The sequence below is a fragment of the Lutjanus erythropterus genome, chromosome 21, assembly GCF_056507025.1.
Source record: "Lutjanus erythropterus isolate fLutEry1 chromosome 21, fLutEry1.hap2, whole genome shotgun sequence".
Taxonomy (NCBI): Eukaryota; Metazoa; Chordata; class Actinopteri; order Lutjaniformes; family Lutjanidae; genus Lutjanus; species Lutjanus erythropterus.
Genome location: NC_139337.1, coordinates 18,895,405 through 19,017,300, shown reverse-complemented (window position 1 = coordinate 19,017,300; position 121,896 = coordinate 18,895,405). Strand labels below are relative to the sequence as shown.

General features: G+C 40.5%; 10 protein-coding genes across 11 annotated transcripts; 5 read left to right on the top strand and 5 right to left on the bottom strand.

Annotated features, from left to right (window-relative positions):
• Positions 1-3,316: 3,316 nt before the first annotated feature.
• Positions 3,317-7,830, bottom strand: gpr12 (G protein-coupled receptor 12). The gene is made up of 2 exons (XM_084747113.1): positions 7,573-7,830; positions 3,317-5,588 (listed from the first exon to the last, which is right to left on the bottom strand). Exon 2 carries the CDS (start codon positions 5,574-5,576, stop codon positions 4,551-4,553), a length of 1,026 nt encoding a protein of 341 aa, XP_084603239.1. The 5' UTR covers positions 5,577-5,588; positions 7,573-7,830; the 3' UTR covers positions 3,317-4,550.
• Positions 7,831-9,433: 1,603 nt separating this feature from the next.
• Positions 9,434-19,933, bottom strand: usp12a (ubiquitin specific peptidase 12a). The gene is made up of 9 exons (XM_084746896.1): positions 19,584-19,933; positions 16,718-16,798; positions 16,419-16,632; positions 14,298-14,533; positions 13,885-13,961; positions 12,285-12,368; positions 11,985-12,182; positions 10,383-10,461; positions 9,434-10,288 (listed from the first exon to the last, which is right to left on the bottom strand). Exons 1-9 carry the CDS (start codon positions 19,629-19,631, stop codon positions 10,187-10,189), a joined length of 1,119 nt encoding a protein of 372 aa, XP_084603022.1. The 5' UTR covers positions 19,632-19,933; the 3' UTR covers positions 9,434-10,186.
• A 563-nt stretch (positions 19,934-20,496) lies between these two features.
• Positions 20,497-23,552, top strand: rpl21 (ribosomal protein L21). The gene is made up of 6 exons (XM_084746897.1): positions 20,497-20,577; positions 21,703-21,781; positions 21,951-22,012; positions 22,493-22,605; positions 23,143-23,293; positions 23,430-23,552. The coding sequence occupies exons 2-6, from the start codon at positions 21,715-21,717 to the stop codon at positions 23,517-23,519; spliced, it is 483 nt and encodes a 160-aa protein (XP_084603023.1). The 5' UTR covers positions 20,497-20,577; positions 21,703-21,714; the 3' UTR covers positions 23,520-23,552.
• Positions 23,553-31,135: 7,583 nt separating this feature from the next.
• gtf3ab (general transcription factor IIIA, b) lies at positions 31,136-33,894 on the top strand. The gene is made up of 9 exons (XM_084746891.1): positions 31,136-31,316; positions 31,424-31,518; positions 31,612-31,708; positions 31,796-31,884; positions 31,977-32,050; positions 32,132-32,212; positions 32,306-32,538; positions 33,487-33,540; positions 33,655-33,894. Exons 1-9 carry the CDS (start codon positions 31,203-31,205, stop codon positions 33,784-33,786), a joined length of 969 nt encoding a protein of 322 aa, XP_084603017.1. The 5' UTR covers positions 31,136-31,202; the 3' UTR covers positions 33,787-33,894.
• A 115-nt stretch (positions 33,895-34,009) lies between these two features.
• On the bottom strand, positions 34,010-50,457 carry lnx2a (ligand of numb-protein X 2a). Of its 2 annotated transcripts, XM_084746889.1 has the most exons (11): positions 50,317-50,457; positions 46,411-46,969; positions 40,481-40,716; positions 40,257-40,394; positions 39,873-40,072; positions 39,268-39,681; positions 38,992-39,165; positions 37,991-38,168; positions 37,681-37,906; positions 36,665-36,823; positions 34,010-34,814 (listed from the first exon to the last, which is right to left on the bottom strand). In XM_084746889.1, exons 2-11 carry the CDS (start codon positions 46,812-46,814, stop codon positions 34,679-34,681), a joined length of 2,265 nt encoding a protein of 754 aa, XP_084603015.1. In that variant the 5' UTR covers positions 46,815-46,969; positions 50,317-50,457; the 3' UTR covers positions 34,010-34,678. The 2 variants fall into 2 exon arrangements, with proteins under 2 accessions (XP_084603015.1, XP_084603016.1); XM_084746890.1 differs by lacking the exons at positions 46,411-46,969; positions 50,317-50,457 and adding an exon at positions 44,655-44,790.
• A 1,464-nt stretch (positions 50,458-51,921) lies between these two features.
• On the top strand, positions 51,922-55,194 carry LOC146307538 (uncharacterized). The gene is made up of 3 exons (XM_084710313.1): positions 51,922-52,079; positions 52,563-52,637; positions 54,577-55,194. The coding sequence occupies exons 1-3, from the start codon at positions 52,054-52,056 to the stop codon at positions 54,929-54,931; spliced, it is 456 nt and encodes a 151-aa protein (XP_084566439.1). The 5' UTR covers positions 51,922-52,053; the 3' UTR covers positions 54,932-55,194.
• Positions 55,195-57,728: 2,534 nt separating this feature from the next.
• Positions 57,729-63,481, top strand: pdx1 (pancreatic and duodenal homeobox 1). Its single transcript, XM_084747513.1, has 2 exons — positions 57,729-58,785; positions 62,342-63,481. Exons 1-2 carry the CDS (start codon positions 58,398-58,400, stop codon positions 62,710-62,712), a joined length of 759 nt encoding a protein of 252 aa, XP_084603639.1. The 5' UTR covers positions 57,729-58,397; the 3' UTR covers positions 62,713-63,481.
• A 1,803-nt stretch (positions 63,482-65,284) lies between these two features.
• Positions 65,285-67,615, bottom strand: urad (ureidoimidazoline (2-oxo-4-hydroxy-4-carboxy-5-) decarboxylase). Its single transcript, XM_084747514.1, has 3 exons — positions 67,483-67,615; positions 66,571-67,055; positions 65,285-65,792 (listed from the first exon to the last, which is right to left on the bottom strand). The coding sequence occupies exons 2-3, from the start codon at positions 66,749-66,751 to the stop codon at positions 65,443-65,445; spliced, it is 531 nt and encodes a 176-aa protein (XP_084603640.1). The 5' UTR covers positions 66,752-67,055; positions 67,483-67,615; the 3' UTR covers positions 65,285-65,442.
• A 2,404-nt stretch (positions 67,616-70,019) lies between these two features.
• Positions 70,020-82,960, bottom strand: LOC146307535 (receptor-type tyrosine-protein kinase FLT3-like; the record flags this gene model as incomplete). The annotated part of the gene is made up of 23 exons (XM_084710397.1): positions 70,020-70,327; positions 70,421-70,526; positions 71,486-71,585; positions 71,684-71,795; positions 71,885-72,007; positions 72,339-72,460; positions 72,573-72,685; positions 72,803-72,959; positions 73,534-73,644; positions 73,738-73,842; positions 74,907-75,039; positions 75,129-75,241; positions 75,339-75,544; positions 76,804-76,915; positions 77,546-77,646; positions 78,311-78,488; positions 78,600-78,735; positions 78,864-79,042; positions 80,060-80,196; positions 80,333-80,444; positions 80,552-80,676; positions 80,770-80,921; positions 82,820-82,960. Coding segments are annotated over 23 exons (3,093 nt in total), but the record flags the coding sequence as incomplete, so codon positions are not given.
• A 2,066-nt stretch (positions 82,961-85,026) lies between these two features.
• pan3 (poly(A) specific ribonuclease subunit PAN3) lies at positions 85,027-121,019 on the top strand. Its single transcript, XM_084747015.1, has 18 exons — positions 85,027-85,751; positions 86,970-87,091; positions 88,149-88,221; positions 88,326-88,396; positions 101,489-101,633; positions 101,908-102,125; positions 103,349-103,453; positions 103,546-103,603; positions 104,631-104,792; positions 106,968-107,084; positions 107,677-107,778; positions 109,334-109,499; positions 109,790-109,877; positions 110,720-110,859; positions 113,429-113,558; positions 116,909-116,973; positions 117,058-117,196; positions 118,502-121,019. Exons 1-18 carry the CDS (start codon positions 85,412-85,414, stop codon positions 118,640-118,642), a joined length of 2,382 nt encoding a protein of 793 aa, XP_084603141.1. The 5' UTR covers positions 85,027-85,411; the 3' UTR covers positions 118,643-121,019.
• The last annotated feature ends 877 nt before the right edge of the window (positions 121,020-121,896 follow it).

Sequence of the window (121,896 nt, the reverse complement as noted above, 5' to 3'; positions counted from 1 at the left end):
GGTTATGTAAGTAAAATTTGTTTTCATCACAAAGGTTCTGAAAGAAAATTACCTCACTGGATCATGATCCGTTTTCCTTAACAAAATGTTACATTGTTTGCAAGTTAGCTGAAAAGGTAACAAAATGTTACATTGTTTCCTAGGTACTATCAAGTAAAAACAAAACAAACAACAAAGTAATATTTTACTAGCTAGCTAAAAAGTTAACAATATATTATACTATTTGCTGAAAAAGAAGAAAAAGAATAAAAACAAAACTAACATACAAAAAAATCATTTTTAACAGGTGGGACCAAACCTCAAACTATGACTTCTTAAAATATGTGAATATATGATATGGTTTATTTAAAACTGGTTAAGAAGATATGCAGAACTCTTTTTTTTCATGGGTGTCAATGGGAAATGTCAGTATTTTTGTAGTACTTTCCCCATTTGAATTTTCTTAAGACTTTCGATATGTTAGAAATGACATGTTTATGAAACTAGAAAGCTTAAAGAATTTCCGCTGCGATTTGTGTGGGGTCATGTTGTAGAATTTCTGCACTGCTCTTGTTTTTTTTAACACGCTGCACGTGATCTGATTGCAGAAAATGAAGACCGCTCGTCAAACGCCTCCGTCAGGCTCGCTAAGAGGAGGGGAGGCAGCAAGGAAGGAAGAGAAGCTGCATTATCTTTGTATTTGGAAGTGGCCTTTTTTAGCTCATAGAATCATTCAGAGGTCACTTAACGCACGCCTGCCTCGACCAGACTAGATTGATTTTTAAAGTAGAATATTAGGTGATATAGAGGAGACAGAAAATACACAGCAGGACTAGGATCCCAGTTCATTCACTTTCACTTTGGCTTGAAGTGCTGGAGCGTCCACGTCCTAGTCCTGATCTGTCGTCAGAAAGCTCTACAAAACACGTAACGAGGCCACTTCTCGCAGAATTGACAGGAAGACTGGCAGCATTATCCTCAGAGGTCAGGGGGGTCAACAGGAGTTTATATTCCTCACACCTGTTTCTTTTAACCCCCCCTTCCCCTCCCCCCTGACAACACAAGGAGACGGATGCTGAGCTGCTGGATCACAAACACGCAGACACACACATGCACACACCCAGAGGCCATGCAACTCATACAGTATGCACAAAAAAAAAAAAAAGACACAGTCCCAAATCACACACGGACACTTGAGGTTACGACACTCAGGACGGTTCATATGCTCACGAAAGGCAGAGGCAACCCCCAAAAAAACCAAAGTTCATAATTTCATCCTGGTATGACAGATGATCAAAGCCCAGTTTTGGGATGATAAAAAACAGAAACATTGCTGGAGAATGAGGCAGCGGTATCACCGTGACAAATGAGTCGCTTGATCTCATCCAGGAGCGATTATCCTACCACCTACTGTATTATTTGAAGATGTGTCACTGAAGCATCACTTGTAGCTCACTGAGCCTATTTACTACTACACGTCCCGCCACCCGAACGGCCATTATGGTACTCGACTCTGCAGGAAGAGAAGTCATGGTGGTGGACGTGGATGTTATTGCTGTCTGAGTATTGCTTCACATCTAAAAAAAATAACTACCATTCACAGGCTAGTTATTGCTGACATGATCTGAAGGAACGAGGGACCAAAGAGTAATGGACAACTAACTAACTCAGAGCAGCTGGTGGATGTTGTGGTTCGGGCGTCTGGGGTCATATTACAGAAACTTCCTAACTGGCAGATCTTGTCTTAATTGTTTATGATAATCAGGATAAGGGCTAGATTTAGGAAAAAGCCATTACAGATGAACAGTTTCTAAGTCAATGTTACTATCCTTACTTAACATAGGAAAAGCATATCATACAAGCATCTTAACTTAGCAAAACCTTCAATAAAGTCTCTTAAATTTAGGATACCTTTTAGATTTTCCAACTTTCACTTTTTCACCAGGTAGTGCTCACTAAGTGCAGCTAACAACAGTGTTAGCTAACAGTAGCTAATGCTACTTGTAGCTAACTTGTTTAATCCGTATAGCTGCTTTTATTGCTTTGACACGATGGATGGTGGACATTTTTTGTATGTTCAAGTAAGTTTCAATGAGAAAAAACAAGTTAGAAATTCATTTAGCTCAGTGAAGTGAGAAAAGTAGCGTTGGCTTCAGTTTATTCAAGATTTCGAAAAGTTAGGGTGCTTGTGTAAAACACATTGCCTAGCCTAACTTTAGGATAACTGTTAAGATGTCCCAACTTTCAGTTTTTCATCAAGTAGTGTTCGCTAACAGTAGTATTTGTTAATAGTAGCTAACAGATGTTTTAGCTAACAGTAGCTAATTGTAGTGTTAGCTAACAGTAGCTACCAGTGGTGTTAGCTAACAGTAGCATTAGCTATCTTGTTTAGCTAATCTGTATGACTCCTCTTTTATTGCTTTGAAACAATGGATGGTGTATTCAGTTGAGAAAAGAAAGGCCATCTTTAGATTTCTCTACAGACGTTAGCAGCACCTCGAACTCATGTCTTGAAGTCCTTTTTTGCATGTTTCAATAAGTGTAAATGACAAAAACAAACAGTTATAAAGTTGTTTAGCTCTGTGAATTGAGAAAATTAGCATTGGTTGCTCAGTAACAAACAGCTGATACACGGTGTTGGATTGTAAGATAAGATATTAAGGATTGATAAATTAGTTTTTTCTATAATACCTAATTAGGGAAAATCTTATCACAAACTATTCCTATTTTAAGACTTAAGTTAGCTAGTTTCTGTAATAGGGCCCCGTTGAATTGGAAAATTCAAATGCAAAATATTACAAAAGTCAACATTTTTCAAAAAGGGTGAGCATCTAGTGATGACTGTAGCTCATTCAATGCAGCACATGTGAGGTGCACTGTGGTATATTCTACATAAACAAAGTTATTGAGGTCATGATGACATCAGGGGACCATGACACATCGCCTGCAGTGGCCTAGGTGACCTACCACACTGAACTCAGGAGAAAAAAAAAGGAGATCTGTGCTTGTTGCATGCAAATTACACCGAAGTCTAGCATGCAGATCAGATATCATGTGGCTACAGGCTTTATAGGAGCCAAAAAAGATCAAATAAATGGAAATACATTCAGATTTTGCAAATAATTTTGTTTAGGGCTGCACATTTAATCTAAATATTATTGAAATTGCAATATGGCCAAATAGCTACATTTTGTGTGACAAAATAGCATTATAATTAAGTATTATAGAACTGCTGCCTACAGATCTTGTTTTCCAGATGTAAGAAAATATGTTTGTTTGTTCCAGACTACAAATCTGCATAATTTTCTTTTTTTTCTGTGAAATGAGAATTGATATGCAAAAGTGATCACTCAATCTATTTGTGAATCATATTGCAATCATAACATCTGTGTAAATAATCACAATATGTTTTTCTTTTACCAGACTGTGCAGCCCTAATTTTGCTGTTTAGGCTTTTGTCTATAAATTTGTAGTGATCTGATCATTGGCATTTTAATTCAATCTCCTAGAGAGTTCATTTATGGATAATACATATACATCTTATCCTTTTAAGAACTATATTAAATCACATTTGTGGGGTTTTCTCCAATAAATTATCATTAATGTATATTTCTATATCAATCTCCAGACATTCAAAAAGTCATAAGCAATCTCCATTAAAAGGTGAAAGAGGACGGATATAAGGTGGTTACATAATCCGACAGACCTACATCCTATATTCGGTTTGGTGCCTCGGTTAATAATAAAAAAAGGAGGAAGGGGGGGTTGATGGTGGGGTCTCCTGGGGCTTTGTCTCGATCTGAACTAAAACACATTCACGCACAATCCAGAGAAGACAAGAGAAGACTGGAGAGGCGAGGAGAAGGAGAAGAAGCAGCTAGATTTCACTCTCTTTCTTTCTGTGGAGGACGCAGGGCGCGGATGGATCAGAGAGCGCCGGGGTCTATTTTTAGCCCTCCGCGGCTGTTTAGCTTTCGACGCACGTTCAGAGTGCAGCAGCAGAGCGCCGGGATGCTGCTCCAGACGGGCTTTATGTGGAAATGCCTGCGCATTCAGCCGCGGCCGCTCTCTCCTCTCCTCTTTCCTCCTCACGAACACACACACTGCTGCTTTGTTAATCTGCCGTGCGCTTTTACGCACGAACTCACGCACGCAAACTAATAATCCCTTCCTATTAGAAGCAAACAAGCACGTGTCAACCAAAGCTCCAGTGCTGTTAACTATATGCACATTTTATATACAGCTGTGACACGTGATGCACTCAGCGCGCTCTGCAGAACAGAGGAAGGGCGTGGCACGGCTGAGCGGGAGGGGGCGGGATGCGGCCCCCGCGCAGTGGCCGCCTGTACCGGGGAAGACAGTGAGACACCTCGGCCTGTGGTGAGAGGAACAAAGAAAAAACATCCAGGTGGGCTGTGGATGACTGACCAAACTGCCTTCACCAGAAACATCTGGAGCCACCGCCCCTGACCTCCACCGCCACCGCTGCTGCTCTCTTTCACACCAGACACATCCAGTGAGGAGCAGAGCTGACCCAGGCCGCCTCTCTCTTCACACCTGGGTCTGCTCGGTCACACGTCGCTAGGGGTCCGTGCACGCTGGGCCACGCTGGCTGGCACGCAGCCGCAGCACACCAGCCACAGCGCCTTCTGGATCTCCTGGTTCCTGAAGGCGTAGATGACCGGGTTGATGACGGAGTTGTAGGTGGCAGGCACCAGGGTGGCGTAGGTGTAGAGCGGAGGGTAGGTGTAGTCAGCGATGAGGGAGTAGACAGTGAATGGCATCCAGCAGGCGGCAAAAGTGCCAAGGATGATGGCCAGCGTGGACACGCCCTTCCGCGTTGTGACGTAGTGGGGCGTGGCAGCGAGGAAGTGGTGCTGGAGGGCAATCTGGTGGGCGTGGCGCATCACGATCTTGCAGATCTGCACGTAGAGTTGCAGCATGAGGCCGAAGAGCAGCAGGAAGGAGACGGACAACACGGCGATGTTGTTTTTTGTGAGCGGCCGCACCACGCTGCACGTAGCCTCCTCCGCCAGGCAGTTAACGCCCGTGACAGGCAGCAGGCCCAGACACAACGAGAGGCCCCACAGCAGCACCAGCATGGTGTAGGTGAAGGCTGCCGTCCGCTCCGAGTTGTAGGTGAGGGCGTAGTACAGCGACAGGTAGCGGTCAATCGTGATGGCCAGCAGGCTGAAGACGGAGGCAGAGAAGGAGGCCACCACCAGCCCTACGGTCAGCAGCTGGGCGGAGTCAGAGCGGAGCAGGTAGGCACACGTGAAGTGGAGCACCAGGCCCAGGCCGGCCAGCAGGTCGGCCAGCGCCAGGCTGCCGATCAGCAGGAACATGGGAGCTCTGAGCGCCGGGTTCTGCCAGATCACCAGCACCACCAGGGCGTTCTCGCACGCTATCAGAGTCCCCGATGAGCACAGCACAATGTCCCAGGGGTTGACGAGCAGAGGCAGCTGGCTGGGCGGGAGGGAGTCCGACGGGAACGTCCCCAGGCTGGTGCTGTTGTCTGTCGGTCCCCCGCCTCCGCTGGCCCATGCTGTGGGGTCAGGGGTCAGCCAGCTGGGGGTGACCGCTGGCTCTTCACTCATTGTGCCCCCCGTCTGAAATCAACACAAACACACCATTAAGATATCTGAGTTGAATATTTGATAGGACACTGGTGGCATCCATGGGCAAAAAGCAAAATCCCTAAACCAACAGGGACAAAGAGGATCAAAAATAAATCTGAGACGTGTCTCCATTATTGTTCTTTAAGCTTTACAATTTGATACACTGAAGACAAAAACAGTGGGACCTGTTTCTGCACATGCTGAGGGGTTGGTGTTTGATGCAAACCTAGAGCAACAGCTTCGATTGAATGTTTGCTCATTTGTTGTACTCTGCTTGTTTCAACAAGTTAAATTTAAGGCTTTTTAAGACATCATGAATGCAATTTAAGGCCTATTTCACAACTGCAAAAATGTTGATGTTATAAGTTCATCTCTACTCAGTACAGAGTCAACTGTGATGCTAAACAAGCCACAGTTAAAACAAATAAAAAGTTAACTTGCTGTATGAACTAACATCATGCTAGCAGCTAATAAAGCTAATGATTTAATCTGATAGAAATTTAAGCATTGTTTCGTTAATTTTAGGTTTGCAGAATTAAAGAGCAGACCTGTGTTAAGGTTGTTTTTTTTTTACAAGTCTGTCTTGTTTTACACATTTTTAAGCACAATTTGACATGAAGCTGCCAAATTATCATTAGCATAACTCATTAGGCTAATGCAACAAGGACAGAAACAGCGAGGAACCAAAATATCTCACATCTGAGCGATGACATTTTGACAGAACCACTATTATCTTGTTTCTATCATGTGAACTATTTGACTTTAATCGGTATTAGGTGGCCGATGACTTTGACTATAGAACATTTATTTGTTTCTACTCATTACAACATTACCTTAACTTGTCTTCAAGTTCAGTCGACTTAAAATATTAAATCTATTAAACGTTCTCTCAAGTAGAAAAACAAGGAAACTTTGAATCATTATAAAATCAACTCAACTGTTCTTTTCAAATTCAGTTGGCTCAGATATTTTTTTAGTTAAAACATTTATTTCTTCAGTTTGTGCTATACTTGATGTGACACTGACACACGAAGTGTAACTTTTTGATAAATTTTATGTGTCGCTGAAAATTCAGTGAACAAATTTGAGGGGTTAAAAACACAAAAACAGTTGGGGGGGGATCTTTCTCTTGTCCCTACCCCACATCTGTGCACGCCACTGGCTGTGTGTTGTTTTTAACAAGACACCTGTGCTACTCACTCCACAACACTGACCCTTGAAGTGTAACTTAAAGCTGAAAATTCAGTAAACTAACTTGAGGGAAAAAAGACATAAACAGTGGGGGGGCTGTTCCCCTCCTGTCCCTGCCCCACCTCTGTGCACGCCACTGGATTTATGTTGTTTTTAAGACACCTGTGTTGCTCATTCCACTGCATGAGGATTAAATTTTCAGCCCCTGAACGCACTAACCTTTAATTCTCCCTCTCTCTTTATGAATAATAAAACACAGCACATCAATAGAAATGCACATTTTAGCTGCCGGCGGTTAACTGGTCATGTATTTTCCTCTGGGAATTAAACCCAGTCACTGTTAAGGCTATTATGTCAGAGGCCTGTAGGTTACAGCGCACGTGAAGAGCTTTATTTATTAATGCACGGACCTATAGGGGGAAATGAAAGAGGATAACAGAAAACCACAGCAGGCTTTGCAGCAAATTTCAGGCCACATGCATTTGCTCAGAGAGTGTATGGATAACCCTCCTCCAGTAATTCACGCTGCTGTCTGTCACACACTCCCCAACAGAAGATACCGCACCCGTCATGGAAACACCGCCTGTTTCTAACGCCATACACTTGAATGCATCTCTCACTGGCGGTGGCCATATGGTGCTGCTTTACCCTCTCTGCTGCACCTTGCACCAGCGGCTGCTCCACGTCAGCACAAGGATGCTGCTGGAGGGGGAGAAACCAGGCTGCATTTTTTTTCCATCCATGCATGTGAAAGGATGCTCGATAATCCCACCCTGCTGCCTACCTTGACTCTGTGAGGTGAGACTCCCCGTCTAGATGGAAGAAGAGCTGCAGCCTTGTATGTCCATGTTGTTATTGATAAGGGTGGTGCGGCAGCCCGGGGAGGGGGATGCTGGTCCTCTCTGCCTCAAAGCGGGGATGATGGAAGAAGACGAAGGAGGAGGAAGAAGAAGAAGAAGGAGAAAAGAGCGCGGAGCGGCTCTGCCCGTTAACGGCGCATCGCCGTGGACTGCGGCTGTGCAGGCAGGGAGCAGCGAGCGGAGCGGAGAGGAAGAGGAGGAGGAAGAGGAAGAGGAGGTGTGTGTGTGTGTGTGTGTGTGTGTGTGTCGAGGGGAAGGGGAGGTGGAAGAGGAGGGGGGGCGGTGATGATGAAGGAGGAGTCCCAAATGGGCCAGACCCCGAGAGAGTGGTTGAACTCCGTTAAAGAGCTTAAATGTCTGGACGGTGCTGTCTCAAGGACAAAGACAGGTGTGTGTGTGTGTGTGTGTGTGTGTGTGTGTGCGTGCAGGTATCTATTACTGTTATTTTAACAGTCAGACGCGGTCTGTCTGTCCACAGGCATGACTACGTGTTGCAACATCTGTCCCTCGCCTAATAAAATCCATTTCGGCTGAATAAAGCCTCATCTCCCTCACGGCATTTCATTATTTATTTCTTAGCTTTTTATTTTTATTCATATTTATTCATATTGACAGGACGTCTTTATGTGATGTAGTCCCTTTATTATTTTTTGAATTCTTTTTTATCTATTTATTTATACTGAAAAGACTGCGATATCATCTTTTTCTATTCTTTTTTTAAATTTTTAAATTCTTATTTCTATTTATTTATATTCACAAGCCGTCATCATGTGATGTCTTTTTCTACATTACTTAATTTAGTGTGTTGTTACTTGATTTATATAGCTTACTCTGCTCACTTTTGTGCATTACAAATCTTTTGTATTTGCTTATGTATAATGTTAACTAAGGTGAGAATTTTCTTTTCTTTCTCTTGCTGGTATATTACTGCCATACTACTGCCCTGTTTTATAGTACAAATAAACAAACACATAAATTATTTTATTTATATTGACGTGTTTTTATTGTTCTGTGTTCTTTCTACTTTGTTTTCTTTTCGGCTGAACTTTGTCTTGCTTTTGTTTGGCTTCCTGTTGTGGGTGTCTTGGTCTTGGTCTGTCTGTCAAAGCACTCTGATTTTAAAGGTGTTATTATCATTATTATTCACCCACAGCCTTTATGTTAGTTTTTTTTTCGTGCATACACATGCGTTTTGTTTTGTTTGTACGGATGAGATATAAAAATCAAATAAAAACAGTTGAAATGAAGTTAATTTCTGCTCACCTGAACAAACTGCACCTAAACCTGCTCGGCTGTTTGTTAGTCTGTGAGATTTTTTTTTTTTTATCCTGCAGCCTGACTCGAGTTTCAGATATGAAGATGCTGGATGGATGCAGAGACTCGCTTTCCTCCTGCGACGCCCTGCTATTCTGGTCCTGTCTGTGCTATTAACAGCAACCCTGATGTGTGTCACCTCCCCCCCTCCCCCTCCCCCTGCCTCTCCTCTGTCCTCCATCTTCTCCATCCTTGCAGCACTGCCTCCAAAAAGACACCTCGGCTGCCTGATGAGGGACTGACTTGTTGACGTGCATATATGTGGCCACAGCTCGCTGACCAAGCGTTATGTCGGCTGTGTGCGTGGGCGTTTTTCCAAAGCACCTGCCTTTCGGGTGTGAATGGATTAAAAATAGCTCCTGTTGCAGTGGGAGACCAGAGTTACCAGGTAGCACCACTATGGGGCGATGTTGAGCTCTATGAGTCATCAGTGCGCACCTGTGGGACACAGAAAAGAGAGCACACCCAGCCTCAATCTTACTGGCTTTATTTCTTTTTCTTTAAAACAGAAAATAATCGCTTCACAACAGGCCTTTTTAAGCAAACCCTCACATTAAACTTGCCAACACCTACAAAACGGTATCAAAAGTGCACCATAGTGTTAATACATCTTCTCAAGGTCTAACATTTCCAATGATAATATTATCTTCTTGTTATATTTATACAAATACCATCCTGTACACTGTAGAAATATACAACCCAGTGTGCCCCACACCCGTCCTCCTTTACATCCACGATCAAAAACATGATCCACTCTCAGTAAATCCCAGTGCAGAATGACAGTGTGGGCAGGGGGTGAAGACACCGGGCCAATATTACATCATATGAATTATTAAATACCCATTCAACCCCACACCCAAGGCAAAAACTAATACGCCACTCATACGACCAACCGTCATCTGTACAACCCCTCATTCAACGTCTTTTTTAAAAACAATCTTGACACAGTTTTCATTCATTATTGTCTCATTGTCCCGGCAGCAGCAGCAGCAGCGTCCAGCCAGAGTGAAGGGGATGAGGAGGGGGTACATGGAGAGGGGAGGAGAACTTCCACGTCTGAGCTGCAGCGCTGAGTGCATTTAAAGCACAAGCATGAATAACAGCTGTGCCGGCAGGTATGTCACCCACACGGGCTGCTGTGGTGTGTTTATGGTCCGCTGCTCCCAAAAAGAGGGAACAGAGCATTTCTCCTGGGTTTGTGTGGTGAAACGCTCGGCTCCACATTTAGTCTCTGGACTGGTAAAAGAGGATGTAGCCCGACTCAGAGTTCTTGGAGATTTCAGAAGTGAGACCATAAAATTCTTCTATGGCCTGTGCATCGATTTTCTGCAAGAAGAGAGAGACGACACACAGCAGGGTTAGAACAAAACTAAATCAAATGTTACTATGAATATCAATGTACACAGATGGACTTACTTACCTCTACAATATCATCATCAAACAGCAACCAGAAGTCGTGGCTTTTCACAATGGCGATGTAGTGACCCCTGTTTGGACCGCTGAAAAGAAAAAGTATACTGTATTAATTCTACAGACCATATTTTAACCCCTAAGATGGCATTACACCAATGTTCAATTGCCCACACAGGTGTTTTAACTTATTTTGCCTTATTAAACTCCTTCGCAGGACTTTGTGGAAATGTAAACACTGTACACCTTTGACGTTACTATTATTTTTGGTACAGCTGTTTGAGTGGGAGAAGTTGCACCCTTAACATTTACATTGGTTCATGAAGTTTGGTGACTGCATGCAATTCCTGCACAGCTTCACCCAACTTCAGCCTGACAAGAGCAACAAACACACAACATATTTGGCTCGTTCACTGCAATCTGCAAACAAGATGGCATTAACTGATGGCAGAGACTAATGTTTAGCTGTTGTGTCACATCAGTTTTGTGCTGGTGAAATGCTTTTTTTTTTTTAATATTAAAATTTCTTTGTTTCACTGCCACACAAGCAGAACTAAATAAACAAAACCAAAATGAACTACAACAAAAACAACAAAACTTTGGTGTCGGTATCAGTTTTCGGCCATATTGTTAATTTAAACATTGGTATCAGCATTTGCCCAGAATTTCACAATTGCTGCATTCCTGGTGTAAGCATCTTAAACAAAATAAACATCTGTGCAGCTGTGAACTAAACATGCTACATGTTGAAAATAGAATAACTGTAATTAAATCAGAGCAGCACCAGACTGGCCTCAGTCTTGTACTGTAGCAGCTGGGAAATGTCAAAAATCTACCTTAAAAACATAATTGAATCAGTGTCTGCAGCTGTGATAATATGTGCTTAGTGAGGAAAAGTCATTAGAACTGTGTGGACCAATATGAATATAGTATGAATGAATATAGAATGAGTATACAGTCTCATGCCCTGTTACATAGATATGTTCGCCATACAGGGCAGACATTTATTAATCTCACTCCGTTGAGGCACTATTCTATATACAGTATGATTTAAACACCATGAAGACATTATGATAGCCGAAATCCCAGACGATATATAGCCTCAAATCATGACATCAATTTCATGATACATCAGCCTGCTCTGAAAATAACCGTGGCAAGAGGGAGCTGAAAAGAGAGCTAAGCTCAAAGGGAGAAGAGGAGACTCAGACAGATAATTTACAGCTGTAGGACTCACGACTCACTCACTCAACTGCAGATACGTTTGACCTTTTAATATACTTTCTTTAATAAATTATTTCTCCTCAGAGTTGTGAAGGGCTGGAGTCTGTTTCAGTGTGTGGAGAGCAGGGAAACACCTTTTTTAAACACAGACAGACAAACTCCCACTCACGCTGGGTCAGAGCCGGCACTCAGAAAAAGTAACAGCACAGCTGAACAATGATGGACGAGCGTCTGTGTTTTCTCCTCTTAACTATGATTTACATTCTAATGTACCTTTATTCTCGAGCCAGCAGGTTCAAATGCATTTTATTATTAGAACAATGATTAGTCTGCCTGTCCCTGGTTGCTGTGGAGACGGTTAAAAGGTGTTGTGTTTGCACCTACACACCTCCCACAATGCACCACCACGGCCACCAGGTCATAGAGCCTCTCAGGATTGGTGGCGTCCCCAGAGGTGTTGAAGAGGCGGAGTTCCAGGGGGAAGACGACGCGATAGGACAGCTTGGTGTAGCGCTGCAGCTGCTCCATGTACTTAAAGCGCTTCAGGTGCAGAGCCAAGATCATTGGCAGTTTCTTTACACGCATCCTGCGGCACAAACATCAGTCAGACGTGAAATCTACGTACCCAAACAGCACACAGAAATTCATGAACACACACCACAAACAACTGATTAACATGTATACTGACCTCTTGTGTGCCTCCTGCTTGCTTCTACATTCTTCACAGTAGTATTTGTACTCACTGCACAGAGTCTCTGTGTTACTGAAACCTCTGAGAGGAGCCAAAAAGACAGCATTAGTCAATCCATGTTGACAAATGAAAGATTTAATTTCAAAACATTGCATTCTCCTCGTGCAGTTTGGTGAAGGACACAGCACAGAGTGCATTTTTCACCATGCTCTCCTTAAATAGTCAGGAAAAAAATAAAGTTTTTCCAACTTTTAGCTCAGATTTATCCTTGAAAACCCAGCAACCTTATTCAAACGTCACCTGGTCAGAGCAGCCAACAAAAGAAATAAATACCTAAAACTATACCCACAGACTAGGGTGCCAGCTAACTATTATTTTCATTATCAATTAATTCAATGATAATTTCATGATTAGTCAAGTAATTTTTTTAGTCTATGAAATGTCAAGAAATTCCCATCACAATTTCCCAGAGCCCAACATGACATCTTCAAATTGGTTCTTTTACCCAATCAACCATCCAAAACTTAGACTCTTCTTTTACTGTCACAAATGACAAAGAAAAGCAGCAAATCCTCACATTTAAGAAGCCGAAACCAGCTTGAAAAATGACTGAAACAATTAATCAATTGTAAAACTAATTTTCTTTTCGAGTAATCATTGCAGCTCTTGTTATGATGGTCATAAACCATCACATGACACCTGTCATAAACATGATGGAATGATTATGAATGATTATGAATACTGTCAGTGAGTATCATTTTGTCAATTATGCATTTTTTTGTTTGGGAGCCGTAATGGCTCTTTCAGACTCAATGGGACAACAACATTTGCACTCTGAAACTCATTATTTCCAGCGGCTTTCACTGAGCCATGATGGTATTTTGCAAAGTGCACGCATGCTGTGACAAATACCCGTGTGGTCAAAATAAACGAGTCAGGCACAAAAGGAAAAATCGAGAAAACGCTAATGTAGTGTTTGTCTGAATTCCCTGAATTTTATACCACAAGTTTAAACTTGTATTGAGACATCAGGTGTAATGTTTGAAATGGCCTTGGCCTGAACCTTGCATTAAAAATGACATAATTGACCGATTGGCATTTAATGACAACAGCTATCAACACTCATAAACGCTCCTTCATGTTCATGACAGGTGTCATTTCATGATTATAACAGTTCAAATAAAGTGGCACCAAACCATGTAAGTTACATGCTTATAATAAGTAAAAGCTCCAACACAATTCAACAGAGACTATTCAGTACGCTAGTAAACATTCTGGAACTAAATTCTTAAGTGAGCTGCATTTTCATTAGTTTCATCTGTAGATTATTTACTTTATTAATAAAGTAATTATTCTCTTGTCTTGTCTTGAGTGAAAATTGTCCATCACAATTTTCCAGGGCCCCAGGTGACAATTTTGTCTGATTGACAGTACAAAACCCAAAGAAATTCAGTTTACTACAATGTAAGAAAGAACAAAGAATGGCTGGAATCATCAAATGCTCTGCCTTATTTCTGATTAATTTTCTGTCAATCAACTACTAAACCTGCTTCAACAATGCCTGATGCAGCTCTTCTTCTACATGTGGCTTGTTTACCTGAGGCAGTGTGTGATGGAGGTATTCTGTTCTACGTCCACAGAAAGGTCCAGAAAGTCCTCATCTTTGCTGCTTATCTGAAGAGAAAAACAGGACATCAAAATTAACTAAGAACTAAAACCAAATACAAGACAAGTTTGACAGCCCGATCAGTCTCACTGCTGTGCTATGAGGGCTGTGGCCCTATGGCAATAAACATGGCATTTCTATTGTATTGTTATTGATACAACCTGAGCTGTTCTCTATGCTTGTGCCAAAAACTTCATCCGTCACTAATCCCAGAAATCAGCAACAGGACGACCTGACTTGACTGAAAACTTGTTTGAACATGACTGGTCACACACAGTTGACGACTTTTGGTTTAAGCCACTTAAACCTCCCCCTCATTTGAAAATAGCAGTGACGTATCTTACCGTTTCACAGGTGAGGCAGCGTGTCTCATTGGTCAGAGTGCCTTGGAAGATCTCATGGACCCAGGTGGGAGCGGGTGTGGCGTTGCTGTTGTTGTTCTGAGAGTCCAACGTGCCGTTGGCAAGGCGGCCGTTGGTCTTCTCCTGCTTCCTCTCCTCCTGAAGCAGATCTGCGATGGTGTTGAGCAGGTAGTTCAGGAACTCGTGGGCATCCTGCTGCATGTAGTTGTCAAACAGCTCTGAGAAAGAAAGAGCAGAGAGACTTTAGAGTGACAATTCATGATACAATACAATGCACGAGACAGTAGCCAACCAGTCTTAATTTTGTCTTAAATTCTGAATTTAAAAAAATCTGACAATAAAATTGATGACATAATCTCTTCATTATGCCGAAGCCAGTGAAGACAATATGAAATAGATGGCTCATAGTCACCAATCACCCATCTCATAGCACTAATAAATCTAACTATCTTAGTAAGTGCGTGCCTCATTTTCACCAGCAGCCATCAAATGGAAAGAAAAGAAATTTATATTATATTTATATTTATATTTAAACCTAAAGACAGACTGAGTGTCTCTGTGGATTTAAGATGTGTCAGGAAAAAAAGTACCACAAATTTGACACCTGAAAACACACTGTACTGCAATATCAGTTATGTAAGTTGATTGACTCAATAACATGAATGTTAATTCCCTTTTAGGACTAAATGTAAGGTTATAATAAAAAGTCGATCTTATTGTAAACATCTACTCCTTCTACAAGATCATTTATGATTTCTTACAACTCAAACATACACTAACTCCTTTTCTGAACATTTAACACAATTCAGTGTTAGTTTTAACTCCATGTAGAGTGAAAGTTGTGATGTTTCCTAGATAATGCTTGTCTTCCTTAACAACACAGTTTACAGATTTTTATTGCAGATTTATTAAGACGATGTAAATCAGAAGCTTACTGAGGGAAACATGATGCCTCTTTTACATCTGTTTGTAACATCCCACAGGTAAACAGGTTGACTGGTAAGAGGTGACAGTATCGTGACTGGATATTAAAAGAGGCATCCCCAAAGGATCAATCATTCACAAGCATGGATGTGCCAAGGTTCAACACACTGTGAAAAACTGCATGGGCAAATAGTCCAACAGTTTAAGTAAAACTCTCAATGCAAAACTGCAGGAATTTAGGGAATTCATCAACTACAATCAATAATATCATTAAAAGATTCAAAGAATATAGAAAAATCTCTGCACATAACTGCAAGGCCCAGAACAAACCTTTGACCCCTCAGAAGGCACTGCATTAAACACTGCAATAAAAATTTGCATGATTGTATAAAGGACATGACATGGGCCCAGGAGACGCTGTCAGTAAACACAGTTTGTCGCTGCATCTATAAATACAAGTTAAGACTCTACCATGCAAAAAAAAAAAAGCCATATATCAACAACATCCAGAAACTCTGCCAACGTCTCTGGGCCGAAGCTCATCTGAGATGGACTGACGCTAAGTGGAAAAGAATGCTGTGGTCTGACGAGTCCACATTTCAGTCTGCTTTCAGAAATCATGGACATCATGTACTCTGGGCTACAGAGGGAAAGGACCGTCCAGATTGTTACCAGGACTGACTTCAAAAGCCAGCATCTGTGATGGTATGGGAGTGCGCTACTGCCCACGGCATCATGGGTAACTGTCACATGTGCAGGCCCCATTAATGCTGAAAGGTACGTACAGTTTTGGAGCAACAAATGCTGTCATCTTTTCAGAGACATCCCTGTTTATGTCAGCAAGAAGATGCCAAGAAACATTCTGCATGTTACAACAGTGTGGCTTTTTAGTAAAATAGTTCAGGTACCAGACTGACCTGCCTGCAGCCCAGACCTGTCTCCTATTGAAAATGTGTGGGACATTATGAAGTGCAAAATACATCAACAGAGACCATAAACTGTTGAGCACCTGAAGTCATATAGCAAGCAAGAATGGGAAAGAATTTCAAAACTTCAGCAATTAGTGTCCTCAGTTCCCAAACTGAGTGTTGTTAAAAGAAAAACTGATGAAACACAGTTGTAAACACGCTCCTGACCCTACTTTTCTGGAACCTATTGCAGGCATCAATTTCCTCTCACCATTTTCCTTGCGTAGCCGTGTGATGAACTTCTTAGGCGGTATGACACCCACTTTCCTTTTCTGGTTGGCGATACTGTGGAACAGGTCGGCCAGGCAGGTGAGCAGGTTCTCCTTCCGCCGAGGCTGACTGCGGTACGCCAAGATCTTCTCCCGAAATGGTCGGCAGAAGTAGAGAGCCTGCAGCACCGAGTTGCAGTAGCAGGTGTTCCCGAACTAAAAATCACATATGACATCAAGTTGAATCAGTATGAGTAAGAGCCAAGTGGAGATAAATGTGCACAGTGTGTCATTCACTTACATTGACCAGGCCAAAGTAGTGCTCATTGACCGGAAACTGCTCAGATCCAATCTCTTTCTCCAGAGCAGAGGCATTGGCGCCCTGTAAATGTACAGAACCAAAGAAATCTTTTATTTCCTTAAAATGAGACATCCTGTAAGTTCATTAACAAACATGACATGAAATAAGCTCAGAGAAAAAAGGAAGAGAAAGGGAAAGGGAAACAGAAAACAGGGAGAATGCCTTCTAGCTACCCTTTCATCTGCCTGCACAGTACTACTTGTAAATTTTGAGTTTGTATTCTTTTTTATTCATTGTTCAAGAGAATAACTGGTGACCTTACTTCTTAAAATGCTTCAGTCTATCATTTAAGATAAACCTAATTCTCTCTATGTGTAATTTAGTTAGTTCTGTGATCCACAACTTCACTGGAAGATCTTCAGCTTTTTTTCTGAGTTTGAATTTAAATTTTTTAAGCTGCAAGTAGCCCAGAGGAGACAAAGTGTTGTTGAGAAGAAGTCAATTTCTGAAAAACCTCTGATATTCCCAATACAATCACTACAGGATGTAGCTACAGTGGAATTTTTTGTTTATTAGAGAAGATGCCAAGTAGCAGCGATGCCACATTAGATTTTGAATAGTATAACCTTTAAACAGTACTTTAAACTGTATCAGGTGTTCAGCCATTATGTTGAACAGAATGATGACAAAAAACACACCAATGCCACAACTAAATCAGTCAATATTTGCCAAATTAGATGGCAGCAGTTTGCCATTTTCAAGGTAACTTGTTGCTGTAATGAACCAAAAACTAATGGGTGCTTAAAAACACCAACATTTCCCGTACTACCTCACTCTAGCCTTTCATGCCATTAGAGCTAAGAGCTACGGCATTTTCAACTGACAGTAAATGTTGGGCTGTCCCTGGCCAGTGCTTACACTCATCCAAAAAAGCTTTTAAATATAAAACTCATCTAAGATAACAAAATGGCATGTGTCTGGGGCTGCAACTAACAATTATTTTCATTGTTGAGTTATCTGTCAATTATTTTCTCAATTAATCTATTAGTTGTTTGGTCTATAAAATGTCAGAAAATTAAGAAAAATCTGCATCAGTGTTTCCCAAACCCCAAAACGACATCCTAAAATGTTTTGTTTTGTCTACAGTCCAAAAATATTCAGTAGAAGGACTAAAGAAACTGGAAAATATTCACATAAAATAAGGTGGGATCAGAGAATATCAAAATAGTTGCCAATTAATTTAATATCTGATTAGCTGTTGCAGCTCTACACGTCAGACCAAAAATATCCAAGTCCAGAGGTTTTTAAAGTTGGAATAAGACTCAATGGATGTTTAGGGAAACACATACCCCTCTAGTACGACTGGTTTAAGATTACCATTTTTCTCATTTACTTTGGCTTAATTCTTGGATGAGATTTTTTTTTTAACTATAAGTTCAAAGCTCTGAACAATTAATTTGTTGTTCACAACAGATTTAAACAGAGTAAATTTGCACATGTTTTGGTACATGTGTGCAAAAGAGTGAGCACAATTGTGTACAATTTGCACAATAACCACTTGCACATGACTCGATGATCAAAACCCATGAGATGATTATCAATTATCTTGGTGACAAACTCTAAATATTCATTCATTGTCACATGCAAAATGATCCATTCAATTATCAGCATCCGTCATTCATGGACGTGTGTATTCTGTAAATATCTATGTCATTGGATGTTTGGGATTCTGCTAAATTGACAAATGACCTGCCTGAACTACTGTAGTTTTTTTGGCAAAAATGTAATTTTGTGTTCATTCTGTGTGCTGTATGGTAAATTTTAGTTTAATATGTAACACATTGCCACATAAATACTGTATACATAAATAAATGTGCATATATTTTTTTGTGTACTACAGTCATGTACAGCATTTACATTTCCTTGTGAACATTTACCCACTATTGAAATCTGAAACTAAAAAGCTCAGTATCATACACAATAGGATTCAGCTAAATAAATATATATGTATAGTAAGAATTACTAAGTAAGGATTACTTTTTAATTTTGGTGCCACTGGTCAACTTCCTGACACAAAAACGAGGTTTTTAGACGTAAATGACATGTTTTGGGTGAGTTACTACTTTTTGCAGATATGCAATACAGTTGTGGCAATTGCACTTACAATTTAGATAATGTTAAGACCGTTTCCAAAAATGAACCAGAGCGATTGAGAAAAGATGCAGTAGATTAAGACGAAATGTGTATACATCAACAAACTGTGCAGACAGAGTGGACGTGCAGCTGGAGCTGCTCCACAACTGCGCAGGCTAATGTTAAACCATGTCGTCATAGCCTGCGTTAATAAGATCTGCTAGTTTGTCAAAGGCCAACGCGTCAACTTAACCTTTTTCGCCCTCTCCCTTCAAATAATGCAGATTATTCTTCTCTGTGTGTCTGAAGTCATCCATTATCCAGCTGTGTTCCAGTTGTTGGTAAGCTGTGACACTGGTTTAGCTTTAGTTACCTTCACGTTAGCTAGTTAGCAGCAGAGAATCCCAGCTGCAGCAGGTGCACTGTCACTGTGCTAAAAGAAACTGTGATAAAAATTAACTAAATAAGTCGTCAAGCTACGAGTTGAGAGATTGTCAACACTACAGAGTATCCGTCTACAGCCGTTAGCAAGAAGACCAGCACGGACAAGAAGAAGGAGGCAGTGGGTGGCTGCTGCTTGCTTTGCTATGAAAACTGCTTGGCTAGCACAGACACCAGAATTAACTGCTTTTATTTACGATTCCGCGGTTTAAAAGCCAATAACATTGCAGGCATGGTTTCCTAATCACCCAATAGCCTGATAAATGCCGGTATGAGACAGCTGTGTACTCACCATGGTACAAAAAGAGGCAAATTTGGAGACTGTCATTAGGATTTCCATTCGGCTAGCGCCATCTTCCACCACACAGCCGCGCGCTGACAAGACTGGGCTGGCTGTCCTCGTGAGAGCAGGCAGGCGATTCTGCTGAGCTCGCGACGGAAAGTCCAACCGCTCAAGAAAACAAGAGCATTCACTAATAGTTACTTCCGTCTTCGCTAAATCGCTTTGGGCTGTGATTCGCACACATTCGGACACTCGTAGGTTTCCAAGAAATACTTGTTTGTGTTACTTGATGCCTAATCAAGTAATGACAAAACGTGGGATTGAGTAACCACTGATACCGTCAAAAAAATTTAAAGGTTAGCCTTGCTCAAGTTTTGCTCATGCGCATATCACTAACCCTATCGAGTCTAGAAGGGAATCCTTGTTTTGAGAAACTATCGCGAGGTTTATACGAGTTGTTTCTTTATTGTGTTCGCTGCACATAATAATCATGTCTTATAATGTGACAACGCTGATGTTAAGATCTGAGCACGCTTAGAGACAAACATACTGAGTAAGAAGAAGTTCGCAGTTTGTGTTGAAATTATAACTCTCGCGAGATCTCTCGCGGCTCTGGGGTTCCCTTCTAGACACGACGACTTGAATTGTATATTGGCAAGAATTGTATTTTAATGCCCATGTCCCCATATCTTTTTTTCTGCCTTGTCACTTAGTAGACTGTGGCTCTGTGTTACTGCGATATTTTGTGTTTTGTGGCGTTTGTGAATGGTATTTGTCTTCATAAATGTTTTTGTTAAAATTGAGTAATATTAATAAACAGTAAGCATGTCACTGAAACGTTGTCGATTATAACTGGGACTGGTGGCCACTTGTCACTTCTTTAGCGTCATATTCATTTTGTTCAGGCAAAATCGCGGCCTGCCTCAGCTGTATTTCACAAGGCGGAGTTTGGGGGCCTTTGCTCTCTCTTTCCGCCGTACCCGCCATCTTGTTGAGACCGGGGGTAAGAGCCTCTCCGTATTAAATGTTATTTTCAACTTATTTATCGCATTATTCGTACACAATTGCATTCATATACACAACCCAGATCTTCCCTTACACCTGTTTGGGTTATTATGGCCCAGAAAAAACGGTTCAATTAGTGCTATTTTCCGTTGAATGTGAGCAGGACCAGCGGCGTGGCTCTCCATGTGGGCCTGATGGACACAGTGAAACGATCAGTAGAAACAGTATTTTCCTTCAACACTTGTTGCCCCTGCTGTAACACAGCTTGACGCGGCAGTAGTCGTGGATATTTGGTTGTTTTCCTTAAATAAGACCGTAATATTGCAGATACTGTGCTGCCCAGTGTTGTGGCAACTGGGCTTGATGTGTGTCATGCTAACCTTTGCTTTAGCCTATCCCCTCACAGACAGCCGGTGTGATTAGCAGCTTTGTTATATTGTTTTAAATCATATCGATCAAAAAACGCCGTTATCTTTGTTCTCACCTGCGTTCATTAGGGATGTATTTGACAGTTTTGTTGTCATTCACGTGGATCGGTTGTTTGGATACTAAGTTTTTTTGGTTTATGTGGCAGATATGTCCGTTGGCTTTTAAGACTATCACTGCAGCTCTATTGTGCCTTCCACCAGTATGCTTTTTTAGTGTGGAAATCCATCTAGTTGTAATTTTGTAAATTGCACTGCAGTTTGCCTATGATTTCTGAAAATACAGATTCTGTGACCCCATTATTGTGTGGTGCATTTAGGTGTAAATGAAGCGGACTCTATGGATGTAACCAAAATCTGTTTCACAGTGAATCGTAATTAAGTTGTCAACTTTTAATTTTTATCGTTTCAAAGTTTTAATTATCCTGGTAACTGTGTTTGTGTCAGTGAAAACATTTGCATTGCAAGTGGCAGGATCCTATGTCAAACCAGAGATTTTCAATACCAAACTAGTAATATCCTGATAATGTGATAATTCTGGTCACCAACAGTGACATGAAAATTACAGCGTTTTCTCTGAAGTGGACTTATTTTTATCACCATGTCATTCTTAACTTGTTAAACATGAGTGCAGTATGTTCACATTGAAGAAGATCTCTAAGCTCCAACATGACTCACTGAACTGTATTTCCTTTCAGTAATCAGGCATCATGACGAACACCAGAGGCAAGAGGAGGGGGACGAGGTACATGTTTAGCAGGCAGTTCCGCAAACATGGTGAGTACTGATTTAAAAGATGTCTGTTAATGTAGACCACACTTTGAGGACATTGCTGTTTAATGGTGTGTTGGAAATTTGATCTCAGTCTAATCGTCTAGTAATGTATAAAATCAGATTAAAAAAGATTGTAAATAATGTGCATTAATTGGTTGCATTTACTTCACAGGACCAATTCCCCTGTCCACATACATGCGCATCTACAAGAAGGGCGACATTGTCGACATCAAGGTAAGATACAGCATGTTTTGTCTAGTAATTTTGTTGGGGTGATGAGCAAGTTAAACTGTAGGGCAAATCAGACCTTTATGTAAATAAGATTGAGTCAGGCACTGGTAAATAATCATAGGACAACAAGATACAGGGTTCTTTTGAAGTTATAAGAATTTGTATTATAAAATTTACAAGACTTTTAGTAGTTTAAAATATGACATAGCAGTGATTGAAGAGTCGGTGCACAAATACCAAGAGCTTTTCCGAAGTAAGATTTATTTTAAGAGCGAATGCTGGGCAGCTGTAAACGGCAAAGAAATGATTATCTGTTAGTATTCTAGTTTGAAACGGAGCTGCTACATAATGTCTTTCATATTTCATGTTTTTCACACAACCAACAATTTTAATCGGATCCATGCTGTAGAGGTTAATGTTAATAGAGTTGTTGTTATTGCTATACAGTACATTTTTACATTGTTGCATGTGATTTCTTTTTAGGGCACAGGTACCATTCAAAAAGGAATGCCTCACAAGTGCTACCATGGCAAGACAGGACGTGTGTACAATGTAACCCAACATGCTGTTGGCATCATTGTCAACAAGCAGGTCAAGTAAGTACAAAGTGGCATTTATTGTGACGTATCTATCAATGTGTACGCTTATCTAACTCTGGGCTGGCACACACCAAAGGACTTGAAACTGCTTCAAATTAACAACACATAACGTTGGAAGACTTACATTCCTGTAGTTCTCCTGTGATGTGGAACAAGATCAAATACCCATCTGTGATGAGCGCACACTCTTAATCCCTCAGATCATTGTTATCTTTTTTTTTGTTTAACTTGTAAATCCTGGCTTCAGTCTTGTGGTGTATGCCTGCTCATACACTTCATTTAGAAGGTGGGATGTGACCCCATCTTCACTTTGCCACCAGGGCTCTTTATGTCCTGAGTGGTCATTCATGTGGGGAAAAATATCTTATCCTTAAGCACCCCAGTCTGACTCCTGTCTTGTTAGACCTGTGGTTGTTCTGAGGAGACAGCAGAGCTGTGCACATTTTGAAACAGCATTACTTTGAATGTCGAGCTAAAGCTACCTGGCAATTTGTTTTTGTTTGATATGAACTCGTTTATGCTTCTGTCTCGCAGGGGAAAGATCCTGGCCAAGAGGATCAACGTGCGCATTGAGCATGTGAAGCACTCAAAGAGCAGGGACAGTTTCCTGCAGCGTGTCAAGGAGAACGAGGCCAGAAAGATGGAGGCCAAGCAGAAGGGCACCTGGGTGGAACTGAAGCGCCAGGTATGAATGACTAAAAAATGACTGGGTTCCTTTTTTATTTTGAATTAAACCATTCAGAATGTAAGTCATAACATTTAATTTCTGGGATTTTAAAATGTGGAAAGGATAAACAATTCCTCCTTTCTTGTCTCTACAGCCTGCTCCACCCCGTGATGCTCACTTTGTCAGCACCAAGAAAAACACCCCCCAGCTGCTGGAGCCCATCCCCTACGAGTTCATGGCATAAAAGAGCTCATCAAAATAAAAATGTTTGTACACACGCTCCTTGTCATGTTGTCGTCTGTTCGCACATTTAAATTATGCTGAAGTGTCGTGATGTGCCATCACTCGGTGATGATTGTCCTCCTTTGATTGCTCAAAATGAAACCAAATGCACTTTTCATTTCACCGGCGATCTGAGAGTGACTGGCACACGTCACAGAGATTTTAAATCCTCAGATGTTCACCTGTTGCCTCTACAAGGTTTACCATATTTCCACTGTCACTTACTAACTAGCCAGTTGACTCTCTAATTAAAACCCTTTCTTGATTAGACCTTGTGTTAATAGATGATGCCTTTTCCTGTTGTATCTGCTAAAACAGGACAAATTACATCATTATCATGACTAAACATAGGTCTTTTTCACTGAAGACATTTTGACGTGTCAGTAGGAAAATCTCAGGTGCAAATAAAACAGTGATGGTTTATTTTTATTCAGTTGCCTCAGTTCCACAGTCCTAATGTTGGATGTCCAGTTGTTTTATAGGCACTAATCATGGGTGTTTTCACTTAATTTTACCGGTTTGTAGACCAGGGTAAGGATTTGTCAGTCCTTTTCATGTTAAGGACCCCCCCATAATAGATGCACATCAAAACACAGACCTTTTTATTTATTTATTTTAGGTTGAAGATAAAGTAGTTCATTGTCAGTGATCACAGTAGGGTACCTATAAATCACAGTCAATTAAAATGGCCAACTGTATTTGCTTCCTCATTCCAACTTAATAAGAAATGTCACACAAATTTAAAAACTTCTGTTCCTTCTGCTAGGGACCCACTTCAGGGACCTGGGTTTGAATGGTGCTGTTTTAGAGCACTTCAGGTGTGTATTCCCAAACTGATTTAATAAGATGAAAAAAATAAACTCACCCTGGTGTATTGAGATGTATATTTGAGATATCATTGTAAGTAGGGCTGGAAAATTAGGACAGACTCAAATAGCACAATACCTTTGACCAAATAACTTGATATTGTGACAGTATTGTAGGGATGACTATTGGTATTTTCATAAAATATTAACACAATTAGATTTTTGATGAATAATTATCGGTGTTCGGGACAATGACTGAGAGACTGAAGACAAAGCTCTCTGACAAGTCCAGACAATGACACCACTTTACTGTAACGCAGACATTAAAACCAGAAAGACAAGTTTAATATCATGATGTAACAATATTCAAAATGTAAGACAATATTTAGTCTTGCGAGGAGAAATGTAAAGAAAAAATAAATGGCATCAATAAAGAGAACTGACAAAAAAAAAGCATAAACATGATTCGGTCTCATGTCTGTAGTGGATGGGTTGCACAGGTTGGGTTTGTGCTGCGGCGGTGCAGTAGGTGGCAGTGTGCACCAGGATATGTGTCATCAGGACAGCAGCAGACTCACTGTACAACACCAAACTGAGATGTTTGTAGAGTTCATGAGTATCACACTTCTGTTTTATTGAATCGTGATCCATATTCTGTTTGGCCAATACTACAACAACATATATGGTTCATCTATGACTTGTCAATACTTAAGCTGACATATGTTTGGGTGTTGGACAGACCATGATTCAGCAGTTTCCCCCAGCCTACAGAAACTAACCACTGTGATTTCAACTGAAATCACTTTCACACAGGAGCATATTGTGGAAATAAATTGCTAATTTTTATTTGTATAGCGTTTTTTAAATGAGGAGAATCAAACGCTTCCAAGTGCAAGGCAACAGGATAATGCATTGTATAACAACTGCAATGTTTGAAAAAAAATAAGAAAAATACAACTTGAAATTTCCGTATGCCATCAATATGTGGAAAAAACTAGCATGAACTGTCCTTGCCAATGAATTCTTGATCATATATGTATAACTGCAAAACAAAAACAGTGCAGCAGTCAGAGACAGTCCTTTTATTAAATAAAATCAACCCTGTAACATTGCTGTAGATATTGTCACAGTCTGGTACAGAATTGAGACATTTTTTTTTTTTTATCCCGATATTGCAATATTTGTCATATTGTCCTTATCCATGATTCACATTATCTGTGCCAGCAGCTATAATGAACTGGTTAAAGCAGCCCATGAACATCTTTATATAGTGTGTGTGGATTTATAAAATCATAAGAACTGTGCTGATTTATAATTGTGTGTGTGTGTGTGTGAGAGAGAGAGAGAGAGAGAGAGAGAGAGAGAGACCACTTGATGTGTGTGCTGTTTAATCAGTGGAGGCTGAATGGCTGGCTGGTTATGTGACAAATAGGTTATCTCATCCCACCTCAGTACTTTACCCAATATTTACACGAATTAGCAGCAGTTTACAGAGATAGGGCGAGCAGCTGACAGCATGAAGTGTGTGTGTGTGTGTGTGTGTGAGAGAGAGAGAGAGAGAGAGAGAGAGAGATCAGGTGGGAGAAAGCCAACAGTGTCAGGATTATATTTCATTTCTGTCAGTGCGTCACTTTACTTTTCTTTGAGTAGAAGAGTAACTTAAAGTAACTTAAGTCTAAACACTTTACGAATGTTGTAATCCCTCCTGTGGACAACAGTGGTGAGATAAACCTGCAGAGGTTGTCTTTCTTCACCTTCATAACCCTGCAGGCCTGAGGTCAGGGATTTTAGACACTGGTCTTATCAGGACAGAGTAATAAGTATCCAACAACCTGAAGAGAGAAAACCAGGAAAACAGACGGAAAAATAAAATGCAATCAATCAACGAGCTGCTTGGCAGCCAAAGCTCTTCGTATTGATCTGTAAGGACCTGGATTTCACCCATACTATTTAGAAAAGGTGAATGGTGCCTATATGTTTGGGTTTTTTTTTTCATTCCTACAGATTTTTAGCAATGGTTGAACTCTCATAAAATGAAGAAATTATTCATTGAAAAACATGTATCTTTTATTTCTACTGTTTTTTCAACCCACTTCTTATTTTTCCAAATTTTATGAATCTATACTATATTAATCCTACCTTTTCCAATTATTATGGATCTGTACTACATCATATAATATCTCACTTTTATTTCCAGTTTTTATGAATCTGTAATACATAATTTATTTTCCCACTTACTTTCCAATTTTGATCAATCTATACTACCTGGTATGATATTAATCCCACCTGAACATCTACGGTAAGTCCTTGGTGTGTGTGTGTGTGTGTGTGTGTGTGTGTGTGTGTGTGTGTGTGTGTGTGTGTGTGTGTGTGTGTGTGTGTGTGTGTTCTCACAGATACAGCAAAGCGGCACGATGTGTGGCACTGACTCATGGAAGTTACTGATTGAAGGAACAAAAAGTAAACAGAGAAGGAGAGAAAGAGAGGGAGGAGGAGAGCAGAAAGACGAGGCCTGTGGATAAAAGCCGTGAAGCACTATGAACTCCTTAATCACACACGTTTGACACACACAGATTGAGTCTGTCAGCTCAGGCTGCAGCTGTATCGACCCGAGATGTTACACATTAACCACACACACACACACACACACACACACACACACACACACACACACACACACACACACACACACAGTAGATAATTGGACATGGACACAGACGGACCTGATCCAAGAAGAGCTGTGTGTGAACATGTTGAATTATATGAAACACACATAGATATTTTGGGGCCCATTCTTGTGCCCATGGGTTGAAATATCTGTCTCTGAGATTCTGCCTCCAGTGGAGATGAATAGGATTTTATTTGGAAGCTCATTTATGTGTATATGATGAAAAAAAGATCCTGCAAGTCATTATAATCAGAACTGTTCTTGAAATAATGAGTTAGTATCTCAAAATAAAACTTCCTCAAAACACAGAGAAACTATCAAAATATTTTGAGAAAGTTTCCCATGGTAATGACTTATAGGATCTTTTTTTTGTTTCATCACATTGGCAGGAATGGGCGTCCATATATTTGTGGCGCTCAAAGCACTGAAAAATTTCGACAGCAATGTGATTTTCCACAAACTTCTTCTTTTTTGAGTTATTGTCTACTGAAGAAATAGTCCCTGAAAACTGTTGGTAATGCCTTATAGAATAATGGAGACTCCTTTTTTAAAAATAGATGAAGCTGTTGTGAGAATTTCTGAAATGAAGGAAGCAGTTATTTCCATCTGTAGAGGGATTTCCCAGCTTGTTGGCCAAGAGAATTTTTGCAGCTGTGTTTTTCTACATGCAGTCTTGCGCGTCACAGGACATTTTGTCTCACCTGACCTTTAGTTGATACACAGTTGTTCAGCAAAGTAGCAGATTTCTCTGATACTCCCATTGGAAGAATGTCCTCACTTCAGAGACACAGTTGTTTCTAGTATTTCACTCGTACTTTGTGACCTATTCAAACGTTACACTTTCCTTCCAGCCTCTGACAGACCCTCCATTGTTATGCACTTTGTATGATCCTCTCTGTTGAATGTATGATTCTCTGTAAGCAGTGAGGTTCACCCAAGTACAGGTCGCATTTGTCTCTTGAGCTCCATCCTACAAGAAACAAGTTATAATCCTGTGTGCTCAGGTAAATGAGAAAAACAATGAGTATAGATTTTATGAGCCCATTTCCATCAGTGAAAGAAAAAAATCCTACTGGTGAGTTTGAATTAATTAGGATTTTTTTTTAAAAAACAAAAGTTGAAATTATGAGATAAAAGGTTATAATTAGATATAAAAAACAACATTATGAGATTTTAAAAAGTCATAATTATGAAATAAAAAGTTATAATTATGAAATAAAACTCAAAATATAAAGGTCCTTTGAAATTTAGTGCAGTAAAAAACATATTTCCCTCTGAAATTAAGTGGAATAAAAGTACACTGTAATATAAATCGAAATTCTGCAATAAAATACAATAACCTCAAAATTCACGTTTAGTACAGCGACTGTACTTTGACATAAATTAAATTGCACTAATTTCAATTGAACTGGGTGAAATTTTAATCGGGTGAAACAAAAAATGCAGTTTTGGTGAACCAGCCCTTTAAACTCTGTTCTCCTCGTGTCACACGTCTCACCATCCCTCATACTGTCCTACTTCTGTTAGAAAAAAGGCCCTCGGTGGTCTTGAGAGTAATATTTACAACTGTGATGCAAGTATGGGTGTGACGGTGTGTGTCCACCTGATGTGTGTGTGTGTGTGAGTGTTTGGGATCGGCCTGAAGGTTTGACAAAGGCACAAGGAAATCCCACTGCAGGCCAAACAGAGAGCATGCTGTATCTCTGTGTGTGATAGGTGGGGTGATAGAGTGTGTGTGGTTATCACAGATGGGGGCAGGCATGGTCATATATGTGGATATTGGGCCAGCTGTATTGATCCTGGCCCTGACAGCAGAGGTGGAGGTGGTGGGGGGTGGGAGACCGGATGAAAAGAGGAGGAGGCTGATAACGGTGTCAACTGACCCAGGCATGCTTACCTGAAGCGTGGGAGGGCACCGAGTTAACACCCAACAGGCTCTCAATAGGCCTTATTCACAAAAGTCAGTCAAAGGTTTCACATGAGAGCATGGCATGGACCGCAGACGGTGATCTTTAATGTTTAGACAAGCAGATAATGTCATTGGATTGTCAGTGTCCCTGTGTTTGTGTCCTAAAGCATTAAAAACTAGTCTTTTTAAAAAAAATTAAAGCAATCTATGTAACTTCTGAAAGACAAAACAACTCTTACAAATGGAAAATTACACTCAGCATGCAGCAACAGTCTGTGACCAGTAGATTATGGTAGCTAATTTTAGCAAACTGAGATGTAGTCTTATAGCAGTTTTAGCATTTAACCAGTAAAAAAAAAAAACTGTCTCACTTCAAGCAGTTTGGTTTCATCTTTAATGGGCCACTAGGAATCTGCTTTAATTAAATGGCAGTTTTGGCATTTACATGAGACTATAAAACTTTTACAAGAAATAGCACGATTTTCTTCTGACTGTGTAAAAGTCGTATTCATGAAAAAACAAACACACCCTTGATCAGTTCAACGTTATGACTCAATGGGTATGACCTGTATGGAGGACCCTAACTGCCATTATCAAACATAAATAGCTAAATGACTTAATAAATAAATAAATATGCCATTAAAGCACCACTGTGATGTAACCAAATAAATATAGGCATTGATTAATTCATAAAATGTGGAATAAACTGATATTTCTATTTTAATTTGCTTCTGTATTTAGTTACCTTCATATTCATTTGTATTCACTCCCCTCCTCCTCCTATTTATTTACTTTCATGTTAAATTTTCCATTTTATTACTGAATTGTTAATTTAGCTAATTGATTTGTATTACTAAAATGCAAAGGAATATTAGAGAAAAATAAAAACAGAATTTAATGAATTAATTTAAACATTAAGAGATAAAATAGAAAATGAAATGGGAAATTAAATAAATGGTGGGATTAATATACAGAAGCAAATTAAAACAGACATCAATTTATGTCAGATTTTATAAAATTATTAATTCTTAAATTTATTTTTAATCTTATTTTTGGTGGATTTTAATGGCATAATAGTCAATTTATTATTTCTGTATTTTGGATTTTGGCAGTGATGGTCCTCTTAGTAGTTTATGTCTGCTGTCTAATGTTCACTAATTTACTGCTGGATAATGGAGGCAGTCACTGAGTCACTTTGCTGTTTTTTATTACTCTTCTCTGCTGCTGTTTGTTTCAACATCTGCTGTTGTCCTATAAATTGTCACTTGTGGCCTCAGCGGCTGCTGTTCAGGTAGCCCCAGGAGGACTAGCCTTGATCTAGGACACGGCTAATGAGGACAATAAAGCAAATAAACAAAACTGATGTTAACCACTGTGGCTACAGATGACAGTGCTAGACAACTGTTTACTGTTTAGCTATAACAGCACAATCAGGGAGTCATAAAAACAAAAGTGATTAAGTAATTTGTCTTAAAGGTCTACAATATTTATATAAAGTTTGCTATTAGCAAACATAATTAGACCAAATAAGGTTTTAACGGCAAAACCCCATGTGTATTTAATTAAACATTGGTACATTTCATTGCTTACTTGAATTTTCCAATTATTTCTCCTTTCTAAAGTTAGACAGTCTACCTCTAAAGGCCGAGAAAGGATGATTTAGTTCAGGTTGGTGGGTTACAAAGTATCTCACTAAAGTTCTGACAAACAATAAATTTCCACTATCACAAAACAATATTGGAGGGTTGATAAGATTAAGATTAGAGCAGTAAATTCTGTGAGTGTGTGTGTGATTAATGGAGACAGACAGTCGCCTCTCTCCCTGCTTGTGCACCACACACGCAGCAGATCAGCAGATAGGGACGCATACTGCAAGGAGCCTGTGTGACACTTTTAAAGGCCAAATCAATCAATGTGGAGGAAAGAGTCATGGACGTTTATGATGTTTGAGTATCGATGGGATCGCTATTAGACTCAGAGGCCTAAATCATTTTCTTACCTGCACCGCAGTCCTGCACAGCTGAGTTCAGGTTAACTGCTGAACACAGTCAATTAAGCAGTGGGAGCTTTTCTGATTGTGTAAAGGTAAAAAATAGAAAGAGCATCCATGTGTTGTAGTAAAAATACTCCACCCCCCCTTTCTTCTGCTAATTGGTACATTCCAATAAGTTAAATGAAGCACAGGTGTGCTGCTGGTTGTAGGTCTGTAAGTGTCCTGCCCCTTTACTACCACAACACCACATCTGACATCTCTTATTAAAGATGGGGGAAAGGTTTCAAAGCCAAAAAAGCTATGTTTGCTCCTTTTTTGATTGTAAAGCTAAATTCAATAAGCCATGGAAGCTAGAGGCTCATCTTTGCAAACACACAGGATTGGTAAGTGGATCTGAAACACCAAAAGTCAAACAGAAAGACCAAGTGGAGACGTCAGAACGGCTGTTTGCTTGTCCTTTGATTGTGTCAAATGTTCCCCTTAACCTCAGAAACCGTTCTCCTGTGACAACTGTGACAAGAGCTTTTATACTCGCTATCAGCTCACCAGACACGAGCTCAGTCACAGTGGGGAAAAACCACACAAGTAAGCCATTATGTCCTTGTTTTAGTGGGAATATAACGTGATCTTGGTGTTTCTGAACCTTCCTTTGAACTGTTACCTGCTCTGGTCCTCCAGGTGTCTGGTTGATGGATGCCCTGAGGCCTTTGTCACAAATAGCAGCATGAAGAACCACATGGCTCGAGTTCACCATCACCAAGAGACACGATATCGAGTATGATGATCCTGAAGTTTCTCTCTTGTTTTCCTTTTTTATCTTCTTTGTCACTGATGATTGCTTTTTCTCTTTGTTTACCTCCAGTGTGACCATCAGGGCTGTGGAAAGGATTTCAAGAAGAGGAACCAGCTGAAAGCCCATCAGTCTGAGCACCAACAAGTTCTGCCTTTTCAGTGAGTGGCTACAAATCTGATGCAGGAAAAGCTCAGTTTTATCTTTGCCTGGCCGTCAGAAATCAGAACTTTGTATTTATTTTTTGGTGTAGTTGTTCTTTCAGCGGCTGTGAGAGAGAATTTCCCACTCAAGGAAAACTGAAGCATCATGAGAGAGTGCATGCAGGTTGGTTGATAACTTGAATTGCTTTTATTTCTTTAATTCTTGTGTGTTTAACCCAAAAAACCCAACATCTCTCTGCTGCAGGTTACCCTTGTGAGAATGCAGCATGTCCTTTTGTGGGAAAGACGTGGACGGAATATCTGAAGCACAGAAAAGCACATAAAGGTACGACTGTAATCCCGGGTGGTATTTTTGTTGCGTTGCGTATTTCCAACTCATGACTCTGGGTCTTGTTTTTAATGACTCTTTTGTTCTCAGTCAAGGTGCCGTGTGGAGTGTGCAAAAAGCCGTTTAACAACACCTGGTTCTTGCGCCTGCATGATCTCCGTGTCCACACTGAGGAGAAGAGGAAGCTGTCATGTCCCAGAGAAGGGTGCGACAAAAAGTTCACCCGTCGCTTCAACTTGGAGAGCCACGTACTGGGAGACCATGAAGGCAAGAAGCCCTTCAGCTGTGCGTATGCTGGCTGTGCGAAGAGCTTTGCCATGAAGGTAAAACACTACACTTCAATTTATGATATTAAATGTTGGGTCACAAACTAGTGGTGTCCAGAAATGCTCAGTTTGGGTTTTACTTGCTTTTTTTAATATGTACTTTGACACTTTGCCGCCATCCCAATACAACACAAGGCAAGTGGAATTTTGTTTACGGTGTTCAAAGTTACAAAAAACTAAATTTGGAGTTACAGCAGCTAGTCTAACTTATTCTACATAATCCAGACAGTTTTTATCTGGAGCTGTTCTCAACAGCACAAGTGGTTAAAGGGAAAGATCACCCCAAAGTCAAAGATTTTCTCTTATCTGTAGTGCTGGACATCATGACTCTGTTACTCAAGATATTCCAGACCTTGTTGTGAGCAGCTCCAAATACTTTCTTTCTACGGTCTACAAACGTATCACTGCACAGAAGGAAGTGTGCATCTACTCACGGATGAGAGGCTAAAACTCAGCCCAAGAGGACTCCCTTAATGTTTACATCCCGTGCTGTCACAGGCACAAGCCTCTCATCCATGAGTAAGTGTATACTCGAGTGCGTGCAGTGATACTGTTGTTGGATGGTAGAAAGAAAAAAAAAAACTGCTCACATCAGGGTGTGCTAGCTAGCTTTCAAATGCTTGTGAGCACCACAACCGAGATGCTATTCCGTTCCATTTTATTGGATGATATCTCGAATGTATTGCACTACAGGTAAGAGGAATAGTGTGCATTTCTGATTTGATTATCCTGAGTAACAGAAATTGGTGCATAAATTTATATTTCAGTGTTTTAAGCAGCACAAATACATTTCCTGTAACCTTGATAATACCTCATTTTACACAGCCACATTAAAAACTGAAACACTTCAGGACTAGACCATACTACAAGTGACATGTTTTGGTTTACTTGAGCTGTTAAATTGTTGATATGGTGTAGTTGGTAACTCGTCTCGCTGCTCATCAGGAAAGCCTGTGGCGACATGGAGTGGTGCATGACCCAGCAAAGAAAAAGCTGAAGGTAGTGTCCTTGTCAACCTTTTCTTTTCTTCTCTCTCTTTCTCTCTCTTTTCATACTCTCCTCCACCTTGTCTTTGTATTATGTGAGCTTTTTATATTTTTGTTCCCCTTCCAGAAACTGCGTCCTAAAAAGAATCAGCCCTGGCGTTTGGCACAGCGGAAACTGACAGCTGCAGCCAATCGAGCAGAGACCACCAAGCTTGCTGCAAAGCTGCGCAGCACAACTTTAAATGATAACAAGTCTTGAGGCCGCATTCTAATCTGCTTTGATATTTTCATTAAAGGTGAAATGAATCACGTAATATTTCTGTTATTTTCTTTGGTTATGCAAATGTAAAATAAAGCCTCACTAATACAGCACTATAATAGCCTGTTGTGACTCTGTTACTATTAATCTGCCTCTTGTTCATATAAACCCTCTATCAGTCGATCCCACTGTCAAAGTGTAAAAGCACGCTGTGGAGCCATTAATCCTCTGAAGGAAATGTTTATTAAACAAACAGAACACACATTCACACACATGTATAAAACTCCAGCTGATGGGACAGCTGGTTGTCATGGTGATGAGGCCTAAGGGCAGTTGAGCCCCCAGGGTGCGGCAGGTTTCTAATAAGGCCTGAGGCTTATTCAGCTGGATACAGCGCTGGTGTTGCAGAAATCTTGATTAGAGTGATTACAGGTCATTATCCTAGATGACAGAGGATCACAGGCTACTTTTTTTTAATCTTATTTTTTTTTAGTTTTCTATCTCTACCTGCAACGATGCATCCACCTGAATACAGCCCTGGATTCTACAACTGCCTGGTGAGGTGAATACAGCACAGATCGCCTGTTAACAGTTGCAGTACCAGTTCTCCCTGTGGGAGTGAAGACAACATGACCATATGATCTCAGCAGTGTGTTTGTGAGTGCAGTCTGTCGAGTGACGTGGCACGGTCTGGATCAGTTCCCACCTGGTCAGGACAGGACAGGTCCTGCTGGGTCTACTACAGTTCTCAATGCTTTTGGTCCTGGATTAAGCCCGGTATGGAGCGATGTAGAGTAGCATGTACCAGTTCACTTTGGCCAAGGTTGTTCCCGATATAGAACATTCAGGGTGGACTCGGCGTGCTGCACGGCCTGCTAATGATCCGGCCTGGCTATACCAGGCTGCCAGGCCAGGAGACCACAGTCAGCGCCACCCGGCTGCGCTGCTCCTTCAGCATGGGCACCAACGCGGAGTGGCTCATTCCTGCTGTCGACAGGCCGTTGACTGCCACGATCATGTCTCCGCACCTACAGGAGAGTGACAGCAAGAGACGAGTCAGAATTACAAACAGGACCTGACAGTCTGAGGTGCCGTTCAAATAGCTTCATCCTCTGGAAAATCATGTGAACAGAAGCCATAGGAAGTTTGAAAGTGCAGTTAAAGGATTAGGATGAGGCTGGCAAAAACGTATATATTTATCATCGCCAAATCCCATTAATTAAAACTAGAGCTGATTGATTGATTTGTCGGTTGATAATACATTTACGGGAACAATTGTAAGAATTGTTAAGTCATTTAGGTAAATTTCTTCCTTTTAAAAGTGTATTTGAATTCTTTTTAGTAAAAATACAGAGCAAATTCTGAAACAGGTCAGATGGTTTCATAGCAGTAGAATCACAGATCAACCTTGTGATCTACCGCCCCCTCCCTCCACCCCCCACCCCTCACCAACTGGCAGCTTGTGACTGAAAAAAACCCAAAATACATGTAAATGAGGATGGGATTTTTTTTTAAAAAAGAGAAGAAGCATTATGGTCAGAATAATATTTGATGTTATGTAGTTCATTTTCAACATGTTTTTTTTTAACTTTATCTCAACAATTCGACTTAAATCCCAAATTGCTGAATCTAAAAAAAATCCATAATGTGGCAATTGGAGGATATCATCTTGGGTAATTATTCACTTCAAGTGCAACTTGTGGGTTTAATTTTTCCTGTGTTTTGCAGACACAAGGGCAAAAATCCTTGTGGCCTTTTTAACCACGAAAACAGTGTGTCATATAATCTCACATAAGGGAGTCATGTGTGAGTCAGAGTGTAGAAAATGATCAGCACATTCATGGATAATGAAAACAACTGTTGCAGCCCTTAAACCACAAATGTTAGTGTATCTGTTAATACTTTCCCCCCTTCTGAGTCCATTCATTCCTACCTAAGACCTAAATGTTGCTAAAATTGTTTGAAACTAGTCACAAAAAACATTTTTTTATTTTTAGCAGGTTATTATTATTTTTTTTTTTAATTACGTGGGAACTATGTAGCTTTAGCAAACACCACTCAAACAAGGGTAAATAGCATATTTGTTGCGGATTATTGCCAGACCTGGATTAACAGACATTTGGTGCTCTAGTGTTACAGTATGTAGGACTGACCCAAAATAAACTACAGTTCGTTGCAGTGAAGTAGCATGTCACCCAGTACAGCAGTGTGGTTCACTGATGTGTTTTTTTAAAATAGTTTTTGGGACAATAATGAAGCTCTATGGCACACAGGATTACCAAGCTTCGGCATATTAGTGGGATCAACAGACGTATCCTTTCATCCTACACACAACACGTTTTTTTATGTCAGGGAAATAAAAGACACAGTGAATCCCCCAGAAGGCAGAAGTGCCCATTTACTAAATGTTACACCTCTACTCATGAACTGCAGGACAGGATTTACCTACCTTTCAAAAAATATAATATCTGTCAATCTTTATGACTTATATTCATATATCATATGTGAGCAAAGGGGTCAAACATAATAAATTTTGATTTATTGGTAGCTGTTTGCATTATGACAACTGATAACACATGATGACACAGCAAAAAGGCCATGCCTATAAAGTTTGGTATAAAAATGAAACAAGATTTATGTAGAGAATTAATAATTACTAAGAGAATGAATGTACCTTAATCAAATGTATATTTTATAAATAAATGGTTAACAAAGAGAATGAAGAAACTGAGTATGTACTGTGTAGTTATGACCTGTCATGAGGCCATTCTTATCAATCACCAGCCGGAGGTCACAGTTTATCTACCTGCTAACTCGCCACTGCGTCACCGCTAATATAAGCCAAAGATAGCCATGTGAAGAGCAACTGATCACTCACTTGAGGCGGCCGTCGTAGTACGCAGGCGTGCCGAGGACGATGGTCTTGATGAAGAATGCCTGGTTGCCGTGGCTCTCCTCGTAGCCCCCAACGATGCTAAAGCCCCAGCTGCCCGGGTGGCTCCTCCGCAGTACAATCTCATGGCTACTGTGCAGGTAGCTGCAAGAAAACAACAGAGAGCAGAGTGAAGGAAGGGCTGGACAGATAGTATAGATAGACTGCACCCTCCAGCCAATCTGCCGCTTCATCTTAAAGAAAAAAACAAAACAAACTGCTAATTCCTAAACGCTCAATCCATGGTTCAATTCTTATATCTGTTACCTAGAAACCGACACTTCTGTTCTCATCTCACTGAGCTTTTTAACTTAGTGTTTTAATTTTTTTTTTTTAATTAATTTTTTGGATTCTGATAACAAGACCATTAGCTTCCATTAGCTAATACTATTGTTTTGTACTTGTTAGTGAGTTCAGATCTGGGGACATTAGGATGCTAGAGTCATACACTTTTCCTATCTTAAGTTGGGACCGGAATACTGACTTCGAGACTGTTCATCTGCAAGGGATTTTTCCTTAATCAGGTCCTAACCCTAATTACCATGGTTACCAAACAGTTAAAATATGTTCTGCATGTTAGAAAGTTTCTGTAATGCGGGCCCAGAATCCCATGTAATTGAACTGAGAACAGCTACATTAAAAACAACAACCAGATATTAAAACAACCAATCAGACTGGTCAGACAACACAAAATTAAAAGACATGAGGAAGGAAATATCCTGAAATGATGTATTAAAAAATATATAGTGACAATTTGGTTCATATTGCCCAGGCCCACAGAAGAAGAAGTGAAAAAGCGAAGTACTATTCAACAGTAAAAAGGAAGTGATTTTTAATGATTCAACATGAAATATATCATAGTGACACTTACACAACACAGATGTACATTTAAATCCACAACTATTCTGTTATTGATGTCAAACGTGTGCCTCAGTCATCCTTCCTCTCCTCTGCATGCTCACCTGGGTAATCCCAGCCACATGACCCACGACGGGGACCAGTTGGCATCAAAGTCACTGTCATGCGTGTGAGGCAGCAGCTCGTCGTGGTCGTGCTCTTCCACCATGCTGACCTCCAGCACCCGCAGCTGGACCGAAGGCGAGGCGGCGCTGGCCTTCAGGGTGCCCACAGCCTCACTGTGGCTCAGGTACGTCAAGTCCTGCCCGTTGATACTCAGCAGGACGTCACCTGAAGGAGAGAGGAAGAAGAAGACGCTATAGTTTCTGATTTAATGTTTTGGCAGAATTTGGCCCTGCTATCGTTGTTTCTCACCTCGTTTGATTCGTCCATCCCTTGACAAGCAGCCGTGCGGTTGGACACTGGTCACAAAGATTGGCAGCTCCCCGCTCTTGCTGCCCCGGCCTCCTGCGACAGTCATGCCCAGAGACTCGAGGGGCTCCTTCTTCACAGTGATGTGTTTCTCCTTACAGGTCACACACTGGGAAAGGTCCTGGGTATAAACAAACACAAACACAGGTTCAGTTTCTGTGTCTATTCACAGGTAAATGTTCTTCTTCACAGTCAGAATTAGATTTACTGTCTGGTTTATTTGGTGCATCACAATAAACACGGTAAGTATAAAAATGTAGAAAAAGATAAAAAAGTAAGTAATGCAAGTCAGAAAGAAAAAAGAAAATAGAGAATTGATAACAAGACATGGGAAAATATTCTAGAAATATGTACAATAAGTTCTTGACATTAAAGAGTGATACAACTTTGTGCAGGAATGTGCAAAAGTTCACAGTCTGTAGTACATTAATGCAAGATAGTAATCTAAAAAAAGTGTAACACTTTGAGTCAAATTTCTGTTAATGTAACGTAGGTAATTACTCTTCATACATCATTGTTTTCTGTTTTTGCTGATTTTAACCAAAAAACTACCCAGATTTTTAAAAAAGGCTAACTGGTTTAAAATGATTTTCATCTCAGAAAATAAAAAGTAAAGAGAAAAATATGATGGAAATGCAGACAAGTGCATAAAGCAAAAAACAAAAACAAACCCCCCCCCCCCAAAAAAACAAGGCAGATGCTATTTGCACCCGGGTTGGAATAGCCAATTTGTCTATTTGCACCCGGGTGTATACAGCCTAGCATGCAAGAGTGAAGCACCCAGTGAAACAAACAAGAAATTACATGAGTTTGTTTGAAAAATAATGCAACAAATGACATGACAACAAACAGTGCAAAGATGAATGTTAAAATGCGAACACCTGCAGTGGTTACACTATCCCCTCAAGCACACTTCTACACACACATATAACACATGTGCTCACTCTGTGAGTGCTGGTGCGAGAAAGGTGTATGGGCACAGGACTCGGAGTAGAGCTGTGGTTAGGCAGGAAGTGGTCAAGGCAGTAGAGGTCTCTGGTGGAGCTTGATTTTGGCGGTGGAGGAGGAGTTGGTTTGCTGGGTCGACCAATCAGCAGGTGGACTCGCTCTCCACTGGCCTGTGAAGACAGAGTCAGTGTTTTAGTGAACTTATTTCCTCACTAACTTCTCCTTTTCTGCTAAATACCAAAATAAATCTTTTTGACTAAATGCTTCCTCACCTGTATGATCTGCGCGGCTTGCTCCGGGGTGCCGTGGCGTAGGTCCTGTTCGTTGACTGCCAACACTCTGTCGTTACTCCGCAGTCTGCCATCCTTGGCTGCCAGGCCTCCCTCCAACAGATCCAACACAAACACTCCTGACTCATCCGTTCGACGCACCAGCTTGATGCCGAGCTGCTCTGTTGAGTCCCGCTTGTGCAGGGTGATTCTCAGTGTGGCGGGGCTGGACGGGGTGCCCTCAGGGGTGGAGCAGGGGGCGTGGGGTACAGCTGGAGTGGAGGAGGAAGAGGAGGGAGGCGCCCGGGAGGCACAGCGACGCTCCCTTAGCACAGTCAGCTGCAAAGTGGTGCAGGGGCGAGCCAGTGTAGTGCGGGCAAAACTGTGAGGGACGTTACTAATGTCCACATTATTCACCTTGGGAGACAGAGAAAACATTAATTTAGAAATTAATGTTTGAAACTGCATTAATTGATTTTTTAGCCGTGGCTAAATAACAAATAACAAATACAATCAATATGAGTTCTGACTCTAAAAGAGTGTTTTGGATGTTCCTTTCTTGGATGAAAATATGTCAGGGTCAAACTAAAAATGACCAGAGCTCTCACCTGTAGTATCTGATCCCCAGCCAGCAGCCTCCCGTCTCGTGCGATGACGCCGTCTCTGTACACTTCCTGGATAACGATGTTGATGAGAGGTGTCTCGTTTCCCCCGACAACGCTGATGCCCAGCTCAACATATGGGTTCGCCCGGTGGACCTCTATGGCAGTTATCTCTCCTTCAGGAAGCGAGGGTAACTTCACACAGCCTTAATGGACACACAAATCACATTACACCGCTGCATATCACAATTCAATTTCCACATCCTGCCAACCCTTAACATAATGTTGCCTGGATGTGATTATCCCGTCATCTAAGATTACAGCTCTTACAATTGCAAGAAAGATAAGCTGCAATGTTTCATATCTATGATCTCTAGTATTCAGTCATACCCTCCTCAGCAGACAGAGGCGGAGACTCTGGGCAGTCCCAGCCAGAGGAGGTGGAGCTGACAGAGCGGAGGAGGTGGATGCAGGGATTACTGAGGGGCCGCTTCACCCTGGGGACCACACACTCCAACCCGACCACACCTAAAGACATGAAGACATGCAGATTATGTCTTAATCTGGCCTGTATTGACTTCATTGACAATCTAAATCTCTTCGGGCTGACTCACTGTCTTCCTCCGTGCTCTCTTCGAAGGCTGGGTTGTCGAGGCCGGCGTCGTCCGTCCACATGGGCCCATTGCCGCTGGTGTTGTTAGGTCCGGAGGGTGGAGAGGGTGTGCGGTCCCTCAGGTCTGTCTGCGGGGAGCCCGGCGACCTGGGAGGGCTGGTAACCATCGCTCGCTCGTCCCCGCTCTCGCACCGCGGACCGTCCACGCTCGTCTGCTGACACCGCGTCCCGGGACACCTTTCACCAAGCAACAGGTGTCAGTTTGTTAGTCCATCTGACGTGTAAAGAAAATCAGTTTCAGCATCGGTTAATTTAATGTGACCCAACTGATCCCATCAGTTAAAGTCTCTTTTTGGCTGTCCCATCGTTAAAGAAGGTCAGAGGACAGGTTCAGTAAAGTGAAAAGGTCATTCTTGTAGGGCAGATGCCAAATGAATTGTGGTGCAGACACACTGATAAGTATATGTAGGACATGAATGTAAGTGTGTGCATGTGTGTATTGTGTGTATCTGTATGCTTTCCATGTGAGACACGTACACGTGCAGATGGTGAAAAAAAATCCCCCCAGGACAATACATCTATCCATTATTTTTCCTAAAAATCAATTAATTTAATATAGAAAATAGTGAAAAATGTTCATCACAATTTTCCAAAGTGACCAATCAACAGTCTAAACCCTGAAGATAGTAATTTTACAATGATATTAAACAGACAAACCCAGCCAATACCAGAGGTGTGGACTTGAGTCACGTGTTGGACCAAAGATTAATAAAGTATGCTATTTAGAATGTGTGCCACAAATCAAGTCATCTCATTTCCTGAGTCAACAAACGTTAACACTATTCATTTTCAACAAGTCAGTACTTAATTCCTCAGATCCACTTTAAGCCAGTCTGACGATCCCCACAAGTTACAGGAGAGAACCATGAAGAACTAATGCTACATTACTCAACTCCAGATCCCACCACAACTCGAAAAAGTCAAAATTAGGACAGTTTGACAGTTAGAGCTACACTTAAGATTTGGGGAAGAAGAGAAAGTCCACATAAAGTTATTCAATGTACATAAAATAAACAAACCCAGCCAGTACCAGAAGTATGGGCCCAAACCACATGTCTTAGGCCAAAGATTAAAGTGTATGTTATTTATAAAATGTGCCACGAATCGCATCATTTCAGTTCCTGAAGCAACTAACATTAATGAAAAAAAATTAAGGTTAGCCATCCCTGCTTTATAAATGAATTGCATTATAACATACACTGAGGGTCAGTTCCAAAAAAGTTCAGCCACTCTGAGGTTCTCTTTCCATCAAAAAACACACAAATCTGCTGAAGACAAATTCATCAGTTCTGTCCACAAATAGAAACTCCTCACTGAGAAACAATTAAAAATAAATACAGACAGACAGTCTCAAAGGATCAATGTGGTCTCTTCCTTAAATTGACTCTGATGTATTTGCTATAAGTGGCAGCTACAGTATGAGCTGGATGAATTATTTAAATGCTTCTGTTCGTCCTCTGAGAGAAAAAAAACCCAGATATGCCGTCCCATGATTCTTTGCTGTTGCAATATTCAAAATAGAAACAACGTGATGTAATGGTGTGTGGCCAAATGTAGTTTAACTCTCTCCTTTTCTTAGTTAATACCTGTTCATATCTATCATCAATCCATCAATACCAAAACAAAATAGTTTTAAGAGGTAAACCTGAACATTTGAAGCTCACGTAGAGGCCTGGTTCAGGAGAAGCTGATGCACCTCAGTTCTCACACGTACACACCATCAGTAATAAGATCAACCAGCCCACCTTGACCACCGTGGAACACTGTGGCCTGGCACCCTCGCCTTTTAATCTAATGTCCAGTGATCCCTGATCTTCAACATAAACAATGTTGACTGACAAAGCAGACTCTTGGCTCTTGTTACTATCTTGGACCTAAGTCTGCAGGGTAGGGGAGCTGCTGAAACCCACGTGGTCCCAGAGGTTTAATCTTTACTGAAGAATGTCACGTTAGTCCTCACAGCGACCTCGTTTGATCTGACTTAAACCATCTCTCCTTGTCTTCTTGACACAGCATGATGTGTGTAACCGTCCGCTGATGTGGTTGATTAAATAAAAGGACTGTGCAAGGAGACTGTTGACAATAAAGTTTAAATGGGCTGCAGCTATGAAATGCTGAACCTCAGAAGAGAGGGTTAGAAAAGAAATGCTACTAGAGAATTCAGGAACTTTCTACCTTTTCTTAAAGTGACACATTTGTAAAATAAAATAAAATACATATAAAAAGTTAAAGGGATAGTTAGGATTTATTTGAAGTGGGGTTATATGAAGTAGATATCCGTAGTCAGTGTATTACCTACAGCAGATGGCGGTCAGCACGCTCCCACCACGTGGAAGCAGCAGCAGCAGTGCTGGTGTAGGAAGCTAAGCAATGTACTGCTGTCAAAAGGGTCAGCAACAAAAGGTGTTTAAAAATACATTCAAATATTTCAAAAGAAGTGTGCACTATATTTAAAATATTTTTGCTGCTTTACTTTGCCATCAGACAGCCTTTTCTGACAGGAAACTGTTGTTATATGAGCCAAATGTTTCTCTCCCCAAACCAACCAAACTCCATAGGCAAAATCAGTCATTTCAAGTTACAGAACATGGGAGTTATTACTCTGCCACTGCCTCAGTCTTATAGTTTGTATGTTATTACATGGCTCTGGGGTTCTAAAGGTGTATTATGGTTTCACAGAAGTCACACAATAACACAAATAAAAACTAACATATCGAGGCAGCGGTTGACCAGCAACTCCCTCAGTCTGGTTGGTTTGGAGACAACGATACTTAGCATACATAATGGCAGTTTTTTGTTGGAAAAGGCCATCTGATGCCAAGGTAAAGTGATGAAAACATATTGCTTAGTTTCTGTGCTGGTATTCTGTTCTGCTTCTCCAAATTAGGGGCCTGTCTGCTGCCATCTATTGAAGACAATATACTGACTATGGAGCATTAAAATACACCCTTTCTCACTTTAATACCCTCAGGGGTTTAACTGTAACAGCCTTACAGTACTTGGCCTGGTCTGACTAGTAGCTTATGGTTGTCAATATTAGCTAACGTTAGCTAAATTTACATAGGTTTCACCGTGTAACTGATGCTATTACCAGGTTCATTTGCGGACTTTATCACTTTTCTCTACTGATGCTGTTGTTACACTACTGTCTACCATTCACCATTATCCTGTAACTGTCACTTGTAGCTACAGTGGTCATCATTCAGCATATAGTCTCGCTTTAAAGACATATAATTGACAGTGTGTGGTGGAGGTCTCATGTAAAAACAGCTGACTCAGAAAAGCTGTTAACAGCTTGTTAGCGATAGCCTGTTAGTGTGAGCTCGTTAAAGAAAATCTAATTGACTTAACTGAGGTGTTAGGTGGTTACTGGACATCCAGTCAATAACCAGGCATCATAACACCAATGGATGGCTCCTTAACAGCACACACCATCTTAAAGACACTACATAGAAGTCTGCTCCCACAAAGGGCTGAACAATTAACCGAAAATGCAATGTGCCCTCCTGCAAGTTACAAATCACAGGAGGTGCAATATTTGTTAAAGGCAAAATGTGTAAATTAAACATTTTCTTGAGATTCCCTTGCTTACATATCAGTGAAAATGAGAATAATGATGTGCTGATGATCATTCCCTGTAATGTCGCAAATTATAGCTCCGTTGCAGTCAATATTTTTTTTCAAAATTCTTCAGCACTACTCCCACAGAAATAACACTGAATACAATATTGGTCCCCTCAACCAAAGCTGTGTTTTTACACGTTAACAGCATGTTGTAACCAAAATATTTGTACAAAGCAAAGTTACATCACTACGCTGTGCAGTTTCTCCAAGCACTACTACATCTATTTTGATACCTTCTCACATGAAAAATTTACACCACTTCCATCCACGTAACAGCAGCAACAACCTAACCTGGGCTCTCTACGGCAACTCTGACGCACAGACAAAATACACACACATCACCTTGCATTTCAGTGCAGGAAAGGGTGAAAGCAAGAAAGACAGAGCAAGAAATAAGCTAAGCTTAGAGGTATGCAGAAGGAAAGACAGAGGAAACAAGGTGCCATCCCAAGTCAAGCTGATCTCCTCCCATCCTGCCGTCTTCCACTCACCACAGGCCAGGGTTGCCTTTAGCTGTCTCACAGAAGAAATGGTTGAAAAGGTCTCTGGTGTTGAAGTTGCTCAGCATGATTGCAGAATGAGAACATGGAGCTCCTGGTCAGCCAACCCATGACTGCGGTAGGGAACCACTAATCCCCCGTCACATGACCTGCAGCCCAATAATCCCCTCAGGGTCTCACAGCACCTGGTCCAAATGGGCCAAAAGCCAAAGCGTGTGGATGGACGGAAAACCCTTGAGGTTAAGGATGACGGGTAAGTCTGGACTAAGACCTGATACCTCTAAAAGTTCCTGCCAGAGTCGAGCCAACCATGACAATGAAGGGGTTCTGAATGCAACCTACACTTCTTAAAGGTAGAGTAGGTACAATTTGTCAATCGCTGTTTGTAAAAGCACCAAAAAGACAGATGATTGTCTCATTCCCAGGACATCAAATACCAATGTGTTGGGTTTGTAAAGCATCCTGAGCACGGCAAATTAATTAGGAAATAAGAAGATATGTGCAGAGGGCAGAGTCTCTGCAAATGAAGGCACTGCAGCACACTTCAGGTCAGTCATGGGTGATGATTGAGAGAGATACATTTTTTTTATCTATGCACTTTTGGGGGGAAAATCTAGTATAGTTTGCCTTTAAAGTTATACAAAGGTAACTAGGTAACCAATTATTAGATGAATGGTTTGTTCTGAAAAATGTTTGTTACAAATTTCCATGTGATTGTTTTGTCAGACAAACCATTCAAAACACAAAAATATTAAGTTTAGTACCCGCAAATATTCACTCATAAGAAGCTAAAATTAACACGTTGTTGTCAATTCTGCTTAAAAAATTATTTAGAGCAATCACTGTGGTGGAATGTCTCAAAGTACATTTTGATATACTTGTACTTTATTCTTTATTTGAGTATTTCCATTTCTTGTTACTTTATTGTTCTGCTCCACCACATTTTAAAAGCCATTTGTTTGACAACATTAGTTACTGGTTACTTTGCATTTAGATTTTTAATATAAAATATAAATCTATTAATGAGGTGTTTTTTTTAATGATGGATTAAACTACCCTTGGTACTGTATAAAATAGTTAAAATTAGCCCCACCTTTATTAGCTGCAACATTTAACTGATGCTTACACATGAATGCATCACTAATTTTAATCTGGTGATATAAAAGATACATTATATTATTCTAAAATCTGATATTCTGCATAACAAGTACTTTTGCTTTTGGTACACATTAAGTATATTACAAGGCTCATACATACATTTATTCAGACCTGCTGCAAGGACTTTTTACTTGGTTATGAAACAGTCGTGATCTAATACTGATGCCTCTATGACCTAAAAAAGTAAATGACACCATCAGCATGAAAAGCAACACAATATGAAAGTTCTTGCAGCAGCTTTAAGTAAGATTTTGACTGCAGGACACAGCTCGTACCAGTATTTTTACACTGTGGTACTGCTACTTTCACTTAGGTAAAAGTTCTGAGTACTTCCTCACCACTGAGTAATCCTTATGTAAACCGATTAATTTTCTGCTGATTGACTAATGGATTAATTGACTAATCCTTTGAGCTCTAAATGTAACATACTAGTAACTAACTATCTGGTGTCTCTGTTAATTGACTCCATTGTTAAGCTGCATTACCTGTATAAGCCTCACGAAATCCTGGTTGCATGCAAAGTGTTTGACCTGTGAGTATGTGTGTGCGTTTGCATTCATCTATAATGTCTGCATGTGAGCTTTATTACCTGTGTTTGAGGTGTGCCTCCAGGTCACATCGCGGCATGCTGAGTGAGCAGACCGGGGTCAAAGGGCAGGACACAGACAGCTTGTCCAGCAGCTTATGTACCAGTATGCTGGACCTGCGGCATGCCTGCAGCTGCAGTCGTGTCCTGTCCAGCGGGCAGAAGTCCCTCTCCTGGAGGAAACTCCGCAGGCAGCGGGCACAGAAGGTGTGTCCGCACGGCGTGTCGAGCGGCTGCACCAGTGGCTGCAGGCAGATGTGGCACACCAGGTCGTCGTCCACCTCCAGACGGTAGTTGTAAAGGTGGTTCTCCCAGCTGCGGTGGATCTGGCCACACTCAGGACACAGAGCCTCCAGGGCTGGCTCCACTGGCCCGGCTAGACCCACCTCAGAGCCCGGGCTGCCCATCTCTGTTTCTTTGATGCAACTCAGCTTTGGCACAAATGACTCCAGTGGGGCAGCAGCGTTGGGAAGGGGCACACACACTCCTATCCCATAAGCTTCAGAGGATGAACAAGTTGCAGAGAGGACAGATGCCCCCCAGTGGCTGATGGCACATCACCCTGCAGGTCAGAGGGCAACGCAAGAGGGTTAAACAGCTGTTTCAGAAAAACAACAAGTGTCTGATTATGTGCTCGTGCATTTATTCATGTGGCAAATGCTTTGTGCACGTGTACCCACGTGTCCGCATGAGATCGAGAGTGGCACTGTGTGTGTGTGTGTGTGTGTGTGTGTCAGTGAGTGTGCTGAGATTATGTATTGCTGCTCCTGTCCACTAATCTGGCAGTATAATCTCTCTTTTGCTCTCGCCTGCTGCAATCTTCCAATTCCACAGAGAGGGAATTATCTGGGATTGAGGCAGAGAGAGGACACAGATCAGAGGGAAGTGGGATTGGGAAAGCAACAGAGAGGGAAAATAGTGCCAGCGAGAGGTAGAAAGGAGCAGGGACAGAGCGAGGAGGAAGAAAGAGAGATAAGAAGAGGGGCAAAAGAGATCGAAGGGGGTGTAAAGTTCTGAAAGCGGCACAAAACTAGAAAAATAAAATAAGACAGAAGAGAGGATGGGTGAGGCTATGAAAGGCAGTAAAGTCGTCGAAAGAGATGGAAATCAAACAAAAATTCACAAAACACAAAAATTCAGAAAACACTGTAGCATTTGAGAAAACACAACAAAGTTCCCAGTGAGAAACCTGCTGTTTTCACTTAGAGACTATAAAGACTGTTAGGGAGCTGAACATCGTGATGTCACAGTGATGTTGACCTTTGACCTTTTGGATATAAAATGTCATCACCTCATCATTTTATCTTATCAGAAATTTGTGTGAAATTTTGTCATAATGAGAATATGAATTCTTGAGTTATGGCCAAAAATGCGTTTGTGTGTCACAGTGACCTTGACCTTTGACCACCAAAATCGAATCAGTTCATCCTTCAGTCAAACGTAGACGCTTGTGTCAAATTTGAAGAGATTCCCTCCAGGCATTCCTGAAATACCATGTTCAAGGGAATGGGACAGTTGAGGTCACAGTGACCTTGAAATTTGGTCTCCAAAATCTAATCAGTTCATCCTTGAGTCCAAGTGGTCATTTGTGCCAAACTACAACTCCCTCATGGTGTTCTTCACATATCACATTCACAAGATGAGGACATACGCACATCTGGACGGACAGCTGATCCGACAAAACGCCTTGGGCCACATCTGTTGCAGCCGAGGACACACAACAAAACAACATTTCACAGAACAACTCAACATTTCAGAAAACATGACAATATTTCAGAAAACACAATGTTTTGTGAAATGTCATGTTTTGCGGAATTTTGTGGGGTTTTTTATGTTCTGTGAAATGCCCTTGTGTTTTGTGAAATGTTATGTTGTCTGAATTGTTGTTGTGTTTTATGAAATGACGTGATTTGTGAAAAATCCTGTTTTGTGAAATGTCATTGGGTTTTGTGAAAATGTTATGCTTGTGAAATGTTTTGTTTTAAGATACAATAGAGCTTTATTAATCTCAAAGGAATTCCTTGAAATTATGAGATGAAAAGGAATTATTTTGACTTTCCGGGCCACCGTAGAAAATAGTAGGAATTCTTTAAAAATTCCCCACAGCGAACTTGATATTTCTGGCTCAGATCGTGTACAGTAGATGCACTCAGTCTCCTCTGCAACAGAAAGAGAACATGCCTAAAGCAAAGTCTTGAAATATAGCACTCCACTGAGGAGAGTGCGTCCCCAGAGCTAATGCACTGTTTGTGTGTTTGTGCGTGTGTGTGTGTGTGTGTGTGTGTGTGCTCTGATCATTTCCACAGCGTTTCACATCCTCCAAAGCCATTCAGACCTTCAGACACTCTATTCGCCAAGTGAGCCCCTGTGGGCCTGATGCCATGAGCGGACAGCAGAGGGCGTGCCTCAGCACACAGCAGGCCAGCCAAGCCACAGTGACTACCTGCCTCTGTTCCAGCGGGGGTCTGCTCCTGTCTCCATGACGACCTGGAGCCTGTTCTGCTCAGTGAGGCTTGACATTCAGAGTGTAGCCGGAGAAGGATGCAGAGGAGCCACCACACAACAGATGCACTTCTCTCAGCAGGATGCTCTGCTCCTCCCTGGTAGTACAGCCTGAAAGCTTGTCAGACGATGATGCTGATGATGAGAGCCTCCCCCCTTTTTTGGGGGGTTTGCTGCTTTTTTCGTCTCGTCTCCGTGGCTACCTATCTCTCTGACAACCTGTCTCTCCTGTCTCCTTGGCTACCGGACCGGTAGTTACTTATTTCAGCCGCCTTTAAGTACGTGCTCCTGTCTGTGTGTGTGTGACTGGCTGCTTCTGTCTCTATCCCGCAGCTGGACATGAATTAATCATGAGGACACAAGGCTTCTCTGTTCCTATAACAAAGCTGTGACATCACCACATCACACACACTCACACACACACACATGCAAAGACTTGTAGATATGCAAGCATAAGTCTACGCAAGTGAAAACACACACACATCATGCACAAGAGCTTTTTAGGTACTAGATGCTGCGAATAGTCTATCAATAAGTAAAGTCTTCAGGTTTTCACGGTGGCAGCAGTCCATGAAAAGCACTTAAATCTATTTTAAACCTAGCTGGACTCTGTAGCAACAGATTCCTTTACACACGTCAGATGAAGACTGGTAAATGCTTGTGAAATATCTTTCTTTTAATCCCACTCTGAGTGTGTGTGACTGTGTGTGAGAGTCCAAGGCCACGCTGTTATTGTCATTGCATTGCTTTCCTATATTAATAAATAACAGTGTTGGCCCTGCACCTGTCTTTGCTCATTTTTCTTTTTCTTTCTTTCTTTTTTTTTTTTTTTTTAGAGATGACAATCTACTTTTACAATATGAACAACCCTCGCCTGCAGGAATGACATTTTCAAATAAGATGAGATGATGTTTTAGGCCACAGATTTAAAATCTCAGGTCCTGCTGTCGGCTTAGCCTACATTTTCATAAACCCCATCTCGTCGTCTCTTATCTTTAAAAAAAAATCCAGAAGGGCTGATAGCCACTTGCAAGAACAGGCCTGCTGCTGCTCTGCAATAGGCTGCTTTTTTCACAACAGTCAGACATGCAATGATAACAACAAAAACTGACACTAATTTAATTGAGATCTCCTATCATTTCTTCCACTGTCATAGTTGTAATTTACCTTGGCAACGCATCAACTGAAGTGTCATGATCTATAAGCAACCCGCAGGCGTTTAATACATCTGATTAGACAAGAGCATTTTTTTAATCATTGCCCCCATCTGTCTGACTCCATCCCACCCTCCACAAGCGGAAAAAGCTAGGACAGATGAAGCGACAATGGCAATATCAATGCACAGCCAGCCACACACTGACACCGCTCATGCAGCCACTGACTGAATATATGCAGATGTAACATTACCTATTCCGGCTGCTCCTCCGCGCCGTGCACTCCGGCCCCAAAAAGGGGGGACGATGATTAGCTGCGGGACCTCAATCACGCATTCACCGCAACGGCCCGTTCCGCAAACCCGCACGAAAACGCCCCCGTGCCTTTGGCAGCGTTGGCCCCGCCCACTGCTGTCCGTCAACGGGGGGCTGGGCGGGGCTAACGGCTGTCAATCCAGAGCAGAACCACCGGTGGCCTCCAAACGGCCTGCTCAAAAATAAAATAAAATATAAAATGAAATAAAATAATTGAAAAGATCACCCAAATGATATTTTTGGATCCTCACTCACCTCATAAATTATTCTGATGTAAAATTAGGAGTTTTATTCGATGCAAAGGAAAGTTGGAATATTGTAACATTTATTTTGGCCAAACAATACAGTCACATATGCCTTTATATTATACTTTATAGTGTCATTTAAGATTTGATTATGTCAGTGAAACAAATTTTTTAAAGTTGAAACTGATTGCTCTGGTAATGATTAATAACTTATTCAGTAATATTGCAGATTAGTGATAAAAAGACATTAATAAGGCCAATGTATGAAAAAATCTCTCTTGCATGTAAGTCTTGATAGTAGTCAATAAGCAATAAGTGTTAATTTATAAGATTGCAAATAGGAATGTTAAGAAATAATTTCAGTTACAACAGGTATCTGATAATGTGTGTCATTATAGTTACCAGCAGTGGGCAGTTTTGAGGAGGTATGCCATTCTCTTTGATGGCAAAAAATAACCAAAACTACACCCCCTTTGTTAAATTGACATCCCCAGATAGCAGGGAGGGTCCAGGGGCAGAGGGGTCATTAAATTGAATATTTTAGTCTTGTCTGCCTGACTCATTGATCCTTTATCTAAGGTTTGTCCATGTTAGGATCTTTGGCCCTGAAGTAGCCTGTTGTGTATTGATAAATCCATGGCTGTGGTGCTGAAGTAGCAGTTAAAATAATGACTTTTTCTGTCAGGTCATTCTTGAATCCATAATATTCTCTAAACTATTTAGAACCAATATAGTTATTCATGGGTTGGTTAGGTAGTTGCAGGTGAACGAAATGAACTGGTCCATCAACCCTTTAAAAATTAACAAATCATGAACTGGTTATTAGTTAGTTTTTAGATCAAGATATTTACACACACAACATAACACAAGATGAAATCAACTGAACTGCCCAAACAATGTAGTGTAATTAAACAGTAAGATGATGACATATTGATGCATAATCAGTAATGAAAACCACATAGTGCATTGTGACTACTTTTAGTTTAGTTTTTATATGTTTGTTATTTTTTAAGCACGAGTTGCTGAAAATACTTAACTACTTCTACTTTCACTTGGTAATGGAGATTTTCTCATAATAATATGTATAATACTGTTGCTTTTAAGGATTTGACTACCGAGTGGTTTGTAACTTGTTTGATTCAAACTGTTCAAATAAACAAACAAACAAATCTAAAAGTCATATCTCAAGGGGTTAAGTAGTATTTGTAGCCTCTTTCGACCCATAAGATTATTTTTGTCAAGATTTTGTGTCATAAAAAGACAGTTAGAAACGATCAGGCATGGCTGAAGACAGCTAAAACCACAGGGTCCTCGGTTGAAGGACCTCGCGGACAAGTAAACAAAAAAAAAAGATGTTGCGCTAATTAACATTACTACCATCGATTTCAGACGAATTAATTTCGTTGCAACGTGTAATTTATTACGACGCGATGGCAGAAGATAATGAACTGGAAAAGTATGTATGAATTTTATTGCTTATGCTCGGTTGTAACGTTTACAGCTCCTGTTTGCACACTTCTAGCTAGTTTTCCGTAACAACCCTTCATCCATCAGTACGGAGGGGTATTTTTGGCGGACAGCTGCTGTGTTTACTGTGTTGTAAGACGAGTATAAGTGTGTAGTGGTTGTAAGGAAGCCCTGTCATTAGCTGCCTGTGCTGTGTGGTTAAAGGTCGGCTAAATCAGTGAGTCTCCTTTGCCGAGACTCTGCTGATTCAGCAGCTCGGGTCAAACGAGGACACTGCCGCTGACTGTCCCTCATTCACTCACTAATGATTCACTTTCTCCTTTACACTCCGTCTGCATCACTCTGTTTTCTCTCACTTAATTAAATTATTCTCCCCTTGGCTCCCCCTTGAGGTTTAGTGCCATCTTTGTCCTTAACTTAACTCCCCGTTCACATGACTCATGTCGGTATCTTTCTTTATTTATCCATGCAGGCGCGCAGTGGAGGAGCTCCTGAGGGAGACTGACAGGGCTCGGGTGAGAGCAGAGACCATGGGCCCTGCGGGATGGTGAGGACTGTGTTTGACATGCCATCTGTATCAGCATGGACGCATCTGTCATTTCTGCACATTTGACTGCTGCTTATCTGCACTTGAGCTCTTTGTGTTCTTTGCATGTATCTCCTATTTAGTCTATGTTCATTAATGTCCTCTATTCTAGGAATGTATGTTATGGATATTTTTCTCAGCTGATACAGAAAACTAATAATTATCTGCATCTTATGGCTGATACCTATAAGATAACCAATACAATTCACTTTTGTACATCTTAAAAAAAGGTTTATATAACCTGTAGTTGAAACATATCTGAGGGTAAGAAAGGCTGTAGTGAACAAATATGCTTCTGACTCTTAAAATGTTTGTGTATTTTATTTTTTCAGCAAAAAACTTCACGAACATAGTTTGGCTTTTGTAGGGCATTTTCTCTGAATTCATAACAAATGCATGACAAAATCTGTCAAATCAGATATTCTTAAAGTTGATGTTTATCAGCTGTAATTTAATTATTGGAACAATAAATAATAATTTCTGGGGCCCACTGTATTCATACTGCTGAAAATGTTACATACTTACAGCAAGACTCAGCAATTCTAACAGCAAACACCAACACAGTAGCTCTAAACCTAGTAAAAAGATATCTCCACATAATATGATGTTAGATCTTTTAGGAAATTCTGTCATCCATATTAAAAAAAAAAAAACAACATAATTAACGACTCAGTTTTTCATAAATAACTATACAATCTTAATGTTGTATCAAAACATGTTTACTGCTCTGCAGTTAAATAACTAGAAATTAATTCTAGTCCACCACTGATCAATAGTTTATGTTTCTTCACTGCTATATTATATGATTGCATTTACATTTGAGCTGTTTTGCAGGGACATTTGTGGGTTTGTTATACTAAGTTATACTGTGACTAAATTGACTATATTGTTCTATATGAGTGAAATTAATGTGGTTATAGCCAGTTTACTAATATTCTGTTAAAAGTTTATTGGCCATCCCCCAAAATGTTTTCATAATACTGATAAATGTGAGTCACTTGATTTCACCAGTATACCCATATATGCATTTTTTTTACTCACCCTTGCTGGTTATTTTGTCCTGATGAATGCGTAATTGAAAATAGGTAAACCCAATAAACTGGATCACTATTAGGTGATCAAGTGGTATTTATTTAGGAGGTCTCCCTGAGTTCAACATCTTTTCTTTTACAAGAAAAACCTGAGAAGAAATCATACATATACCACATAAAAGAAACAACAGTCATCATCACATACAGACACACTCATTAAAACAATTAAAGTATTATTAAAAATATCAACAACTACAACTTTAAAGGCCCTCAGAGTCTCAAACTTCTGTTTAGTCTATTCCAAAGAGATATTGTACAGTGCTGGAAACCAGTCTCTTTCTGTTCAGAGGTGATATGAGCAATGTCATAGTCAGGATCTTAAGAAATACTGAGGCCATGAATTCAATGTCAAACTTTTAATGCTTCATATTTTATTTATTCAGTTACTATGTCCCTTGCTATATGCTGAATTATTTCTTTATTGGTTGGCCTAAAAGTAGTCACACGGTAATATGTTTAATACTGGAATTAGCCTATAAAATCAAACCAAATATGTTTTTAATCAGGTAACTCCCTCCAGGTTTCTAAGCCCCCCCAGATTTCTAGAAACAGGACATGACCTCAGTGTCCTCAGTTGTAGCTGCAGACCTGGGTAGATAGACCTTTAAAAAACTAGTTATTCATTTACTGTCCTTTCGAAAAATGTTTTTAATCTGGTGTCAAGTTTAGTTTGCGCGATCTTTTAAATGAGAGGACACGCTGATGCCTGCTGCAAGGGGTTGTTGACGTTCACAGGTCAGAACAAGTCATTGTAACAAGTCAAACCTGATGTGTCACAGTGTTAAAAAGTCTGTTCATTCCTCTGTCAGGTTGAAGTGTCCCCTCCGGAGCACCAACAAGCGCTTCCTCCTCAACACCCTGCGCTCCACCGGCCTGCAGCGGCGCACAGAGACGTCTAGAGGCGGACACTCCACCACAAGAGGGCACCTGAGGGGCGACTCCCCGGACAGACGCCGCGACCGCAGCAGAACACCACCCTCCAGAGATCACAGGAGCACTGCAGGTCGCACAGACCATAAACACCATCACAGGGACAGCTGCAATAACAAAGATAAGAAGCAGGATAGAGACAGAGAGAGAAGTCACAGGCACAAAGACAACAGAGACCGCCGGAGACAAGGGATGGATGGCCAGTACAGAGACAAAGACAGACTTCATGAGTAAAGACTTGTGTCCAGAGGAGGAACACTGCTTCTCTTACAAAAGCCACTCCTTCTGCAGGGAGTTGGACACTCCTGAATCTGCTCTCTGAGCAGCTAACATACCTCACAGAGCTGCAGACAGGCTGAAATACATGTCCTGTTCATCTGGCACGTTGTAAACTGCACAGTAGAAAGAGCCAGAGGAGACATTAATTTAAGTTTTTATACCTACTGAGGGGAGTTAAAACCATTGTGTAGCTTTAAAAGTTTATTTTATTCCCTTAAAAAAAATCTTTAGCGTTCTTATTTCTGATTTTCCACTGAAATTGGAGTGAGTAAAGTCTCACGTGGCCATTACAGCTCAGGAAACCCCAATGACTTTTTATTAAACTTTTTTTAAACCGACATTTTCATGCCCTCCCCTGTCATATGACTCAGGGTTTGCTGTAATTCTGTTTCACCTACAGTAGAGGAGGTTTGATTTAAATTATAATGTCATTACCATTCTTCTGTCATTATTCACCGGTCACAATGTTTACATAAGCCATGCTGCTGTCGCCACTGGGTAAGCACATTTTATCGCGTGTCCAACATTTTGACATGTATATACCGGCTATCAGAAACGGTTTTGTTTGTCAAAGGAGAAAAAAACTCTTGTTTTCCTGACACTCCTACATGTGCAAGAGCCGTCATGAACAAGTGGTCTACAGACATGGATTAATAAGAATTTAATATGGCGATAATAACAACAATAACTAGTTACTGTGACGATATGATACAGTGATTAAATTGGTACTAAGATATAGTATTTCCTTGTGTTTTAGTGGGGTCATTGGGACTTCAGGACAACAGATGGACATTTGCTCAAGCGTTCAAAATGTTGTACAGCTGTTTATGTCTTTCCTATCCATTTGGCCTGAATAAAGCTCACACTCTTTTATTGTTCCCACATTTAGAGCATTTTATAAATGCAGTGATAGGTCTATTATAGCAAAATATAAGCTGCACTACTCCTCGCTTGAGCCATTACGTTACGAAAGGCAGCTAAAATGCGTTTAACGCCTCTCATGCTTCATGAATCACGTTGTGCGTGTCCACTGTAGTGGAGAAGAGCTTCGGTTAACTGTTTCCTTCCTCTTTGAAAGAATGATCAAATATAAACACCATTAAGCCATAGTGCAGGGGATGATTTGTATAGAATTGGTTTACTTGAACTTTATTGCGTCGCTGAGTGCCCCATTAAGATACTGTGGAAAGTGCCATAATTGCTTTTGAAGAACTCAGTGCAAATACTCTATTGATGCACACTATCAAGGTAAAAGCCCCCTCATCCTGTACAATTTAGATGAAGAAGAGTTAAATCACTCCAATGATGTGGCTCAAAACGTTACATAAAAAGCTACAGGTGAGCTCATGAGTTGTGGAGACTTGCTGCACGCACACGCCTGGTTAATTGAGTTCTGTTGCTCACTCCAACCTTAATTGGTTTACCACGAGAGCTGTTGTTTAATGGAGCGAACACACACCTGCTAAAGGCTAATGGCCAGCAAACATGGCGAGAGTGCAGCAACTCCGTGTTTGTTATCGCCAAGGGCCCTTCGTGCAGGGACTGTGGCGTGGGCCTCCACACACGCAAGCTAAATGGTGTTAAATGATGCATTTAAAGAAGTGTAATGGGTACATTTTAAAAGTCAGAAAGGTGTAGACAAATGAAAAGGAAAAGCTTGTGGAAATAGACTTCGGTTGTTTGAGCTTTTCAGCCAAGTTTCCAGGACAACTGTGTCTCCATCCAGGTCTCTTATCTGGCAGGTCAACCAATGTTTGCGCCCATACATCGATTCAGGCCTATCAGCCGCAGACGAGAGCTATATCCATATAAATTGTCAATGCTTCATTGTTTCAATCCTACATGAGGAACATGTTTCCTGCTCTATACTACACTTTAAAAAATCATACATGAATTTAGTGAAATCGACTTATCTTTTATTTTTTACTTGACTTAAATATGTCATGTTTGTATAGATATGTTTTATTTATTCAAGTAAATTACATTTAAAACTTCTAGCATTTATTCTCAGAACACTTCAAAACTTATGAACATGAGTTCTTCTATCTTGATGTCTTTTGATTTAAAATGGTGAGTTGAATGAAAGTACTGTACAGAGTTCAATCAACTCATTCAATTCAAATTTCTAAAGAATCATAATCAACATGTTGGCAGACTTCCCAGCATGCATTGTTTGAGAGTTAAAACTCTCCCGAGACCCTTCTTTTTATAGTTTGAAGAAAACATCTTGCTGTGTCTTTACATATATCTTGCTTATTGAACGTCTTTTCTCAAATAGAGCTGAATTGATTTAAGTTTATTTGACCAGAAAAGTTACAATTATTTTGAATGTTATTTTCCTAATATGAAAAGTCAAAACACCTCTTTATAAATCTAAATCTTGAATTATAGTCAGCATTAATGTAGAGAATAAGTGATGGTTGTGTGGGTGATTTTTAATTAAACCAAAGTCACTGATAAAATTCTTAAATTACTGGTATGAAGCTCAGCATTTTTATGTTCTTGCAAGATATATATTTAAAAAAGTTAGTGTCCAGACAGCCTTAAAATTTTAAGTCAACCCAATTTGGAAACATGAGTTGAGATTATCTAGTAATGATTCAAAATAAAATAACGTATCTAGTCAAATAACCTTGATATTAATTCAGTTGTACTTGAGAAAACACGCTGTTCAACTGTTCAGCCACACTAAACATGAACATTACAACCAAATTTGATTTCCTTTCAGATTTTCTCAGTTGGAGGCATGTGAGACAACATGTGAAACTGCTCCCAATCAGTTTATTAAATTGTAAGTGTAAAGGGATATTCAGTAACCTTTGTCATGGTTTGCATTTTTTATTACTGTGAAAACAAGCAACTGTGACTTGTCTTTAAGAGTTTTAACTCAAACTGATTGTATAAACTTAATTTAATGAGTTGACTGAAATCTGTACTGTACATTCATTCAACTTGTTGATTCAAGTCAAAAGATTTCAAGTTAGATAACTCATGTTTATAAGTTTTTAAGTGTTCCGAAAAAGACTTTTAAGACTTTTAAAATTAAGTTCATGATAAAAGATTAGTTGATTCTTAACTCCTGTCTGACTTTTTACAGTGAGCGTGTGTCCTGTGAACCTGCTGTGGGGGCAAACACAGGTGGGTGGCAGTTAAACGCTGGTATTTACAGAGTGGCATTGATTTACGCGCTGACGGCCTGTTCTGTTCAATTTACTGAAAAATCCCACCGGCGGCAGAATATCCTGGAAACTGGGGGCTATGGGTCTGCAAACAGTGAAGCCAATGGCTTTGGCGCTGCAGAGTCACATGGTGGCAGAGTGACACACCTGTGCGGAGCCGCGGAGGGCCTCGCAGTTGAGCCACAGACAGGTAGAGCAGCAGGTGCACGCCGAGGCAGGGCGCGGGTACGGTACATGAAGCCATGAATCGAGAAGATCATTATTACCCTTCTCAGGTTTTTAAAGACTCCTGTGCCTACCAGAGATCACAGGGGGAGGACTACAGCCACAGCCCGCCGCCCTGCCTCTACATGAGCAGGCAGGTGCACTCCGTCTACACGCCGCCGGCCATGGGAGCTTTGGAGCAGGCTAGCCTTCCTGACATTACCCCTTCTTACAGTCTACCTGTGCGGGAGGATCCAGGTGTTCCTCAGCTGCACCATCCACAGCCTGGGATCCAGCAGCAGCAGCAGCAGTCTCTCCTGCCCGCTGCTGGCTATGGAGACACGGGCGAACAGAGCAGATATCTCCCTTTCCCCTGGATGAAAACCACAAAGTCTCACTCACACACCTGGAAGGGACAGTGGGCAGGTACTTCCAAACATATCAATACACGTGATTTTTTTTTATTTCATAAAAAAAAATACAATCACTGATTTGTACTCATTTTTGATTAGGTTTTCCAGGTAAAAGCAGTATACTTAAGTGTATAAGAAATATAGTTTAAGACTACAAAGCTTATTTCAGGTATACCTGTTCTTTTCTGTATCATTTCTAGTGTAATTTAAGTGCACTTTTAAAAAGTGTACTTCAAAAAACGTCAACTTAAGTTTACTGAAAATGAACATACTAATTGCGCAATACTTGAAGTAGTATTTCAGTGTACTGACAAGAAGTGATGTTTACTCATAGTGGTAAATTAGTTTACTTTTCAAAAGTATAATTATCTTTAATTAGTTTGCTTTAGTACAGTGTACTTATGAACTTCATTGGAACTGTATATAAGTATGCTTACAAAAAGTTGTCAGGCTGTACACCAGTGTCCTTATAGCACAAACAAGGTAAACTTAAATTTAACTAATCAAACACGTATATTAGTACATACACAGCCATAAGTGTAGTATGTGTAAAAAGGCCTTGTTGAAGTTGTTCCACTTAGCACATAAAACACTAAATACATTTAAATCAAACTTACTTTATTGTACGTGTATTGTAACTTGTATATTAGTGTATTTTTTAAAAAGTATAATTATTTACCATGTCTTTTGTAATGCAGATTAAAGTGTACTTTAATTTCACTTCATTAGAAGTTTATGTAAGTAAACTCCCAAGAAGTACACTTTAATACAAGTTTATTTCAAGCAGTACTTCAGTGTACTTTGAAAGAATAGCTTAAACAAGATTAACTTTAACTTCAAGCATATAAGTACGAACACAGCCATAAATGCAGTAGTACATTTGAAGTGGGTCCCCTTTAGCACATACAAGTAACTAAATACACTTAAAATTATGCCTTTACACAATTTAATTACAACTAAAATATACTTAGTACAAAATTGGTTGCAGCAAACTTGACGTAATGAAATATACTGATGATTAGTCTGACTGCAGATTCACTCAAGTATGCTGAAATTTAACATATTTAGCATATTTATTTTTCACCAGGGTTATTTCAAAGTACAAGTACACACGTGATTTCAACATTTCTCTATAGTCTCAGCACTATAACAGGTGAGTTTCACACTGACTACTTTCAGAGGCCTATAATGACATCATGGTCCCAACAACAATATGATCCTGGGTGTTTCAGTTTACCTTGTCAGTCAATTTGTAAAAGGCCCGGAAGGTCACCGCTCGCTTTTATCAGGTCTTATCGTCGTAAAAATGTGGGGTTTGTCTCCACAAAACATTTTCGCAAATCGCCATATCTTAAACCATCAATAGGCTGAATGCTATAGAGCATAATAGGCCCTTAAAACACCCAAATCTACCACAATCGCTTTTGACTGATGTAGGCTTGGTAACACGAAGAAAAGACCTTTTATAGTAACGGTGAATTGTTAGACTTTGCTTTCATCAAATCAGTTTACTGAATCAATTCATCTGTGTCTTTTCCAGGCAAGCGACTTTAATTATATACCTAACGAGGGCGTTTTAACTCAGAAAATCTGGACATACGAGGTCACAACGTTTCTTCAGCTTTAACAAACCTCTCTGTGAAGTTCTCTGACTCTTCTCATATGATAGAAACAATTTAGACCGATCAACAAGTTTTATTCTGCGTCACTGATTTGATTGAAGTCATTTTTATGATCGATTCACACTCCGTGTCCTCTCGTGGTGACATTGTGGCCTACTTTTGGTTTAATTTGCGCACAGTTTTGTGATTTTTATTTACAGTATATTAAAGATATGGCAATAATTCCAAGTAAATGTAGAAATAAACTGCTGAAACTGACAAGGAGAGAAAGAGTTTTTTTTTTATGCTAACAGAGTGGACGTCAAGGGTCAAAGCTGTCATTTATGCGCTGATAGCTTTTGTACTGCCAATGGCAACAAATTATTCTTACATTCACAAGTACGTGGTTATAATTAAATTGTAACCTATGATTAAATATAACTAAATTATATCTCAGTCTACTGTGAGGGCATAATCTTAATTAAAATTTCAATTTGAATTATCACAAAATATATTTCCAGAGGGGAAATACTTTTTTTCCGATATCACACATGTAAATATGGCCAATGATTGATTTGTGTAATCATTTTACTTTTGTATTATAGTCTGAGCATTAAAAAGTACAATTTTAGATTAACCGGTGCTTGACTGATGAGGCTGGAAACGCTATAGGCGTATGCTAAAAATTGGGCCTACTTTCTTCTGATGTTGTTTCTGGAATAAGTGGGCTAATTTTACATATTTTTGCATATGAATATGTGATATGTGGAAGAATTATAGTTAAAAATAAGTTATAAGTAATACCTGAAATGGGTCAATTCACTTAACCGTACTCCTCATCAGTCTGAGGATCAGGAGGTCGCCGAAAATGAGGAAAATACATAATCCGGTGGTTTTATAACCTGTAAAAGTCACTTCTGTTCCTCTCAACACCACCAGCGTTGTTCCACAACAATTCAGCCGTAACCTTTGCGGCTAAGTCTCAGTGAATAAACCACATCAAAACGATCCGTTCGTGCCCTCAGATATCACAAACTAATTTATCAGTGTAATCTCTGATTTTATCACGTTGTCGCTTTTATTTGTAATCGCTGATCGCGGGCGTTCATTCGAGATGTGGGTCACCAAATGTCAACTCTGTCATCTGGAAATTCCGTTCGTATTTTACTAAATTGTTTTAATTCACAGCAAACTAACCTAAATCTAATCATATAAAACATATATGTTTGATCAATTCTCATGATCAATGCACAACTTGGTCCCCCACTACTCCTAATACAAGGATGGTTTAAATGCAGACACTGAATCGCACTGTTTGTTGTACCCTGTAATAAAGTTGACCTTTAAACATTCATACTTTTATATCGTATTCAAAAGTGTTATCCAATGTGATCCAAAATAATTTACCGCAATCTTCTAAATTTGCACTAACCCCTGCTTCTTGGTTTAAAAACAATACAACTCTCTGAGAACACAGTACAGCTTTAAAAGTATCCCCATATCACCTGTTGCTTCCAAACACCAGCTATATGGGGGTAAATCTCAAGTAGGCTAATTGTAAATTCCTTGTAACATTATAAGTGGATAAGTGTTTATTTTACTGGCTATCATAAGACAAATATGCACTGGTTTCCTCAGGTGACTGTTGGAGTGGTCAAAATCAAACCCGTACACTTCTAATGAGGCCTATAGGTCATTTCCAGCAAAAAGAAAAATAAATAAATAAAATTAAAACAACTTCTTTTTTTTTTAATGATAATTAACATGCAGTCGGTGTACAGCGGGGCCACATTATTTGAGATTTAAGGGCCGTCAACATCAAAAACATTTTCAAAACAATATTTTTTATAGTTATTGTTATAGTTATCGTTACTGGTGTGGACAGGGCTTATCTGAATAATGTATCTTAATTGATAAATGTTATATACGTTATTCATAAGGACACTAAGTTTCAATTTGTCTCTATAGGTCCATACGTGATGGCGGAGACTGAGGAGAACAAGCGCACGAGGACAGCGTACACGCGCGCGCAGCTGCTGGAGCTCGAGAAGGAGTTCTTGTTCAACAGGTACATCTCGAGGCCGCGGCGCGTGGAGCTGGCTCTGACCCTGAGCCTCACCGAGAGACACATCAAGATCTGGTTCCAGAACCGCCGCATGAAGTGGAAGAAAGAGGAAGACCGCAGGAGGGCGAGAGGGGGGGAGCCCGACCAGGACTCCTCCATCACCTCCGGAGACCAGGGGGAGGCCTCGGGAGGCGTCTCCTCCACCAACGGACCTCACACCACCACCTCACCCCCTGTTTCCCCGCTGCACGGTCACTCCAGAGAGACCGCATAGACCCGCAGGAGGCTCTCAAGACTGAGACTGAAACTCCTGTTGAGGGAATATTTTTTAAAATCCAGATTAGGATTGATATTTTAAGGAGTCATATAAGATTCAGAATTAAGGCGAAAATGGAGAGAGTGAAACCTTTGAAACCTCTCCCCTAGAGTTAAGGCTTGAGATGGCATTTAAAGGGACAGTTCACTACAAAATCAAAAATACATATTTTTCCTCTGGCCTTGCTATTTATCCATATAGGTGTGCGAGATGCCAAGTTTTTTGAGATATCATCTGTCTGCCTTCCTTCTTACATAATATGACTAAATGGCTTGTGGCGCTCAAAGAGCCACAAAAACACATTTGAAAAATTAAACACCAGAAATTTCCAGAAATCATGACCCAAGATAATCCACAGACCTTTTTGTGAGCAGTTTTAAAGAAAGAAAATACTTCTGATAAATTCTACTGCAGAAAGAAAGTAGTCCCTACATGTGACTAGTTTCGTTAGCTAGTTGAAAGAAAGTAGAGTCTACTGCAGGAAATGTCATATATTTTTTGTGGTTTGAGCACCAGGAGAAATCTAGGTCCATTATATTTGACAGAGGTCAGATATTTCTATGGCTGACATCTCCAAAACTGAAACTCACACCAAACGTATCCATTTGGGTAAATTGCACTTGAGGTAAAAGGAAAAATATGTATTTTTGACTGTGGGGTGAACTGTTCCCTTAAATCTGGTTTCCAGAGGCCCCCTTCAACTCAAGGACCACCTCCTTATTGGATACCACTGAGGGGTCATTTCCTCACTTCACTGCACTGTGCATGCTTTGAGGTTTTTTGGGCACCAGATGGCATTGTGAGACAAACCAGTCATGCAAGAACCACTTACCTTTCACCCCTTTTAGAGGCAGCAACATGGATTCAGTTGCACAGACTGTTTTACGTTCTAATCAAGTTTTACAGTGCATTGTTTTTCACCTCAGACATGTGAGTAGTATAAATTCAAGTTTATGAATGTATATATGCACAATATGACTGCATTTGCCATATTATTAATGTTCATTTGTAAATAAGCTTATATGTAAATTGGTAAATTAGAATCACTGATATACAAAGGGGAGACTGGGAACGATTGTAAAAGGGGGCAATTGAAACACACTCAGATAATCTTCTTAAGTCCCGCCCCTTTTTGCTCTGCGCTCCAGTGACAGTTGAGCAAGCTTGATACCTCAGTTAAGTTTAATCTTTCCTGTATTTAGACATATTATGTGCTAAGCTCATCTATGTTGAAAAGACAACCAAAGTGTAAAAGTGACAATGTTCACATCTTAAGTTAGCTAATGCTTACAAAACTACATTAACCAATAGCTAGTTAATTAGCTAAAGTGGCTAACTAACACATGGCTTCTACAGGAAAAGGAGAAAGTTCACCGATGTGCCAAGTTTGCTTAACTGTTGCTGGTGTATAGAACAAAAAAAGGGTGCGACTTAGGAATTCCTCCAATCAGAAAATAGACAGAGTGATGATACTCTGCACATGATTCTCTGTCTGCCTGTGAAACAGGAGCAGGATCATTTCACCTTGGCAGAGGTTTTCAGCAAAAAGCTGGCTTGAGGTTAATGTGTTACTTTGTGGATGTGCAGTATTTTTCCTCTGCTGTCTAAAATTTAGATGACTGCGAATTCAAACTTAATCCAGTTTTTATCCCTACGTTATTTGTTACACGAACAATCATGCCAATATAGGTTTTGCTACCTAGCATACAAAAATTTATCGTGGCAGGGGCATAGAGTTTGGTAGGGATGTTAGGGACATAGGTCTGCCAATGTCCAGGGACTACTAAATTGTCCCTAGCAAAAAATTTTATCAAAAAATTCAACTATAAAGACTGTTGTCCATCAGTGTCTTTAATATTAAAGAGGTTCAGTATTATGATAAAGTACCTGTGCTAATTATAGACACAAGGCTTTTGAAAAATTGTGTCTCCTCCTTGCAATGCCTCCCACTGGTTTGGTTTACTACATATCTATAGCCATGGGTCTCTTTCTAATGCTGAAATATTTAATATATGAATTAGAAACTAGCACAAATCTAGCAAATTATTCAGACCATCAGGAGGAAAGAGAAACATACACAAGTTGCATTGTAATTAATTCCCATGAACGCTGTAATCTTAGTCAGCACTCCTCTGGCAGCAGCACAGGGTACCTCTTTCACCCCTCACCATTTGGCTTTGTGTCCCTGTTGCCTTGAAACTTTGCAACAACAGGCAACATAAGAACAGACACACAGAAGGAGAACAAGAACAGGTGGTAGAGAACATACTGTAGTCGCAGTGGACTTTGTAGTGATCCGAATATGTAACTAGTTTGTTTAATTATTGTTTGCCACAAGTGAACTGAGACGCCACCACTCCATCATTCATCCTTTTCTGTTACAAAATGTTTCACAAAATTAAATTAAATTAATTTGAGTAAGATTATAATCTGGTTCTATCATTATTAAGTTGTGCAGATGTACGTTTCTTAGAACATTTCAACTAGTCTGTGAGTTGTAAAGAAAAATGCAAAAATGTTATAATTGCTGTCAGTCTCCCCTATTTTATTGATTGAATAATTAATTGTACAGTATGATGGATGAATAACACATTTGGAATAAAGCAAATATCACAGCTCGAGAACAATGACAGTCTTTACATCCAGCTGGTTAAACTGCCACGCAGAAGAAGTCCAGTGTGAACTCCATCATAACTTGTTGGGAGCGTCAGACAGCACGAGACCTTGCAGACGCAGATGACATATCTTCTTCACCTCCTCGATGCCTCGCGACCTCTCCACAACGCGCTCGTTCAGGCAGCGCGCGGACAGCTGCCGTAAAATGTTGGCCTTGTCGTTCATGCGGGCGCAGATCACGAACGGGAATCCGAAGCGCTCCTTGTACTCCTCGTTGAGTCGGGCCATGCGTGAGGCTTCCGCGGAGTTCAGAGCATCCATCCCGGCTCCCGCCTGCTCCTCCTGAGACTCCCGCGTCAAGGTCCCGCTCTGGAGGTCCCTGCCCGCCAGGTCTGGGTGACACCTGAGGATCCCCTCTTTACCTGGAGACACACAGCGACTGGTTAGTGCGCTCAGTTTTTAAAATAATGTTTAATCAGTGTCATTCTAGGTCACACTATAAAAAATCATACAGGAATTTAGTGGAATCAAATAAGCTTTTCCCATTAACTTAATGTAAATGTATAAGTTTTATTTATTAAAGTCAAAATTTCTATTAAGTGATTTATTTAAAAAAATCATTCAAAAGCTTATAAAAATGAGTTCTTCTTGAAGTCTTTTTACTTGATATGATCAGTTGAGTGAATGTACTGTAATCTTTTGTCCTAAACATACAAATTTTATTTATTCAAGTTAATTAAACTTACAATTTCTAGTATTCGAACACTTAAGAATTTAGTCCTTACTAGATTAAGTCTTTTGACTTGAAATGATCATGAAAGTCAGCGACTGTACAGTACAGAGTTCAACTAAATTAAGTAGTAACTTTGAGTTAAAACAAATAGTTTATTTTTACAGTACAATCCAATTTTAAGTGATGGAGCATTAAGCTATTGTACAGCAATGCAGTTCACATTCATATGAGCAAGGATATAAATATATGATAACTATAACCACAATAACCGTATGAGTTAGTTCAACTTAAACCTTAAACCATTTAAGTTTATTAACTCGAATTAAATACATTTTCATGCTTAAATTGTTTGAGTAAATGTAACTTGAGTATTGAGTCTTGGTTTTAAAGAAGACATGAGGTAGAAGGGTAACTTTCCTGATGGAGGCAAAAAGTTAACAAAAGACAAAAATAGAAATATATCTCACCTGATTCTGGGAGAGCATCAATGAATTCACTTATTGCAGCCTCCAAGGCAGCCAAGTTCACAAAAGGACGCCTCGACCACACAGCAGCAGTTATAATGGGACATTTCTCCACCACATTGCCAAAAATATTCACAAAATCCTCATATGGAAGAGCATTTACTGTGGTGATGTCCATGCTCATGTTTTAGCATTTATTGACCTTTGGATAAGACTTTACAAACAGGGTTGATGTCCTCTTGGACAATCTCCTGCACCTGGCTAGTTAATATTTTCTCTGTCAGATTCACTGGCAAACATTGAACAGTGAAAAGTGGAGTTTAAAGTTGAGTATTACTGATCAGAGATGTGGTGGATGGATCTACTTAGAAAACTTGGGCTAGTCTCTTCATCTACAATGGAGCTCCGATCAGAGAGTAACACGGGAACAGGGATCTCAACTTCCAATGCCAGCGACAGAGTGACAATCTTGAACAGTCATATGGTCTCTGAAATTATAAATCACAAATATACACAGAAAGCACAGAGTTACAATGGCTATATGCAACATATTGTCATTAACTCAACACTACTAGCATTTACACACTAGTCAAGTAACATTAACATGGTAAGCAACAATATGAACATCTATACATCACAGTGTTAAACACCGGAATAGCCCTTTAGCAATACACACACTCTTAACAGACCAAATTATAGAAGCATACTCACACTAGAATCAGTGATTCAACATTTTGCATAGTTTGTTGCATTTTGCAACTCTAGCATAAACTTTAACATCAAACATTATATTATTTATACCATGCAATGACATGTAATAAACAGCTGAACATGAATCATTATAAACATCACAACATCTATAAACTAAGAAAAACAACATTAAAGTTACCTAACCACCCATTTTAGCCAACTTACTTTGTTCATCCACACATATATGCTGCTCAGATGCCAACAGGCCAGACCAGAGTGGAAAAAACTAAGGTGAGCACATGCCCTTTAAGGCCTCCCATAGCAGTCCTGCTCACTGCCTGACCAAAATTACTGGATTCTACCTTCTGCCCCTTATGGGATGGCAACAGGGAATTCAGAACACAAATACTAACTGGCGTCTCCAACATGCAGACTCTGATCTCTGGTGTCTCCCAGCACATAAAGAAAGTTACTGGTAGTTAATATGTTGGCGGTCACAAGATATGTTTTATTCATGTTAAATTCAGTCACATGTGCAGACACCCTCACTCTGACATGCATGTTGCTAGTTGCTATAACTCTGACATTATAGCAGCAACTAGCTAGTAATAGCTGGCAGCAAATGCACTATTACCTTGAATAAATTACAGATAGATTACAGTTTGAACAGTGTTGGATTTGGGATAATGTAAGTACACAGTTCAGCTAAAGTTGTAAAGTTTTTAAACATTTTAATGTGGCAATGTTACATATTATAGCTTTAAGAACAGGTGAAAAAAGGTTTTATTGGGATAATCTTTCTAAATTCACTTTTTTTCCAAACATTGTATATACTTACCCAGTTCTTGAGAACTGGGACAAATCATGTCCTCTGAAATAAATAAATAAATAAATTAATTAATAAATTAACCAACACTCCTTTCCCATTTTTGGGGGTGAAAATGTATTTTTTTAAAGGATTTATATATGTGACATATATGTAATTTAATAAATATTTTGGTGAGCCATAATGAACCATGTTTTAAAATCAATGATTTTTTATGAAGATGTTGGCCCTTTAAAGTTGTGTCCCAGATGTCCGTCAGCTCTGTCAGATTTTTACAAAAACGTGATTTAATTAGGCATTAAAAGGTTAAGCTATACCCTAAGGACCCTTGTCTCACTTCCTGGTTTAAGAAAAAGGTGGGAATGCTGCTCAAGCGCTGGTTTCTATTTTTGGACAAATTCATTACATAATATTGCCATCAGGTTGTGTCTCAACCATAATTGTTATAAATGAGTGATTTATATTTTTGTTGTAATACTCATTTGGTTGAAGTGCTAGTGCATGTTCTTCTGTGTTAGCCAGCTAGCAAGTGATATTATATAACTGCTAGCACACAATATTTAGGTGTGTACCTTAGAGTTAGAGTGTATGGAGAAATTAAAACTCACCTGTAAGAACATGTTTAGAACATGAGGTAGTGGTGCACATCAGCCTCTTGTGGCCAAAATGAGTATTACAACAACAAACACAGACAACAAACCGAGATCCTGATAAAATGTTTTATTTTCACCCACAAAAAACATCTCTTTCCTTCAATTTTTTACTCCTGTTTCACGGCTGGAAAAAAATTAATGAATCAGAAAAATTATCCTGTCAAAACATTTTGTCATCTTAAATCACAAACAGGAGAGTTCAGTTTTAGAAAACGCATCATCAGATTTATTGGTTACATGAACAATCAATCAATTTGTATCACAGTTATGTAGGTCTAATCTTTGTGTTTTTTTGTGCAATTCTGAATAGTTATTCCTCTTTCTGTGGAAATTACGTCAATAAAATAATCTGTTGATGGATTAGACATATTTGGAAAACCTAGATTGTTATCGCCAGTTTTGCAATCAATGTGTATGTTGATATTCTGTACTGCTTTAAAATGAAAAAAACATTGTAAAAAATCCATTAAAATATAGTAAGGAAGTTTTTATAGTATATATATAAAAATATAAATGTATGCAAAAATTGAGTTAAATCTGCAAATAATCCCTGCTGACACAATATAACAGATCACCACAAAATAAGTACCAGTACATTTCATTGCATAACAGTATTTTAAAGCAAAAAGGCTGTTTTCATACACATCGTAACAATATTGTAGGCTACATGATAAAATATAAAACCAAACATTGATCACTGATTTACAGTGTATAGACCTGATGTAGAAAAACAGCTGTATAGTTACATATCTAGTCCTGAGAATATTTAGGATCCTTTTTTGAAACAATTTTTCAATTATTTTTTAGCTGCACAATGGAAACTCAGACAACAAAAAATACTCTCCTTACATTCAGACCACATTATTATAATAAGAATACAATTCGATGAAATCCCATAAACATAACTAAATGCTTTGTATGTGTCATTACTTCTGCTGATTATGAAAAGTTATGTTAAATATATACTACATTTGTTTATTCAGTCTAAAAATGCTTATAAATGTACGGAGCCCCTCTGGTGACATTGGATGAAAAAAAAAAATGCGTGGCCACGCATTATTATCTCGTGGCCACGAGATAGTAATGCACAGTGGCTGACCACGCATTAATTATCTCGTGGCCGCGCATTAACTATCTTGTGGCCATGTGTTATTATCTCGTGGCCACGAGATACTAATACGTGGCCACGCATTATTTTTTTTTTTCATCCAATGTCACCAGAGGGGCTCCGTATAAATGTAATATTTTAATAGAATATAAAGCAAGTGCATACTATTGTATATTGAGAAGAATTGTAAATAACCTGTTTTATAGTATAGAAAAAAATGGTTTGATCATTTGGTCAACTTGCATTCAGTTATGTAGGTGATCATCACTCTGTTTCCTCAGATGGCTTCAGAATCTCGTCCTCAGCTGCCACAGTGGCTGACTCGGACATTTCCACTTTGCTTTCTTCAGTCGCGTGGGTTCGACAGTAGTCATTGGACGACTGCGTCTTGCGGTCATTCTGTTTTGTTAAGGCGGAGATGTCCAGAACGGCCAGTGCGTTCTGGTAGTCGCTGGATGTCTGGTCGAGCATGTTGTGGTAGAGCTGAAAGAAGATGGAAGATGAAAAGAGGAAGTTGAGACAATAATTCTGCGTATAGATCAAACACAGGATAAAACTCTGCTTCCACAGGCATACCTTCTCCTCTCTGTCTGTCAGCTGATCACACATGAAAGACACCAGTTTGGAGAAAGAAGGCCGCTCACAGGGATCCAGAGCCCAACATTTACACATCATCCCATACCTGGAGAAGAAAGTGATGGAGGAACTAGATGAAATATTCATAGACTTTGCACTTTACCGTATGTCTATGATGGTTCACAGTTATCCAAGATATCTGGAAGTTCGAAGTAGCTGCACTACTGTATTTGTTTGGTCTTGAAGATATGGCGGAAGAAGTAGTTAGATCCTTTACTGAAGTCACAACAATGTAAAAGGACTCCATTAACAAGTTAAGGTTATGAATTCTGTATAAAGTAAAAGTACAGACATATAATCAGTAAAATTTATGGAAAGCATTTTTAGGGCTGGCCAATATATCAATATCTTTATCAATCGTTTTAGATTTCAGATATTCTTATACTGTGATAAGGCTTAAGTGTTGTCTTTTCCTGGTTTTAAAAGCTGCATTACAGTAAAGTGATGTGATTTTCTGATGTTACCAGACTGTTCTAGCTGTTCCATTAAGTGTCTTTACTGACTTATTCACTATATCCACATTACTGATAATTATTTAACAAGTAATCTCATTGTGTTAATATTTTGTGGAAGCCACAATAGTCACATCTACAATACTGCTGAAATGTAGATACTGAGGTATTTCTTTCTCTGAATTTGTCCGGATCACTCAGCCCTACCATATTTCCTTCTGAAATGCAGTGTAGTAGAAGTATGAAATAACAGAAAAGTGAAGTACAAGTACATTACAATGGTACAGTACTTGGGTAAATGTACTTATTTACTTCCCAGCACTGTGAGAAGATGTTGCTACTCATTCAAACATCTGTATTAGCATCCATCTGCTTGTATAGCTATAGTCTTTTTTTTAAAATACTACTCTTCATTATAATCACAATTCAAATGATTAAAGTATCAACTTTATCATGAGTGTACAGTGTCTGGTCAGTGTCTGAAATCTATTGAAATACTGTACCCATTCATAACAGAAGCATAAAGGGTTGCATACAGACTGAAGACACCTACACAGATTCGTTGGCGTAGTACGGACACTCCATCTTAAATCCTCTCTCAATCATTGAGTAGAAGGTGTGATCCACCTTCATGCCGGGATACGGAGTTACACCTGAGACCAAAAGTCAGACAGTCAGAGTGGGTGTTAATCATTGTGCAGGAATTGATTTTCTTAATGTACTACTCATGGAGTGTGTTGGCAAAGGCTACCGAGTGAGAAGATCTCCCAGAGCAGGATGCCGTAGGCCCAGATGTCACTCTTCATGGTGTAGATCCCCTGAAAGGTGCTCTCTGGTGCCATCCACTTCACTGGCAGACGCACCTGACAGACGGCAGTCACCAACATCACGTGTCAGAAAATATCCAGAACTTGGCAGTGAATGACGTAACCTAAAGTCTTACGTGACATACATTTCCTCTCACGACATAGTTGGAGTCATTGTCGATGTCCCGGGCCAGTCCAAAGTCACCAATTTTCACCAGTCTGCCCTTCGTCACCAACACGTTTCGAGCTGCCAGGTCACGATGGATACACTGCAGACACACGGGATCAGACGTCAGGATTTTAATTCAACCACACAACAAGAAATCCGCAAAGAGCAGGCCAATAACTTTAACTTTAACTTCTAAACTTTCAACATTTATGTTTTATGATGTCCATTAAAATCTTAACTCTTAAAATGCTTAAAACAGGCCAGCAGTTGGAGATAAAACAGGTTAGTAAAGTTTTTATCAATTAATCTACTGATTGTATTCTGGTTTAACTGAGCGACTGATTGCTCTCCTGTGTTTCTGTGTAGAGAGTGCAGGGATCATAGATGTAAATGTAGAGTTTCTACAGTGTAACTCTCCCTTCGTCCCTTACATTCTTGGAGGAGAGGAACTCCATCCCTTTGGCCACTTGGTAGGCAAAGCTGAGCAGGTCATCGAATGTCAGGGTCTGCGAGTCCTCTGTCTGATCATCCAGGTTTTCATAGAGTTCTGGGTCTACACACAAACCTGGATCAGCAAGGTCTCATTTGCACCGTAATATGTGTTAATACATTGATTTATCCATTTGACAACATGCATTTTCTGACTGTAGATGGTGTTTTGTCACCTTCGAGGCTGACCGTGTCTCCAGAGTTGAGTGTGAGGAGGGCGATGTCCTCCTGCCCTCTGGTGGTGGAGCCATACATGGGCACGTAATTGTCCACTGCTTTGTCCAGCTCACTGAGAAAACAAAAAATATTGCAATGTTAAAACAGGATTCCAGCACAGTCGTTTTATAAATAGTCTCTAAGTATAATCCCTTTTGTTGTCCTTAGTGTTTCCCCCCCTCATGCGTACCCGGAGCTTTTCCTCGACTGCAGATTGTGGTAAAGGCTCCTGAAACGGTCCCTGTTAAAAGCATCAGTCACAGACTTGTGGTAGAGCTCTCTGTTTTTCTTCAGGTAGTTCAGCAGATCTCCATAACAGCAGTACTGGAAAATCAGGTATATGGGTCCTGCATGAGAAAAAACAAATAACAGTTCTCATTAGTAACATTTATTATAACATATATTATATGCTAGTTAGCTAAACAGTTTTAAAAAGTTGAAAAAATGAAAAAGTCACATTGTTTGCTAGCTTGCTAAAAGCTGGCTAATTTAGTTAGCATGTTCATGATGTTTCAGCAGAGAATTATTTTAATCAATCCATTTCAAAAAGGAAGCTATTTTAAAAGTTAAATCTGCTCTACTTTAAGTTTAATAAACTTAACTTTAATAATTAAGTCAATACTGGATCACATTTTAAATTTGAGTTTAAAGTTTTGGTGCAACAGAATTAAATTAAATCTAGGTAAATACTTTTAAAAAACTGAATTAATCAATGAATCTGTCTTGATTTTAAACTAGTTTAAACGTTTGGTGCAACATAATTAAACCACAATTTAATCTGGCTTGAAAATTAATCTTCTTACAGCTAGATTATAGAGTCATGAAATGTTTATATGCAAAAGGCAAAATTTGACCACTTTACTGGGATGAAATCAGATGCAGTGAGTGTACACAACGTTTGTTAAGCAGTGTTAAACGTACCTGAGTCTGTGCACGCCCCGAGCAGGTTAACAATGTTGGCATGGTGACCGATGTGAGTCAGCATCTTGAGCTCAGACATCAGAGCCTCCTTCTCCACCGTCTGGTGTTTCTCTGCAGGGTCAAACACCACATCAGCTGCTGAAATGACCTCTGCCTGTAACATTCTGGATTTCACTCAGAATAATAAATAAATGAAACGCTGACCTTTGAGCATCTTGACGGCCACCTGCTGCGAGACTCCGGGCTTGTTGATGCCGTAAGCTGTGGCCTGGACCACCGTGCCAAAAGCCCCTGAGCCCAGTTCTTTACCTGGAGGGGACACAGAAACACAGAAAAATCTCATCTGGATTTCTGCTCACACTGACCTCACAGGCAAGTGTTAATTTAATAACATAAAAATTCTGGAAGTACAGTTTTAATGTATATCACCTAACAGTTTTAGTTACTTTCCAGATTGAGATTACATGTGCAAAAACTTTGGATAGCCTTATGAAAAAACAATGGTACCCAACTTTTTTGGTTTGTGGTCCCCCACAAAAAAAATGAGTACAGTATATACTTGGGGCCCATTGCCACCCTTCAGATGCAAACTTTCTCAAAATAATTACTTAGTATTTCAAAATAATGAAAAACGTAGATACTAACTCACTATTTTGAGAATGTTTCTTATTATAAAGCTGGAGATACACTTGCTTTTAACTGTGTGTTTGCATATGCATATGCATCAAAATGCATCATGGATGCCTCGGGTATCCTGCGTCCAACTGGAGAGTTGGTTGTACATGTCCTCAGAAATTAACGAAACTCATGCACAAACACATGTATCTGGCCTAATAAGGATTTTTTTTTTCAGCACATTGGAGGAACTGGGCTTTCAAATGGGTTGGGAACCACAGGACTAACTGTGTGTAAGGTAATTAAAACTCAGCCTCAACCAGCTACAACAGTATAATGCTGCTTACACATGGATGCATCAGTAGAAACATACAGACAATATGTAATGGTTGTATAATATATCACAAGGGCCGATTTTCAGCAAAACTATTTAGTAAGTAAATTTAGCTGATATTAATTTTGTTCTTTTAATTAGGGTTTTAAATGCTACTACATGAAACATCCACAGTAACATCCATATTAAAGCAGTAGTGTTTCCAACACCATAACCATAAAATAAAACTTCTGTTTAGCTGACAAAGCTAACTGCCTGGGAAAATGTAAACAAGGGCTCCTCTGGCCCGCATGCTGTAAATTTTTTTTTATCTGATTTTAAAGAGAATCTGATCCAGTCGCAGACAGCAAGAAAGTACATGATCTGAGTACTTCCTCTACCACTGAAGTCTGATATGATATCTACAGCCTGACGTCATTCATACCCAGTTCCAGGTTCTCTCTGGGGAACTCCCATTTCTGGTCATACTGAAAGTCCTTGAAGCTGATGTAGATGTAGTCGTTGTCATTGGGTCCGACCATCTGGATGATCTGAAGCTGGGGCTGATACTGGGGTTTCTATTGGAAACACAAAGGGTTTGGCATCATGTCTTCGTGTGTGTTTGTGTTTATATGTGTGTGTTTATGTCTTAATGTGTAATATATACCTTCTTTTTGACAAAGTACATGAGCATGACGCTGACTACTGCCAAAGCCAGCACCAGAACAAAACTACTGACTTTGAGCGCCACCATGTTGCTGTTATTGTTATCTGGATCACCTGAAAGCAGTAATAAGGACACTTTCTAATGACAGTCATCAAAAAACACAAAGCAATTTAATTTAACGATTTTGCAAAGTGAAATGGATCTCTCTACCTATGGAGTACTGGAGCAAAGATGGGTGGTGGATTGAGGATATTTTGCACCGGAAGTGAACTGAGTTTGTCACACAAAACTTGAGATTCTGTCCATTCACCAGATCGCTGCTCAGAGAGCTCTTGATCACCTTGTTACAGGAGACATCCGAGTCTGTTTGAGAGCTACCTGGGATCTCTGTCCAGGAGAAGTCGGTGTCACAACTGCTGTGAGACAAAGAGCAGGGATGAGGAGACCTGGATATGTGTGTGTGTGTGTGTGTGTGTGTGTGTGTGTGTGTGTGTCAGAGGTGTTCTGACACAATTTTTTTTCTTCAGAATACAATACCTTAACTTTGAATATTGGCTGACACTGGGTACCAATCAGGCTTGGGGAGTAACAGATTACAGGTAACTGGATAACATAACTAGTAAACAGAAAAGGTAACTGTGTTCCATAACAGTTACAGAAAAAAACTTAATCAGGTTATAGATACGATTAGTAAAAAAATAGGACTATAATTAGGATTGCAAAATTAGGATTATAATCATGCTTGAATAAAGAATAATATACTACCAAGTGTAGTAAGTGCACCTTACAATTTTCACAAAACCTCTGTTCTCAGTTAAAGTTAATCTTAGTCACTTATTGTTGTGGCTGCTGGTGGTAAAACACTTTCACTGCATAGAAATTTCACCATTATTTCGTCTTAAAATCAGAAAAGAAAAAACAAAACAAAAATAACCGCAGTACAGAGCAAGTTCTGCCTTCCAGTTGTGAAAATACCGTCATCATCCAAGAACTAAAGAACAAATTTCAGTTGCAGCTGCTATTCAATTCAACTGCTAATGTTAGCTACACAGACCAACCACTAATGTTAGCTACACAGACCAACCACTAACATTAGCTATGTAGACCAACCGCTAATGTTAGCTACACAGACCAACCACTGACGTTAGCTACACAGACCCACCACTAATGTTAGCTACACAGACCAACTGCTAACTAATGTGGCCAACATTAACTACACACACCTACTAAATACTACTGTTACTACTGAGAAAGTCACATTCGTAACAAAGGAAAGAATAGCTGGACAAGCATTAATAAACCTACAACAAACATGAAACATTACATTACATTATGTTTAGTATTGAGGTAATCCAAAAGAAATGGAAAGTAATTAAGTTACGTAATATTGCAATACTTGGATTGGATTACTGACTACATTTTTAACAGGTAATTAGTAGGCCCAGTTGTATCAGAATACATTTTTGAAGAAACTCTCTCCAATGCATTCTGAAAAAGTATTTGGCTTATGGGACGCGGGCCCTGCTAATAAATTAGATGATTTGAGATTGATGCATAGACTCACGTACTCACTAATACCTGATCCAGCATTTTATTGGACATATTCTGATTCTGGTATCGGAATAACTTTATCTAGAATGCCATTTGACCTGAGGAGATCTGACAGTGAGCATACCTGTCATTGGATGAAGAACAAGACCACCAGGTATAATTTGCTGGCACAAGAGTCGCCGTCTCAAAGGTGAAGGTATTATCACTGTTAACCCCGAATCTGAATTTTGGTTCAGCTGAAACAAAGTCAATGGACAATAAGCTTTAAAATAGAACTGTACATTTCAAATGAAGCATTATGCAGATGTTACATTAAAGGGACAGTTCACCCCCAGAATTTCTCCTCTTACCTGTAGTGCTATTTATCCATTTAGATTGACTGTAGACATGTCTGCCTTCTCTAATGGAACTAGATGACACTCGCCTTGTTTAGCTCAAAGTGCCAAAAATACATTTGAAAAACTAAGCGGCAAATGCAATCATGACCTGGTTACTCAAGATAATCCACAGACCTTGCTGTGAGCAGTTGCATATAACTATTTTCTTTATACTGAACTACACCGGTGCTGGGCAAGTTACTCGCTATATTGCACTCCAAAGTTGAATTGCTGCATATTCTCTCTCCAGGAGCAAAACAAACCAAAAATAATGATAATACTTCACTCCCTTACACTACTAGTTACTGGGAAAAATAATAATGTTACTGTACTTTATTACTGAGTAATGAATTACTGCCCAATGGTGGTGATGGTTAGTGGGTGTAGTTAAGTATGAAGGTAGGAGGAAAAATATGTATTTTTGAATTTGGGGTGAGCTTTCCCTTCAATAAAACAAAAAAAACCACACACAAAGTAAATCTCTCTTACCCACAACACACACTGATATATTCTTTGTTTCTTTTTGTCCTCCAGCCTCCAAGTGTAACTTATAATCCCCTGATATTAGTGGCTGGCACAGCTTCACAGTCCTGAGAAGAAGGTGTCATAAACATTCATATGAACCCAGTAGATAATGATGAGATGCTATAGCGAACAGGCTGGGAGATACAATGTTAATGAATTATTAATTAATGATTAGTTCATGAATATCTGAGAACATGAGTTATACCTCATACTGAGTAATTAACTGTACCTTTTTTGACAGTGTATTTGTCCAGTCATGAAGTAATGATGGACTATTTACACTGTAAAAAGTATATTTCATTAGTAGCTGAAGTAATGTAATGTTTTGAATGAGTTTCATTCAGCTTTCTGCTTTGGTGGATCATAACAACTTGACTTAACCTGCTATTCTTATTTCAGTAAAAGTGCATCAGCTAGATTTCTGTTGAGAGTCAGATGAATTTTCCAGATTTTTTCCCCTGCAGTTGAGCTGTCAACAGACTATTGTTCAGTCATGCAAATATTGGCAATAATATCAAGTAACTAAGGTTATTATAAAATTAATTTTCCAGAAACCACACTATTTAGGGGTGTAAGAAAATATCGATACCTTTAAGTATTGAAATATTATGGTTTGTGACAGCAATGCCGTTATTGCTCTTCACTGTTCTGATGCTTAAAAAGTAAACTTTTACTCCTATGTGGTAACTAATTATTAAATAATAAATAATTAATGACTCATCCGACTACCTGTGTTTTGTCACCCATTCGTCCCTGATGCATTTAGTCATAGTTTTATCAGGAGCTTCCCAGGAGCAGCGCTGTAGCACAGGGCTGTAGGAAACATTGGCCTGCAAACAAGTGCTGAAGGCATTCATAGCTGGTATGATCACACTCTTATGCAGCTGGACAGAGAGGAAGTCCTCAACTGAGGAAACACAAGAGGCAAATCAGTACAACATGGTACAAATTGGTTGATTAGAAAGAACAAGAAGTATTTATTGGTGAAAATGGTAAAAGTGAAATGAGTTTTACTAACCCTGGACGTGGATGTAGACAGATTTTGTTTTTGTGTCTGGACTCCTGCAGGTGTATGTGCCGCTGTGGTTCACACTGACTGATTCAATGGACAGGTAGGCCTTCATATCATAATGTGTGTCATTTCTAATGCAGATCTGGGACAAAAACATATAGTTGCCATTGTTTGAGTGAGAAAAATTCATGTAGTAGTTTGTGGTTTGTGTTTTACATTAAAGAAAAAATTCAGTTAGTTCATATGTGTTCTCAGAATGAGTTACTCTACCTCCTCCTTGACATGAGAAGGACATGCTAATGAGGGGACATTCATTATTTTGCCATCCTTCTCCCACACAGGCATCGGCCACCAATCAGCTTTTATTCGGCAGCGAAGCAGTAAAGACTGACCAGGGCTCACAGTCACATTAGAAACCTCATCATTTTTCATAACATCAGTCTGTAGGTCTGAAACACACACACAGAAGAACCTCAGGTCACACAACAAACTTGGCAGTCAGGTATTTTTTTCAAAAATATTCCCTCTACTGAATTGTTTGCCATGATGTGGTTATTTAGAGAAAGTCCTTGACCTTCAGAGGCAACGGTTAAATAAATTAACATCCTGTCGTGCACTTGAAAAGACCCTGTATGGTGTACGGAGGAAACCAGCATGTATGCTGAAGGACCTCGGTGATTCGAAATTTCTGAAAAATCTCTTTTTTGCCTCCATGCCAGCGACAGCCGTGGCCAGGGGCATTGTGGTTTTGAGTAATCCCATTCTTGTGTAGGCGATATCTCAGGAACGCCTTGAGGAAATTTCTTCAAACATTGCACAAATGTCCAGATGGACTCAAGAAGGAACTGGTTATTTTGGCGGTTCAAGGTAAAAGATCAAGGTCACTGTGACCTTATATCCATGTCCTATTCTTGTGAACACTTGGAGGAAATTTCTTAAAATGTTGCGCAAATGTCCACTTGGATTGTTAGTCATAGGTTAAGCAAACTGTGACCTCATGTGTGTCCTATTTGTGTAAGCACAATATCTCAGGAATGTTTGGAGGAATTTTTGTGTTTCTTTTTGTTCACTTGGAGTCAACTGCTTAGGTTTTAGTGGTCAGTGGTGACTGTGTTTTTGTCCATAACTCAAGAACTGATACGCTGTTTATGACAAAATTTCATGCAAATGTCTAACAGGATAGTATGAGCTGGAGAGTAGCTAAATATATGTAATTTGTAATCTGTCTGATTTTTATATTTGATCTCAACAATCAAACAAATCCACCCTCAGTGTTCCTTCAGAAGATTTGTCTATGTAGAAATGGTTATTTCACTTCAATATTTTTTTAAGAGGAAAAAAATGCTTCTACTCAGATCTTTTCAGGTGGTTGAAGTCCAAAACTGAGCTTCTGCAATCATCAATTATGGGTTAGTCCTTTGTAGAATGTATTTACATTCAATTAATTTGTTGAAATATTTAATTACCATAGTCATAGAGTTGGGTGCATTCTTGTCCTTCATCGTTAGTGGCACAGCACATTGCTCCATTCAAATATTTGGTAGTGGAGATTGTGCTACTTGCCTCTCCGTTGTTTGAGGCAACCACTTCTCCCTTTACGTTTCTGTTTGAAGGAAGGAGAAACGTCAATATTCGGAAAATCATACACTACTAAGATGTTTTTAAATAAAGTTAGTGTCAGCAGACTATATTAAACATACTCTGAATTATGCATGCAAATGTAATGGATAACATCTTACCCAGACCATTGAAGTGTGGGCTTTGGGAGGCCCTCAGAGGTGCATGTGAAATAAGGGGATCTCTTTGAATCGGTTACACGGTCCAGTGTCAGCTTTGGTTTTGTAGGCCGTTCTAGAAAAAAGTATAATACAACTTGTGAACATACTTGTATTACCACTCATTTATCGACAAAAAAACAGTCAAGTGTTTGTGCATTGTAGTAGAGAGCTGTTACTCACTCATCACTACATGAAGAGACACCGTCACTGAGGAGTTGGTCTCCTTGCTGGTTTCACAGCTCAGTGTGTATTCCCCTGAATCTGTCTCAGTAAGCGGTGGTAGGACCAGAGGTTGACTCCCATTCCTGGTGAGGTTTAAGTAAATGCTCTCAGTTTAATCACATACGCATTTAGAAATTGGTGGAAACACCTAAATACACAGGCAGACATCCACGTACTTTGTCAGTACAGGTTGCGTTCCTCTGATCCAGTGGCAGACTGAGTGTTCAGGGACGTGCTCCAGGGAGATGATGAGCTTCTTACCAGCACTCACCTCTACGTAGACGGGACCAGATGCATTCAGGTGGTCAGCTGGAACAAAACATGTTATCTGAAAGACAAGACTTACATTTTAATCATCCTGCACTGAAGAGACTTTTCACCCCTAAGTCAAAAAGAGATTTTTTCCTCTTACTTGTTGTGCTATTTATCCATCTAGATTGTTTTGATGTGAGCAGCAGGTTTTTGGATCTATTGACCGTAGAGATGTCTGCATTCTCTCCAATGTAACGGGACTAAATGCCTCTTGGCTTGTGCTGCTCAAACCGCCAAAACAAAAATACATTTGAAAAACTCAACGGCACTGTCTCTTTGCAGAAATCATGACCTGGTTACTCCAGATAATCCACAGACCCTGTTCTGAGCAGTTTCATGTAGGAAATACTTTCTTTCTACTGTCATCAGCTTAGCTGTAACCTCTTGTCCACGAATAGACACACATACACATAGCTGGTGGATGGAGCTTGGTAGAAAGACATCTCTACTATCGATACAAAACCTGGCAAGTCACACCAGCACCGAGATGGATAAATAGCACAAGACTAAAAAGGAAAAACATGTATTTTTGATTTTAGGGTGAGCTGCCCCTTTAAGGAGCATTTGATGTGGTAGCATGAAGATTTTGTGTATATGTTGCAAGAACACAAACCACAGAGTCATTGACACATGCACATGCAGGACCAACTGTATTTATTTAGTACAAATCATATGTTTTTTACATTAATGCTAACCATGATTCAAATTTTCTATTTATAAATAGGCATTTTGACTTATTAAGGTAGGAAGAGCACATTTCTCTAATATCATTAATGATGGCTATGTTCTATTCACTGTAAAAAAAAAAATTAAAAATTAAACTCCTCTTCCTACCTTTAAAAAAAAGTCCGGACTGCCTTGAAATTTTAAGTTGACTGAATTTGAAAAGATAAGTTAAGGTAATTTTGTAATGATTCAAAACAATTTAACCTTTCTGGTCAAATAAACTTGATATTAATTCAGTTGTACTTGAGAAAATGTCTTCAATAAGCATAAGATATTAAGTTGAACCAGCAACTCTTCAGTCACACTGACATGAACATTACACTTTCTCAGTTTGAGAAGTCAGTTCTTCATTTCATAAAAAAAACTTGTAATAAAAAAAAAAATTGTTCCAGTACAAGCAGTGCTTGCAATCACTAAATTAACTTTAAAGTTGAAAAGGGTCAATAGTGACCTACATTGTGGTTGTCAGTGTCTTCATTATTGTGAAAACAATCAAACATGACTTAAGTCTGATCATGTTTTCTTCAAGCTATGAAAAGGAAGCTGCTCAAACACAGCATGCTGGGAAGTCTGCTGATAGGCTTCAAGTTAAAGGAACTCATGTTTGAAAGTTCTGAAGTGTTCTAAAAATAAATACTAAACATTTTAATTTAAATAAATTGAAAATAAAACAAACTTATGTTAAGTTAATGAGAAAAGATTTGATTAAACTTGACTCCTGTATCACTTTTTACAGTGTTCAAGTGTCCCAGTAAGCAATGACAGTGTAACAGTGAGCCAGAAGGTACGCTACCAGGACAATGAAAATAAAGCAGAGAAATGGAATTCAGCCATCATATTTACACCTGTGCTGTTTCTACTGTGACATAAAATAATAAATAATAACTTAAAAACATGTCTTTTGCTTTGACTGGTGTCCAAGCTGCTATCTTTTTTTTTTTAAAGTAAACTGACATATTTCATACTCAGGTACAGAAATAAAATAAGTAAATTTAGTCACATTTGTGCTATTTCCCTCTCTCATGTTTCAGTTCACATTCTGTGTACATACACAGGGGTTTACCAAAGACTAACAATTTCCTTTAACTCCATACTGTTTCAGGAATATACAGTAACTTAGAAAGGATGATATACGTATGATTAACTTGAAATGTTCAGTTAAAACACACAGATTCTGGCAGCTTTTACCTCATGACTGGGCACGCAGGCCTGACCCTGTGCTGCCACACCGTCAAAGCAGAGCAGTTCAACGGCACACAGGAGGAGAACAGCTTGAAAGACAGAAAATTGTATCGATATTTCAGATGATTGTGTATATTTTTGATCAGGCAAGCATCATGCATTTTAAAGAAAAATAGGCTAGAAAAATGGTGCAGCACAAAACAAGACAAAAAACAATTTTGGTAAAAAGAGAGCAGTGGAGTAAACAGCCAATATTTTATTAAATTGGAAATGCAGGTTAAAAATACTGCATTAAAAACCTTACTAAAGTACAAAAGTATTGGCTTCAAAATTAACTTAAAGTGCCAAAAGTAAAAGTATTCATTATGCAGAATAGCTCATATCAGAATCAAATAGGCTATATTAAAAAAGTATTTAAGTAAAAAGTACAATATTTATTCCAACATGTAGTGGAATAGAAATATAAAATGCAAATACTCTATAAAATATAAAGAATAAAACAGTACTCAAGTAAAGTACAAGTACCTTAAAATTGTACATAAATAGCAACAGTACTTGAGTAAAAGTACTTAGTCACATTACGCCACTGGATAAAGATAATTTAATTCCTTAGTTTATGTTTTCTCTTTCTCTCTTTATTAGACAGCATGCATTATAATTATATACTAGACAATGATTTTTAAAGCAGTTTTAAAACCTTTGTACATCTTTACTCCTACAGGTAATCAGGTTTTACTCTTTCATCACGAACAGTCTGCCTCTCCTCAAGCCAGCCCCTTTTATCGGTAAACTTCCTCAAACTGCGTTGCTGAACCACAACTGAATGTAAATATAAAACATAATTAGGATTAAATATAGAATATTTAATCCGAATGATTCTCCAGACACGTAACCTCAAAAAAGAGGAAAGAAATGCAAAGCAGAATGTTTTTTTGAAAATAGGATAAAAAGACGAAAAATCTATTTATTAATAAACATTCACAAATGAAGGCGTTAATACCACTTTTTTCTTTCAAATTCCCTCTGTGCAGTGCAGAAGCGACTCACCCGCAATACTCATGTTTCTATGCCTCGGCATTGATGCGCTCTCTGCAGTGTCACATAATCGTGACGGGCTCAGACACACAGCGACACTTTGATGTGCAAGGATCGTACCAGTGCCTCTTAACCAGGGTTAGTTTTGGGGAAATGACGACGATGTCAGCTACGCCTTGCTAAAAATATATTCAGGTTAACAAGTTGTTTAAAAAAAAAAGAGAGAAGAAGACCGGAAAACTATGTAAAATATCAAACGGGGATTTTATAACGTGATGAGCGACTAAAACACCGCACAAATAGGCTACAAAGTCATTATAAAGTTTTTGTTTATTTGTTTTTAATAAAACATAGGAGTGCCAAAAATTATTTGTGATGTAACCTGGACAAAAACTGATAATGAAATTGTCACGATTTTACATTCCTTGCCCCATATCAGGGAGTCTCACCTGCTTAATGTTTCTATTGACATCAATATTCTCTTTTCTTTTTATTATTGTTCTGCATAATTATAAATTAATAACGTTATTTTGACATTTCAGTTTAATATATTCTGCTTTTAATGTGACTTTGTAACATTTGCCCAACTCTGTAGTTATAAACTCTGTTTATTAATGCGTGCTGTTCCTGTTAAATAAACTAGTATGTTTCATTTTGTTATTATAGAAGGTCAAAGTGGTACATAAAATATACAGAAATAGAATTATACAAAATAAAACAACAAAAAACATCAAATAGGAGAGATAGAGAACAGGGAAAAGCAAAAATAAAAAGCTCCCCATTGTTACTGTTTTGTTGCATTAAAGAATGCAGTTTAGAGCAAAAGGGGAAAAAAATTAAAGATTATATTTTTTCAGTTAATTTACTTCACATCTGTTTTTTCATTGTTTATTTATTTTGTTTATGTTATTTTATTGTCCTGATGTATTCTCATTCATCTGTTGCTCATCATGTTTTTGTGCAGACTGTACATGTAAGTTATTACACACTAATCTGATCCAGTTGATAGAATTTAACATGGGTTAATTTGGCAATAAAATGAGCTGAATTTTAACGCAGCTAGCGACTGAACACACTGACTGAAGAGTGCTGATCTGCAAACTGGGCTCCAAACACCTACACTCCTTCTTCAGCTACATTATTGGTTTGCATTTATACGTGCTGCAGGTTCAATTTGCAGCCTCTTTTGCAGCAGCAGGTAAGTGCTGCCAACCCTGTACCCACAATGCAAAGCTATGCTAGCTCGTCCCTAGCAGGGCAGCCTGACTGCGAGCAGCAAAAAACAACAACAGGCTACTTTACGAAGGCAGCTGCATGGAGAGCGACAACAACAGCGACGAGCAGGATTCAACACATGCAATCCTATTTTCTTAACGCGAAATGCATCGTAGCCTTATAATGTGAGTACTGTAGTGTGTTAAGTGTTCTTCACCAGCTGAAGTGATATTAATCCGTTCCTTTAAGGGGGAAACTGTGCAGGCTAGCTGGCTAGCTCGCTAGCTTTCTGCGTCTCTCTATGTGCGAGTGTCTTTCGGCAGCAGCGGCGGTGGCAGCAGCAGTGCCATGAACAGTGGACTCCCAGCTTCAGCTGCTCCGCTCGGGGGTGCTGGGATACCCAATGTTAAGGTGAAGTTTTGCCGATATTACGCGAAAGACAAAACCTGCTTCTATGGAGACGAGTGTCAGTTCCTGCATGAGGATCCGTCCATGGCGAGCCTGCCGCTGCACGGTGGTGGCGGAAGCCCCGTCCCGTTGTCGATGGCCGGGGGTGGCGGGACGCCAGCGGGGTATTCCCTCGGCGGCTCTGCGGCGGCCTGTCCGGGCGGCGGGGGCACCGGTGTGTCCAAGAAGAGTGAAACATTGGGGCCGCCAGGCACGTCTCTGGAGGGACAGCTGCTAACCAGTGAGTAACAGTCACAGTTAGACAAGGCCTCACATGGGCTGACTGATTGTGACTTTACTTTTGGGCCTTTTGGGCCTGCCAAACATTATCCACAGCTCTGTGTGCAGCTAGCACAGGTGCTGCTCTGTAGCTGTCCTGTGAATAGCTTTGTCTTCAGGTAGTAGTGCTTTATAACAACACATAACATTATCCATGCTGTTGCAGCTCTCACGGAGGAGGCCTGCTGTTGTGTGACAGCTGTGAGTGGGCAGAAATCCCACTGAAGTTAGCTAGTGAAGCTACTAGCAACCAGCTAGCGTTAGCTAACATAACGTTAAATTGACCGCTTAAACTAACTTTAATGCGCTTGGCTTTGCCTTCAGAGCGGCATTACCAGTTTTAGCACCGATGGCGTTAGTTTTTCACCAGTTAAATGTTGTTAATGCGAACTCTAGTGTTGTTATTGAGATGCACTACAAGTTTAATGTTTGCTAACATTAGCATAGCTACGCTAGCTGTTCACGGGGCATTGTTTTTGCGTTGTGTTGATGTGTTTTCCCAACGTAAACAAACAGTAAGTAACTAACGTTCACATGCAACTCAAAAACCAACTAGGTCCACTTTAAGTGAAAGCAGTAATTGTTGCTGAAAAGTTTGTTATTAAATTAAACTCTAGTTGATATCGCCCTGTGGCAGGCTTTAGTAGTGGCTCAGTCTGCAGTTGTGGAACTGTTTACATGCTTTCTAATTAGCTCAGTGATGGATTAAAGGGATGATTCACCCAAATATTATAATTGAGTCATTATCTACTCCCCCTCATGCCAACTGAAGGTCGGGTTTAGTATTTCAGCCCATACAACACTGCTGGAGTTTGACAGGAGAATAGTGTTGCTGAATCTACCAAACAGTTAAAAGTGAAAGATGACCAGATTTCAAACATAAAAAACAGCCAGTAAAAAAGCACAAAACGCCTCCATACTGTTCATCTGGTGTAATCCAAATATTCAGCAACACTGTTTTCCTGTGAATCTCCAGCTGTGTTTTGTGGACTAAAACTAAACTGGCATGAGGATGACTTGATAATGACTGAATTTTAATTTTTGGGTGAACAATCCCTTTATGCAAACTCTCTGTAGTGCTGACATTAACATGCATACTTTACCGTCTGGTCTCTGTTAAATTACAGCATTATCTCGCTGCAGGAAGTGTTTGCTAAACTTTTGTTTCTGTCATTCACAGTCCCAGGGATGGAAGGCGCAACTCTGAGCGATGCCAATCTTACCAACTCCTACTTCAGCAGCAGCTTTATTGGGGTCAATGGGTTTGGGAGCCCAGCGGAGTCTAAATACTCCATGATGCAGGTACATAAGAGAAGCTGTAGATGCATAGTCAGTGTGAACATACAGCATGACATAAACTACTTTGGAAATGTATGTTGAGTAAGGTCACTACTCAATTTGATACCAAAGTAAACAAAACAAAAACAACACTAAAATGAAGCTGCTGTTATTTTTCTTTTCTGCTGGAAATAAGAAGCGTCTGAGCATCTAGGACAAAAGACTGGGGGAGAAGTTATCTGAGCCTGATGCGGATCACGATCAGGGGAGCATGTTGCCGGTGCAAAAGGGATTTCTGCTTCTGAACTCTGAATATAAGTTTAACTCAGAGTGCAAGCAGTAGTTTAACTTAAGTGACATGGTGACAGCATGTTAGTATTTAAAATCCTACCATTATATTTTGTTGACAGATCACACAGACTGAACAGTAAGCGGTCAGGACAGTAGTCAACTATTGTTCAGCCAGAGCAGTTGACTACAGAGTAATGGCCAGCCTTCTTGAATTTGGAAAAAAATTAAAACGTATTTTAGGATAAGCATAACACTTTGAATATGTAGTTAATGTAACATGAACTTAAACTCACTCAATTTGCACTAATTTGGAAGTGTTGCCTCCTTTTGTCTGAAAAGTTTGAAGGCATGCTGGATTTAGCAAATTTATAATCAATCCCTGATGATCCACATCGAACGCAAAATACTTTCATACAGATTTTATTTATTTATTTTTTTAAATGCATCGAGATGCAGGTGTCACTGCAGCTGCACTTGTTGCAATTGTCAGTGTGTTGTTGTTTGTCTGTGTCAATAGGCCTTTTCCTTCCTTAGGCATTTAACAGCAGACTAGAACGCTTGTAGGCTATATACTGTCCCAGCAGGTCTTGAAAAATTACATCTTTCGGTACTGTAGAAAAACAAGCACTGTCATGTTTTTAGAATTTTGACATCAGCTTGGCACTGATGTGTCGGTTCTTTTGACATCCCTAGTTAGTGTGGTCACATTGCTGGTGGAGGCCAGTGTATATATGCTGACAATGTAGCGATAAACATGTTTCATATCTGTTCTTGATGCTCCTCTCTTTAGCGAATGACTACCAGCAGCAGCTCTCCCAGTCTCCTCAACGATGGTGCCAAGAACTTCAGCCACAGCACTCATGGTAAGACTCCTGCAGAGTTCTGTGGAGCAGTAATCAGCAGCACTCGTATATTAAATAATAAAAGCACCACTGCTCAATTCCTCACACTCTTTGGTCTTCCACAGATCCGGTGAACTCTCCGACATCGTCACTGTTCAGTGATTTTGGTGCTCTTAGCATTTCCCAAAGGAGAAAGGTGAGGACACAAGCATCTCATCCAAGACAGCAAAATTATTAGGGCCCGAGCACCGAACCGGTGCGAGGACCCTATTGAAATCGCAAGAATTATTATTATTATTATTATTATTATTCTCGTTCACAATACTTAATCGCATTTTTGGGGGACTTGCCATATAGGTAGGGCCGCCAAATTTGGCGGGCGCGTCAGTCCCGGCGAAAAATTACGTATTTTAAGGGTCTCGAAAATGCGCGCGGCGAATTGGCTCAATAGCGCCATCTAAAGGCGAGCCCCGACGGCATGTTTGTCCGACATGCACGAAACTTGGCACACAGATAGAACATGCCCAGACGCACAAAAAAGTCTGTATGTACCAAGAGCCTAAAACGTACAGGAAGGCGGCCATTTTGAACGGCGCGGCCAATTTTGGCGTTTCGCACGTGTCGTATTTGAACGAACTCGTCCCACACGATTCGTCGTATCAACTTCAAAATCGCTGTGTACCATCTAGACAACTGTGTGATCAAAAGTTATTGAAGGTTTACGTTTGTGATGAAGGGCCTGCGCGTCAGGTGGCGGCGAATTTTGATGTCTCGCCATGAAACAGGAAATGGCTATAATTTTGGGGTACATGGTCAGATCTGCACCAAACTTCATGTGTATGATCAGTGTATGGGCCTGAACACAAATATATGAAAATATTCCATAATTGTCATAGCGCCCCCTGGTGGTGGCAGAAAATGACTTTTTCCGGGTTTTGACATGCTGCTCCAAATGCATTCATTATTTCTAGGTCAAATTTGGTGAAGATGACCTTAACAAGTGGGTGATGCTACATTTTGAAGGGCGTGACGGTCCGGCGAAGGGTGTCGACGCTAGAGAGCGGCGAAGGACCGCGGTCCGAAAAAACGACATATTCATCAATAACTTTTGTGTACAAGTTTGTATCAGCATGAAATTTCATGTGTGCATGACAGGTCTTGGCCTGAACGTATGATATTAATTTCGTCGATGGGCGTGGCCAAACGGCTTGACCACGCCCTTTAAACAGCAGCCCCCCCGCCACGTTTGACCGACGTGCAAGAAACTTGGTACACATGTGTATCACACCCAGACGCACAAAAAAGTCTCTTGGACCCATAGGCTAAACCCGACAGGAAGTCGGCCATTTTGAATTTCCTGGTCATTTTGGCGTTTCACTTGTCTCGCATTTTAACGAACTCCTCTTACAGGAAGAGTCAGAACAGTGTCAAATTCGCTGGCTACCTTCTGCACTACACTCTCAGCAAAAGTTATTGAAAGATATTCTTCAAATTGAAGGGCGTGGCCATAGTGGGGCGGCGAATGTTGGCGTTTCGCCATGAATTCAATTTTTTAATTTTTTGCTATAACTTCTGTGTAAATGGTTCAATTTGCACCAAACTTCACATGTCTGATAATAGTCCAGCCCTGAACAGGCCTATATGAAAATATTCAATAATTCTCATAGCGCCCCCTGTTGGCGACAGGAAATGACTTGTTTTACTGTTTGAGGTCCTGCTCCCACCACGTTGACCATATCAAACTCCAATCTGGTCTGAAAAGCCTTAAGACCATGATGATGCTACATCATGAAGATCAGGGCATCTCGTGAAACGGCGTGGCCCTGGCGGCATGGCGAAGGTCCATGTTTCGCCAACACACAGGAAGTTGCTATAACTGGACTGTACGTGCTCTGATCTGCCTGAAACTTCACATGTTTATTAACAGTGCCGGTCTGAACATATGGTATGAGTTTCGTCCATGTCTGTGGCCAAATGGCTTGGCCACGCCCATTAATGCGTTTCGCCAAAACACAGGAAGTGGCTTTAGCCTCCCTGTACTTGGTCAAAACTGCCTGAAACTTTACATGTTCATTAACAGTCCCAGTCTGAACATGTGATATGAGTTTTGTACATGGGCGTGGCCAAATGGCTTGACCACGCCCTTTGACGTGCGGCGCCGCAAATAGTGAGTTTCGCCGATGTTTACAAAAATTGGTACACATATGTAACACAGGGAGATGAACAAAAAAGCCTCTTGGACCCATAGGCTAAAGTCAACAGGAAGTCGGCAATTTTGAATTTCGTGCTCAATTTTGGCGTTTTTCACATGACCTATTTTAACTAATTCCTCCTACAAAAATTCTTCAATTTACTTCAACACTGGCCTGGAGCATCTAGACAAGTGTGTAATTAAAACTTCTGAAAAGATTTGGTCAGCATTAAACACTGTGGCTGTGGCGTGGCGCCGAATTTTGGCGTTTCGCCATGAAACAGGAAATTGCTGTAAGTTTAGTGTAAATTGACCAATCTGCATCAAACTTAACATGTGGGATAATAGGCATGCCCTGAACACAGCAATGTAATACTGGGGGCATGAAATGACAGTGAATTCCTTTGAAAAGGAGTTCACCCTAAAATGAACTTGCACTCAATATCTACTCATTCCTGTGCTGATGTGAGGATGGATGAAGATCTCCAGTTCACAAGACACTCCCTGAGTTTCAACAGGAAACAAAACCATAGTGACATCCAGTGCAATTGAAGTGAAGAGTGATCAGTTTTATAATGAAAAAATGAACACAAAAAGCCCACAAATGTCTCCATGCTGCATGAATGATTTAATCCTGGAAACCACTCAGACAACAGACAGAGTTTTTCTCAGAAACAGTGACCTGTTATGCATAGAGTTTCCTTAGCAAACTTTCAAAAAGGAAGAAAATGTCTGAGCACTTGGACATAGAGGAGAAACAGTGTTTTTATGGCTGCAGCTGTGCCGCTTGGGATAGAGCTTGTGTACCAGCTTCAGCCGTGTGCATGCATTTCCAGTCTCAGAGGCTACAGTTGGCAATGAGGCTGAAAACACGGTGTAAATGGTGTCTTTTTGGGTTACATTTTACTGTCACCTCTTACAGACACTTAAATCACACCACGGGAGCGGTACGGAGACAGTTTGTGGGTTATTTGTGCGCACTTGAGGTCTTCGCCCGTCCTCGCATCGGCACGGGGGAGAGTGGGTGTCGAATGCCGTTTGGTTTTCCGGGCTCACTGTGGCTTCGGGGCGACGTCCGACGGTCGCGGCGACGCGTGGCCTCTCCGCTCCCGGGGCGGGTCCGGCCGGCGGGCGGCGGTGGCCGGCCCCCCCGAGTGGCGCGGGGGTGCTCGGGCCCGGTCACAGCTGCTTGCAGCTTTAATTAGGGCCCGAGCACCGACCTCGGTGCGAGGACCTATTGAAATTGCTCGGATTATTTTTCTTCTTCTTCTTATTATTCTGGCAATAGTAAATCGCATATTTGGAGGCCTTAACATATATGAAAACTCATGAAATTTGGCGGCCGCGTCAGTCCCGGCGAAAAATTACGTATTTTAAGGGTCTCGCGAAAGGGCGGGGCGAAATGGCTCAGTAGCGCCATCTACAGACGAGCCCCGACGGCATGTTTCTCCGACGCGCACGAAACTTGGTACGCAGATAGAACACACCGAGACGCACAAAAAAGCCTCTTGGAGCCATGGGCTAAACCCTACAGGAAGTCGGCCATTTTGGATTTTGCGCCTGTTTTTGGCGTTTTCCACGTGTCGTATTTGAACGAACTCCTCCGACACGGTTCGTCATAATGACTTCAAAATCGCTGTGTACCATCTAGACAACTTTGTGATTAAAAGTTATTAAAAGTTTCACGTCATGTTAAAGCGCCTGGATGTTAGGTGGCGGCGAATTTTGGCGTTTCGCCATGAAACAGGAAATGGCCATAACTTTGGGGTACATGGTCACATCTGCACCTAACTTCATGTGTATGATCAGTCTATGGGCCTAAATGGAAATATATAAAAATATTCCATAATTGTCATAGCGCCCCCTGGTGGTGACAGGAAATTAGTTTTTTTAGGTTGTGACTTGCTGCTCCAACCGTGTTGATTATTTCTAGCTCAAATTTGGTGAAGATGACATTAACAAGTGGGTGATGCTACATTTTGAAGGTCGTGACGGTCTGGCGAAGGGTGTCGACGCTGGAGAGCGGCGAAGGACCGCGGCCTGAAAAAACGACATATTTAGTAATAACTTCTGTGTGCAAGTTTATATCGGCATGAAATTTCACATGTGTGTGACCGGTCCCGGCCTGAACGTATGATATTAATTTCGTTGATGGGCGTGGCCAAACGGCTTGACCACGCCCTTTAAACTTCAGCCCCCCCGCCACGTTTCTCGGACATGCATGAAACTTGGTACACATGTGTATCACACCCAGACGCACAAAAAAGTCTCTTGGACCCATGGGCCAAACTCAACAGGAAGTTGGCCATTTTGAATTTCCTGGTCATTTTTGGCGTTTCACTTGTCACGCATTTTAACGAACTCCTCCTAGGGGAAGAGTCAGAATGGCTTCAAATTCGCTGGCTACCTTCTGGACTACACTCTCATCAAAAGTTATTAAAAGATTGTCCTCATGTTGAAGGGCGTGGCCATAGTGTGGCGGCGAATATTGATGTTTCGCCATGAAACAGGAAATGGCTATAACTTTAGTAAAAAAGGTCATATCTGCACCAACATTCACATGTCTGATAATAGTCCAGCTCTGAACACACCTATATGAAAATATTCCATAATTCTCATAGCGCCCCCTGCTGGCGACAGGAAATGTCATGTTTTACAGTCTGAGGTCCTGCTCCCACCACGTTGACTATATCAAACTCCAATCTGGTCTGAAAAGCCTTAAGACAATGATGATGCTATATCCTGAATATCACGACGTCTCGTCAAACGGCGTTGCCCTGGCGGCGTGGCGAAGGTCCATGTTTCGCCAACACACAGGAAGTTGCTATAACTGGACTGTACATGGTCAGATCTGCCTGAAACTTGACATGTTTATTAAGAGTCACGGTCTGAACATATGGTATGAGTTCCATCCATGTCTGTGGCCAAATGGCGTGGCCACGCCCACTAACGCGTTTCGCCAAAACACAGGAAGTGGCTTTAACCTCCCTGTACTTGGTCAAAACTGCCTGAAATTTTACATGTTCATTAACAGTCCCAGTCTGAACATGTGATATGAATTTTGTCCATGGGGGTGGCCAAATGGCTTGACCACGCCCTTTGACCTGCGGCGCCGCAAATAGTGAGTTTTGGCCGACGTGCATGAAAATTGGTACACATATGTATCACAGGGAGATGAACAAAAAACTCTCTTGGACCCATAGGCTAAAGTCAACAGGAAGTCGGCAATTTTGAATTTTGTGCTCAATTTTGGTGTATTCCACAAGACCTATTTTAACTGATTCCTCCTACAAAAATTCTTCAATTTACTTCAACACTGGCCTGGAGCATCTACACAAGTGTGTGATTAAAACTTATTAAAAGATTTGGTCAGCGTTAAACGCTGTGGCTGTAGTGGGGTGGCGAATTCTGGCGTTTGCCATGAAACAGGAAATTGCTATAACTTTAATGTAAATGAGCCAATCTGCATCAAACTTCACATGTGTGATAATAAGCATGCCCTGAAGACATCTATGTAATACTGGCGACAGGAAATGACAGTAAATTCCTTTAAAAAGTAGTTCACCCAAAAATGAACTTGCACTCAATATCTACTCATTCCTGTGCTGATGTGAGGAGGGATGAAGATCTCCAGTTCACAAGACACTCCCTGAGTTTAAGCAGAAAACAGAACTGTAGTCAAATCCAGTGCAATTGAAGAGTGATCAGTTTTACAATGTAAAAATGAACACAAAAAGCTCACAAAATGTCTCCATGCTGCACCAATGATTTAATCCTGGGAAACACTCAGACAACAGACAGAGTTTTCTCAGAAACAGTGACCTGTTATGCATAGAGTTTCCTTAGCAAACTTTCAAAAAAGAAGAAAATGTCTGAGCACTTGGACATGGAGGAGAAACATCATTTCTTTGCTGCAGCTGTATTACTTGGGCTACAGCATGTGTACCAGCTTCAGCTGTGTGCACGTACTTCCAGTCTCAGAGGCTACAGAATTGTCCAATCTGCATCAAACTTCACATGTGTGATAATAGGCATGCCCTGAACACAGCTACGTAATACTGGGAGCAGGAAACAACACTGAATTCCTTTAAAAAGTAGTTCACCTAAAAATGAAATTGCACTCAATATCTACTCATTCCTGTGCTGACGTGAGGAGGGATGAAGATCTCCAGTTCACAAGACACTCCCTGAGTTTAAGCAGAAAACAGAACTGTTGTCAAATCCAGTGCAATTGAAGAGTGATCAGTTTTACAATGTAAAAATGAACACAAAAAGCTCACAAAATGTCTCCATGCTGCACGAATGATTTAATCCTGGAAACAACTCAGACAACAGACAGAGTTTTTCCTCAGAAACAGTGACCTGTTATGCATAGAGTTTCCTGAGCAAACTTTCAACAAAGAAGAAAATGTCTCAGCACTTGGACATAGAGGAGAAACTGTGTTTTTTGGCTGCAGCTGTGCCGCTTGTGATACAGCTTGTGTACGTGCTTCAGCCGTGTGCATGCATTTCCAGTCTCAGAGGCTACAGTTGACAATGAGGCTGAAAACACGGTGTAAATGGTGTCTTTTTGGGTTACATTTTACTGTCGCCTCTTACAGACACTTAAATCACACCACAGCAGCGGTACGGAGACAGTTTGTGGGTTATTTGTGCACACTTGAGGTTTTCGCCCATCCTTGCATCAGCACGGCGGAGAGTGGGTGTCGAGAGCAGTTTGGTTTTCGGGGCTCACTGTGGCTTCGGGGCGACGTCGGACGGTCGCGGCGACGCGTGGCCTCTCCGCTCCAGGGCGGGTCCGGCCATCGGGAGGCGGTGGCCGGCCCCCCGAGTGGCGCGGGGGTGCTCGGGCCCGTTCATCGCTGCTTGCAGCTTTATTATTATTCTGGCAATAGTAAATCGCATATTTGGAGGCCTTAACATGTCCAAAAACTCATGAAATTTGGCGGCCGCGTCAGTCCCGGCGAAAAATTACGTAATTTAGGGGTCTCGCGAATGGGCGGGGCGAAATGGCTCAGTAGCGCCATCTACAGACGAGCCCCGACGGCATGTTTCTCCGACGCGCACGAAACTTGGTACGCAGATAGAACACACCAGGACACACAAAAAAGCCTCTTGGAGCCATGGGCTAAACCCTACAGGAAGTCGGCCATTTTGGATTTGGCGCCCGTTTTTGGCGTTTTCCACGTGTCAGATTTGAACTAACTCCTCCGACACGGTTCGTCATAATGACTTCAAAATCGCTGTGTACCATCTAGACAACTGTGTGATTAAAAGTTGTTAAAAGTTTCACGGCATGTTAAAGTGCCTGGATGTTATGTGGCGGCGAATTGTGGCGTTTCGCCATGAAACAGGAAATGGGCATACTTTTTGGGGTACATGGTCAGATCTGCACCAAACTTCATGTGTATGATCAGTGTATGGGCCTGAATGGAAATATATGAAAATATTCCATAATTCTCATAGCGCCCCCTGCTGGCGACAGGAAATGTCATGTTTTACAGTCTGAGGTCCTGCTCCCACCATGTTGATTATATTACTCTCCAATTTGGTCTGAAAAGCCTTAAGACCTTGATGATGCAACATTATGAAGATCAGGACATTTCGTCAAACGGCGTTGCCCTGGCGGCGCGGCGAAGGTCCATGTTTCGCCATGAAACAGGAAATGGCTATAACTTTAGTAAAAAAGGTCAGATCTGCACCAAACTTGACGTGTCTGATAATAGGCCGGCCCTGAACACACCTATATGAAAATATTCCATAATTCTCATAGCGCCCCCTGTTGGTGACAGGAAATGAAATGATTTACAGTTTGAGGTCCTGCTCCCACCAAGTTGACCGTATCAAACTCCAATTTGGTCTGAAAAGGCTTGAGACATTGATGATGCTATATCCTGAAGATCAGGACGTCTCGTTAAACGGCGTTGCCCTGGCGGTGTGGCGAAGGTCCACGCTTCGCCATAAAACAGGAATTGCTATAACTGGACTGTACATGGTCAGATCTGCCTGAAACTTGACATGTTTATTAACAGTCCTGGTACGAACAAATGGTGTGAGTTTCATCCATGTCTGTGGCCAAATGGCGTGGCCACGCCCATTAACGCGTTTCGCCAAAACACAGGAAGTGGCTTTAGCTTCCCTGTACTTGGTCAAAACTGCCTGAAACTTTACATGTTCATTAACAGTCTCCACCTGAACATGTGATATGAGTTTTGTCCATGGGGGTGGCCAAATGGCTTGACCACGCCCTTTGACGTGCGGCGCCGCAAATAGTGAGTTTTGGCCGACGTGCACGAAAATTGGTACACATATGTATCACAGGGAGATGAACAAAAAAGTCTCTTGGACCCATAGGCTAAAGTCAACAGGAAGTCGGCAATTTTGAATTTTGTGCTCAATTTTGGTGTATTCCACAAGACCTATTTTAACTAATTCCTCCTACAAAAATTCTTCAATTTACTTCAACACTGGCCTGGAGCATCTAGACAAGTGTGTGATTAAAACTTATTAAAAGATTTGGTCAGCGTTAAATGCTGTGGGTGTGGTGTGGCGCTGAATTTTGGTGTTTCGCCATGAAACAGGAAATTGATATAACTTTAATGTAAATGAGCCAATCTGCATCAGACTTCACATGTGTGATAATAAGCAAGCCCTGAACACATCTATGTAATACTGGAGGCATGGAATGACAGTAAATTCCTTTAAAAAGTAATTCACCCAAAAATGAACTTGCACTCAGTATCTACTCATTCCTTTGCTGATGTGAGGAGGGATGAAGATCTCCAGTTCACAAGACACTCCCTGAGTTTAAGCAGAAAACAGAACTGTAGTCAAATCCAGCTCAATTGAAGAGTGATCAGTTTTAAAATGAAAAAAATAAACAGAAAAACAAACAGAAAATGCCTCCATGCTGCACGAATGCTGTAATCCTGGAAGCCACTCAGATAACAGACAGCATTCTTCTCAGAAATAGCGTCTTGTTAGGCACACAGTTTAACTAACTTTCAACAGAGCAGAAAATGTCTGAAGACTTTCACATAGAAGAGAAACATCATTTCTTTGCTGCAGCTGTATTACTTGGGCTACAACATGTGTACCAGCTTCAGCTGTGTGCACGCACTTCCAGTGTAAGAGGCTACAGAGTTGTCCAATCTGCATAAAACTTAACATGTGTGATAATAGGCATGCCCTGAACACAGATACGTAATACTGAGAGCAGGAAAACACTGAATCCCTTTAAAAAGTAGTTCACCTAAAAATGAAATTGCAATCAATATCTACTCATACCTGTGCTGATGTGAGGAGGGATGAAGATCTCCAGTACACAAAATACTCCAACAATTTCCTCAGAAAACAAAACCATAGTGACATCCAGTGCAATTTAAGTGAAGAGTGATCAGTTTTATAACGTAAAAATGAACACAAAAAGCTCACAAAATGTCTCCATGCTGCACGAATGATTTAATCCTGAAAAACACTCAGACAACAGACAGAGTTTTTCTCAGAAACAGTGACCTGTTATGCATAGAGTTTCCTTAGCAAACTTTCAAAACAGAAGAAAATGTCTGAGCACTTGGACATAGAGGAGAAACAGTGTTTTTTGGCTGCAGCTGTGCCGCTTGTGATACAGCTTGTGTACGTGCTTCAGCCATGTGCATGCATTTCCAGTCTCAGAGGCTACAGTTGACAATGAGGCTGAAAACACGGTGTAAATGGTGTCTTTTTGGGTTACATTTTACTGTCACCTCTTACAGACACTTAAATCACACCGCAGGAGCGGTGCGGAGACAGTTTGTGGGTTATTTGTGCGCACTTGAGGTCTTCACACGTCCTTGCATCGGCACGGGGGTGAGTGCGTATCGAGAGCCGTTTAGTTTTCCCGGCTCACTGTGGCTTCGGGGCGACGTCGGACGGACGCGGCCACGCGTTGCCTCTCCGCTCCGGGGCGGGTCCGGCCGGCGGGCGGCGGTGGCCGGCCCCCCGAGTGGCGCGGGGGTGCTCGGGCCCGTTCATCGCTGCTTGCAGCTTTAATTAGGGCCCGAGCACCCGCGGTGCGAGGCCCTATTGAAATTGCTCGGATTATTCTTATTATTATTATTCTTATTATTCTGGCAATAGTAAATCGCATATTTGGAGGCCTTAACATATACGAAAAGTCATGAAATTTGGCGGCCGCGTCAGTCCCGGCGAAAAATTACGTAATTTAGGGGTCTCGCGAATGGGCGGGGCGAAATGGCTCAGTAGCGCCATCTACAGACGAGCCCCGACGGCATGTTTGTCCGACGCGCACGAAACTTGGTACGCAGATAGAACACACCGGGACGCACAAAAAAGCCTCTTGGAGCCATGGGCTAAACCCTACAGGATGTCGGCCATTTTGGATTTGGCGCCCGTTTTTGGCTTTTTCCACGTGTCGAATTTGAACAAACTCCTCCGACACGGTTTGTCATAATGACTTCAAAATCGCTGTGTACCATCTAGACAACTGTGTGATTAAAAGTTGTTAAAAGTTCGACCTCATGATAAAGTGCCTGGATGTTATGTGGCGGCGAATTTTGGCGTTTCGCCATGAAACAGGAAATGGCTATAATTTTTGGGGTACATGGTCAGATCTGCACCAAACTTCATGTGTATGATCAGTGTATGGGCCTGAATGGAAATATATGAAAATATTCCATAATTCTCATAGCGCCCCCTGGTGGTGACAGAAAATGTCATGTTTCACAGTCTGAGGTCCTGCTCCCACTATGTTGATTATATCAAACTCCAATTTGGTCTGAAAAGCCTTAAGACCATGATGATGCTACATTATGAAGATCAGGACGTCTCGTCAAACGGCGTTGCCCTGGTGGCGCGGCGAAGGTCCATGTTTCGCCATAAAACAGGAAGTTGCTATGACCTCCCTGTGCTTGGTCAGATCTGCCTGAAACTTGACATGTTTATTGACAGTCCCAGTCTGAACATATGATATGAGTTTCGTCCATGTCCGTGGCCAAATGGCGTGGCCACGCCCATTAACGCGTTTCGCCAAAACACAGGAAGTGGCTTTAACCTCCCTGTGCTTGGTCAAAACTGCCTGAAATTTTACATGTTTATTAAGAGTCCCGTTCTGAACATATGGTATGAGTTTCGTCCATGTCCGTGGCCAAATGGCTTGGCCACGCCCTTTGACGTGCGGCGCCGCAAATAGTGAGTTTTGGCCGGCGTGCACGAAAATTGGTACACATATGTATCACAGGGAGATGAACAAAAAAGTCTCTTGGACCCATAGGCTGAAGTCAACAGGAAGTTGGCAATTTTGAATTTTGTGCTCAATTTTGGTGTATTCCACAAGACCTATTTTAACTAATTCCTCCTACAAATATTTTTCAATTGACTTCAACACTGGCCTGGAGCATCTAGACAAGTGTGTGATTAAAACTTATTAAAAGATTTGGTCAGCGTGAAACGCTGTGGCTGTAGCGGGGTGGCGAATTTTGGCGTTTTGCCATGAAACAGGAAATTGCTATAACTTTAATGTAAAGGACACATGAAACATCAAACTTCACATGTGTGATAATAAGCATGCCCTGAACACATCTATGTAATACTGGGGACAGGAAATGACAGTGAATCCCTTTAAAAAGTACTTCACCCAAAAATTAAATTGCACTCAATATCTACTCATTCCTGTGATGATGTAAGGAGGGATGCAGATCTCCAGTTCACAAAACACTCCCTGAGTTTAAGCAGAAAACAGAACTGTAGTCAAATCCAGCACAATTGAAGAGTGATCAGTTTTACAATGAAAAAAATAAACAGAAAAACAAACAGAAAATGCTGCACGAATGCCGTAATCCTGTAAGCCACTCAGATAACAGACAGCATTCTTCTCAGAAATAGTGACTTGTTAGGCACACAGTTTAACTAACTTTCAACAGAGAAGAAAATGTCTGAAGACTTTCACATAGAAGAGAAACATCACTTCTTTGCTGCAGCTGTATTACTTGGGCTACAGCATGTGTACCCACTTCAGCTGTGTGCACGCACTTCCAGTCTCAGAGGCTACAGAATTGTCCAATCTGCATCAAACTTAATATGTGTGATAATAGGCATGCCCTGGACACAGCTACATAATACTGGGAGCAGGAAACAACACTGAATTCCTTTCAAAAATAGTTCACCTAAAAATGAAATTGCACTCAATATCTACTCATTCCTGTGCTGATGTGAGGAGGGATGAAGATCTCCAGTACACAAAATACTCCAACAATTTCAACAGAAAACATGATCATAGTGACATCCAGTGCAATTGAAGTGAAGAGTGATCAGTTTTATAATGTAAAAATGAACACAAAAAGCCCACAAAATGTCTCCATGCTGCACAAATGATTTAATGCTGGAAAACACTCAGACAACAGACAGAGTTTTTCTCAGAAACAGTGACCTGTTATGCATAGAGTTTCCTTAGCAAACTTTCAAAAAAGAAGAACATGTCTGAGCACTTGGACATAGAAGAGAAACAGTGTTTTTTGGCTGCAGCTGTGCCGCTTGGGATAGAGCTTGTGTACGTGCTTCAGCCGTGTGCATGCATTTCCAGTCTCAGAGGCGACAGTTGACAATGAGGCTGAAAACACGGTGTACATGGTGTCTTTTTGGGTTACATTTTACTGTCACCTCTTACAGACACTTAAATCACACCAGAGGAGCGGTACAGAGACATTTTGTGGATTATTTGTGCGCACTTGAGGTCTTCGCCCATCCCTGCATCGGCACGGGGGTGAGTAGGTGTCGAATGCCATTTGGTTTTCCGGGCTCACCATGGCTTCGGGGCGACGTCCGACGGCCGCGGCGACGCGTGGCCTCTGCGCTCCGGGGCGGGTCCGGCCATCAGGAGGCAGTGGCCGGCCCCCCGAGTGGCGCAGGGGTGCTCGGGCCCGTTCATCGCTGCTTGCAGCTTTAATTTTCAATTGTTTTTAAAGTTCAGTGCTGCACTTTTGTGTGAGCAGGTATTGAAAACTAACTAGGATGAATTTGATGTCCATCTTAGTCTTGATTGCCTCTACCAGGAGTGGTAGTTTTTATAGAGCTTGTGTGTGTTTTTCCTTGTTCCACCAGGCTCCTAACCCGGCAGCAAGTGAGTTCATCCCAAAGGGAGCTCCACGTATGGCCACCATGGCCCAGTCCACTGTCCAGGCCTTCCCCTCGCCTCTCTTCCCACATCCTGGCCTCAGCAGCTCCACAGCTGCTGCGCTGGCCCCAGGTGAGGGATTTTAGAGCATTACCTACTGAGAAATAACCCTGTTATATCTGCTTTGCTCTACTTTCCAAATGACTTACTTTTGTTTTCCATCTTTAGCTCTGAAATTGTATAGTTCAGCAAGTTTGGGAGTTCCCTCTTGTGTATAGTGACATATGTTCTATTAATGAAACAAAAGCAGATTTCTCTGGGTGCTGTCCTCATCTCTTATGATTGCATCCAGTGAGTTCTGCATGTGCTTTCTTGAACTTATGTTTCCTTTTGTCTCTGATTGTAGGCATGTCCCTGTCTGCGGGATCGTCTCCTCTCCACTCCCCAAAAATTACACCGCACACCTCACCTGCTCCTCGTCGGCGCAGTCACACCCCAAACCCTGCCAACTACATGGTACCCACCACGGCATCTGACCAGGGCACACATATAATCCAGAAAGAGACTGTAGGGGGGACCACCTACTTCTACACAGACAACACGCCGGCACCAATGGCTGGGATGGTATGTGCTGCACACATCATCCCACTCCAGATTTCAGTCAGGAAATAATTGCAGGCTGAAGCTGGGACTACGCAAGAAGACTCTTAAAGTCGTATTCAAACAGCAGACTGCATTTAAGTCTTTGTCTGAACGGAGGTTGACTGTTGACTATGTTTCTGTGTATGAGGTGCCATTGTTAATGCAAAAAAGTGCAGACACTCCACAGCTTAAAGGAATAGTTTAGATTTTTTGAAATGAGGTTATATGATGTACTTATCAATAGTCAGTATATTCGTAGAAAGCGGTTGATGTACCTCCAGTTTGTAGAAGCAGCAGGAGACGCTAAGCAATGCACTGCTGTGGACAAGGTCAGCAGCAAAACATATTGTAGCCACTTAAATCTCCGCCAAACAAAAATCAATATCAATTTAAGCTTATGCTATATTTAGGATATTTTTACCACTTTAATGTGTTGTCAGACATCCTTTTCCAACAAGAAACTGCTGTTATAAAAGGCAAATATCACTTTCTGCGAACCAACCAAACTCCATGGGTTAAATCAGTACTTTTACCTTGCAGAACACAGAAGTTGCTGGTCTACTGCTGCCTTGATCTTTCAGTTTGTTTGTGTTCCTGTGTTACTTGAGTGAATTTGAGCTAACCTTTTAAAAGGCAAGGCAGAGCCAAAGTCACACAATAAGACAACTAACACATTGAGGCAGTGGTACACTAGCAGCTCTCATGTTCGCAATGTAAAATAAAAGATTTCACCTATGTAGCGTGGTTGGTTTGGAGAAAGAGGCTTATATAATGGCGGTTTCCCATCAAAAAGTGCAAGGTAAAGCAGTGAAAATGTTCTAAATAAATTATACACTAAAACTGATTTTTTTTTATTTTACGTGGCTAAAAAAGTTTTGTTGCTGACCTTGTCATCAGCAGTTCAGTGCTTAGGTCCTGTGCCAGTGTCCCTCTCTGGTTCTCCAAACTGGGGCATGGCTGCTGTTGGCACATCAAATAATTGGAAATATCTCTTTAAAAAAAGGTCACTGTGGCCAAATAGAGATTATAACGTGGCTCTGCATGGCATTTTGTTATCATCTTGATACTTAATTCAGAGTCTGATCTGAGTTTTGTTTCATTTGCGTAGCTACAAGTTTATAGTTGGAAAACATCATACATGTATGGCCACACTGGTTTTCATTTCTCAATAAATAGGAAGCTGTGTGTCTCTGGTTTCATCACAGGTGTTTCCTACCTACCATATCTATCCCCCCACTGCACCCCATGTGGCTTACATGCAGCCGAAAGCCAATGCCCCGTCCTTCTTCATGGCTGATGAACTCCGACAGGTATTTCCCACTCCCCTTCTTCTCCTTTTTCACTAAGTATCTCCTCAGTTTTCATCTGTAATGTCTGTGATACCCTCTTATTTCTTCTCCAGGAGTTGATAAACCGACATCTGATAACCATGGCCCAGATCGACCACTCAGAGAACCCAGGTAAAGGGTCAACTCTGTTGCCCCAAATCAGAGTTGTTATAAATCCAGTGGAGGCAGGCTTGCAATAAAAAGATTTTACAGTTAATGAAAGATGTGTTCTTATAAGAAGGAACATTTCAACTAACTTTTCAAATTCCATGTCACAGTATAATTCACATAAGCAGCAAAACAATCAAGTTGAAAATTGTTGTGAACGTTGTGCAAGAAACAGATAAAAACAATTTGGTTCATTAAAAAACAATTCAATATACAAGGCAAGAATAGGAAAAATAAAAAAATTTAAGAAAGACAGGTCAAATACAAGTAAAACACGGGTAAAATCAGGATTCTCTTAAGGGAATGTTTTAAAGAAGGAGATCAATGACTCGGCCGACCTGATTTCCTCGGGCAGATTGTTCCAGAGCCTCGGGACCCTGACTGCAAACACTTTGCCCCCATTAAATTTCAGCCGGGTCTGTGGAACAGACAAAAGACCTCTGCCCGAGGACCTCAGGGTACGTGCCAGGGTGTAAGGTACCAAGAGGTCAGCGATATAGGATGGAGAGAATCTATGAAGAGCCTTAAATGTAATCAATCTAAAAATCTATTCTAAAACATAGTGGGAGCCAGTGTAAAGAGGCTAAAACAGGAGTTTTGATTCTCTGTTGTTGGTTTGCAAGTAAACAAACGTGTCATTCTTGCTTATGTGCCCATCTCTTGTGAAGCTTGTTTCTTCACGTTAGTGTGGCGGGATGTTGAAATGTCATGTTTGTGGTCTCAGTGGGTTTTGCTTCCAGTCACCCACTTGTGTCTGTCATGCAACGGGCCACAACAGTAAACTGTTGAATTGCATGATATGATATACATTTGTGAAACCAAATCATGTATGACTTTCATAATGTTGTGCTGATTTAGTGTTGGTCTAATTGTTAATGTGTTTTGACCTACTTACACTTGTTGATGTGTTTTTGATTGCATGTGGTTGTGCAGTAGCATGTTAACTTTTGTTTCTTTTTTTTCCTTCTGAAACTGCTTCTGTCTTTGGCAGATGTACCGTCTGAGGTGGACAGTTACCATAGCCTGTTCCCCCTCGAGCCCCTGCCCCCACCAAACCGCATGCAGAAGACCAGCAACTTCAGCTACATCACTTCCTGCTACAAGGCGGTCAACAGCAAGGATGACCTGCCCTACTGCCTGAGGAGGATACACGGTAAAACAGAAGTGCAGTGATCAGAAGTTGTTGTCGTTTCAAAGAAGCCCAACACAGATGTCAGACAACCAAAATAGCCACTGTGACAAAAGATGGAGTCATTTATTGACTGTTAAGGTATCTTAATTTACAAAGTGAAAAAACAGCTAGCTGGCTGAGATGGATGTTTCCTTTTTATTTTCTTTTTCTTTATTTTTAGCTATTCTAGTGAAGTAGTCCATTTCTCTCCCTGTTTTTTCACACTGAGATCATGTTTTATTAACAGAGAAACAGCAAGCCCTGTCTTTTTCAATATAGAAGTGTCTGAAAACAGCATTAAGTCTTAACACAGATAGAATATTTATCTAAATGCAATTTATTTAATCTATGTAACAGAAATTTAGTGAAGCAGAAAGCAGCATATCGTTGATCGTCCAGTGAAAACCATTTGCCTCCAGAATGTAAACATTTCATGAGCTTAGAAAAATAGCTATGGTTTTAGCTTTCTGGCAAAGAATGTTTTAGATGAGCCAGTGGTTCAATAAATCTTTTGTTTGGCTTAAGAAATAGGAGTATTGTCTCAGCTCACACAAGAGCACCTTCCTTCAGCTTTATTAAAAAATTCAAAATTACCAGTGAAGAAAATTGTCAATGCAAAAATCATGGGGCTAAAAATTAGGTGAGCATAAAACAAACACCGACTGTCAAACTTAAGTAAAGGATGACAGCCAATCCATTTTGTCTCAACAGAGTCTTCATCAGGGCTTAAAGAAAACAATAAGACACAAGTGTGCTACTTCAAAAGCAACTAATCAGGAGGTCATGTGACCAAGTCATCTGACACACTAATACTGCCACTTGGAAAAAACACTCCCACGAGCCAATGGAAACATAAAAAATGTAAGCTTTATACAATAACAGCAAAACCCACGCATCATCGAATTTGGAGATAACAGATTTTCAGGACAGTGGCGATAATGAAGTCAAGACGTCGAGTAGAAGTAACCAAAGTGACATTTTCAGAAACTATATATGTGGAGCAACTAAAACAGCATTGGAAATAAGTTATTTGCAGAATTGCAGATGTGTTTTTCCCCTGTGGAATAATCATTAATTTTCGTTGTAGCATAAAATTAGATAAGCCCTCACCTGTCTGACCGTCAGACGTCAACACTGGGTTTCCCCTTTAAAAGGAAAATGATACATTTCTGTTGTGGTGAAAATACGAACTTCATTATGGCAATTACTTGTCATTTTTGATGAGCAGTGCAGGGCATGGTTTGTGTTGTATAACACCTCTCAAGACAAAGTTACAAAGTCCTTCGCAGAGCAAGTAAAGAACATAAAACATACCATGAAAACACATAAAACAGCAATAAAAAGAATAAAAGAATTAAACGAACCACATAAAAACTAATTTAAATCACAAAACCCATAACAAGCAATAAAACTAAAGCCAGATGAAATTTGGTAAGGCAGCATGATGAAAGTGCATTTTAAGTATAGATTTAGAAGAAGATGCTAGCCCATTCAAGGCAGGTTGCACCTTTACTCCACCTTGCTGTCCGTGTAAAAGGTACAGAGGCAGAATGGGAGTTTTGTTCCGCCCCTGATTCATCAATGGAGATATTAACAGAGCTGGATCAATGTCTGTGAAAAAGGGTAAGCTGACATGGTGGATCAGGACACTGCCCAGTTACATGTTACAGACTTACGCCACATATTTGTGAGCTGTTTTATGCGGAGAGAAACGCGTGGACATTTTATACAGCACTGACCCAGAGCTGTTTGCACTAAGTAGACACACACAGACAGACAGGAGAAGAGAAATCCTCCTCACAGATCATCATACAAGTCAGTCTTTTTAACAAATTTGTAGCAAGAGAAGCAACCAATTATAAACGAGCAGAATAACTCGTTGATCAGTGCCTCTTTTGATTACACAATGCCGGCTTGCTTGCTGCTACTGACTCAGCCTGCCATATTTCCTCTGTCAGGGAATCCCAGCGTCTTAGGGCTCTTAATATGTGATTCCTTGCATCCATTAGAATGAACATGAAATGCATGTGTTTGTGGGGCAGCTGTTAGCGTATTTACAAATGGTACAGGATGTAGTGTAGTGGATAATAGTGTAAAAGGTTTTTCTTTGTTTCTAATTGCCTGAATGTTTGATTTGTATCTGTAAAATTTTTCCAGGTTTCCGCCTTGTTAACACCAAGTGCATGATGTTGGTGGACATGTGGAAGAAGATTCAGCACTCAAACTCGGTAACACTGAGGGAGGTCTTCACCACAAAGGCCTTTGGAGACCACTGTGAGTGTGTATTTTGTATAAGCAAATTTTATGCGCAGGACTTCCATGTTTGTGTCTTGTGGATGTGGTTAATTTGTCTTGTTTTTACAGGACCCAGACATAAAAGTGATCGGCTCCATAATTTTATTGATTGTGATGTTTAACCAAATGCTTAGATATAAGTGGAGTGATACACTTGACGCTGCAAGATTGCAACTATGCTCTTTTTAATCAAGTTTTGTGTTCTTAGCTCTCAAAAATTAGCAGGCGCAATAAAGAACTCAATTGGCTGATAGAAAACGCTTAAGGGAAGAGCTCAAAATTAGCACCAGCCATGACCCAAATGCCAGTAAAACCATGCAAGTGGCTGCTGGATTTGCATCAGTCATCAGCCACAAAAAAACACCCACAATGGTGATCTATTGAGAAGCTGGCAAAATTTGAACATTCATTAGCCGCTTGGTAAGTCAACAAAAAGGTTCATTTTCACCCTGTCATAAAGCAAGACAAAATGACAATAGCTGAATGAAGAAAAGTAATGTGTTGTTAGACTGTCTTGACTTGCTGATTGTTTAGATTTCGAACTGTCTCCTTCTCCATCTTTTTGCCGTAGCGTTGGTGTTCTCCTATGATTTCCATGCGGGTGCAGAAACCATGTTCAGCAGACACTTCAATGACCCAGCAGCAGATTCGTACTTCACCAAAAGGAAGTGGGGTAAGTTGGTCGTCCCTCCCACATCGAAATAGACTCGGAAGCATCACCTCAGGCGACCCTGTGCTCAACACCACTTCACACATTTTGAGTTTGTTTACTCATTTGCTAATGAGGTCATAGGCCTATAACTGTTGGGTGTGTGTGTTTCACGTTTCATTGCATGCGGTCGTGCTCACATCCGACATTTGATGGCATAGAATATTATGTGAAAATGCACTCAGCTGAGTTTGAAAAAGACAACTTTCCTCAGAAGTTCAAATGTCAAAACTACTCTCATGGATATCTTGAAGCCCCGCAGAAAGTTCAAGTGTTTGTTGTGTCCTAGTTTTGACAGTTAACGTGTGTGTCTGTGCAAGAGAGACATGGGGACCTGGAGGAAACTGTGGCTGAAACTGATCCTAGGGCAGGTGCTGTATGGTGTACCTACAGGAATGCAGACAGAGGAAGCAAAACCATTCAGACCCTGAGCCACTGTGTAGTCTGTAGCAAACACTGGTAATAAACCGTAATGGATGAATTGTATACAGGGTTCCTACACAGTCTGGAGTTTGATTTTATTAACTTCCAGGTCTGGATACATATGGAAAAAAAGTATTTTTCAGTTTTCAAGTCTGGAGCAGGCAGGCAGCGTAGCCAAACTGTTTACCACAGAGTGCAGGTCAGAATGAGCTCGATGCTGAGAGAAATTCAAGAAGTGTAACGTGTGACGTGCATTCCTGCAAAGAGCTGGCTCTGTGTAGTTGTAGGAAACATACAAAAATACCTTTTAAAAGAACTGGATCATGTAGTGTTTGGCTTTAATTGAAACAAACCTTTTGACTATCACTTGTGCTTTCAGTGTGACACTGCGGCTTCTGTTGTGCAGTACACACCCACACTGACTGTCATCATGTAACTGTCATTTGCCAACTTTGTTTGTGATAAGCATGATAGAATATTACAAGTAAGACTAAACATGATTTCTGTGAACAGTGAACTGAATTTGCCCTCAGTTATTCTGTTCATACTAGACCTGAAATGAAAACAAACAAAAAAGATTAGAAATAAAGAATATATATAAAGAATGTCACATGTTAGTACAATGGCAAATATGAGTTTCTGATTCAGGAAAGTTGGGAAAACGGTAAAATTCCCCAAAACTGTATCTCTGAACTCTCTCTTTAACCAAATCATACACATGTAGACTATTATACGTGTTCTCCTTTTGATAACCTCTCCTCTTTTGAAAACCTTTAAGTATTTTTTTCCATTTCATTTGGCGTTATTCCTTAAAAACGACTTACAATAATGTCAAATTTGTGGGGATTTCAGTTTTACATAAATGTAAACTGAATTTTGGGGGGTTTTGGACTGTTGGCCATAGAAAATAAGTGATTTCTGAAATTATGGTGGGTACTTTTCACTGTTAACCTCCTGACTGAAAAATTACGTGTCTGACAGTTTTTCCTGACGTGAAGTTTGCGAAGGAAGTTAGCGGCAGTTTGAGGTTAAGTTCAGAGGTAATGTCTAACCCTTGCGGCTGTGTTTGTGTGATAAACCATGTCTTCATGTGCAGGACAACATGAACCTCCCCCGCCACGGCAGCACGCAGGTCTGCTCCCCGAGTCTCTGATCTGGGCCTACATCGTCCAGCTCAGCTCTGCCCTGCGCACCATCCACACTGCCGGCCTGGCCTGCCGTGTCATGGACCCCAGCAAGATTCTTATCACTGGCAAGACCAGGTACAAACTTACACAAACACCCCCACAGTCTTTTCGTCAGTCAGCATGGGTTGATGAATGCTGCTGATTAGAACTTCTCACCTATAACCATAAATGTTCATGTGTGGAGCTTCATGAATTTCAATTTCCAGTTCAGAAGGCGTAGATATGACTGTTAACAGAAAATGCATTAAAGCGGAAGAGTATTTTCAGCTCAGGCTTCCTTATTTTTCACAACCATGTGGTCGACTTTGCACACTCAACACACATGCACACAAACTTTTGACGATAATGGTGTCTTATCTTTGCAGGTTACGGGTGAACTGTGTTGGGGTGTTTGATGTCTTAACTTTTGACAACAGTCAGACGAATCATCTTGCCCTCATGCCACAGTACCAGGTACTCCCTATGATGTAGTTTGTGGTCAATTACATGTGAATATATATTACAGAAGAAGATTTGTGCAGCATGACTGATGAAGAGAGTTCTTAACACCACCAGCATGTGTGGCTAAAGGGACAGTTCAGTACCAAGTCAGAAATACATAATTTTATCCATTCATTATTTTGGTTTGAGTCGTTGAGTTTTAGAGATATCAGCTGTAGAGATGTCTGCCTCTTCTTGGATATAATTAGACTAGATACCACTGAGGTGTTCAAAGTGCTTAAAACATACATTTGAAAAAGTCAGTGTCTCTTCCTAGAAATCATGATGTAGTTACTGAAGATAATCTGTAGACTATGCTGTGAGCTGTTTCATGTAGGGACTTTTTTCTTTCTTTTCTGATTCCAGATTCTTTACTGTGAATATTTTCTGGTTCCTTCAGTCCTCTGTGACAGTAAACTGAATAACTTTAGGTTGTAGACAAAACAACACATTGAGGACGTTGTCATCGGCTTTGAGAAACAATGATCAACATTTTTTGCCATTTTCTGAATTTTTAGAGACCAAACAACTAAGTGATTGATCTAGTAAATTGTCGGCAGATTAATCATCAATGAAAATGATCGTTAGTTGCATTTTAAGCACCACAAGCCAAGTGATATCTAGTTCTACAATATTTGACGAAAGGCAAACACCTCTGATGCCAATATCTCCAAAACTTGGAACAAAACAATCTAGTTGGTTAAATAGCACCACAGGTAAGAGGAAAAATGTGTTTTTGATTTTGTGGGGGACTGTCCCTTGGAACTCACTTTGAAGGACTTCATATCTTTGATGTGTGTATTTCTGTTGTGTAGCAAGCAGACCTAGTGTCGCTGGGCAAGGTGGTGCTGGCGCTGGCGTGTAACTCCCTGGCTGGCATTCAAAGGGAGAACCTGCAGAAGGCCATGGAGCTGGTGTCCATCAACTACTCTTCAGACCTCAAGAACCTCATTCTGTAAGAACGGGAGCGGGTGCAGCATGATGAGGCTTGTGTTGGTCATATCACACACACCACCTGTAAAATTTTTCATAGAATCAACCTAATATTTGGGTCAGTGAACAGAGTATCTGTAGCTAACAGGAAAGTTTTGTTAACACCCCATATCCACACGCTGCTGATTGAGCAAATCAGTCTCCTCACCTGTTCTCAACAAGGAACTTCCTTCACAACTTCCTGCCACATGACATATTCCCATGTTTGCATGGCAACAGATGTTGCCTTACTCCCCCTGCAAGTGAGTCAGACACATTTTTCACTTGCATGTCTCACGCAACAGAAACAAAAGCGAAGTAGTGTTCAGGACAAAGGCATGAAATTTGTTCAAATATTTGTCCACAGCTCTTCTGCCCACAGTGCTCTCTCTCTGTCCATCTCCTCTTACGCAGCCAGGTGTGACATGGGGAGCTTCTCCCGTAATTATTATTTTATTTATTTTTTATTTGGCTAAAGATTTGATCTATCTGTCAAAATGCCTTCAGATTTTGTCCTTCGTTAAAAAAACAGTCCATGGCAGAAAATATTCAGTTAACGCAACCTCTGCATGGTAGTCATCTGGTCTTAAGTGTGTATCTTTGCACAAATTATCTGTTTTATCTTTCTGATGTCAGGGCAGGATATATCACTCTCTGGGGGGAAGTTTTGATACACATCTGTATTAAGATAAAAATAAAAGTCACCAGTCTAACAATAATAGTTTTATTAATCAACAGCTCTGTGTGGGTTAATAATCGAAGTTTACGATGTAAAATATATTATTCAGCATATTTTCAAACCGTTTCAGTGGCTCCAGCTGTCAGATAACTAACTGCATATCTGATTAATGTCTGTTTCCTAGAACTCAGATTGACACATCAGCCACCCACACCACTCGCGTAGTGCATGATGGTACTAAAATTTCAAATGAAGTACATTGCAGTGTGTGGTCACGACATACGTCTCGCAATGGATTTTCTGTGGAAAAAATGACAGCATTTTGTATACAGTAAGTGAGACAGCAAGTAAATCAGTGGATGTGATGTATTAATCCATTTATTGAAGGTCAGAGTCGATATAGATTAACGAATGAAACAATATGACCTTATTTTGTTAGTGAGGAGCTGAGAGTATGTCTGAAGAGTCAGGTTACTTCTAACCAAGAAATCCGAAGACGAAATTGTGTTTACAGTCAGTCCAGTTGCCTTTGACATCAAACTAATAGATATTGAAGAGGAGTTGAGAATTTACATTTGTGTCTTGACAAGACTGACGCTTTTACACATTGTGTGCATATATGACCTTCAAAGTTGGGTTGATTAACTTATTCATAAGATGTTGTCTCAGTTTACGCCTGCTTTTTAAAGACACTGAGTCATCCAAAATCTCTGTAAACACTTCATTAATTCCACTTCATTAAGTGTTTAAAATCAGGAAATCCCGTTAGATATTAGTTACCCCAAGACTTTAATGTGAGCGCTTATATGATCGGTATGTCATCATACTTTGCTCAGCTCAGATTAAAATCTATGTATCGTTGTTATTTATAACTGTCTGACTCTGTCGACGTGAAGCTGTTAAACAGCTCCCCTGCATGGAAACCTTTACCACACATTACTCTGGTAATCACGCTTTCATTTGCGCACTGATTAATGGTTAATCATTTATCATATTGTGGTTGATCGCGCTGATGGAAGATTCCTATCATGGTTATCATGTCACACCTACGTGTTCATAACTACACTACACGCTGTGTCAGCAGTGTTAAGAGGAGCGATGAGCTCCAAAACGGCATAAAGAGTGAAATTCTGGGAAAGAAGAGACGGAGAAATAGACTAGAGAACATGAGGGCAGAAAGAAGGTTGGAAAAAGGGGAAAGGTGGAGCGAGAGACAGAAAAAGAATATGAGGCCTGGCAGGAAACTGGAGCAGTTTTAGAGTAAATGTAAAAGCTATTTAATAGGCAGTGTTTTAATATTAACTTAGTTTAATTTTCCATTAAAGAAAACTTGATAAACATTTTATTTATGTTGTCAATTAGAGTTCTTGGAAAGAAAGAAAATGGACAAAATTGGAATTGGCAAGTCAGACGATACATATGATCCAGGGGTTACGATTCAGTATATTGTGATATCTTGTGATACTGTAAGTGAGGTGATGTATTGCTATTTATTGAAAATCTAATTTTAGGAAAACTGTCATCCTGTAAAGAACGCAACGCCATAAGCATAACATTGGAATTAAAAAAGTTCACTATTTTGAGCAATGAGAAGAGGGACGCTAGATTAAAAACACGACTATGCAAGTTTAAATACAACACAAAATGAACCACCTGCCACAAATCTTTGATGCATCTAAATATTACTTGTACAGTGTTTAGGGAATCAATACAGTATCATAAAACATAATATCGTGATACTCGATCTTTTCGATATTTTCATACACCCTTAATAATAATGCTTGACTTGACCTGAGTGATAATGACACTGAATGGCGATATTCATCCTTTCCATTTCACCTGAAGACAAACTGATGTGTTTGTGTATGTTCAGGTATCTGCTGACTGAACAGTCTCGCCTGCGCAGTGTCAATGACATCATGCCGATGATTGGAGCTCGATTCTACACACAGCTGGATGCATCGCAGATGAGGAATGATGTCATTGAGGAGGACCTGGCCAAGGTATGTGAAGGGGATCATGTTTTTGTTTTTGAGAAAAGGCATAAAGGAAGAGTTAATGTGTGCATGTATTTACATGATGCAGTCATGTTCTTGTCAGGCTGATATTCTTGGGTTGGGGCCGGAAAAGGGGCATGGGTTTGGTAAGCTAAGAGGGAAGTTGTGTGCACACAGGATGTTGTATGGTATATATTAGGCTCTGCAGTCTTGTCTTGAATTTAGTTCCCCCATATTAGAGCGTGAATGTGTGAAACAATTGACCCTCGCCTCATCTTTTCTTGTTCATTGCCCAATTTCCTTTTAACACCCCGTCTCTGTAGTTTGCAGCTTGCTCTCACAGCTGAAGATTAGAGCAGTGAGCTAGAAAAACAGGTTAGCTTTTCTGGTCAAACCTGCCTGTGATCTGCTGATATCTGCGCTGGTGAAGAGAGTGTCAGCGTCTCCTGTTTATCAGACCATCTCTGCATTATGTGTTAGCTGAACATGTGTCTGCGCACAGGAAGCAGTAGCAGTGTACTGGACCGAAGAGCCTTTTTCTTGACAAAAACTTTTAAGACTTGAAACACAAAACACTTTTTACAAACACAAAAATTTCCTTTAAGACAAAGAAGTATACAACTTTATCTGTCTGGAGTTCAACCATAGCATGGGGTAGAATATCATGTGAAGTGTTGTAGGCTGCCGGTGGCTGCATCATTGCAACACCACTGTTAGGTCAGGCCTGCGGTTGGCATCATTTCTGTCTTTTTAGGTTATTTCTCAATCACACATAATATTTTTATCAAACAAGACATTTGAGCAAGAATAATAAAAGACATCACCACATGCAAAGCTGTTATCCACAATAAAAATACAGATTATCACACACAGCTGCATTTTCGGTGCTACATGCCTCCGCTAAATAATCAGTTTCAGGTCACATAGCGGGGCAAGATTAGTCTAATAATTATCTGCCCTTACTGTTTGTGTTTCTTTGTATCAGCCTGATATCTGCAGTCAGCTGGCTAGCCCTGCATTAACAACCCATCAGGTAGAAACAAACTGAACAAAGTAGAATCTCCAGGCTGTTCAGGCATCTCGTGTCCTCGCCTCTCCTATCAAAAGATCAGATCAACAAGCAGAGCCTTTTTTGCCGGTCGAAAATGAGACCATTAAGTTCACGATGGTAGCCAGAGGCAGCTGTCATCTGGAGTCTGGGGAAACCTGGAGCCATGCCTGTCCATATAATATAGGTATTTTAGTACTCCTGTCATATTAGTGTGTACGATATGTTTGGAAAAAAAAATCATATTGCAGCTACTTTGACAGATATTACAATTTCAATATGACAAAAAATATTACAGTCATGTTTGTTTGATTCAGACATTAACAAATGTCACATCATCATGTTTTCTTTCTAGAGAGCAAAATAACAGCTTCTGTGATTTGGTCATTGCGTGTGGCGCAGTTTTGATAATATTTGTATTAACTGTGCAGCTATAATGTCACACTCCATGTTACAACTGTCGTTAGTTACATTTTGACTGAAAATAACCTTTTTGTGCACTTTGTAATAGTTCCCTCTAATTTTAAAGTTGTAGCCATTTCACACATTGCACAAATCCAAAAATTTAAATTGATTCATTTAATTCAATGTATTGCGCAAACCTACACTAAAATGTGAAAAAAATCAGTTGCAAGTGACTGCAAGGCAGTGTGTTGAAAAGTGAGAATTAAATTAAATTGTCATTAGCAGCCCAAAGGTTTTCCCATCATAAGGAGGAAGTGTAAGGAGGACAACATGACAGTTGACTGGTTTTCAATACTTTTCACTTTGTCCAACAGTGCAGAACTTTTGACAGGGTGAGACAGGCAGAGAGGAGGAAGAGAAAGGAGAGGCAGGATTAAATTATATCTGCAGAGGTAAAAGGTGAGACACAACCAGTCATCTGATGTGACGTCCAAACATCACTGTATCTGTAACTGCTTATATTTTAAAATATAATTACAGCTGAACATCCAGAGACACTAGTGGACACATCTAGATTAGTTTTCAGTAAATATTTTGGAGCTGTTCAGATTTATGTCTTTTAATTAAACGGAAGAAAAAGCAGCTTCTCCTGGTTGACTTTCAGTAAGAAGGAAGTGTTTGTCGGAAACTGAAACGTTTGTCACTTGACTTTCTGTACAATGTTCCACGCAGGTATGAGCAGTATTGTTATTTTAAAGAGGTCCGCGGTTTTTAAGGAGGAATTGTCGCATACATCTTTGCCTTTAATATTTGAGCTGTTTGTCCATACCTCTCATTCATTAATTCCTTTCTTTCCTCATGTATGTATTCATTAATTCATTTGTTTGTATATTTATTTTCATTTATCCTTCACCCTGCAATATCTGCATACCCCACAGAACTGCTTTCTTTACAGCTGTAATGGTGGAAGTTTCGCATTTGTGCTACTATCAGTGTGTTAAGATAAGGATATTCCTTTAAGTTTCAGCTCTGTATTTTTTAAAAGTGTAATTTAAGTGTTTTTCAGCCTGAACTCTTTTTTTTCCTGTGTCCCTGTGTCTAAACTGACCAAACTCCCTCTATTACAGAATTGATCATTTTATTATAGTCATCTTCATTCAGACTTGACTAAAGCCAGCTAATCTCCCCAAAAACATTGGCTCATCTTTCCACTTTCTAAAAAACTGCAAGTGGTTGTAGTAAACCCTTGAATTACTGCATTAGATGTCGATAGAGAAGTGAGAGGGCAACAGTGGAACAGCAGAGGTACAGTATGTACACCCAGAATGTTTTCACATTTAACTTGGTGAATAAAGGATTTATTTCAATCAAACCTGAGCTGGTGATTGTTGGACCAGTGGAAAGATGAGCCAAGACATTTTTGGTGAGTTTCATTTTGTTTCTGTTGAGCTTGAATAAGGATGACTGTGATAAAATGACCATTTCTGTAAAGTGAGTTTAGTTAGTTTAGACACGGAAACAGAAAAATAGGGTCCAGGTTAAGTAATACTGAAGTTACCCTAAGACATTTTGGTGAGTTTTATTTTGTTTCTGATGATAAAATACTATTTTGGTAAATGAAGACTTATGAGAGCAATAAATCGGCTGTTTCTGGTTAAACAAAATGCATCTCACTCTTGTTAAAGAAGTCCCTCTGTAGCGATTCTGTCCATATTGACACAGATTAATGGTTACAGCACCATGATTGTTGCATGTCATACACTTTCCCTTTGTTTTCTGCCTGCCTCTTCACTACCAACCGTTCAATGAAGGCAAAAATGTCAGAAAATCATATTTTAAAACCTGTTTGGGAATTTAGATTGGTTAATATAAATCTAAATAAACACATACTGTTTTTTTGCAGGAGGTGCAAAACGGCCGTCTCTTCCGCCTGTTGGCTAAACTGGGCACCATCAACGAGCGTCCAGAGTGAGTATCACTTGTATAAAGATCCACCGTGTGCGTAACTTGTGGTTGTGTTGACACTCTGTGACTTTGTACTGTGTGAATCAGGTTTCAGAAGGACCCGACGTGGTCAGAGACGGGCGACCGCTACCTGTTGAAGCTTTTCCGGGATCACCTGTTTCACCAGGTGACAGAAGCCGGAACGCCCTGGATCGACCTCAGCCACATCGTCTCCTGCCTCAACAAAGTAAGTGACCTGTCTTCTTCTTTTTTTCCTTTTTTTATTCATCATCATCAGTGATACTTGAATGTGCATAAATTTGGTAAGTCAAACATGCAAAGTGGCCTATTTTCAGAGCGTCTGTTCATGCTTCATAAGCACTGGCCCAAAAAAAACACGCAGACATTTGCCAACTGATAGCAGAGGAGAGTCAGTAAAAGTAGGTCTATTATTGGCTGACTTCCATCAGTGACATTTGGTATTTGGTTACCAGCTGGTCATGAGAAGGAGCAGCAGAAATGATGATCTCTCAGCACTTTTGAACTAGTTTGTTAGATATTTTTCTGCTTTGCTTTCCAGAGATTTCACTATAAACTAAGTGTGATTAAAACTGACATTTGTGTTCGTCACAAGTCTTTGACTGACACCTAATAATGAAATATGCTACATATGTTTATCTCAGATGTAGAAGGTCTTCTGTAGTTCAGTATGAGCTCTTACTTTCCACTTGCCTACTAGCTTAAAATTTGTGCCTTCAGCGTAATTATTTCCATTATATATTAATCTGCTGGAGTTTTTTTTTTTTAATTAATTGTTTGGTGTAACAAAATAGAATTCATTGCTATCACAATTTCCTCCTGACATGCTGATGGCCAGATCCCACAGATACTGACTTTCCTGTCACAGAAAATCTACTCTTCCGGGACGTATTTTTGTCATTTTTTTGTGTCAAGTTTTATTTAGTCATAAATCTGTAATAAACATTGTTTTCTATTCAGATGTTGAAAATGTAGAGTTTAAAGCATTATGACTTAAGTATATGAGTCATTCTCATGCTCTGTGATGTCTCATAAAGTGTTATGCATTTTTTAGCTGATGCCATTTATTGCATAGATTTGGTTCACAACTTTTTTACCACTTGAGAATTAATTTCAAAAACATCAAAAATCCCTCACGACTACTACAGTAAGACACCAAGACCGTCATGCTGTCCCCTCGTTGTCCATATACCAAGGAAAGCATCCGTCCTCTGAATGCTGCAGGTCTTTAGTTTGTAAGTGAGGTCAAATTTTGGAAAAATGGTCTTACTGCAATTTAATGGCTTCTGTGGGTACTAACATCACATGAATGTGATGTAATGTAATCCATAAGAATCTCAGCTTTGCAGTCAGATCCAGTTTATGAAATTCCAATAGTGTTCAGGGACCCCAACATGCAGAAATGTTCAAACAGACTAGGCGAAGATAACATATTTATCTGCATACAAAAAAAAACATACAGGTTGTTTTATTGTATTTTTTTTTAACACTTTATTGTCCTGTGTTGTCCCAGCTGGACGCAGGCGTTCCTGAGAAGATCAGCCTGGTGTCTCGGGACGAGAAGAGCGTCCTGGTTGTGACCTACTCGGACCTGAAGCGCTGCTTCGACAGTACCTTCCAGGAGCTGCAGGCCGCAGCCTCCGGCTCTCTGTAGCGCCCTCTTTGGGCCCGGGGTGGGACTTCCCGGACCTGGAGCTCACTATTGCACTACAGGGGAGGACCAGGCTCATGGAGATGACATCAGCACGGCGAAGGCAGCGGGGCAGGGCTTCGTGAACCTCAGTCACATACACTGACCCTGTCACACCAGGAAGGCTTTTTCTAAAGTGTATTTTTTTTAGTTTTCCTAAACCTCGCAGCTGAAAATCGTAAAACAAAAGGAAAAAAAAAAGAAAAAGGACAAATACGGAAGCTGTGACGAACGAGTATGATGACATTTTTTTAGATTTGGGGAACAAAACGAGAAACAAACCGTGAGGTTTTGAACTTTTTTCCTGCTTTTATTGTTTATTTCTACAATTGGGGTTTATTTTTCAGAAGAGGATGCACTAAGATTTTAATTTTTTTGTTAATTTTTTGTTATTTTTATGAAAATGTGTGAGTGGCCTACAGGGTGTACAGAGAGAGCTAATGTCACACACACGGACATGAACACCAGAGCAGACTAAGAATGAAAACAAACAACAACAACAAAAAAAAACAAACCCAGCTTTTGTATTGACTGTCTCTCTTCCGGCTGGAGACCACACCCCTTCAGTGTGACGCACTAGGAGACGGGACACACCACTCGAGGCTTTCGTTGGGGCGGGATGGCACCTGTTTGATGAAATGGGCCAGCCTACCTTTGCCTTGGTTGTTGGTTCCCCCTCAGAAAGGACAAACCACTTGGGTGGGTGGGAAGGGTTCTTAACAAAACTGGAAAAATCAATGGATTACTGACATTTTAGTTCAGGATTGTGGAACATCAGGCTCATATGTGTGGGTGGGTGGGCTAGCATGGACTGGGATTGGGGATTTTGCGGGGTAAAATGTGGTTTTTGTTGGCACTGAGGAAGGGGTGTCTTCTCCTGATGCCGCCAACCAAGTGTTTGTTACGTATGCAGCAACCACCTTTGGTTAATGGACGCTATGGTGACATGAACTGCTCGACGATGGGTCATTTTTCGTTCGGCTGTCCAGCACTTGGGTGTAGCCCATGTGGGTGGGGCTTCTGTTGAGGTGGAGCCACAGCTGCCTCTTTGTGGAATGTCCTTATTTTGTCTCCCCCTCCCCACCCGTCCTCTCACCCCTCTACTCTCCCCTCCTTCTTCTTCCTGCTTTTATCCCAAACTTCACCACCTCTTCTCGACATTTGAGGAAAAAAAAGTGACGCTTTTTGTGATTTTTCTAGCTGGTTTTTCTCTTTGCTCAGATTTTGTGCAGGAATGCATGATGGGAAATGGGAGGGCAATTTATTTTTTGCCTCAATTCAGCTCTTTATTATTCTGTGGACCAATTCCAGCAGGGGTTTAGGGGTTTAGGGAAAAGGGGTGGAGGGCGAAGGAGAGAATAGGATCAGGGCACCAACAGTTTTTCTTTTTTTGTTTGTTTTATTTGACTTTTAAAGATCATGATATACAAAACGTGCTGGAGACAAAGCAGTGGCTGCTGGCTGTTGCACTCACTCGAACGGCTTGGATTTCTCTCAGGATGACAAAACAGCTGGAGGGGCCCAATGATTGAATGTGTTTGGCTGTCATTGGCCGCCCCCTGTCCAGTCAGACAGATGAGCTACAGTGGGAGTGGGTGGGACGTCTTCAGATTATGGTTTTTAGGAAGTTTATTGGCATTGTGGAGATCATGCTGTGAGGGATTTCATGTTGCCCCTAAGAACAGGTCATACTCCGCTGATGATTTGAATCAAATTGACTGAATGAATTCAATCCGAGCTCTGTCAGACCACCATTCTTGAGCGCCTTCGTTTTTGTCCTCAGTAGCTTTTGACAAATGTGTACAAACATTAGACTGAAGAACAATGTCACATGTATGAACCACCCTGTCCAATATGAGACAAATCGAGGTGAAAGGCACAAACGAGAGTGGTGTTTTGGCTGCAGTCGGTGGTCATGGAAGTCAGTGGTCTGTCCTCGGGGGCAACAGACCTGCAGGGAGCCAGTGGCTGTGTTAGATCATGTACTACTTCCTCTGTTTTAGTGAAATGAACAGACAAAACATATTTGGTGAATGTGGTGCTTTAGAAAACCCTCAAAACACACACACACACACACACACAAACACCTTCGGACACACACACACGCCCCCCCCCCAACTCGGCCTACACAATGTCAGTGCTCATATCACTATCTTCCACATCATAACACACACTCCAGTTAATATTAGTGACAACCATCTTCTCCTCCTCCCCCCCGACACACATCGACACACCTACAATCACCATCTTAGTATGTTTTATGCCCCTCTTGTGTTCATTGTCTCAAATTTTGCAATATTTGTGTGTACAGCAGTATTTTAATAAAGAATACCAAAACTGATACATGTAGGATCGTCTTTTTTTGCAGTCAGGTACTTCACAGCTTTTAAACCTACAATATGTAAGAATTTTACTTTAAAACACAGGAAAGTGAACTGAAATTACCGACAGAATTGAAGACTGCTATATATTGTGTTGCAGAGATATTTACTTAAGTTATCATGCTAACCAATTAGCCCTGTCCTGTCTGGTGATACCGCTTTGTACCTTAAAAGGCAATAGCAAGTCACTGTAGAGTCCAGTTTGCTCCCAGTCCAACAGCACTGAGGCGGCCTCCTTGCCGGGTTCAACAACGAATCTCCTGCCAGAGGTCCAGAACTCTTGTGCTAGTGGTGTCAACAAATGTGAACCAGCTCTGAAGTCACCCACTGCTTTTTTGACTATTATCACTTTGCAGGTTGTCATCTTTTTTTTTTGCAATTAGAACATGCACTGTACCAAGAAGAGCATGGAGGTAGTTGGGTGAGTAGTACTTGGTTTTGGCTCATCTACTCAGCAGGAAAATGGTAAAGTATTTCATTTTACAGCTAACCGGCACACTAATATACCCTCCTGCAAACAAAACAACAAAAGCAAAATAGTAACAGAATCCTGATCCATGTTTGATCAGTACTGTACGATTTGACAGTTGTTATCTGAGTTTTGTGAGCCCGATGTTGTCACTAAGAATAACTTTGCAATCACACAGTAGCCCCTCCCTGAAGCATACCCTGCTTTGTCAATGGGACCATAATTTACAAAATAAATATCTGCTGTATTGGTGAAGACTTGAAGTTCCTGATTGAGACTATAAACTCATTAAGAAACTGTTTGCTAAACTTACTACAACTAGGTAATAAATCAGCTGAGAAGTTGGCTCATTTTCGCCATAAGCGTTC

Coding starts and splice junctions, on each gene's coding strand:
- gpr12 (XM_084747113.1), bottom strand. CDS start 5,576: ATGAGTGAAGAGCCAGCGGTCACCCCCAGCTGGCTGACCCCTGACCCC.
- pan3 (XM_084747015.1), top strand. CDS start 85,412: ATGAACAGTGGACTCCCAGCTTCAGCTGCTCCGCTCGGGGGTGCTGGG. Junction 107,085..107,676: donor AAAGGCCTTTGGAGACCACT/GTGAGTGTGTAT, acceptor TTTTTGCCGTAG/CGTTGGTGTTCTCCTATGAT. Junction 117,197..118,501: donor TCGTCTCCTGCCTCAACAAA/GTAAGTGACCTG, acceptor GTGTTGTCCCAG/CTGGACGCAGGCGTTCCTGA.
- rpl21 (XM_084746897.1), top strand. CDS start 21,715: ATGACGAACACCAGAGGCAAGAGGAGGGGGACGAGGTACATGTTTAGC. Junction 21,782..21,950: donor CAGGCAGTTCCGCAAACATG/GTGAGTACTGAT, acceptor TTTACTTCACAG/GACCAATTCCCCTGTCCACA. Junction 22,013..22,492: donor GCGACATTGTCGACATCAAG/GTAAGATACAGC, acceptor ATTTCTTTTTAG/GGCACAGGTACCATTCAAAA.
- gtf3ab (XM_084746891.1), top strand. CDS start 31,203: ATGGGGGAAAGGTTTCAAAGCCAAAAAAGCTATGTTTGCTCCTTTTTT. Junction 31,317..31,423: donor TTTGCAAACACACAGGATTG/GTAAGTGGATCT, acceptor CCTTAACCTCAG/AAACCGTTCTCCTGTGACAA. Junction 31,519..31,611: donor AGTGGGGAAAAACCACACAA/GTAAGCCATTAT, acceptor CTGGTCCTCCAG/GTGTCTGGTTGATGGATGCC.
- pdx1 (XM_084747513.1), top strand. CDS start 58,398: ATGAATCGAGAAGATCATTATTACCCTTCTCAGGTTTTTAAAGACTCC. Junction 58,786..62,341: donor CTGGAAGGGACAGTGGGCAG/GTACTTCCAAAC, acceptor TTGTCTCTATAG/GTCCATACGTGATGGCGGAG.
- LOC146307538 (XM_084710313.1), top strand. CDS start 52,054: ATGGCAGAAGATAATGAACTGGAAAA. Junction 52,080..52,562: donor GAAGATAATGAACTGGAAAA/GTATGTATGAAT, acceptor TTATCCATGCAG/GCGCGCAGTGGAGGAGCTCC. Junction 52,638..54,576: donor ACCATGGGCCCTGCGGGATG/GTGAGGACTGTG, acceptor TTCCTCTGTCAG/GTTGAAGTGTCCCCTCCGGA.
- urad (XM_084747514.1), bottom strand. CDS start 66,751: ATGAGCATGGACATCACCACAGTAAATGCTCTTCCATATGAGGATTTT. Junction 65,793..66,570: donor TGATGCTCTCCCAGAATCAG/GTGAGATATATT, acceptor GTGTGTCTCCAG/GTAAAGAGGGGATCCTCAGG.
- usp12a (XM_084746896.1), bottom strand. CDS start 19,631: ATGGAAATCCTAATGACAGTCTCCAAATTTGCCTCTTTTTGTACCATG. Junction 16,633..16,717: donor ACTACTTTGGCCTGGTCAAT/GTAAGTGAATGA, acceptor TGTGATTTTTAG/TTCGGGAACACCTGCTACTG. Junction 14,534..16,418: donor ACGGCTACGCAAGGAAAATG/GTGAGAGGAAAT, acceptor TTTCTTTCTCAG/AGCTGTTTGACAACTACATG.
- lnx2a (XM_084746889.1), bottom strand. CDS start 46,814: ATGGGCAGCCCGGGCTCTGAGGTGGGTCTAGCCGGGCCAGTGGAGCCA. Junction 36,824..37,680: donor ATGTGGCTGGGATTACCCAG/GTGAGCATGCAG, acceptor GTTTTCTTGCAG/CTACCTGCACAGTAGCCATG. Junction 34,815..36,664: donor TACTACGACGGCCGCCTCAA/GTGAGTGATCAG, acceptor ACTCTCCTGTAG/GTGCGGAGACATGATCGTGG.